The sequence below is a fragment of the Lithobates pipiens genome, unplaced genomic scaffold (assembly GCF_037356315.1).
Source record: "Lithobates pipiens isolate NorthernLeopardFrog02 unplaced genomic scaffold, aLitPip1_a1.2 Scaffold_18, whole genome shotgun sequence".
In the NCBI taxonomy this organism is placed as follows: Eukaryota; Metazoa; Chordata; class Amphibia; order Anura; family Ranidae; genus Lithobates; species Lithobates pipiens.
Window position 1 is genome coordinate 404182160 of NW_027507758.1, and position 120517 is coordinate 404302676.

Below are 120517 nucleotides of genomic sequence, written 5' to 3' on the forward strand. Positions count from 1 at the left end.
GTCCCTCTTTCCTCCTCATTTGTCCCTTATTTGGGCCTGATCTTTATAGTTGTATATTAAATGCACTATCTATCTATCAAAGTGTGTTTTACAGTGTGAAACAATTCATCCAACCTCTAAACTGCTGCATTTTTAAATTCCACAAGCCAATATAAAGGAATAGTAGTGGTAAAAAAGCACTTGTGGGTTTAACCAATCATTTTGTTTTGTACGATTCTCCTTTAAGGGGGTGTGGCAGGGGGTGTGCCCTATGCCTACATACTTTTGCTAATAGGTGTCCCTCATTCCCATCTCGGAAAATTGGGAGGTATGGCTTAGTCACATCACTTACCTGTAATGAAGTATGTCCCCACGCTCTGCAGGCAGTTGGATCCTAGAGAAATCTTCACTGCAGGGATGCCTGTCCTCTTCCTGTCTCTGAACTTCAAGTAGTATTACACCCAAAAGCAATAATTTATTATATTGCAGCTCACCAATTCTTATGCCCCGTACACACGGTCGGAAATTCCGATGCAAAAGGTCCAATCGGATTACATTGACGGAAAATCCAATCATGTATGGGCTCTATCAGACTTTTTCCATCGGAAATTCAGACGGAAAAAATTTGAGTGTAGGACCTCAAATTTTCCGACAAAAAAATCCGATCAGACTTTTTCCTATCGTTTGTAGAGAATTCCGACGGAGAATGTACCACGCATGCTCAAATCAAATTATGAGACCAAAGATATTGGCTACTGGCCTCTACATAGTCCCGTCGTACATTTTGTACATCACCTTGTTCTGAACGATCGGATTTTCCGACCGTGTGTATGCAACACCAGTTTCGGACAAAATCCATCGAAAAAAACAGACGTATTTTGTGGTCGGAATGTCCGACCGTGTGTACAAGGCATTAGATGTGATGGCTGCATTGGTTTCATATTTTAGCTTTCTTTCCCTTAGTTTCACCTGGTGATCTGGTAAGTAAGTCTGTTGTTTTTCAAAAGAACAAGCTCTCCTGCAAATGTTGCCGTTACACGAATGAGACAAGCCATTTACCACTGACAGGGGTGCTTACAATAATCAGCTTGTATTTATTTAAATCCTTTATCACAAAAGAAAAAAAACTGTTTGCTATAACTGCTTATAAAGTGTTAGTTGGCCTGCTGAGTCCCTGCCACAGCTCTGCTCTCTGCAAAGGCTATGTGCAGCTTAGTGAGCTTAGTGATGATGTCCCTGTTATTTACAAGGTAATAACTGGGTTTGCCAAGACATTTGGTACATACAAAGAGCATTTATATCTTTCAAGGCTATAGTGGAATTTATTTAAATTATTTTTTGTGCCCACACCATGTTGGATGTTTAGGCAGCAGTACAGATGGCCCAATGGGGACATCTCCCTTCCTTGTTCCTCCTCCATTGAGAAAAGTTATTTTATTGATTAGACTGCCTGTAACACTGTCTATCACAAACAGTGGCGGTTGGTGCACAAGATTTTTGTGGAGGGCGCAAACAAACTGAGCCCATCCAATGCTGCCACTGTGCCATCAAATGCAGCTACTCTGCCATCAAACGCAGCTACTGTGCCAAATGCTGCCACTGTTTTTTCCTTTTAAGCAGGTCGACAGCAGCTGAGGAAAGAAGACATCGGCGGGGAAAGAAGACATCAGTGCAGGAAGAGGAGAAAAAAGACGTTGTGACTGACGTTGGAGCTATGAGGGGACGTCTTTGTTAATAAAGGACTTGTCAAAAACTGTCTCTTGTTTTTTACACTACACTTTATTTTTTTGGTGGTGAATGGGTAGGGGTACAATGTACCCCATACTCATTCTAATGGGGGGGGGGCAGGATCCAGGGGCCCCCTTTCTTAAAGAGGGCTTTCAGATTTTGATAAGCCCCCCTCCCACAGACCCAGACAACCACAGCCCAGGGTTATCAGGAAGAGGCCATTTTCCCCATCAACATGGGACAAGGTGCTTTGGGGTGGGAGGAATCTGTTGCATGGAGGCGCCCATGTGAAAGGGGCCTTAGGCCCCTTTCACACATGCGGATGATATGTCCGTATTTCATCCATCCGTTTGCGGATGAAATACGGGCATACATTCATCCCTATGGGATAGCGGGTGTCTGCGGATGAACATCCGCAGACACCCGATTTCCTCCGCCTCCGCAACAGTCCGATTCTGCAGACGGAGGAAAATCCTATTTTTCTATCCGTCTGCAGAGCAGATCGGATGAACACGGACACACGGTCCGTGCTCATCCGATCCCCATAGAAGAGAGCGGAGAGCTGACAGGGCGGTCCCTGCACAGTGTGCGGAGACCGCCCTGTCCGCAGCCGGCTCAGCGGGGACAACGGAGCGATCCCCGCTGAGCGAGCGGATCATCACGGGGCGGATCATTACTGATCCGTCCCGTGTGAAAGAGGCCTTACATTTGTTTTTCATCAGTTGCTCATCAGTTTTTCATCAGTTTACATACATTTTGCATTCGTTTACATCAGTTTTTCATTTTTATCCATCCGTTGATAGATGAAAAACAGACATCAATGCATCTCTATGAAAAAACTCATATAAATGAATGATCATCCACTTACATCAGTTTACATCTGCATCCGTCATCATCTGTTTTTTTAAACTAATCAAAGCTCTCTTTTTCTTCCGTTTACAAAAAACGTATCGGATGAAACATGGATGTAAATTTACAAATGATCAGTTTTTCATCTGTTTTTGCATTGGTAGTGGATGTAAAAAAAAATGATGAAAAACTGAGGAGCACTGATGAAAAACTGATGAGCACTAATGAAAAACTGATGAGCACTGATGAAAACCTGAGGAGCACTGATGAAAACCTGAGGAGCACTGATGAAAAACTGATGAGCACTGATGAAAAACTGATGAGCACTGATGAAAACCTGAGGAGCACTGATGAAAACCTGAGAAGCACTGATGAAAAACTGATGAGCACTGATGAAAACCTGAGGAGCACTGATGAAAAACCGAGGAGCACTGATGAAAAACCGAGGAGCACTGATGAAAAACTGAGGAGCACTGATGAAAACCTGATGAGCACTGATGAAAACCTGAGGAGCACCGATGAAAAACCGATGAGCACTGATGAAAACCTGAGGAGCACTGATGAAAACCTGAGGAGCACTGATGAAAAACTGATGAGCACTGATGAAAACCTGACTGAACTGATGAAATGAATGGTCCACATGTGTGAAAGGGGCCTTATGAGAAAGGGTCCTTTCACACAGCCTTCCCTCTTGGTGGACTTTGTTTTGCTCAGTTGGAGATCGCTCCAGTCTGCTTGCATCTTCAGCCCTATGGAGCAGTGGATGTCAGCGGGGACATGTCCACCGACATCCGCCACTATCCGATCCTGTCCATGAAATCCAGATGGATGGTGGTCCTATTTTTCATCTGTCTGGTGGATCAGATTGGATGGAATCGGATGAAAAGAGACAGGCAATCTGTTTTCCTCCATATTTCGCCATAGAGGAGAGCAGGGCTCTGACAGGTCCATCTCACCACATTGAGGAGAGACGGACCTGTCATCCAGAAGAGTTGAAGCTGTTATAGCTGCAAAGGGTGGGCCAACTCAATATTGAACCCTACGGACTAAGACTGGGATGCCATTAAAGTTCATGTGCGTGTAAAGGCAGACGTTCCAACACTTTTGACAATATCATCAAATGCTGAGAAATCCAGACAGACATTTATCCATCATGCAATACCATCTTGGAGGCGTATGATTGTCCCCAAATTTATTCTGCAGCACAAGTCCTAGAAATGATGGTTTGGACCCCACAGAGTCCTAATCTCAACATCATTTAGTCTGTTTGGGATTACATGAAGAGACAAGGATTTGAGGTAGTCTACATCTGCAGATCTGCAGTTAGTTATAGAAGATGTTTGGAAGAACCTACCTGCCAAGTTCCTTCAAAAAATTAAAAGTGCAGGTGTACCTAGAAGAATTGATACTGGTTTGACACCAAAGGGTGGTCACACCAAATATTGATTTGATATAGATTTTCTTCTGTTCAGCATTTTGTCATTTAATAGAAATAAATTAATATTTTTGAAAGCACTTTTACTTAACAACATTTATTTACGTCTAAATCTTTTGCACGATTATATATGTATAGTGGGGAAAATAATTATTTGATCCTCTGCAGATTTTTTTAAGTTTGCCCACTTACAAAGAAATTAAAGGTCTATAATTTTTATCATAGATGTATTTTAAATGATAAAGACAGAATATCAACCAAAAATTCAGAAAAAAAAAAATGCATGATACAAATGTTATAAATTGAGTTGCAGTTCAGTGAGTAAAATGAGGTAAGACATTTCTTGTAGTAGGTGATCAGGTTCGCACACATCTCAGCAGGGATTTTAGTCCACTCTTCTTTACAGTTCTTCTCTAAATCCTTAAGGTTCCCTTGGCTGTCGCTTGGCAACTCAAAGTTTCATCTCCCTCTATTCTATACATTTTCTATAGGATTAAGGTCAGGAGATTGGGTAGGCCACTTCATGACCTTTTGGTGCTTCTTTTTGAGCTCCTACTTTGTTGCCTTGGGGGCATGTTTTGGGTCATGGTCATGCTGAAAGACCCATCTATGACCCATCTTCAGTGTTCTGGCTGAGGGAAGAACGTTGTCATCCAAGATTTTACAATATGTGGCCCCATCCATTGGCCCCTCAATGTGGCAAAGTCGGTCTGTACCTTTAGCAGGCAAACAAGAAAAATCTTCCCCCTGTACTTGCCATCAAGGGTTTCTCCACCAAGTACTAAGTCATGTTTTGCTTGGGGATCAAATACTTATTTTACTCACTGAACTGCAACTTAATTTATAGCATTTGTGTCATGTGTTTTTTCTGGATTTTAGGTTGATATTCTGTTTCTATAATTTAAAATACACCTAAAAAAAATAAAAATAAAAATTATGGGCAAAGTTACAAAATCTGCAGGGGATCAAATGATTATTTTCCAAACGATATATATATATATATATATATAGCTCTATATACAGTACATAGAGATATATCTATCTATATATATATATATATGATTTATATATATATATATGATTTATATATATTTATTATATGCTCCCATATATAAGTTCCTTACAGGAATTTATGTAAGGGAGCGTATATAATAAATCCCGTATTATATTATATATATATATATATATATATACATACATAGAGATAGAGATATATATGATTTATATATATTTATTATATGCTCCCATATATAAGTTCCTTATAGGAATTTATGTAAGGGAGCGTATATATAATATATAATAAATCCTGTATAATATATATCTATATATATATATATATATATATATATATATATATATATATATATATATATATAGCTTCTTGTTGTATATTTAGCTGCTATAGACTCGTTTTAATGGATATATGTATGCGGTAGCAGGTCCCTGTATATCCTCCCCGATTATCAGTATCACGTATGATGAGGGGTGTATCGCCGCCAATAGATCGGTGTGTGATGACAGTGTGAGCCGTGTATAGAAGGTATATAGCAGCCCAGTGTGATGACAGTGTGATCCGTGTATCAGGCCGGGTGTTGTCAATGACAGGAGGGCGGCTCACAGCTCGGCCGCTTCCTGGTGACAGGCTGGTTGCTAAGGGCGCTGATTACAACACACAGGAGACATAGAGGAGTGTGGCCGGCTATCACAGCGATCTCTCGCTCCTTGTATCGCACACACATACCGGGGAGGATGAGCCGGGAGGTTCTGGCTGAGCTGCACTGGGCCGATGGCCTGGCCATCCCTGTGGCCAATTCAGAGAACAGATCTCTGGAGGAGGAGGTATGGATGAATGGGGGGAATGTCTGCATAGCATCTCCTTCAGCCTAATGCCGGTCATAGACCTAGCTGTGCTTCACCTACTCGCATAGGTCAAGGGATACCTACCTAGTACATGGCTTCTGAGGGTCTCCTCTCCTCACCCTGGGTTGTATAGACTGTGCCCACTAAGCTTCACCCCCCAAAGTGTAGGTTGTGTGTTCCTCTCTACTGTGTTCAGGTATGTTCCCCTGGTCTGCATGGAAGAGGTGGTCTCAGGCATGGTTCAGTGTGTACCATCCCCTGGTCTGCATGGAAGAGGTGGTCTCAGGCATGGTTCAGTGTGTACCATCCCCTGGTCTGCATGGAAGAGGTGGTCTCAGGCATGGGTCAGTGTGTACCATCCCCTGGTCTGCATGGAAGAGGTGGTCTCCGACATGGTTCAGTGTGTACCGTCCCCTGGTCTGCATGGAATAGGTGGTCTCAGGCATGGTTCAGTGTGTACCGTCCCTTGGTCTGCATGGAAGAGGCGGTCTCAGACATGGTTCAGTGTGTACCATCCCCTGGTTTGCATGGAAGAGGTGGTCTCAGACATGGTTCAGTGTGTACCATCCCCTGGTCTGCATGGAAGAGGTGGTCTCAGACATGGTTCAGTGTGTACCATCCCCTGGTTTGCATGGAAGAGGTGGTCTCAGACATGGTTCAGTGTGTACCATCCCCTGGTCTGCATGGAAGAGGTGGTCTCAGACATGGTTCAGTGTGTACCGTCTCCTGGGATGCATGGAAGAGGTGGTCTCAGGCATGGTTCAGTTTGTACCGTCCCCTGGTCTGCGTGGAAGAGGTGGTCTCAGGCATGGTTCAGTGTGTACCGTCCACTGGTCTGCATGGAAGAGGTGGTCTCAGGCATGGTTCAGTGTGTACCGTCTCCTGGTCTGCATGGAAGAGGTGGTCTCAGGCATGGTTCAGTGTGTACCGTCTCCTGGTCTGCATGGAAGAGGTGGTCTCAGGCATGGTTCAGTGTGTACCGTCTCCTGGTCTGCATGGAAGAGGTGGTCTCAGGCATGGTTCAGTGTGTACCGTCCCCTGGTCTGCATGGAAGAGGTGATCTCAGGCATGGTTCAGTGTACCATCCCCTGGTCTGCATGGAAGAGGTGGTCTCAGGCATGGTTCAGTGTGTACCGTCTCCTGGTCTGCATGGAACAGGGTGGTCTCAGACATGGTTCAGTGTATACCGTGTCCTGGGCTGTATGGAAGAGGTGGTCTCAGGCATGGTTCACTGTGTACCATCCCCTGGTCTGCTTGGAAGAGGTGGACTCAGGCATGGTTCAGTGTGTACCGTCTCCTGGTCTGCATGGAAGAGGTGGTCTCAGGCATGGGTCAGTGTGTACCGTCTCCTGGTCTGCATGGAAGAGGTGGTCTCAGACATGGTCCAGTGTGTACCGTTTCCTGGGATGCATGGAAGAGGTGGTCTCAGGCATGGTTCAGTGTGTACCGTCCCCTGGTCTGCGTGGAAGAGGTGGTCTCAGGCATGGTTCAGTGTGTACCGTCCCCAGGTCTGCATGGAAGAGGTGGTCTCAGGCATGGTTCAGTGTGTACCGTCTCCTGGTCTGCATGGAAGAGGTGGTCTCAGGCATGGTTCAGTGTGTACCGTCTCCTGGTCTGCATGGAAGAGGTGGTCTCAGGCATGGTTCAGTGTGTACCGTCTCCTGGTCTGCATGGAAGAGGTGGTCTCAGGCATGGTTCAGTGTACCATCCCCTGGTCTGCATGGAAGAGGTGGTCTCAGGCATGGTTCAGTGTGTACCGTCCCCTGGTCTGCATGGAAGAGGTGGTCTCAGGCATGGGTCAGTGTGTACCGTCTCCTGGTCTGCATGGAAGAGGTGGTCTCAGACATGGTTCAGTGTATACCGTCTCCTGGGATGCATGGAAGAGGTGGTCTCAGGCATGGTTCAGTGTGTACCGTCCCCTGGTCTGCGTGGAAGAGGTGGTCTCAGGCATGGTTCAGTGTGTACCGTCTCCTGGTCTGCATGGAAGAGGTGGTCTCAGACATGGTTCAGTGTATACCGTCTCCTGGGCTGCATGGAAGAGGTGGTCTCAGGCATGGTTCACTGTGTACCATCCCCTGGTCTGCTTGGAAGAGGTGGACTCAGGCATGGTTCAGTGTGTACCGTCCCCTGGTCTGCATGGAAGAGGTGGTCTCAGGCATGGGTCAGTGTGTACCGTCTCCTGGTCTGCATGGAAGAGGTGGTCTCAGACATGGTTCAGTGTATACCGTCTCCTGGGATGCATGGAAGAGGTGGTCTCAGGCATGGTTCAGTGTGTACCGTCCCCTGGTCTGCGTGGAAGAGGTGGTCTCAGGCATGGTTCAGTGTGTACCGTCTCCTGGTCTGCATGGAAGAGGTGGTCTCAGACATGGTTCAGTGTATACCGTCTCCTGGGCTGCATGGAAGAGGTGGTCTCAGGCATGGTTCACTGTGTACCATCCCCTGGTCTGCTTGGAAGAGGTGGACTCAGGCATGGTTCAGTGTGTACCGTCCCCTGGTCTGCATGGAAGAGGTGGTCTCAGGCATGGGTCAGTGTGTACCGTCTCCTGGTCTGCATGGAAGAGGTGGTCTCAGACATGGTTCAGTGTGTACCGTCTCCTGGGATGCATGGAAGAGGTGGTCTCAGGCATGGTTCAGTGTGTACCATCCCCTGGTCTGCGTGGAAGAGGTGGTCTCAGGCATGGTTCAGTGTGTACCATCCCCTGGTCTGCATGGAAGAGGTGGTCTCAGGCATGGTTCAGTGTACCATCCCCTGGTCTACATGGAAGAGGTGGTCTCAGGCATGGTTCAGTGTGTACCGTCTCCTGGTCTGCATGGAAGAGGTGGTCTCAGGCATGGTTCAGTGTGTACCATCTCCTGGTCTGCATAGAAGAGGTGGTCTCAGGCATGGTTCAGTGCGTGCCGCCTTTTTTGTTCCCGCATTTTACCACTGTTTGTCTGAATACATCAGTGAAGGCTATATGTTTTTATCTACTGTGGGTAGTCGCAGGAGAGTTTGGTGAATCCAGTCTAAAGTGTATATATATATATATATATATATATATATATATATATATATATATATATACACATATACATATACATACATACATATATTTATATTCATATGGATTATTGTCTAAGCTTCTGGTAGTGTGGATCGAAAAGAGTTGGATAGACTGCCTTTTACTTCTTCCTTCCTGCTACTTTCCCTCCTGTGATGCGGATGCTTATATGAACTAACACCTATACCTACATATATATGCCATCAGCCCAATATGGTGAGTCTAGTGACCATCCCGGAGATCTCCTTGTGAAGTTAATCTTGTGCTGACAAGTGAGACTTATTTCTTTCAACTACCCCCGAGTGTGTCCTGACAAAGCAAACTAGCGAAACGCGTTGATGCACAGGGGTTCACTGCTGTCCAATTGGTGTTAACCTTCTGTTTACACTAGACACTTATGAGTATCATATGTGTATTGTATGTGTATTGTATGTGTATTGTATGTGTATTGTATGTTTTTAATTATTTTTCTACTTAAATTGTCTGTTAAGATTCATGTTAATAAAGTATTTATTTTATTATACGTTTGTCCATTTTGCCTATAAAGTCCAAATTAGGGCCTGTTTGGCTCTTCACCCCTTTTGCCTTTGACTTACAGATATAATTGTAGCGAATGGTGGTTCTACAAAGTATTGACTCGGGGGGGCTGAATACAAATGCACACCACACTTTTCTTATATTCGTTGAAATTGATGTTTAAAGGCTTATTTCACCTTTAAAAAAATAATTTTTTAGGGGAAAAAAGGTGCTTTTATGGTTCTATTCCACAGGAGCCTGCAAAGCATTGTACCTGTGCATACCTCCCAACATTTTGAGATGGGAATGAGGGACACCTACTAACACATGTATGTAGGTATAGGACATGCCCCCTGTCACACCCCCTTAACCGCTTCAGCCCTCGGAAGATTTTACCCCCTTCCTGACCAGAGCACTTTTTGCGATTCGGCACTGCGTCGCTTTAACTAACAATTGCGCGGTCATGCGACGTGGCTCCCAAACAAAAGTGACATCCTTTTTTTCCCACAAATAGAGTTTTCTTTTGGTGGTATTTGATCACCTCTGCGGTTTTTATTTTTTTGCGCTATAAACAACATTTTTTAAAAAAATGCATTTTTACATTTTGCTATAATAAATATCCTCCAAAAATATATAAAAAACCCTTTTTTTTTTCCCTCAGTTTAGGCCAATACGTATTCTTCTACATATTTTTGGTAAAAAAAAATCGCAATAAGTGTTCATTGATTGGTTTGCACAAAAGTTATAGCGTTTACAAAATAGGGGATAGTTATATGGCATTTTTATTAATATTTTTTTTTTTACTAGTAATGGCGGCGATCAGTGATTTTTATCGTGACTGTGACATCTGATATTTTTGACACATTTTTGGGACCAGTGTAATTTATACAGCAATCAGTGCTATACAAGTGCATTGATTCCTGTGTAAATGACACTGGCAGTGAAGGGGCTAACCACAGTGTAAGGGTTAAGTGTGCCCTGGGGAGTGTTTCTAACTGTGGGGGGCGTGGCTACATGTGACACGTCACTGATCTCTGCTCCGATTACAGGGAGCAGAGATCAGTGACACTGTCACTAGGCAGAACAGGGAGATGCTTGTTTACATTAGCATCTCCTCGTTCTTCCTCTCCGTGAGGCGATCGCGGGTTTGCCCACGGCGATCGAGTCCGCGGGACCCACGACCTGACTAACAGAAGTCCCAACCGGGGCGCGCACACGATGGCACAGCGCCAAATTTAAAGTGACGTACCGGTACGCCCATTTGCCCAGCCGTGCCATTCTGCTGACGTACATCGCCGTGCGCCGGTTGGGAACAGTTTAAAGGAGAATTAACCCAAAAAAAGTTAATTAAATCCACAAGGACTTTTTTTTTTTACCACTACTATTCCTTTATATTGACTTTTTAAATGTACAAATGCAGCAATTTAGAATTTGGATGAAAGGTTTAGCACTGGGAAACACTTTTTGAAAGATAAAAACTGCATTTTATATACAACTATATATATATATATATATATATATATATATATATATATAATTATATACAACCAGAACAAAATGAGGGGGGAAGAGGGACAGAGGGAAATTGTTCTAAATCAGGGACAGTCCCACAGGAGGCCTGTGTGAATGTAGCCACACTTTGCTGTGATACAGGTTGAGGGGCTATGCAATGCCGCGTACACACGACCGAATTGTCCGGCGGACCGCATTACGCAAGACAATTAGATTGTGTGTTGGCTCCAGGGCTGGGCGTAAACTTGCGACAGACCTTGCCGCCTCACCGCGCGAGTTCCACGGTGAATCACTTTTCAGAGGCATTTGACGGGCTGAGGTGGCGACATGTCGCTTCCTCACTGCCTGTTTTAACCCTGTAAAGCCTGCACCAATGTTTTGCAAGTTTGTGCATTGCATACGGTTGTAGGGCATTTACGGGGCAAAGCCCCATTCAGTTGAATGGTCACATTTGGTGGCAGTACTGCCTGCCAAATGCAACAGGGGGTATATTTTTTTGCTGCGGACAGGAAGCAAAGATTAATTGCTGTGGCATGCTTACAACAAGGGGGGCAGCAAGAGGGCAGTAAAAATGGGGCTCAAGCACCTACTTTTACCACTCACCTGCCTGCAAGTGTAACGAGCCCTAAGACAGTACTGTGGTGTAACCTGAGCTTCCTGCTGCTCAACTATCTGTCTCTCAGTCGCAACTGTAACCATTATCTTTTGCTGTGAAGCTTCTGCCTGACTTGTAACACTGTAAATGGCTTGTGATGTATAATGTTTGTCATATGATTGGAAACATGGATATGTTAACCAAAAGCTTCACAGCGGGAGATTGTGACTATTGTTGTGGCTGCAAAGACAGTACTGCTTGAGTATTTCACTGCCCTGTTACAAGCCTTTGCAGACCGTTCCACTTACCTACCACCTGCTGGCATACTGACTAATATATACTGATAATAAAATAATAATAATAAAAAATATATATTAAAAATGCATCTTTATAAACTGCAACAGAAAGAGTCACAGCCAGTCTGATCAAAGCTATCCTAGTGCAGGCTAGGAAATGAAAGATAACGTGTTTTTACGTGTATTTACCCTCTTTTTTTTAAACTTTTTTTGTTTTATTGTTAAATGCAAGCAAAATATAGCCCAGCCGTTTTCCAAATTATTAGACTTAATATTTCTACTGATAATGTTACAAATCTAAGTATTGTCTGTGATCCTGATGAAGATGTTATAATAATTAACAGCCTCTATTTAAATGTACCATTCAATTCTAGTTGCAAAGGAAACAGAAGGAGAGGCTGCAGTTGTCAAACCACTTAAAAGAAATGGATGACCGAATACAAGCAATGGCTGACCACCTAAGGAACGTCAGGCAGGAACTCAACTATACTCAGGTAATTTCAATATCTGAAGCACTAGAAGCACTAAATTACAAAGTGTACATCACCCTTCCCTCAAACTGCTAGTGGGGAGGTTTTGCAAAATTCATTATGGTAAAGCAGGGATCTTTTTCCACGTAAGGGCTGGATTTTAATATATGTGAATGAATGGAGGGCTGCATTGACTCGGTGATGACTGAGCGTGCTCCCACAGGGGGTGCGCAGGTGGCACATTCTCTGAAGGACGTACATGGACACACTCCCGGCATTTAATGCCCGCGCTGTAGCCGTCTTTCACCTATAGTTACAGTATAGTTACCTATAGTTTCAGGGCGCTTTGCAGGCACTACTTTTAGCGCTATAGTGCCTGCAATGCGCCCCAGTGTGAAAGGGGTCTAAGGGAATTTCAGTTGCTGGTTTCACTGATGGAGGATTCTGTCTTCCAGTTATATTGATCCCCTCAATAAACATACGTCACTCCATAATATCCATGTCGCCAGCCGGATCTTCCCCCAGGTAGAGACGTCTCATTCCCAGTATCCATGTCACCAGAGATATCTGCTCCCCAGTACACATAACTCTCTCTCTCTCCGATATCAATGTTACTAGGGATATCCCAGTACTCATATCTCTCCCTCTATCATCCACATCTCCAGAGAGATCCACTCTCCAGTACATATAGCTCTCTCCAGTATCCTTGACGCAAAGGAGATCTGCCCCCAGTACACTTAGCTCTCCTTCTATTATCCATGTTACCAGTGAGATTTGCCAACCATTACACATAACTCTCTCCAATATCCATGTCACCAGCGAAATCTGACCCTCAGTACACATAGCCCTCTCTCTCCAGTATTCATGTCACTCATTAGATCTGCCCCCCCAGTACATTTACCTTTCCCTTCAGTATCAATGTCACCAGTGAGATTTGCCTACCATTACACATAGCTCTTTCTCAGGTATCCATGTCATCAGTGGGATTTTATCCCCCCCCCCCCCCCCCCCCAGTACACATAACTCTCTCCAGTAGCCATGTCCCAAGTGAAATCTGCCCCCCAGTACACATAACTCTCTCCAGTATTCATGTCACCAGCTAAATCTACCCCCAGTACACACATAGCCTTCTCTCTCTAGTATTCATGTCACTGATGAGATCTGCCAACCAGTACACATAGATCTCTCTTCAATATCCATGTCACCAGTGGGATCTGTGCAGTTTTGTCTTCTGTGTTTCAGACTGTACATGTCTGTCCATGACTGCAAACATTCAGCCCACTTTATGCCAGCTTACATGTACATTGACAGCTATGACTATATTATGTGGATCACTTCTGATTTCCACTCTGCACACCGACTCTCTGTCTCCCCAGACTGACAGACCTGTCCTAGGGTCAGCTGTCCCAGAACAGAATTCTTATCCCTTTTGGGAGATTTCCTATAACGTTCTGTTGTATCTCTGGAACAGAATGTGGAGGAAAATTTCCCCAATGGTATACAAGAAGCAAAAAATAAATAGGCAGGAGTTTAAAGCAGAACTAAATTCAATGAATAAACTGTTTCCCAAAACAATTACATTCAGGCCGCGTGCACACCATGTGCGGAGACATCAGTTTGTCTGCACGTGTTCTGCAAGGGCTCAAAGAAAACAATTGTTCTCTATGTGCCCTGTTCATACCATCAACACTGGTATCACATACAGATTTTTTTTCTTGTGCAGGAATCTGCAACGTGTATGCAGTTTTCTGCATGGAAAAAACTGACATGACTTTCACATTGTGATGAGAACAGGGCACACAACAGACGCGCATGAAAACTGATGTCGGTGTGCATGAAAACTGATGCAAGTGAAATTTTCACGCTTTTTCCATCATTTTTTTTTTTTATGCATGTATGGTGTGAATGAGACCTCAAGGCATGCCATGAATGCTAACTCTCATATTCGCTTGTACTCTTAACCGAACCGTCAAACCATCAAATGGTGGGTGTCATACCTGATCACATGTGCAGCACCATGGAAACTGCAGATCCTACAGAGACTAAGATTGCAGCTTCCTTTGCTTTAAAGGATAGGAGGGTATAGTTTTGCTTGAAACCCTTCCCTACATTATCCAAAACGAAAAAAAGAAAGTTTGGCTATACAAAAAATTTCATATTAACACCAAAGATATATATATTTTTTTCTGTACTGCATCACTCTAATGTAAATGGTCTCCAACAGTTACCAAGAAGCTTACATCTCAATGATTCTTTGTAATTCTGTGCTTATTCTATGGATGAAATATTTGCAGCCATAGTCTAACGTTGAAGGTAAACCTCTTCTGAGAGCTGTGGAAAGCAGTAGAACATTGACGTGAAAAACATTTACACAAAACACCTCTTTGCTTTGTGTTATTTTACCGTAGTTTTGTGTATAACCAATAACACAGACAGGGGCCGTTAATATAAAAACTGTTATTCCAGTCTCTTTGTAGGGCCCGAGAGAAAGAAATTGAAAGTGAAGAACACTTTAAAACTCTCGCTGAAAGGGAAAGGGGACGTCTAAAGCAAGAAATTCAACGTCTGGAAAACGAGCTGGTATCCTTGAGGGAAAAGAAAAATAATCAAGAAGTAAGCTTTATATGTAGATTTCTGTTCTCGTTCTACGTAAATATAAACTCAAGGTAAAAGCGACTTTAACAAAAGAGCTCACTAAAGAAATACGCATTGTCTATACAATGTGATTTAATGTAGAGCACATCATTAAAACTATAATCAAACAAAATAATAGCTATCTTAATACCTTGAAATGTTGTAGCCTTCTGCAGTGGAAGAGGCGGCATGTGAAGAAAATAATTCAAAGTCCATATACATTGTTTTCTTTATGCTATAAACTGCCTGCTTCTGTTGAAAAGAAACATAGCAAATAAGTTAATTAAACACATCTTAATTGTTTATAACATCAAGGTTATAGTTCCCATCCGTATACCTCTTAATTATTTTATTTAGAATAACATATTCAAAGCCACTCAGAAACTGGAGAAACTAAAAAGTCAACTGAAGTGGAACCAACAGGATCTGGAAGACTGGTTGAAGGAATCTGCTCGTAAAGACGAAGATTCTGTAGCCATTCAGAAATACTCTCAAAAAGATGAAGGGAAAATTAGGGTAAGCAAATTATGTTTTTTCATGACAACCTGTATGTAGATGAATGTATAATGGCAGTAAATATTGAATGTTTCTCTGTAGGAATTGTCACTGCAGATTGAAAGGATGACTGTGGAAGCTAACCTGAAACGGAAACATTTAGACAATGAACTAACGGAGACCATCACTTCGCAGGTATAATCTTTAATATACATATTGCTTTCTGTCCATATGCTGCACCATGGATGGTGTCATTACAAAACACTTTTTTTAAATGCAATCTATAATTGTCCTCTACTCATGTTTTGTTCTGTGTGGCAAAAGCTCAGGTTTGAGTTGCTGTAAAAACATAAGTCTTACTGAGCTGAATTTCATGGAGATGAATTTTTTTTTGGCAATCACCATAATGTATAATTAAACGTATTTTAGCATATGTACCATTATTTTTTCAGTATTCTCTTAATGCCGCGTACACACGACCGGACTTTCCGGCAGACTAGGTCAGACGGAATCATTCCATCGGATAGTCCGATCATGTGTGGGATAGTCCGTTTGTTTTTCTTTAAAAAAATCTGACGGACCTAGAAATAGAACATGTTTCAAATCTGTCCGACGGACTCAATTCCTATCGGGAAAACCGTTAGTCTGTATGCTGGTCCGCAAGGGCAGCTATTGGCTACTGGCTATTGAACTTCCTTTTCTAGTCTCGTCGTATGTTATCACATTCAAAACGAACGGACTTTCGAATGGACTTTAGTCCGTTCGTTCGGAAGTCTGTCCTAACTCTGTCGTAACTCCATTGAAAGTCCATCGGGAAGACCATCGGAACCTTTTCTGCCGGAAAGTCCGGTCGTGTGTACGTGGCATAAGCCATGAATGCTCAACCTTTGGCCCTCCAGCTGTTTCAGAACTACAAACGCCATGTGTTATTACAAGGCTGATCGTTACAAGCATGATTCCTAAATTTGGAGGCATGATGGGACAGCTGGTGGGCCACACATTGAGCAACCATGTCTTAAGCAAGCGTTTAATTTTCAGACATAATACACAGGAAGCATTCTCTTGTTTTACAGATTGAGCTGGACAAGATAGCTGAAGATTTCCGCAAAGCACATTCAGAGAGACAACAGCTGATCCAGCAGTGGGAGAACACCATCGATCAGATGCAAAAAAGGGACAGAGAAATTGACCAATATGCACTGGTAAAAAAATTGCAATAAGAATTGTTTACAAAAAAAATGGTGACATCTCTTTCTAAGTAGAGACCTTATTACCGGTAATATTGGCAATTGACATCAGCTGATTATTAAATTTAGGTGTCAATCCAGAGTTAAACACACACTGTTTAATTTACATTGTCCCTTCTATTTCTGTGTGTGGATGATGGCACTGTAATTATTTTAACTTAAAAAAAAATACTAAAAGTACTAAATACCTTTTTCCTAATCGATACACAGCTGACACATGACCAAGATCTTTCCCAGCCTGTCTGCAGGGAAACATAAGCAGGAGGAGCTTTGAGTCCTTTGCTGCTCTCCACATGTTCAAAATAAAGAAAAAACATTCTTTGGAATACAGAGTAAAAATAAATAATTAATATCAATTAACTGATATAAGTTTTCACACAAATACTGTATATATTTGAAATTAAATCTTTATTCTTTTTTTTCAATAACTTAGCGTGGGCAGATTTAAGCCAGTCACAGGCTGTGCCACACCCCTCCAACCTGTGTCTTAGAATATGAGGGAGGTGAAGCCTCCATTAATCTGCATGTAATATCCCACCCCACTGTGTATATGCCCACATGTGTGACTCTATAGTCACATGGGCTGCTCAGATGGGAGGAAATGCTCAGCATAGAAACTCACTGAAAACTGAGCATTTGCAGAGTTGCCACCACAGCTGCAAAATCCCTAGTTGCATTGGGGACATGAACAGAAGGTGGAGATAGACAGCAGCATGATCAACCAATTTTTTGCAGAATACAGAAAAGAACCTTATAGTGACTGAGTGAGTATGAACAGCATACAATACAGCATTTATTCATTGTTTTTTTATGCTGTGGGTTTAATAACACCTTAACATCCTTAGCATGCCAAAAAAATTTGCTGGAGTTTAACACTGAATTAAAGGGTTTCTAAAACGTAAACCAGTGTGCCATTTTCTAACCCTCATTAAATATTTTTATTCATCGTTAAGACAGAATACAGAATGCATTAAAGTGAAGTGTTCAGCACTTCAATTGTATATACTGTCCCTGCTGCTCGCCAATACTATTTGTGCTATGTGATTGTGATAGCAGACCTTCAGGCAAAGATAGTAAAAGTTATGAATAACTTGGAAATGAAATACAGTAGAGTGCAAAAAAGAACAAGCATGCCCAGTTATGGACCACTCACATCTCTGAGCCACAAAGTGGTCACATGGATGACAATAGGGCTGCAACTAACGATTATTTTCATAATCGATTAGTTGGCCGGTTATTGTTTCGATTAATCGGTTAATAACCTTAAAAAAAAGTGAGTCAAATTGCCGTTCATTTTAAGCCACAGTGACGGGAAAATTTGTAAACAATAGAAAACTTCTTGGTCAAAGGAATTTTCAGACAGTGTATGTGGTTTTTGTTTAGAAATGAAGTGAAAATTTCAAACAAAATTCTTTCATTCAGCAAATGTACAAAGATTTTTCATCTGAATATTCTCACCTGAAAATTGATCCGTGAGGCCAGCATAAGGCTCGGTACACACCTATGCAGTTTTTCCTTTTGAACTGTTTCTGCAGTGCTTTTTGCTGTGCGTTTTGATTTTTGCGCACGTGATTTTACTGCAATTTGCGTTTTTTGCATTTTTTTTTTGGGCAGATTAAAAAACACAAATTGCTGCAAAAACGCATTACATTCTTTTCTGCAGCTTCTCCATTGAAGCATATCGAACCAAAAAAGCACCATTTTGCGTTAAAAGTACCTGACCCTTTCCAAATATGCAGTGGCTGGAAAAGGCACAAATATGAACGTGTCCCATAAGAAACCATGTAAATGAACTGTAGTGCGTTGCTGCAAAAATCACCAATAAACATATAGATTTGAACCAGGCCTAAGAAGTTTAGTAACATAATGGGGTTAAAAAAACTAAAATTAGCCCTTTATAGTAGAAAAAAGCAGATAATCACTACTGGAAGGGGTTCATTTTTTTGCTGTAGAACAGTGAAAGTAATATTTACAGTAGTGATTATATTGTTGTACTATAAAAGGCTAATTTTAGTTGTTTATTTTTTAACCCCATTATGTTACTGGCCGATTAACTGATTATGAAAATAGTAATCGATTATGAAATTAATCGATTAGTTGTCGATTAATCGATTAGTTGTTTCAGCCCTAGATGACAATGTATACCCCACTGGCACCATTACAGTTACACTTGCAAATTGCATAGCTCTTTTACATTTTACCTGCTCTATCACTATTAAATAAGGTACTATATCTCACAAAAGTGAGTACACCCCTGACATTTTTGTAAATATTTTATTATACCTTTTCATGGGACAACACTGAAGAAATTACACTACAATGTAAAGTAATGAGTGTACAGCTTATATAACAGTGTAAATATTCTGTCCCCTCAAAATATCTCAACACACGGCCATTAATGTCTAAACCGCTGGCAACAAAAGTGAGTACACCCCTAAGTGAAAATGTCCAAATTGGGCCCAATTAGCCATTTTCCCTCCCCGGTGTCATGTGACTCATTAGTGTTACAAGGTCTCAGCTGTGAATGGGGAGCAGGTGTGTTAAATTTGGTGTTATCGCTCTCATTCTCTCATACAGGTCACTGGAAGTTTAACATGGCACCTCATAGCAAAGAACTCTCTGAGGATCTTGAAAAAAAGAATTGTTGCTCTACATAAAGATGGCTTAGGCTATAAGAAGATTGGCAAGACCCTAAAACTGAGCTGCAGCATGGTGGCCAAGACATACAGCAGTTTAACAGGACAGGTTCCACTCAGAACAGGCCTCATCATGGTCAACCAAAGAAGTTGAGTGCACATGCTCAGCGTCATATCCAGAGGTTGTCTTTGGGAAATAGACGTATGAGTGCTGTCAGCATTACTTCAGAGGTTGAAGGGGTGGGGGGTCAGCCTGTCAGTGCTCAGACCATACGCTGCACACTGCATCAAATTGGTCTGCATGGCTGTCATAACAGAAGGAAGCCTTTTTTAAATATGATGAACAAGAAAGCCCGCAAACAGTATACTGAAGACAAGCAGACTTATGCCGCGTACACAGGACCAGTCTTAGGTCCGACAGACTTTCGACGGAGTTCTGACAGAGTTCTGACGGACTTTCCGAGTGAACGGACTTGGCCACACACAATCACACCAAAGTCAGACGGATTCGAACGTGATGACGTACGACCGGACTAGAATAAGGAAGTTCATAGCCAGTAGCCAATAGCTGCCCTAGCGTCAGTTTTTGTCCGTCGGACTAGCATACAGACGAGCGGATTTCTCGGTAGGAACTGGGTCCGGCGGAGTTCTGGCGGAAACATTTGAAACATGTTCCATTTCTAAAGTCTGAAAACGTTCGAATAGTCTGCCGTAATTGTTCCGTCGGACCTTTGATGTTGAAAAGTCCGGTCGTGTGTACGCGGCATAAGGATTACTGAAACCATGTCCTGTAGTCTGATGAGAAGATACTTATTTAGTTCAGATGGTGTCAAGCATGTGTGACGGTAACCAGGTGAGGAGTACAAAGACAAGTGTGTCTTTCCTACAGTCAAGCATGGTGGTGGGAGTGTCATGGTCTGGGGCTGGATGAGTACTGCCGGCACTGGTGAGCTACAGTTCATTGAGGGAACAATGAATGCCAACATGTACTGTGACATACTGAAGGCGAGCACGATCCCTTCCGTTCGAAAACTGGGCCATAGTGCGGTATTCCAACATGATAATGACCCCAAACACACCTCCAAGATGACCACTGCCTTGCTAAAGAGGCTGAGGGTAAAGGTGATGGACTGGCCAAGCATGTTTCCAGACCTAAACCCTATTGAGCATCTGTGGGGCATCCTTAAACAGAAGGTGGATGAGCGCAAGGTCTTGAACATCCACCAGTTCTGTGATGTCATCATGGAGGAGTGGAAGAGGACTCCAGTGGCAACCTGTGAATCTCTGGTGAACTCCATGCCCAGGAGGAGCAGTGCTGGAAAATAATGGTGGCCACACAAAATGCAGACCAATTTGATGCAGCGTATGGTCTGAGCACTGACAGGCTGACCCTCCACCCCTTCAACCTCTGCAGTAATGCTGGCAGCACTCCTATGTCTATTTCCCAAAGACAACCTCTGGATATAACGTTGAGCATGTGCACTCAACTTCTTTGGTCGACCATGGAGAAGCCTGTTCTGAGTGGAATCTGTCCTGTTAAACCGCTATATGGTCTTGGCCACCATGCTGCAGCTCAGTTTCAGGGTCTTGCCAATCTTCTTATAACCTAGGCCATCTTTATGTAGTGCAACAATTCTTTTTTTTCAGATCCTCAGAGAGTTCGTATGAGAGAGTGAAAGCGATAACACCAAATTTAACACACCTGCTCCCCATTCACACCTGAGACCTTGTGACACTTAGGGGTGTACTCACTTTTGTTGCCGGCGGTTTAGACTTTAATGGCTGTGTGTTGAGTTATTTTGAGGGGACAGCAAATTTATACTGTTATACAAGCTTGGCACTCACTACTTTACATTGTACAAAAATGTGAGGGGTGTACTCACTTTTGTGAGATACTGTGTGTTTATATATATATATATATATATATATATGTGTGTGTGTCCATATGTGTGTGTGTGTATATATATATACACACACACACACACACACACATACCTCTATTGGATTTTATAGCTATGGACAACATAATTATACATTGACATTTACAATTATTTTGGTGACGTCCAAAGAACGTTGGTACATTGGATTACTGTGCATAGCATTTCTTATCACTTTAGAAACTGACATTAAGTACTGCTATTGTGTTAGGGTGGTGAAAGCATGTTGGTTATTTGAATATATATATTACAGTTTCCGTATAATTAACTGCTGTGATTCTCTTAGGTTTGCACTGTTAAACTTACTAGAATAATGCACATCAATCATTGCTGGGACAGTAGAAATAGTTCGGACTCCATCATCTCAACCTTTCTCTTAAGGGGAAACAACTACATACAGTTGAAATACGTATCTGTAAACTGTCTTATTTGGAAAAGGAACTGTAATTGTGTTCCCGTTGTCTTGTGATTCACATTATTCTGCAGTTGCACAGCCAGGCAGGTGTCACTCCTATTTCCTGTATTTGCTTTTAATTTTCTAGTGTCTCTGGGCTGCTAAACACACAACCAATCAGCATCATTGTCCAGAGAGCAGACAAATATCTATTAACTTTAGATAGAAACAATGGGGGGGGGGGGGGGGGGGGGATTTATTAACGCAAATGCAAATCCACTTTGGATTGCATGTGCACTTGGAAGTGCAGTCACTGTAAATCTAAGGGGTAGATTTGAAATGAGGGGAAGCTCTGCTGATTTTATCATCCAATCATGTGCAAGCTAAAATGCAGTTTTTTTATTTTCCTTGCATGTCCCCCTCAGATCTACACCGATGCACTTCCAAGTGCACTTTCAGTGCAAAGTGGATTTCCCTTTAGTAAATAACTCCCATTGCTTCTCTGTGTAGTGTGGCAGTTGTATGTTAAATACAAGACTGGCTGAATAGAAATTTATAAAACACTTTGGGCAGTAAATGGGGCTTCACGGTCAGCATTTCTGCCTTGCAACAATAGGGTCCTTGGGTTGAATCCCAGTCAAGACTGCATTGAATTTGCATGTTCTCCCCTGTACTTATGTGAGTTTCCCCTGGGTACTCTGGTTTCCTCCCCCCACTCCACACGCATGTTGGTAGGTTAATTGTTCAGATTGGCCCTAGTATGTGATGTGAGTATGTATGCATGTTAGAGAAGGATCATAGGTTGTAAGCTGTCTGACGGCAGGGACTGATCTGAAGCACTTTGTAAATGATGGCACTATTTAAATACCTGTAATAAATATAAATGTAAAAGTCAGTAAAAAATAATGTTTTTGGAAAAAAAACCTTACCTAGGTCTGGACACCTTAGCTAGGTCTGAAGTTCTAAATTCTAAATTCTGTAATGCACCTTCAGTGGGCTAGCCTTTAAAGTGATTGTAAAGGCTAAGATTGTAACAAAAAATAACAAACATGTTTTACCTGCTCTGTGCAAGAGGACCTCCTTTTCTGGGGTCCCCCCGCTAGTGCCTTTGTCTCCTTCTCTTCTTTGTGCGGCACCATAGGATGTTGCTTACTATGGGGGCGCATATGTTGGCTCATCTCAGAGCCGGGCTGTGCGCATCCATAGTCACACACAGCACGGCTCCGCCCTGCCCCCTGTTTTCTGCTCACAGGATTTGATTGACAGCAGCAGAAGCCAATGGCTCCAGCTGCCGCCTCTCTTTCCTATGAACGCAGGGAGAGAAGAGAGAGCTTCTAGAGATGAGCCCAGTTCACAAGATTTCAAACCCGCCCTCAATGTGAACCTGGGCTAAGAGGGAATTGTAATGGTTTTGCATAATTTTATACTTTTAGTTTTTTCGTTTTTTTTTTATGTTTATAAAAATTAATATTGAAATATTTAATATACATTTAATACATTTTAATATACATTCTCTATTTTACAAACAAACATAACACTTTTATAAAAAGTCATTTCTAAAGAGAAAGCACATTGGATATTGTTTCTTCTCAAACATGCTGTTTCTTATTGCAGCCCTATAAATTTCACCTTAAAGAGGCCCTGTTGCCAGGCCATTTATTCATGCAAGCAAAGATATTCCTATATTCATATATATTACTTTATATATGCATATAACATATCTTAGTATGTTATTTACATGTAACGGCCTCCCTTGTGTAGACATCCAAAAGTCCTCAGACTGCTGCTGGGTGCCACCATCATGGATGTGATGTCCGCAGCCTCAGCAGATTTGAAACTGTCACTTAATTCATTTTCCATTACACTCCACACCCAGCAGCTACTTAAAAACTTATGTAGGGTGGTGAAGGGAGGGGTGGAGGAGCTGGGCCAGCACAGACATTAATTTAGACACTGCCAGAAGAGGGGAAAGCTGTGACATGCAAGAAAGGAAGGAATGTATACCTAGGAATCGACTAGTAAAATTTTTATTTTTAAAAAAATTTCTAAGCTAGATCAATGTAACGACCGGTATGTAAAAATGCCATGCCTCAAACTCTTCTTTAGACTATTGAGCTAAGTAAACAACAGGCTTTTTTTTTTCCAACAAGTAGCTAAGGAGACCCTGGAAAACATGCTAAAAGATACCTAAGGCTGACTTGTTAGGGTTTGGGAACCCAGCAGTCCTGGAGGAGTGTCATGGCATGTCAGCAGAGATGGATTTCTAATGGACCATACATTACATTTACAGCCCCTTAGTATGTATGTATTCACACATGAACGGACAGCTGCCGTAGTGTATTACCTCTCCGGAAACTGTCTGTTCCTAAATTCAATTGGGGGCAGTGTGTTGCACATCTCCTTTATTTTTGTATTTGTACAAACTTTATTTGAAGTGTACAAAAGTACACTTCATTCATGTTGCTGTACAGCAGCACAATGCTCTGCGCTGCTGTGCAGTACCATACAATTCTGTACAGTGTGCTGCAATAAAATGCAGCATGTCTACATTTTTACACAGCATGCTGCGGTGCAGCCCTGGGCTGCATTGCAGGGTGAATGGGGCACACAGGAAACAATTGTTTTTTGTGTGTCCTTGCGGTGACAGGCGTTTTTACAATGCATGTGTGAATTATACATACCCAGTGAACTGACTGGCCTCAGGTAATACACAGAAACAAATCCTTCTATACAAGTTGTACCTGTTTATCTGTAGCCTCTACATCAATTTAAGGTGAGGAAAAAGACCGCTGCTCACAGGCGATACAATCGGTGACACTCCAAGGTTGCTTCTGTGAGGTGGGGTGTACGCCCTGGCACTGCAGCAGAAATAATGGAACAGAGAAACTTCGGATCAGCAGCACACCCACACAGGAAGTAAAGTAGAAAGTCTTTATTGAAGCATAAATGTAATAAAAACACTGGCTAGGTACAGGCAGGGGAAATGCAGGTAGGTTGACGCTTTTCACATTATAGAAGTGCTTTGTCAAAAGTTAAAGTGGTTGTAAACCCATATTAAAAAAACAAAGAAAAATGCCAGACATGTCTCCCAGAGTTATTTCTGGGTTCGCGGGCTCCGGTGCTGTGATTGGCCGGAGCCGTGATGACATCACTCCCACACATGCGCATGGGAGTTGCCGGTCATGGCACAAGCCCTTTAGAAATGGCACAATCGAGCCGTTTCTTCAGAGCACATGCACCGATGACGTCAGCGCAAGCGTATATGTTAAATATCTTTACAGCACATTATCGTACAGTATATTTACAGTAGGTACAGGTAAGCCTTATTATAGGCTTACCTGTAGGTACAAGTATGTGGTGTAACAGGGTTATCAACAACTTTAACGTGCAGAATTAATACAGCTTTCTAAACTTCCAGGAAGCAGGGACAGGTAGCTGATTTGCACTCTGCAGAGCTCAGTGAGAAGAGCTCTGAGAGCTCATTGGAGGGAAGGAACACACCCCCATCACACCACACACAAGAACTGAGCTGAGGCTGTCAATTACAGGCTGTGTACTTGTCAGAAACCATGAATCAGACTGAGACAAAAGTACAGTTAAATCACACTTGTTTAATAATAATAAAAAAAGGTAAACTGAGCAAACATAGTCAAAACATAGCCAAAGTTCAGGAACCGGAATGGGTAGTCAGACAAGCCAAAAGGTCAGGGAGCCAGAGATGAGCGTAGTAGAACAGCAAGCAGTATCTTGAGCCAGAAGGAATGTCAGCCAAGCAAGTCTTTAACAGGAACACAGGAGAGCATCTCTAGAGATCATCTGGACTGGACGGCTTAAGTAGCCAGGACTGACGAGCAGGATATCATCACCAGGAGAGTCACTGTGGAGAGATAGGAGCTGGCAATTGGCCGACATCTGAGTGGCCAGTTTTGAGAAGGAAGGGCTGAGCCCAGCCCTGACAGTGCTAAGGAATGAGGCAGCAGACAGAAATGACACTTGGCACTCTGGTTTCAGACAAGTACACACTAGAGAGGGATATGCTTGGTTCATATTTCATGTCTGAGGTTTACAAACACTTTAAACTTACCCAGGGAGCAGACCCTACCGGCTGATTACTGCTAATCTTCATATTTTCTGCCATGCTTGCCAACTCACTCTCCTTCTTTTCTGATTGGCCCCAAACCTGATCCTATAAAAATGCAGCCAAATATTTCCTGATTGCAAGCACTGTACACCTGTCTGCAAACATTATAGATTGCGTGTGTGCCATTGAATGAATGCAGCTACTTGACTCTAATCTTTTTTTTTTTTTTTTTCTTTTTTTTTTTTACTAGCTGTTAGCTCAGGTCAAGCAAGACTTACGAGACAGAGAAAGTACAATCAAGGAGAAAATCCAGTTCTTGAACAGTGAAATTGAAAATAACAAGGAATTTGAGAAGAAGATTGACATTGTGGAAAGAAAAGCAGTCAGACTGAGACAGGACTATCAAGAGCAAGAGGCTGTGCGGAACAATCTGCAAGATGAGGTAACATCAGAAATAGACGGAGATAAAACATATGGAACTGGCTTACAAACAGCCGATGTGATATTGTTGGGAGTTTCTATATAGCAACAGAAATTCACCAAGTTCTTGTTTTTGAACGTTATCTGATACCAGTAATTCAGTGGACTACCGCTAGCTGTGAAAACACTTTAATGTCAGTGACCTGACCACCAGAAATCCATTATTTTGAGGATCATAGATGTACCAACATGTTTGTCGAAGCTATAGGCAGGGTGCTCAGTGAATCAAGCTGGCCATACATGCATAGATTTTCCCTTAGTTCAGCCCAAAAGATTCCTCTATCTATGCTAACAGAGCAGATGGATGAATCTCTCATGCCATCTATTGTATTCTGAAAGATGGTGCCCCTGGCTGTCAGAATATCTGAACAGTGATTGCAGCTGATTGGCTTCAGTTATTTATCGGCCAACAGTTTTCTACCCAGATCCCTGAAGCTTCAGATACAATTCAGCAGGAAATGGCTGTGTGGCCAGCTTAAAGGCTAAGTTCACCCTCTTCATTAAATATCCTATACAGTTAAGGGGCCCTAGTAGCTATTAAAAAACTGTACACCTTTGTAAAACATTCATTCATTTTATTGTCATTTCTGTAGGCCATTTAGGTCCCCTGGAAGCTTGGATGAAAAACTTCCCATTAGCGATTCCCACAGCCTGTTGCGTTTCTGGATGTGAAAAGCCATTGTTTTTTGCACCTGTAATTCTGAGAGTGAGCATCCAGTAGTTTTCACATCACAGCTACAAAGAAGGATGTGGGGATTGTTAGCTGGAAGTATTTTGACCTGGCTTCTTGAGAACACCCAAATGGCCTACAGCAATGGTCTCCAAACTGCAGCCCTTTGCTTGCTGTTATCTGGTCCTTGGGGCACTATTTCATCCACTGATACCAACAATGGGAAGTAATCCCCCCCCCCCTCGTTGACATAAACAATGCACAATTCCTCCTATTGACACAAACAATGGGACACAATTTCTCCCAATGACAACAACTGGGCCCGCTAACACCAGTGAAAGGGCACAATCCCCCCCCCCCCCCAATGGCCCATTGACACTAACAAATAGGCCCAACAACACCAATGATGGGCACAATTCCTGCCATTGACATCAACAATTTGGCCCACTGACCCCAATGATGGGAAACCATTCCTCCCAATGACCCCAACAATTGGGCCCAATGATGGGGCATAAATCCTCCCAATGACATCAACAATGGGGCACAATTCCTCCCAGCAAAGACGGGGCATTGTTTTTTCCGGCTGATGTCAGGACCTTTTCTACTCCCAATGGCCACAGTCTGGCCCCCCTAAAGTCTGAAGAACAGTAAACTGGCCCCTTGTTTAGAAAATTTGGAGACCCGTGGCCTACAGGAATGACAATACAATTGATGGGCATTTTACAAAGCTCATCTGTATTTTAGTATCTACTGAGGCCCCTTGACTGCATATGCTACTTTCTAGAAAAAGGTGAACTTGGCCTTTAGGGCCTGCAACTTATTTGCACAGGAATGCAGAGGGGTATTTGAAGTCGCAAGCCCTTGTTTGAAGGGCTGCCACATATTCGTATTGAACTAGATGGGTATCTGTGGCAGCATCTCCCCTATAGCCGGTACAACTCCGATTTTAGAAAAGGTTTGTGGCTTCAAACAACCCTCAAACAATCCTCAGTTCCCATTTGGAACATACATTTCTCACTGTATATAGTATGCCATTTAAGTCTTTCTTTCAAAGATTTGAAGATTGCCCACTTGGCAAAAAAACTGCTTCTGCATTTTCTGCCTCTTCTACCAATGGCTCCCACTGCTGTCTCTGTGACTGTGAGAGCAGGAAGAGAGAACCAGTGCTGTTGCAGACGGGCACAGCTTATACATACATACATGATACAGAACTCAGGTAAGTATTTAAGGAGGTGAGGAGCAATACTAGGAAATGTTTTGCCTTTACAAACACTTTAAACTTGTATGAGTGCATATGTACTCAATGATTTATTATTCCTTCAGTAATTACACCACTGAGATTTTTTAGCTGCATGTCCCATTCCCTTGATCAAGGGAGAATACAGTTTTCTGTTTAGCAGAATTTTGGGGACGGGCTTGACTACAGAATGCAGTGAAAGGGGACACAGATGTAGTAATGCTATAGGTTTTCTGTATGCCTAAAAACAATAATAGCCACATTTATTGGAACACATGTAATATGTATTGGTATATAGTACATCTACCCAATATTTCATTTTTTTTTGTACTGGGTGGAGCTGCCCTTTAAAAAAAATGTGTTCACTTTTGATCACATCATTCAAACTTGTTTTTTTTTTAGTTTGTTTTTTTCCGATCTGCCACATATGACGGCTTTAACTTTCTTTTTAACAGCTGGATACTCTGAAAGGGACTGTTGATAGAACAGCCACTGAATTAGAAGTAATGAGAGTTCAAGTCAACAATCTTAGGAAAGAAATAAGAAATAAAGAAGAAAGGTCAGTACTGAATTCTTATAATGTGCCTGCTTTTGCTATACCGTAATCCTATATTTTCTTATATACATGATCATTTAAAAGTGTAATGTGATTTCACATCTAAATGTGTTATTTTTAGGTTGCATCTGTCAAAAGAATATAATAAAGGCCTAACTGAAAAGCTGAAGGTTGTCACTGAGTCTGCTATGAGTGTAGAGGAAAGGGCACAGCGTATGGAGGAGCTGCTGAAAGAACAAGAGAAAACGGTGAAGGTAAGGCTTCCCGGCATATTCATTAGTGCAGTACAAAGATTAGTGGTGTGCAGTAGCCCATTGCAACCAACCTCAGTTAGAGATGTCAGAACAATGATAGACGCTTGGTGCATGTTATGATATGTGTGTGCATGTGTTTGCCAATAAATTCTTTCCAGCTTTACAGCCTTTACCTGGGATACAAATGCATTAGAAAAATATGTACCTTACCAAGCTGAGAAAGGAAACCACATCCCTCAAGAAGCCTTCATGCTTACGGTGCTCTCTTTCTGAAATGAAACCCATGTCCCTTGTTCTACAGTGGCAATGCCGATATAAAGCTACTATTCTGAAAAGGAAACATAACAAATAATAATAATAGCAAACTGGAGTCAGAAGACTTAATTTTCTGGGCACCACTATACAAAAAAGTCTTGAAGAGTCCTATCTTAATATTGGCATGGCTTAGAGGACACCTCCTGTAATGAGGCATATTTGCTGGCCAGCAGTCAGTAACTCGCTATAATGATTGTGCTAGTGTGTAAGGCCGCGTACACACGGGCGGACTGTTCGCCCAACCTTGTCCGCTGAACAGTGTTTGGGCGGACAGTCCGCTCGTGTGTGGGCTTTCAGCGGACAGTTTCAGCGGACAGTTGGACGGACAAAGTCTTTCGGAAATTCCGAAAAACTGTCCGCTGAAACTGTGTTTGAGCGAACAGTCCGCCCGTGTGTGGGCCTGTCCGCTGTACTTTCGAAATGAGCGGACTGTTCCCGCTCGGAAAGTCCGCCCATTTCGAGCGCGTGTACAGGTAGGCGGGGCCCGCGAAGGAGACGTCGCGGGCTCCGCCGCCTGGAATGGGCTTAAAGGGGAACCCCAACACCGAAAAAAATCGGCGTGGGGGTTCCCCCAAAGTCCACACCAGACCCTTGTCCGAGCACGCTACCCGGCCGGCCAGGAAAGGGGGGCGAGCGAGCGCGTCCCCCCTCCTGAGCCGTACCAGGCCGCGTGCCCTCAACATGGGGGGGTGCCTTGGGGAAGGGGGGGCCGCGCGGCCCCCCCACCCCAAAGCACCTTGCCCCCATGTTGATGAGGACAAGGGCCTCTTCCCGACAACCCTGGCCGTTGGTTGTCGGGGTCTGCGGGCGGGGGGCTTATCGGAATCCGGGAGCCCCCTTTAAGAAGGGGGCCCCCGGATACCGGCCCCCCACCCTATGTGAATGAGTATGGGGTACAATGTACCCCTACCCATTCACCTGTGAAATAAAGTACAAAAAAAACACAACACAGGGAAAAAATATTTTATTGCACAGCTCCGGGGGTCTTCCGTCTTCGGGGGTCTTCTCGCCGGACTCCTCCGCTATCTGTGTGTAGCTCTTTTACTAGCGGAGGAGTCCGGCTTTCTTCCTCCCCGCCGCCGGCCTCTTCTCCCGACTTCGGGGGTCTTGTCCCCCTCTTCGGTTCTTCTGCCGGGCCACCGCGCCTTCTTGTAGCTCTTTTGCAGGCGGTGGCCCGGTCTTCTGTCGCCGCTGCCTTCCGTTCTTCTGTCGCCGCCTTCGGTTCTTCTGCCGGGCCACCGCGCCTTCTTGTAGCTCTTTTACAGGCGGTGGCCCGGTCTTCTGTCGCCGCTGTCGTCGCCGCCGCCGCCGCCTTCCGTTCTTGTTCTTCTTCTTCTTCTCCTGGAGATGTTGACTCGACGAGCTCTCCGGCCGGAATGCCAGAGCCGCGCTGTGCGGTCACTTATATAGTGACAATGGGGCGGTGTCACATGGTATATGTCACATGGGTTGGTCACATGGGTTGATGTCACATGGGGACTATGACATCGTAAGGGGGCAGGGTCACCATGTGACCAACCCATGTGACATATACCATGTGACACCGCCCCATTGTCACTATATAAGTGACCGCACAGCGCGGCTCTGGCATTCCGGCCGGAGAGCTTGTCGAGTCAACATCTCCAGGAGAAGAAGAAGAAGAACAAGAAGAAGAACAAGAACGGAAGGCGGCGGCGACGACAGCGGCGACAGAAGACCGGGCCACCGCCTGTAAAAGAGCTACAAGAAGGCGCGGTGGCCCGGCAGAAGAACCGAAGGCGGCGACAGAAGAACGGAAGGCAGCGGCGACAGAAGACCGGGCCACCGCCTGCAAAAGAGCTACAAGAAGGCGCGGTGGCCCGGCAGAAGAACCGAAGAGGGGGACAAGACCCCCGAAGTCGGGAGAAGAGGCCGGCGGCGGGGAGGAAGAAAGCCGGACTCCTCCGCTAGTAAAAGAGCTACACACACATAGCGGAGGAGTCCGGCGAGAAGACCCCCGAAGACGGAAGACCCCCGGAGCTGTGCAATAAAATATTTTTTCCCTGTGTTGTGTTTTTTTTTGTACTTTATTTCACAGGTGAATGGGTAGGGGTACATTGTACCCCATACTCATTCACATAGGGTGGGGGGCCGGTATCCGGGGGCCCCCTTCTTAAAGGGGGCTCCCGGATTCCGATAAGCCCCCCGCCCGCAGACCCCGACAACCAACGGCCAGGGTTGTCGGGAAGAGGCCCTTGTCCTCATCAACATGGGGGCAAGGTGCTTTGGGGTGGGGGGGCCGCGCGGCCCCCCCTTCCCCAAGGCACCCCCCCATGTTGAGGGCACGCGGCCTGGTACGGCTCAGGAGGGGGGGGCGCGCTCGCTCGCCCCCCTTTCCTGGCCGGCCGGGTAGCGTGCTCGGACAAGGGTCTGGTGTGGACTTTGGGGGAACCCCCACGCCGATTTTTTTCGGCGTTGGGGTTCCCCTTTAAGCCCATTCCAGGCGGCGGAGCCCGCGACGTCTCCTTCGCGGGCCCCGCCTACCTGTACACGCGCTCGAAATGGGCGGATTTGCCTCCGCCTTACGTGGGCGAGTCCGTTCATTTCAAAAGTTGAGCGGACTGTTTGGCAAACAGTTCGTTGAAACAGTCCGCTCGTGTGTGGGCAAGTCCGCTCATGCAAATTTTGAGCGGACTATTTGCCGAAACTGTTTGACGAACAAGGTTGGGCAAACAGTCCGCGCGTGTGTACGCGGCCTTAGAAGCTTTGCTAGTAGGACTAGGTACGTACAGCAGGAAGGTTTCACAAAGTGATACTGACCTGTAAGCATGATTTTTTTTTTTTTTTTTGATCATAGAAAGTTTTTATTGAACAAATGCACATAAACAATAGTGGAAACAGACAGCAGTTTCCAACAAATGCAACCAATTATGTCTAAAAGATTACAGCATACATGACAGTGATCATTAATACAAAGCATGCACAATATGACCATTCTTACATGCAAAAGAGACCAAATATGTATCATGATGGAAAGTACTATCTTCCTGTACTAGAGACATGAACCAGAAGTGCTGAGGTGTGTGTGTGTGTGTGTGTGTGTGTGTGTGTGTGTGTGTGTGTGTTTACAACAATCTGTGTAACACCAGGTCAAGTGGGGCAAGACCAGGGGGACTCAACCATGTGTCCCAACGCTTGTCATATTTAGCTAGGCATTACCGATGTTGGTGTAAGCATGCTTTAACAAGATTTTTTTTTTTTAAATATGTCTGTAGTGGGCTTGGGATCTGGACTGGCAGGCACTTGCTGTAGCACCCTATGCAGTGTTGCCAACCTCTTGCAGTATTTTTCCTGACAAAACATGGAAAATTTACTGATGGAATTATTGGCAACCAGAAAAATTACAGGACTGCTATTAAAAACTAAGACAATTGATATTTAAAAAGCTTGTAAACCTCTGAAAAAAATTCCTCCAAAAAAAAACTGCAAGACAAGGGCATAATGACCTAGTATGCATTATTATACTAGCTCATTATGAAACATTGATCTTAAAACAAAGCTGTTGCAGCGGCCCCTGCACACCGCTGTCACGGCCGACATCTATGCCAGAGCTTCTTCCGGGTTTGCGGGCTCCAGCTCTGTGATTGGCATGCGTACAGAGGCCGCTGTTCTCTTCACACATGGGCCTCTCTTTCAGAGCGTATTGCGCCAGTGATGTCACTGGCTGCCTGCACTGGAAATCTCTCCTAAACTGTACAGATTTAGGAGATATTTTCAATACCTATAGGTAAGACTTATTATAGTAAACAAGAAAAAACTGCACTATTGCTAAACCCTGCCCCTAAGCAGCAGCTCAAACCGTTATACAACGCCTCACTTTTTTGTATATAGAAAGACTTATTATAGGCTTACCTATAGGTAAAAGTTTGCAGAGGAAGTTTACTTCCTCTTAAAGCATAATATGGAAATACTGACAATACCCATATCAAGTAATTTGCCTGGTTTACATTTAAAAAGTCAACACAACATGACACATAATCATCCCCTGATATTTACAGACAGTTGTAAAAATCACTGCTATTTACAAACTGTCCGTAAATTTACTGAAGGTTGGCAACCCTGACCCGGGGCAGCATTATTGTTTCTACGCTTAAGGGGAATCTATAATGGGTTTGGGTCAATTATATTTATTTGTTATAGTTTGTATGTTTTTATGTTGATGTTTTATATGTGACTATATATATATATATATATATATATATATATATATATATATATATATATATATATATATATATATAATAATATAGCCATGACACACTGTTTTATATTTGACTATTTATATAAAAGAATATAGCCATGACCCAGGATTCACTATGGACTTTTTTAACGTGAGGGCCCAGGAGAATCTGCTTCTTTCTGATTAAATCTTCGGTTCCTACAGTAGATTTCCGTAAGAAATAAAAGTTATGGCACACGTATATATTCTCTTTTCTGGAGGACACATTCATACTGTGCATCCAGAGGCTAATGTGTACGTGGGTAGACTGGCACATTTTCTACAGAATGTTATAGGTAAGGGTCAGCAACTCACAGCAGCTAATCTAATTTAATTTTCATCAGTACAGCAAAGGATTATTGCTGATAGATTGCTATAGGTGGGTTTTGAACATTTTGCCTTTTTTAAATAAGCTTGAAATTGATGACTGAGGTCAAAGTTGTCTACTTAAATGTATTCCGTTACCATTAGTTCATACCATGCATGTGTACCAGAATAAATAAATAAATTGAGCAATAAATATTAAATACAATCAGTGATAGAATTATACCATTTCCATTAAAGCAGACTGCAAAGAAATGGAAATGTCTTTTGTTCAGATACTGTGCAAAACGACCACTTTAATCTTGCCATTTGTACCCACAGAATCTTGAAGCTCAGCTAAAACAAATAAGAGAGCAGCATTTCAAGAAATCGCAGGAGCTGCACGAATACAAGACAAAAGAAAAGCACATGATATCAGAAATTAGTGGAAGTCAGGTCTCGCTGAGAAACCTTAATAGTCAACTGCAAAAACTTGACCTACATGCTTTAAAGCAACAGGGGATCATTTACAATCAGGTACAAAAACCACGCTGGCTTTCAACCATTAAATCCCTTAAATGCCACTGCTGTGTGATTAGAGAAAGCTAACCACATGCAGGACATTTTTCATAATTGAAATATTTTCAAATATAGAAAGGCAGCTTGGAAAAAAGCCTAATAATAAACAAGCATGTGAAAAGACAATGTGGGTATGTAACATTTATTATAAAGTATTTAAGTTTATAATTGCATTATAATGCATGCATGAATATAACGTGTTATTTAAAAAAAATCTACTTTTAAATTATTATTCTTTGAATTTCCTGAAAATCACATTTTAAAGATATGTATAGGTAGCAGGTGCCCTTTGAGCGGCATTAAAGGTGTAAAATATCGGTTGTTGTTGACTTGAGTATGTCTGTATATGTTTAGAGATAACTAGTAGAATTTTTGTAATGCTTTTGCACCCTATAATGCCCCATTTTCTCTAGTCTTTGGACTGCAGTTAAAGCCTCAAGGGGACGGCCCTCCAGTTTTCTATATGCCTAGTGCAGGGATCTGCAATTAGCGGACCTCCAGCTGTTGCAAAACTACAAATCCCATCATGCCCCTGCCTCTGGGTGTAATGCTTGTGGCTGTCAGTCTTACTATGCCTCATGGGAATTGTAGTTCTGCAACAGCTGGAGGTCCCCTAATTGCATATCACTGGCCTAGTGTCTATTTCTATTTTCTGACAATAAAACCCTAGGTTGCTTTTTGCTAACTTGTGTCCCTCAATGGACTCTGAGAAAAGTATTTTAGAATGAGTACAAAAACCCAACATTTTGGTTTACTTCATGGGACTTGTCCATCACATAGCAATTCAGTTTCATACTTTTTTACATTCTCATACAGGAGCCTTTGGTGGTACTTTTAAATAGTTTTTAGGTGTGTATTGACATGTTTCTGTATGTAACGATGGGAAAAAGTAGCCCAGCCTGTAACCAGTATTCTGAATTTTCACACAAATTGCACCTAACTCTTCCTAGTACTGTGTGTGTCTATGTGAGATTTTTTAAGCACATGTGTTTATTATTTTGTACAGGAGTTTCAAATTCAGCAGCTAGAGCGCAGGCTATCACGTTTAAAAGGTGAAGTCAACACAGATGAGAAACACGCCTTGGAGACAAAAGTATCTGCACTTACAAAATCATTAGATGAACGCAAAGCCTCTCTTAATATTTTGAACACCCAACACAAAAAGCTTCAGGTATACAAATGTTACAGAAAATAATAGTATTTTTTTTTAAATAGCATACAGGTGAAACTTTATATGTGAATGTTCAGTGTGGTATCCCATTACAAGACTCCAGTCTTTTAGATATTTTTCTATTGCAGTACTGTCAACCTCCCCCCCCCCCCCCCCCCCTTTTTTTTTTATGTGGACAGTTATTTATTATTTGCACTTTATTAATTCATTATTTATTATTTGCACTTTATTTCCACTTTATTAATTCAGTATTTATTATTTGCAATCTGTACACATTTCACACCTCAACTTTATGACCGTTGGGGGGCGTGGCTTGGAGCTCGGAGCGGATGGCAGCAGGCTAGAGGAGCTCCGTTATACCCTCAGCCCTGACAGCGCAATATCCACCATAACCACCGGAGATCATGAGCAGATCCACCCGCCACAATTCTGGAAGCCGCTCCCGTCGTTCCACACCGATACCGGGCACCAGGAGCATCCCGGACATCTTTAAAACACAGCCCCGCCGCAGCAAGGCCCTATCCAAGATGGCGCTGCCTCGTGGTGAAGACGAGTTCAGCGAGGACTCCCAATCCGCATATGAGGAGGAGGTAAGGGATGCACAGACAGATCACCCTCTCACCCTCACAGACATGATGAAGATAGCCGCAGATATTAAGGGCACCTTTTCATCCGCCATCACGGAGTTGAAGGCAGACGTTTTGTCTATTTCTGAAAAGCTAGAGAGAGTGGAGAGGGCTGGCACTCACCGAGACACAGCTATAGCACGCCTGGACAAAATCACCGACTCACACACTGCCCATCTCATTGCAATGAACAGACAGTTGGAGGATTTGGACAACAGGGGGAGAAGGAACAACATTAGGGTGAGAGGCATCCCGGAGTCGGTTGAAGCCAGCAACATTCCTTCTGCCCTCCAATATGTATTTAATGAGCTACTGGAGCGCCAAACCGACACCCCAATTGACTTTGTGTGGGCTCACAGAGCCCTGAGAGCCAGGCCTGCTGAGGCGGCCCCCCCACGGGATGTGATCTGTTGCCTCTCGGACTTTAAATTGAAAGAGGACATTATGGCGAAAGCAAGGCGCAATGCCCACATCACATTTAATGACACTGAAATCTCCATTTTCCAGGATCTCTCCCCCATTACTTTGAGCAATAGGCGTGCGTTGCGCCCCCTGCTGGAGGCCTTACGGAGACAGAACATCCCCTATAAGTGGAAATTCCCCTTTGCTTTGAATGTGACTTACTCGGGCAGACAATTGTACTTACGCACCCCTGATGAACTACCAGGTTTTTGCCGGGACATTCAATTGCCCTTGGTTGAGCTGCCTGACTGGTACAGGGAATTTCACTACGCGCCTGCCTCTCAAGCCTCTCAGGGATCCCGCCATTCTACCCCCTCAAAACCTCCGCACAAAAGGGGGAAGTTCCTGAAACAACCTATTCCAGGCTCCAGCGCTACCCCACGACGCTCCTCCGCGCCTAGAGCCCTGCAGATGAATCCGGACCCAGAATGAGGTTCGTTCGGCTATGGATGCTCCGCCCGAATTTTAGTATGTATAGGATCGACTAAGACCAGACGAGCACCTCTTCGGATTCAAGTTTTTCGTTTTAACGTTCGCTGACGCTGCTTACCTTCCTGGTTTCTGGCATCTTTTCTCTTCGTTCGTAGGATTGGTTCGTTTTGTTTTTTGGCTTACTCACCTATAGGAGAACGGTTGCTGGTCGTACAGGGGCACACCGTCCGGATGCACGAAGGGCTCAAACCGACTTACTTTTCTTTTTTGCACTATGTAACTTTGCAAAGTAGCTCTGAGTGGTCAGGCCTTCTAAACGCATTCTTCCAACATACACTGGAGATGGACTTGTCACCTGCACAAACACGGCCTTTGACTTGCCACTGCCTGACCCCTACATACCGAGCTTGGAGACATGTCGTATTGTTATGTTTTTTCGGATGGACGTCGAGACCCGCAGCAGCGGTCAGCTGAACTGACTATTTCAGGTGCCACATGCTGGCGTTACACTGGTTTATTCCCGCTACCGGTTATGGTGATATTTACATGTTGCATTTTGGTTAGTTTTAGCATGTTAAACATAGGGCTGGGGGGGCGCGGAGAGCAGCAGATACTTTGGAACAGACCACTTATCCCGGATTGTCTGGGATCTGGACTGTTGACGTAGTTCTGGGTGTTACTCCCACTACCCCCACAAGGGACACCGTGGGTTGGCCCCGTGATTGACTTTCCTAGCTAGCTGGGGTTGTCGTCCGGGGGGTCATTTCACGGCCCCACTTCTTAGAAATCACCTCTGGGGACTGCTCTCCAGAGGCTAATTACCAGTTCTCCTGTCCCACTTCCTTGGTGTCGGTTAGTGGGCTCCTACTTCTCTTTTCCGCTACTTCCCCCCCCCCCCTCCCACCTTTTACTCTATCCACTTTCCTTCCTCCTCTTCCCTCCTCTCTTTCCTGCCCCCCCCCCCCCCCTCTGCTCCCCCTACCTCCTGTGGCTTCCTCCTTGCTCCCCTCATCCACTTCCTTTCTCTGATTCTCATTTTCTCTCTCCTTCACTCGACTCCCCTCCTGCTACACGATGATTTACTCTGCTCTGGGGGGGAATCCTACCGTAATTTCGCACAACGTGCGTGGTCTCAATACTCCACAAAAACGGTCACAACTGTTGCGCCACTTGGGGAAGGGGAAACCGTCCTTTGTGTTTTTACAGGAAACACATTTCAGGGCTAGTGAGATCCCTAAACTGACAAACCAATGCTTTCCCAAAGCTTTTCATGCAGCTAGCCCTGACTCGAAAACTAAAGGGGTCTCGATCCTGGTGGGCCGGGACTCTGGCTTCGAGCTCACTCAGCAATTGGCAGACCCTGAGGGGCGGTTCCTCTTCCTCAAGGGGAAGGTGGGGGAGCTCCCTGTCACGCTGGCGAATGTCTATTTCCCAAATGTAGCACATGTGAGTTTTTGTCAGAAGTTGATTGATGAGCTTTCTGGGTTTGCTACGGGGTGCATAATCCTGGGGGGGGATTTCAACATCTCGTTGGACCCCCTTTTGGATACTTCAGACGGCAAGTCTGCAATTTCATATCGCAAACTTAAAAAGATAAGATCCTTGCTGCATTCTATGGCACTGATGGACTCATGGCGGGTCAAGTACCCCCAGGGCAGGGATTTCACTTATTTTTCAGCTATACACAACAAGTACACCCGCATAGACCTTTTATTTCTGACACAAAGGGACCTACCCACTATATTAGACGCACGCATTGGGACGAGATCGGTGTCTGATCACGCGCCAATCTCCCTGACCTTAACACTACAGCCGACCCGCCGACAGACGAGTAGTTGGCGACTTAACCCTGCATTGTTGACGGATCCCACGACCTTGGAACAGATAAGGGAGACCATACAACACTATTTCAGTGAAAATACGACTGCTGATGTTTCCCATATGACTGCTGGGAGGCACACAAATGTGTCCTTAGGGGCAGACTGATGGGCTTGGCAGCACAGAGGAAGAGGGTAGCGGAACAGGACTTAAAGGATGCTTTTGCAAGAGTGAGGGTTTTGGAAGCACAACACAAGAGATCAGTGGCAGTGTTACTGGCCGATGACCTCTTGCTGGCACGCAGGACTCTCCAGGAGAAGTTAGACCTACAGGCCAAGCGGATCGTGTTCTTCCGTCGGGGCTTTTTCTACGAACACGGCAACAAAAGTGGCAAATTTTTGGCACGAGCTTTGAGGGGGGTGCGGGCCTCACATACCATCACCCAGATCAGGAACCGCGAGAACCGACTGGTTCAAGACACGGACAGTATTGCGGCGGGATTTCACGGGTTTTACTCGAAGCTGTATAACATTCCCCCCCCCGCATAAACCAGCCCGGGTAGAGGGATCGAGATGCGAGATCATAGAACAGTACCTTCAACGCAGTGGCATGCCAGGTCTCTCGGCAGAGGATGCCGGGGAACTGGACAGGCCTATTACAGCCTCGGAGCTCACACAGGCTATTCAATCATTGAAAACCGGGAAGAGCCCAGGCCCGGACGGCTTTTCAGCCATTTACTATAAGACCTTTGCACACCTTTTGGTGACACCCTTATTGAAGGCCCTGAATTCCCTTCCCGAGCTCCGGGAGGTTCCACCGACCTTTAACTTGGCACACATTACGGTGCTCCCCAAGCCGGGGAAGGACCCTGGTGTCTGCTCAAGCTACCGGCCAATTTCGCTGCTCAACTTGGACATAAAGCTACTGTCAAAAATTCTAGCTACCAGGCTGAACACATTCTTGCCCGAACTGATTGGTCCGGAGCAGGCAGGCTTTATGCCCGGGAGAGAGGCTCGGGACAATGTCATCAAAGTGGTGGATCTCTTGCATTGTATGAGGGGGAGCGCTGTCGAGGGCCTTCTCCTGTCCACGGACGCGGAGAAGGCCTTCGACAGAGTGGCGTGGGACTTCATGTTCGCGGTTTGCAGGCGGGTGGGTTTTCAGACACGACTGTTGGCTTGGCTCTCGGTGCTGTACCACCGCCCGATGGCTCGTTTAAAAATAAATGGGGCTCTTTCTGAACCTGTAAGCATACGCAACGGTACACGCCAGGGCTGCCCGTTATCGCCAATATTATTTATCCTTGTACTCGAACCATGCATCCGCATGATCAATGCAAACCCATCAATTAGTGGCTTCAGGCAGGGACTCACGCATTTCAAGCTGGCCGCCTACGCGGATGACCTTCTATTCTTACTGTCACAGCCCCACATCTCGATCCCTAATTTACTAACTGAATTTGAGATCTTTGGATACCTTTCAAACTTTAAAATTAACTGCGAGAAATCGGAGGCGCTGAACATATCCCTGGGTCCTGCGTGCCTGCGGACTGCCAGGTCTAATTGTCCCTTTAAGTGGGTAGATCACAAACTCAAATATTTGGGGATTTGGCTCACGCCCAACTCAGACAGTCTTTACGCACAAAACTTCCAACCCTTTCTGAACGACCTGCGTGAGGACCTACGGGCATGGCACACTCACCCGTTGTCTTGGTTCGGGAGGGCGGCTGCCATTAAGATGACAATATTGCCGAGGGTACTATATCTTTTTCACACACTTCCCATTAAGTTGCCTAGACGGTTCTTCATTCACCTGCAAGCATTAGTGAGAAGTTTTATATGGGCCAACAAGAAACCCCGAATTAATTTCTCTACCTTGACTTTGCCGAAGGTAAAAGGGGGTATCAATCTACCAAACTTCAGATTCTACTACTATGCGACACACCTGGTTCGCATATTGGACTGGAACTGCCATGCCACGACTAAAGACTGGGTGAGATTGGAAGCTGGCCTGTCAGATACGCCACTGAGGTTCCTGCCGTGGGTAGTGAAGGAGGCTAGACCGGCCATGCTTGTAGCACACCCTCTGATAGGGCCAACTCTGGAAGTCTTTGGGGAAGCATCACGTCGGTGTGGACTGGCATCTACGCCGGGCCCATTGACACCCTTAGCTCACAATTCTTCATTTGCGTCTGGGCACTCTACGGTGTCTTTCCCACATAGGGCTGATGGGACACCCACGACTGTGACACACTGCTTGGAGAGGAACAAACTTAAGACCTTTCAAGCCCTGGCGCTGGACTTGCAGGCAAAACACTTCACTTACTGGCAGTACAGACAGCTACATGACTATATTCACTGCGCGACCAACAGATCGCACGTTCTGAGAGAACAAACGTGGTTCGAACAATTGTGCATCACGGGTGAACCAGTGAGAAGGGCGACATCCCTGATCTACAATTGGCTACAGACCTCCAGGACTGACCGCTCGACCAGACATAAACTGGACTGGGAGAGGTTTTTCTCCAAGACCTTTACGGACGAGCAATGGAGCAATGCATGCATATTGGCACACAAATGCTCTATAAGCACTAGCACACAAGAAACAGCGTATAAAGTCCTGACAAACTGGTACTTTACACCAGTTAGACTTAATAAATGGTTCCCAGGCGCGTCAGAATCTTGCTGGAGATGTGGAGGTGATGGCGGTGATATGTTACATATTTGGTGGAGCTGCCCGAGCCTTAAAGGGTTCTGGGACGGGATCTGCTCGCAGATTCGCGCCATCACAGAGACGGGCATTGACCTTACACCTGAATGCTGCTTACTCCACATCTCCAGCTACTCGTTAAGCAAATACAAAAAATCAATGGTGCGCCACTTGCTGAACGCCGCTAAGGCGATCATTCCCAGACATTGGAAGTCCACACGCCCTCCCTCTTTGAGGGAGTGGCTGTCAGAGGTGGATTCCCTGTATAAAATGGAAGAAACGGTGGCGATGGCTGCCGAACGGACTGACAAATTTCACAGACTGTGGAGACCTTGGTTTACCTTCAAATACTCTGATGCTTTTGCGAAACTTCAAAATGGTTGAATCCCTAAATAGCTATGTACATGTCTGTTTAGTAGTTAGATGGTCTCATGTGAATTAAGCTAAGCCCTACATTTCAGTTCTCAACTAATTCACATCTTGAATTGGGGTTATGTGCCGGTTATAATGTAACATCTTTGTTGCCGTTCTGAAGCCAGCTAGTGTACTCAAGACAAGTTATTGACAGGTTCTCGCTTTTTCTGTTCCGCACCTCCCCCAATGCGGGGTGCTCACCACCTTTCCTTTTACCCCCCAACCCTTCTTTCTTTTCTCCCCCTTCTTTATAGACACTTAAAATTCACCCCCACCATTTGCAAGTATCTTAATATATGGACCATCGGGGGTTTATGGTCGATTACCTCATCAGATTCCGCATTTACAGAGGTCCTGATTTATGTTGGGAGGAGGTCCCCCCCTTTCTCGGGCCTCCCCTCCATGCTACTTAATGTTACAGAAATATAAGGTACTCTGTAACGGTATCTAGGACTGAACGATATGATATGCTGTGCATTGTGGGTTTGATCCCACGACTGTTCCTTAGTTTTTATTGTACTATATTGTGATGTCAAATGCTTCAATAAACTTTTATTGGTTAAAAAAAAAAAAAAAAAAAAAAAAAAAAAAACTTTATGACCGTTTCTTCTGTAGTAGATATACGCTGCAAAAACTGGTTTTAGGGTCCCTGTAGACATGAAATGACAGTTACTTAAAGCTGACCCAAACACATCTATTTAACAGTTAAAGTAGTTGTAAAGGCAGAAGTTTTTGTAACTTTATAATTAAAAATTCTATGCATTAAGGTAAAAAACCTTCTGTGTGCAGCCTCCCCCCCCACCATACTTATCTAAGCCCTATCTCAGTCCAGCGATGTGCACGGGAGCAGCAGCTCTCTTGGCTTTCTCTCTCCTCATTGGATAGAGAGACAGGACACATTGATTCCTGCTGCTGTCAATCACAGCCAGTGAGGGGGGGGGGGGGGGCAGGGCAGAGCCGGCTCTGTGTGTCAATGAACACACACAGGTGGTTCAGGAGCGAGCACGCATAGGTGCCCCCATAGCAAGTGGCTTTCTGTGGGGGCACACAGCAGGGGGGGGGGGGGAGGAGCCAGGAGCACTGGCAGGGGATCTTAGAGAAGGAGGATTTTGCAAAACCATTGCACAGAGCAAGTAAGTATGACATGTTTGTTACCTTTAACCGGTTTCGGACCTTCTTTCGCACATTTACTGTGGCAAGGCAGCCCAGCTGCATGAAACAATGTACCTGGCCACTGGGGAGCACATGCATGCCACTGGAGGTGCGATCGCTTGCTGATTGGATAGCAGGGGAGTCAATCAGCAGGTCTGGCAGACCCGATGTCCGCCGGCCACCCACAATCATTCCCGGGAGAGGCAGAACTGCGATATGCCTATGTAAAAAAAGGCAGATTACCGTTATGACAGGGGAGAATATGGAGATCTTCTGTTCCTGCTAAGCAGAAACACAGATCTCTGTCCTCAGCCAGTCAGACCACACAGTTAGCAAGCACCCCCTAGGGACACACATAACCCTTTGATCTCCCCTGGTGTTAGCCCCTTCCCTGCCAGGGTCATTAGTACAGTAGCAGTGCATTTTTTTTTTTTTTTTTTAGCACTCGTCCCAAAAAAGTGTTAGAGTGTCAGTTAAGTGTCCGATTTGTCCACCGCAATGTCCTAGCGCTGCTAAAAATCACTGATCGCTGCCATTACTAGTAAAAAAAAAAAAAAAAATTCCATAAAAATATCCCATCAATTTTATATGGGTACAGCACCTCACGACTGCGCAATTGTCAGTTAAACGTAACGCAGTGCCGTATTAAAAAAATGGCCTGGTCATTAAGGGGGTAAAACCCTCTGGGGCCAAAGTGGTTAAAATATAAAATTATTGCCTTTTACAATCACTTTAAAATTAAGGCATGCTGTAAATGAGAACTGTTACAGTTAAGCTGGATATACACTATACAACTTTTGTTGTTTGATTTCCTTTAGATTTACCTTCAACTATGTTGTTGCCTGCCTGATTACATACAAATTGAAAGTATTTAGGTATGACCTCCTATTATATGGTTTTGGTACACCTAAAGGAAAAAATCTAAAGAAAATTGTATAGTGTGTATCCAGTTTTACTAGTGTGCTTATGTCAGCTCTCAACCGAACTGTCTAAGGCTGGAGTCATAGCTGATGATATTTGCAGCACCATGGGAACTGCAGATCAAACATAGACTAAGATGGCAGCTTCCTTGTCTGCAAAAGATACAAGGGTTTAGGTCCCTTTTTTAATTCATTGTTTCTGTGTATATATTTGAGTGGCCTTCATGCCAGCCAGCCATGTCGGGAAGAACAGTCCGGGGGGCAGGTTAGAAAAGTCATCCTGATAGCTGTTGTTTCTCCCTGATACACAGGTGCTGTCTTCTTGGTCCGCACTCCAAGAAGAAAAATAGTAATAATCGATTCAAAAGAATTGTCGATTTACTAATGTTTGATTCTAATGACTATTTGTACAGATCTGTTTGATTTATGGGAATCACTCCATTCAGGAATATAGGCAATTACAGTTCAATTTGCATATTATATGCAGATTAGACAAATCTGCACACACAAGGTACAAAAGCGCTTTGGAATTCACTGCCAGTAGTGTGACCGAAAGGTACATGTATCAGGTTTGACAATTGACCATCTTCTGCAGTCTGCAGGAAGCTTTTGTAATGTATTACTATGACTGAGTGAGTAATATTTGTGCTTGTTCTTTACCTGACTATATTATCTGTTCTTTATAGGGTGATGTACGGTACATTAAAAGGGAGTTGGAAAAAACTGGCCAAGAGAAGGGAAATCTGATTAGTAAAATGGAGGAACTTAAGCTGTTCAACACCATGTCTGATAAATCACTGAAAAAGTTCCGAACATCAAAACAGGTAATTAACATCTAGTATTGTTAAGAAGCCTATGGGCTATGACAAACTGCATGCGCGCGAAACGCGTTACGGCAACAGACAAGCCTATCTTCCATGCTTGTTCCTGGGTCTCTTCCTCCGTCGCACTTCCAGCAGACATCGCCCGTCATCCACATGAGCCCATTCTATCTAAGGCTCAGTTCCCCTGGCTTCCGGGTCCAAACTCTGGTTGTTTGGTCAGCTGATCTGTCCCTCACATGACCAGCGACATCAAGGCAACACCAGCAGGCTTCCCCTGGGCTATTAATGGTCGCATAACATCCCGTGGTCCGTGGCAACTGCAACTTGATGCCAGCCCGCACATCCTCCTCCAGATACCATCTGGTATAGCATGGACATTGGCACCCCCCCCCCCCCCCCGTGCTCCACCGCTGGCATTCCTGGTTGTCGTTAACTCCTCATTACCCTGGTGACCTCCAGTGGTATTGTAGGTTTTTTTTATTCACAATTTTTATTACAACTCCATCTCAAGCTTTGAATGTGTATTGAAAAAATAAACCCTGTCTTCTTTTCATAATTTTCTGGTCCCATTGATTTGGTATCTACCCTCACAATTAACATATTGAGCTCTGACCACCCTCCATTTCTCTGCATGCTACATTTCCAGATGTCTTTTGGTCAGCTGCACTGGGTTTAGCCAAGTATCTGTTATTTGATCTAATTCTGATGACATGATGCATGGTTTAGTGCTTGAGGACTCTCTTTTTTTGTTTCTTTATTTAATATTGTTACTACATCCACATATCATGTGCCACTCTGAAATGTATGTATGGTTGGAGATAAATGGGGGAACAAATTATCATCTTTTTTTATGTCCTTTTAAAAACTACATGTAAAAGTGGTAAGTTTAACCACTTCACACCCTTAGGGCATCCCCATACATCCTCAGGTAAAAGAGGTTATACCAAGATCATGGCTGCAACTGCAGATGCTTCCGAGTGTGGAGCTTAATAGACTCCAGATCTCTCAGTAAAGAGTACCTGTCACTGCCCATGCTATCACAAGGGATGTTGTTCATTCTTTGTGACAGGAGTAAAGTTGATCCAAAAAAACTGGATCATGGCTGCAGATGTGTTTGAGGGCAGGGCTTAATAGAACCTAGATCTCTCAGTAAAGAGTACTGGTCACTGCCCATGCTATTACAAGGGATGTTGTTCATCCCTTGTAACAGCAGTAAAGTTAAAGGGTTTGTAAAGTCTCCAGGTTTTTCACCTTAATGTATATGCATTAAGGTAAAAAAAAACCTTCTATGCTGCAGCTGCCCCCAGAGCACCCCCCCTTTTTTTTTTACCTGAGCCCATCCATTCCAGTGATGAGCATGAGCCCAGCGACTCCAGTCGCTGTCTCCGTCCTCATCGGATAGATTGATAGCAGCAGGAGCCATTGGCCACTGTCAATCAAATCCAGTGACACGAGGGGCAGGACCAAGTACTGCTGTTTGTGTCAATGGACGCAGTAGCAGGACTCGTTAGCGTGCCCGCACAGGTGCCCCCATGGAATGCGTCTCTCCAGCACCTAATGAAGGGGAGGAGCCAGGAGTGCCGCCGGGACACCCCAAAAGAGTAGGATTGGGGCTTCTCTGTGCAAGACCCAAGGCACAGAGCAGGTAAGTATAACATGTTTGTTATTTAAAAAAAGTAAAACCTTTACAATTACTTTAATCCAAAAAAAATATATTAAAGGGACAGTGTAAAAAAAGAAAAATGTTTATTTTTTTAATAAATTTAAACGCACCCCCATCCCCTGTGATCACACGCTAATGCGAACGCACTCATAGGTCCTACACGCATCTGTAACTGGTGATCTACCACACATGTGAAGTATTGTTGCGAACTTTAGAGTGAGAGCAAAAATTCTATCACCAGATCTCCTATATAACTCCAAACTGATAACCTGTAAAGGCTTTTCAAGCATCACCTATGGATAATTGAATGTACTGTATTTTGTCCCTATTTCACGGGCATGCACAATTTTAAAGCAACACATATTATCTTGTTACTCATCTTAACATCATCTTTTATATTTTACCAAAAAAAATAAAAAATAGGTATTAGATTGTGTTTGTGTGCACTAAAATTCATCAAAGTGTATTTTTTCCTGAAAACTTTAAGAATAACTGCACAGATATCGAGCAACATCATAAATGGCAACAACCACCATGTTGTTCTCCTGGACCATTGCTTTCAGAAAATATATATGTATTTAGGGGTTCTTAGAAATATCCTAACAAAAAAAAAAATGCAGATTTTAACACGTATGTGAGAAATGTCAGAGTCGACTGGGTAATAAGTGGTTAATTTTAAATATTTTTTTAGTATATTATTGGTAAAAATCTTTGCTTCTATTTATAGTTAATAATGGAATACATACATTCGTGTGGGCACCTGTAATCTTTCATTAGACACTCAGGTGTAATATGGTGAATGTGCTCTTATTGGTATATAGCACATAATCATTATCAAAAAGCCTTTCGCAGGTGGTTGTAAGATACAATCTGATAATAAATTGCTGTTCTTTTAGGATTTAATGGTTGAGGACAATATTCTGAAACTGGAAATCAAGCGGTTAAAGGACATGTTGTACAGTAAAGCAGATGATGTTTACTCACTGGAGAAGCGAAGGTTTCAGTTACAATCTGCGATGAAGGAGCGGACACAAGAAATTGCGGTGCACAAAGAAATGCTGAAATCTCAAATCAGACTTGAAGAACAGGAGCGGCAAAGTATAAGGTATTTATACAGTCAGACCTACAAGTATAGCAAAAATATAGTGCAAAAAATGTTTACCTTAGACTTGTCATAGATAAGCAGATATCTCACTTTAATAATGGGCAGTTGTACTGCTCTTTTTCATGCCATCATAGGATGATCTGCAATATTCCTTCTGATTAGACTGACCTGTAAGTGGGTATCAGTGTGAGCAGACACTTAAAACTTATCTTTACTAATAATATCGCCACTTGATTAAAATGTATTAAGATGCACCAGAATTATTAATTCATAGTGTTTCCTTTTATAACTCACTGTTACTAAAGTAAAAAGTTATAATGGAAGAAAAAAGCTGAAAAATTAAGATCGGTCACAAATCTTAAAAATTCTGTAAAAAAAAAAAATCAAAAACTCAGAAAAAGTTAACATGAAATCCTATCCATATAAAATCCAACCAGCGTAAAATCAGATATAAGTTGCTTGGCAGCATGATCTGTTCACAGTAATTTGCTCTACGCTTTCTTACTAAGAACTACAATATAGTGATGACAGTTGGGTAAATTTACTATACACATTGGGGTTGATTTGGAGCCAATTCACATCAGTGCATTTTACCGCAGCTGTAAAATGCAGATCAATGGAAGGACATCTGAAAACAAAAATCTCCAGTGTGTCCTATTCACACAATAACGTTGTGTTGCTTTAAATTGCAAAGTGTATCTCAACGGACGTCAAAATGTATGTCAACGGACGTCAGTGAGCGTTAAAACACGACTAAAATGGATGGAAATGGAAGTGTGAATTAGCCCTTAATAAAACTAGAGAGTGCAAAATATAGTGCAGCTGTGCATGGTAGCCGATCAGCTTCTAACTTCAACTTGTTCATAAAGACCCCTTTCACATTGTGCTGGCCCATAACGTCAGCGGTAAACCTTTGGATTTGTGCCGCTAGCGGGGTGCATTTAACGCGGGTTAAAGCCACCTGCAATTCGCCGCAATAGCGGCGTTTTGCCAGCGGTATAGCTGCACTGCCCCATTGATTTCAATGGGGAGCAGCGGTGGAGGAGCAGTAAACACACCGCTCCTTCACCGCTCCAAAGAAGCTGCTGGCAGGACTTTTCCTGACATCCTGCCAGCGCACCGCTCCAGTGTGAAAGCCCTTGGGCTTTCACACTGGAGACAATGGAGCAGCTGTTTGAGGGCAGATTGCAGACGCTATTTTTAACGCTTTAGCACCTGCAAAACGCCCTCGGTGTGACAGGGGTCTTAAAGCCCAGTTCACATTGATGTGACAATTGCTCTGACATTGGAGCACTTGTCGCATGTGAGGGTGAGGGTTAGGGGTAGGGGTTAGGGTTAGGGTTTGCCCTTGAAGAACAAGGTTAGGACTCAGGGATTGGAATAGGGACCTCCTCCAAAGGACAGCAGGCTGGTTCCCAGAGGTCAATAGTCAAGAGGCATGGCTGACCCACCCCCAAAGTGTTCCGCCTACCCCAACTTAGTCAGGGAATGAACAAGTCGGGGAAAACGCATTTTGTAAAGTGAACATATACTTTTCAACGTGAATATTCACTTCTTAAATTAACAGCCTCTTTCCTTTAGTAAATTAACCCCATTTCTTCTATTGTTGATCTTGTAAGACAGGGGTCTCCAAACTTTTTAAACAAAGGGCCAGTTTACTGTCCTTTGGATTTTAGGGGGGCCAGACTGTGGATGTTGGGAGTAGAAACTGTCCTGACATCAGTGGGTGAATAGTGCCCCATCATTGGTATCAGTGGGAGGAATTGTGCTCCATCGTTTGTATCATTGGGCTCCATTGTTGGTGTCATTGGGAGGAATTGTGCCCCATCATTGGTGTCATTGGGAGGAATTGTGCCTCATCATTGGTGTCATTGGGCCAAATTGTGCCCCTTCATTAGTCAGTGGGAGGAATTATGCCCCATTGTTGGTATCAGTGGTTGAAATAGTGCCCAAAGGGCCAGAAAAAACGAGCAAAGAGCTGCAGTTTTGAGACTACTGCTCTAAGGCCCCTTTCACACTGAAGCGGTTTTCAGGCGCTACAGCGCTAAAAATAACACCTGAAAAAAACCGTCCCCTTTGACTCCAGTGTAAAAGCCGGAGGACTTTCACACTGGAGCGGTGCGCTGGCAGGACGGTGAAAAAAGTCCTGCTAGCCGCATCTTTGCAGCGGTGTATTCACCGCTCCTAAACTGCTCCTACCCATTGAAATCAATGGGGCAGCGCGGCAATACAGTGGTGCTTTGCGGGTGGTTTTTACCCCTTTTTCGTCCGCTAGCGGGGCAGTTTTAAACCCCGCATACCGCTGCTAAAATGATGGTAAAGCGGCGCTAAAAATAGCGCCGCTATACCGCCGATGCCCGCATCGCCCCAGTGTGAAAGGGGCCTAAGAGAAATGTTCTTATTGTACTCTGCATAAAATATCACTTGCTAATGGAATAGACAGGTGACTTCACTATCATGCACCCCATCTGTATTGTATTACATCAATATTACCTTCTCAATTGCATCAAATTATTCTATACAGTATATCTCCAGGTTAACCATCTCAAATAAAAATACTATGAAAAAAAGGCAAAAAGGGGAAAAATTAAAAGAAAAAAAAATTATGAAAAAAAAACACAAATAAAAAAAATCATGCTAATAAAAGCCTAGGAAATATTGAGTAAAAGTCATGTTTGCTATCACAATGTTTCTGAAACTTAATGGGCCAAATATCAAAAAATGTATATTTAATTTTGGATATAGACTATTGGGTTGCGTTCCTGGAGAAGCAAATTTTAAGATTCCCCCCACCATGTTTTTTTTTTTTTTTAAGGCCTTCCCTTGGCTATAAGATCAACTGTTTGTCACAAATGGACTTCCAATACTTTGTATACTTTGTATATTTTAGATTATGTCAAAACTATTAGAGGGGCGTGACACCATCGTTTTTCTGTTAAATGATTGTGACAGTTAAACAGACCAGAGGTTCTGAGCAGGAATATCTCAACACTGATGTCCTTGAGTGATATAAAAACAGCATTTGATTATTCTTGCTAGCAACTGTTCAAAACATCATTTTTGGTGTAAGTGGCTTTTAAAGTGAACCTGTGCCCAGATTATGCATACTAAAGTAATTACATCAGTAAAACACTTTAAATCAAGTTCTCATCTCTGTAAGCATTGTGATTAGAAACTAACTGAAATGGCTATAGGGCTGTTGTAATTTTGGAGGATCTTTGCGCATAAATAACTTCACAATAAAGAAAGCTAGAGATGCCAGGGACGGCTTGTTTTAGAACTATTTCACTGCTTGTTTAACACTTTAATGTCCATAGTCTGGGTATAGGTGCACTTTAAGGTCAACTATATTCTTTAGGTGTCAAACTGACAGCCCTTCATCTGCTGTGGAACTACAAGTCCCAGGAGGAATTGCAAAGCTGGCAGTTACAAGCATGACACCCACAGGCAGAGGTGTAATGGGACATGTAGTTCTGCAACAGCTGGAGGGCCGTCAGCTTGACGCCCCTGCGTTTAGCTTCTTACAAGCACAGAGTATGCCAGCCGCAGGATTGCTTTCTTGATTGCTTATCAGCTATTCACACAGATATTTAAAAACGAATTGTGACCACCAAGAACTTCTGAGCAATTTGTATAATATACAGTATAATTACTGAAGAAGGATGAATGTTGAGACCCTAAACATGCTGCCATTTTTGTCTGATTTGTGAGTAGAAAAAAAAAAGGCAAAACTTTAAACATTCTGTCTTTAGATTGTTTGGTGCTCTTACACTTCAATTTACAAATTTACAAATAATGTGTCAGTTTCTCTTAAATAATTTAAAATCAATGAAATGTCTTCCTTCAAGCAATTATGTTACTATTATTTCCAGCATATTACTGCTAGAAAATTACATAATTGTATGGTGGAAATGAATAAAATAGCCAATTCTGTATTTGGGATCAGAAAAGATTTTCCTTCTCTGCGCTAGTCTATTGGCAGTTGCTAATTGGGGATTTTAGGCTACTTTCAGAAGAGTTATGGGGGTTGATTTACTCAACTTTGACAGCTCAAAGAACCAAGCTTGAAAGTATATGTTTCCCGTATCGGTGCATTTGCACAAGTACCGATACTTGTGCAACTACTCCATATCGGCACCGATACTGATACTAGTATTGGTGCAACCCTGTATGGTTTATTTTTGCCCTCTTTGGCCCATTGGGGAGTTGTACCATCACTTCCTGTCCCATAGAGAGAGTGAGAGGAAATTCCAGCAAATGAAGGGAATTCCTTGGGAACCCCCAAGTCACCAGAACTAGTGTCCCCATTGGAAGATTTCCCCTCCTATTCCTTTTCTGGGGACAACCCAAAATTTGTGATTTTTCTTTTGCTTTTACTTTCAATAACAATGGTGAACAGGACAAATAGAGAGGGCAAATCTCCCTAACAGCAGCACAGACAGCAATAAAAACCTGACAGGTTTTATAATCCCTCTGTACCCTACCCATAACTAAAAAAAGTGCCTTTAATTATACTTTGATACCTGAAAACTGAAGATTTTTCTAACGGCTTACTTTGATTTGTCTAGCTCTGAGCTCCATGACAGAATTGCAAAAGTTGATAAGATGAGAAAAAGATTTGAAATCATTACTTTTGCAATGATGCCCCCAGAGGGAGAGGAGGAGAAATCACAAGCTTATTACATAATTAAGGTAAGATTTAGAAAAATACATTTGCAAACATTGTTTCAAGTTGAAAATAATAAGAATACTAAAGCTGGCCATATACGGTTTTGAAATTTTGCCGGTTCAGCAGGGACCGTCTGAATTTCGGTAAACTTTTGGCAGCCGCTACTTGACGAAACTCAATTCTTTGACATGCTGGAAATTTTTGTTAGCAGCTGCAGCCAAATGCAATGTCCCAGTGGGAGAGATTCCTCCATCCACCTAGTGTATGTGGATGGAGGAATCTAGCGCTGACCATTGGCTGAATGGAAAAGAAAATAAAACCCTACGGAATAGTTCAGAGATAAGGCTCATGCAAGGACATAAAATTCCAGTTAATTACTCATTTCCGGCCCAGCATAATAATATAATGCCTGTCATACTAGACAGAACATGTTCTCTTAACATATACAAAGCATGATGAAGAGAAGCATGGTAGAACACTCAGCTGGCTTATTTCCGCTTGTGTTGGACTAATAAGGGAACACATTTTTAGTCTGTTGTTAGCCATGATTCTTGTTGTTGGACCCTGCAGAGGTATTTTCTGCAATGAACAAGACTCACTCCTGGCTGCAAGCAGTGAGTAAGAGATAAAACCTACAACTATATTATAGAATGAACATTGTGATCTAGCAGCATTTTCTTTGATATTCATCAGTCAAACATGCCCTGCTGCAGTAGAACATTGTCTCTTCACACATTTTTCACACACAACATTATGAAAGTCAACATTACAAAGACCATGTCGAAACTAAAGTAATAATGTAATCATCAAGTAGCAACACTTTCTTCATAATTGAAGCATTCTTTACACAGAAACGTTTAATTGTATTTAGATTGTTTTTCCCGTGCTCACCTATGGTCATAAGCTCTGAAAGATGACTGCATTATACATTTAAAAATATCCCAAAACATGACCAGTACAAGAGTTGTAAAGGAGCTTTACTCCTGTTAGTTTGCCGGGTTACACTTTGCGAGCTTGGTATCCAAAAACTGCAGTAGAGGTGCAGTAAAGGTGCCTCTCCTTTGAGGAATCTACAGCTTTTTTAGGCTTCATTCCCATATATGCGAATTGGATGCATTTTGAATCAAGCTGTCTTTCTATGGAGCAGGTTGACATATGTGCGGTGCGGTTTGGATTTGCTGCAAATTTAAAAGGAGAAGAGAGAGAGGCGCCTCTGAGTGTAGACTGTAAAATTCTTATTTAATGCACAGGTGGTTAAAAACACTCACATTAGGTAGTATATTAACAGGCAATGTAAAGATTCCAAACCGGAGGGAGAACCTCGATGTGTCATCTGTATCCCTTGCGCTGGGGGAGTCCTGTTGGCGTGTGTCCGCTCCTGGGGGCTGTATTAGATGTGCAGAGCCGGCCGATGTAGAGCCGTGAGCGTTAGTCCGAGGCGTGGAACGCACGAGGAACTCCAGGCGATGGGAGATGACGTCACAGGGCATGCAATGCGTTTCCTGAGCTGGCAAAACCGTGTATGACAGGACGGCTGCGCTCCTTTATCAAGCTATATGAGCTTGATAAAGGAGCGCAGCCGTCCTGTCATACACGGTTTTGCCAGCTCAGGAAACGCATTGCATGCCCTGTGACGTCATCTCCCATCGCCTGGAGTTCCTCGTGCGTTCCACGCCTCGGACTAACGCTCACGGCTCTACATCGGCCGGCTCTGCACATCTAATACAGCCCCCAGGAGCGGACACACGCCAACAGGACTCCCCCAGCGCAAGGGATACAGATGACACATCGAGGTTCTCCCTCCGGTTTGGAATCTTTACATTGCCTGTTAATATACTACCTAATGTGAGTGTTTTTAACCACCTGTGCATTAAATAAGAATTTTACAGTCTACACTCAGAGGCGCCTCTCTCTCTTATCTTTACAGTACTAATTGGGAACCTGTTTCAGTTTCCACTGGATGGCTGCCGTGTTTGGACCGTACTTTTACCCCCCTGAGAGTTTTTACCCCCCGAGAGTGATTAACCCCTTCTCTGTCGGATTTTAGTCCTAGTTAAGGAAGGGATCCTCTCCTTACTTCCGCCCCTTTCACTCCCATCCCCCCCATCCCTTTCCATTCCCCCTCTTGTGCTGATTGCACCTATAGCATTATTACTTGCTGCATTATCATTATGCCTTTTAAATATGTTTTTTAAATATTGTGTTTATTAAGTGTTTTTCACTTCTTGAAAAATAGTGATAGGCGGGTGGGTGTTTTTTATGAGCGCCATAATACTTGTATAAATTTAAAAGGAGTCCTGTGCATTTTTTGAGCACTGCCGTGCAGTTCAGATGCGTATTTCAGGCTTATCACCTTGCGAACGCATCAGAATCGTACATCGGATCAGTTTTGAACACAAATTCAATCCGAAGAAAAAACAGGGTGTGGGTCTCCCCCCAACCAATTCATGCCTTTTAGGTCAGGTACAGATTTTAAGGGGAACCTCATGCCAAAAATAAATAAAAAATGGCGTGGGTTCCCCCCCAAATTCATACCAGACCCTTATCAGAGCATGCAGCCTGGCGGGCCAGGAAACATGAACCATACCAGGCCACATGCCCTCAACATGGGGGGGGGGGGCGGGGTGCCGGGTGCCCCACAACCCTGGCTGGTGGTTGTAGGGGTCTGTGGGCAGGGAAATCTGAATCTGGAAACCCCTTTTAACAAGTGAATCCAGAGATCCTGGTCACCCCTCCATGTGAATGAGTAGGGGTACATTGTACCCCTACTCATTCACCAAAAAAAAGAATGAAAAAAAGGGCCTTTTTCCCCATTAACAAAGCACCCCCCCCCCTCCATGTTGAGGGAATGTGGCCTGGTATGGTTCGGGGGGGGGGGGGGACGCTTGCTCATCCCCCTTGCCTGGTATGGATTTTGGGGGGGGCCTATACCATTTTTTTTTTATTTGGTGTAGATCTTCCCCTTAAAATCCATACCAAATCTAAAGGTCTGGTATGGATTGGGGGGGGGGGGGGGGGGGGCGACGACCCATACACCACTTTTTTCACAAATATTTTTATTGCTGGCAGTGTTTTTTTTTTACATTCCAGCTACCAGCAGGGAACCCCGCTGACAGCTGATGAATCATCCGTTGTTAAGGACGCAGAGGCTGGTTTCTCCAACAATTTGCATCTAAACCACATCTAAAAGCACAGCTGAACAGTTACTTGGGAAATTTGCAGTGAAAATGGCAGGGAAATTTGCACCGGACATGTGTGGATCTACACTAAGGCTGCTTTCACACTGGGGCGGGAGCAGCGTCGGCGGTAAAGCGCCGCTATTTTTAGCGGCGCTTTACCGTAGTTTTAGCGGCGGTGTGCGGGCGCTAGCGGGGTGGTTTTAACCCCCGCTAGCGGCCGAAAAGGGGTTAAACCCGCCCGCAAAGCGCTGCTGCAGCGGCGCTTTGCCGGCGGTATTGCCGCGGTGTCCCATTGATTTCAATGGGTAGGAGCGGTATAGGAGCGGTGAATACACCGCTCCTTCACCGCTGCAAAGATGCAGCTAGCAGGACTTTTTTCACCGTCCTGCCAGCGCATCGCTCCAGTGTGAAAGCCCTCCGGCTTTCACACTGGAGTTAAAGGGGCCGGTTTTTTTCAGGCGTTACACAGGCGCTATTTTTAGCGCTGTAACGCCTGAATACCGCCCCAGTGTGAAAGCAGCCTTATTGTTTTTTAAATATACTGTATGTGTTTAAAAGATCAAATTGATGTAAATAATGTTATCTACGTGTGTCCATTTTTTTAAAATTGTTTTTATGTATAGTTTCTAATTTCATATGTAAGTGGAAGAAGGCATTTGTTCTCAGTGTGGGTTCTGCTTCTTGCTTTGCAGTGTGACACAACAATGTGCTTTATAACTCTTACTTACAGATCAAGAAAGTACAAAAAAACTATGTGTTTGTAGTATGATTTAGATGAGTAATTTATAGTATTGATGACTAAGGGAATCAACATGGAAGCCAGGCATCTACATTTGCAGAATAATAAGTCAGCAATGGCAGCCTCTGTTTCTCTCAGGAAATGTTTTCTTTATATTGATTTTGCCATAAGAGAAGTATGCCATTGTTGGCCTCCTCTTCTTGAAAGTGTTGGTTGCCCCACTGAGTGGCCTAGGTATTTTGAGTCACAGACCTGAACAAGCATGCTTTAAATGGATTTCAGAAAGGTATCAGAATTCCTTATCTCTATAGCTGTTCTAGGACAGTGACTCAGACAACAGTGTTCCTCATGCACACTGCGTATTTAACCCCTGAGCCTTAAATTCTGGCTTTTTTTGTGCAGGTGGAAGGTACACAGGTACACCATCCAGCCCTACTGCCTGGAGCCTGATAAACGTTATAAAAGACTAAAAAATGCGATGGCTGAACAGTACTGAATGGTACTAATGTTTAGGACCATGTGCGCACAGGGAGAAATGCCCCAGAATGCAGACTTCTTTTGTATCTACAAATCTCTATTATATATTGGTAAAGATATCATCAATGGGATGGCACAAAAAACAAGTAGGTAGTGCCCACAGATTTATTTATTTATTTTCATTGCAGCATGGGATTCAGAGCAAGGAGTGGAAGTCCAGTGGGATTTTGGAAAGCAGAGTGCCATGAATTAAATAATGTTTGTTAGTAAGAATAGGAATTTTGACTTGCCTGTAAGATCGTAATCTTGGAGTACAGTAGTACAAAGAACTTTTAATCATATACTATGGGTTATATGCAGGCTATGTTCAGGTGATTGGACACTGGCAACAACTTGTAATTCACAAGTGCCTTGAAAAAGTATTTATACCCTTTGAAATTGTCCACATTTTGTCATGTTACAACCAAAAAATTTAAATATATTTTATTGGGATTTTATGTGATAGACCAACACAAAGTGGCACATAATTGTGAAGTGGAAGGAAAATGATCAATCATTTTCAAAACCTTTTACAAATAAATATGTGAAAAGTGTGGCATGTATTCAACCCTCTTTACTCTGATACCCCTAACTAAAATCTAGTGGAACCAATTGCCTTCATAAGTCACCTAATTTAGTAAATAGAGCCCACCTCTGTGTAATTTAATCTCAGTATAAATATGGCTGTTCAGTGAAGCCCTCAGAGGTTTGTTAGAGAACCTTAATCACTTTCAGACCGGACCATTTTGCTGGTCAATGACCAGAGGTCTTTTTACAATTTGGCACTGCGCTGCTTTAACTGGTAATTGCGCGGTCATGCAATGTTGTACCCAAACAAAATTTGCGTCCTTTTCTTCCCACAAATAGAGCTTTCTTTTGATGGTATTTGATTGCCTCTGCGATTTTTATTTTTTGCGATATAAACGTAAAAAGACCGCAAATTTTGAAAAAAAATGATATTTTCTACTTTTTGTTATTAGAAAAATCCAATAAACTAAATTTTAGTCATACATTTAGGCCAAAATGTATTCAGCCACATGTCTTTGGTAAAAAAAAAGTCAATAACTGTATATTTATTGGTTTGCGCAAAAGTTGTCACATCTACAAACTAAGGTACGTTTTCTGGAATTTACGCAGCTTTTAGTTTACGACTGCCTATCTAATTTCTTGAGGTGCTAAAATGGCAGGGCAGTACAAAACCCCCCCAAATGACCCCATTTTAGAAAGTAGACCCCCTAAGGAAATTGATAAGTGGCATGTTGAGCCCATTGAATATTTTTTTTTTTTTTTTTTTTACACAAAGTTGTCACTAAATGATATATTGCTCACACATGCTATGGGCATATGTGAAATGACACCCCAAAATTAATTCTGCTGCTTCTCCTGAGTACGGGGATACCACATGTGTGGGATTTTTTGGGAGCCTAGCCGCGTACGGGGCCCTGAAAGCCAAGAACCGCCTTCAGGTTTTCTAAGGGCGTAAATATTTGACTTCACTCCTCACTACCTATTACAGTTTTGAAGGCCATAAAATGCCAAGATGGCAAAAAAAACCCACAAATGACCCCATTTTAGAAAGTAGACACCCCAAGCTATTTGCTGAGAGGCATGTTGAGTCCATGGAATATTTTATATTTTGCCACAAGTTGCGGGAAAATTACAAACTTTTTTTTTTATTTTTATTTTTTCACAAAGTTGTCACTAAATGATATATTGCTCACGCATGCCATGGGCATATGTGAAATGACACCCCAAAATAAATTTTGCTGCTTCTCCTGAGTACGGAGATACCACATATGTGGGACTTTTTGGGAGCCTAGCCGCGTACGGGGCCCCGAAAACCAAGCACCGCCTTCAGGCTTTCTAAGGGCGTTACAGTTTTGAAGGCCATAAAATGGCAAGATGGCACAAACCCCCCCCCCAAATGACCCCATTTTGGAAAGTAGACACCCCTAAATTTAGGGGTACACTAGTGAGACTAGGTAATAAATGGCGGGTGCCCTGAAACTATAAAAAAAATAACTAACCAACCAGCGTCACCTGTAACAGTTATATGGTGATCACTGGTGAAAGAGTTAACTAGGGGGCAATCAGGGGGCTTTATGCGGTAGTATATGGGGGTCCCTGGCGCTATAAAAAGCTGCGGCGAACCTAAATACCTACCTGCCTAACTAGCGTCACCTGTGACACTAATACAGCGATCAGAAAAACGATCGCTTATTAGGCTGGGTTCACACTGGAGCGATGCAGGAACGCCACGAATCCGCAGCGGGTTCCCGCATCGCATGCCTCCCGGCGGCAGTTCACACTGCCCTATGCGAACTGCTGGGAGTGTCAGTGAAATGTTAATGACACCCCCAGATCAGTTCGCATATCGCAGTGCGATCTGCAAACTCGGATCGCATGGTGTGAACACCCATGCGATCCGATTCTGCTGCGGACCAAAAAAAGGGTCCCGTGCGAGTTTGCGGCGGGTGCGGCGGGTGCGACACGAATTCAGCCATACTATCTGTATGGCTGAACTCGAATCGCACAGAGATCGGATGTGATTTGCACTGCAGTGCGGTGCGAATCACATCCGTTCTCATAAACCGCTGCAATGTGAACCCAGCCTTAGTGACACTGGCGACGGGGGGTGATCACGGGGGTTAAACCTTTATTGGGGGGGTTAGGGGGGTACCTTAGAACTAAAGGGGGCTAACCCTAACTGCCCTAACAGTTATTACAGTCACAAATGACACCCGCCGGGTGATCAGGGGGTTAAACCTTTATTAGGTAATAAATAGCGGGTGCCCTGAAACTATAAAAAATAACTAACCAACCAGCATCACCTGTAACAGTTATATGGTGATCACTGGTGAAAGGGTTAACTAGGGGGCAATCAGGGGGCTTTATGCGGTAGTATATGGGGGTCCCTGGCGCTATAAAAAGTTGCGGCGAACCTAAATACCTACCTGCCTAACTAGCGTCACCTGTGACACTAATACAGCGATCAGAAAAATGATCGCTTATTAGGCTGGGTTCACACTGGAGCGATGCGGGAACGCCACGAATCCGCGGCGGGTTCCCGCATCGCATGCCTCCCGGCGGCAGTTCACACTACGCTATGCGAACTGCTGGGAGTGTCAGTGAAATGTTAATGACACCCCCAGATCAGTTCGCATATCGCAGTGCGATCTGCAAACTCGGATCGCATGGTGTGAACACCCATGCGATCCGATTCTGCTGCGGACCAAAAAAAGGGTCCCGTGCGAATTTGCGGCGGGTGCGGCGCGAATTCATCTATACTATCTGTATGGCTGAACTCGAACCGCACAGAGATCGGATGTGATTTGCACTGCAGTGCGGTGCGAATCACATTCGTTCTCATAAACCACTGCAATGTGAACCCAGCCTTAGGGACACTAGCGACGGGGGGTGATCACGGGGTTAAACCTTTATTGGGGGGGTTAGGGGGGTACATTAGAACTAAAGGGGGCTAACCCTAACTGCCCTAACAGTTATTACAGTCACAAATGACACCAATGCAAAAAAAAAAAAATGCAATTGGTGTCACTGTGACTGGGGGGGCAGGGGTAATTGGGGGGGTGATCGGGGGGTGAAGGGTGTGAGTGTGCCTGGCATGTTCTACTGTGTAGTGTCGTGTTGGTGCAACTCACCGATCCTCTCTCCTCTCTCCTCGGAACGAAAAATACCGACACGGAGGAGAGATTACATCACTTCCTCTCCTGTGTTTACATTACAGGAGAGGAAGTGATGTCACGGAGCATTTCTATTCGTCGGGAGCGATCGCGAGGGGGTGGCCATGAATGAATGGCCGCCCCCTCATCCCGGATTGCTCCCGAACGAATACCGACTGCCGCAGGCACCGGGGGGGGCCCGATCGGGCCCCCCACCCGCGGGAAGGCAGGGACGTATATATACGCCCATATGCCTGCCCGTGCCATTCTGTCGACGTATATCGTCGTGCGGCGGTCGGCAAGTGGTTAATAAACAAACAGCATCTTGAAGGCCAAAGAACACTCCAGACAGGCCAGGGATAATGTTATGGAGACATTTAAAGCAGGGTTAGGTTATAAAAAAAAAAAATTCCCAAGCTTTGAACATCTCATGGAGCACTGTTCAATCCATCATTCAAAAATAAAAAGAGTATGACACAATTGCAAACCTACCAAGACATGGCCATTCGCCTAAACTAACAGGCTGGGCAAGGAGGGCATTAATCAGAGCAGCAGCTAAGAGGCTCATGGTAACTCTGGGGAGCTGCAGAGAGCCACAGCTCAGGTGAGAGAATCTGTCCACAGGACAACTATTAATTCTGCACTCCACAAATCTGGGCTTTATGGAAGAGTGGCAAGAAGAAAGCCATTGTTGAAAGAAAGCCATAAGAAGTCCGTTTGCAGTTTGCAAGAAGCCATGTGGGAGTTTGAGACCAAAATGTAACTTTTCTGACAGACTCCATGGCAGCATACATCTGGTTAGCCCCGCCTCCATAACTACCCTATAGGACACCTCTCCCACAAATCTTTGCTCTGGATTACCAGCCATGTTCCTTTTTTGTCCTCCTCCGTAGGACCATGTAGTTGGGTTCTCCTACCTGACGACCCCACTACGATCAGGATCGGCTGAGCGGCATAGTGTCACGTCCCTCCAATAAGCCTTGTCTGTTAAGCAGGGTATGGAGTGTATAAGCAGTGTCGTGCTGAAGAAATGGAAGCATGTCCGTCTGTCAGACAAGAGTGTGCTGGCCTGTTTGCCTAGCTTTTGTGAGTGGCCATTATCTGCCCTGTGCATGGCGGCTGATTCGTTTGTGTTCCAGGTGCTGCTCTCTCTCTTCTTGGTGCTGCGGTACCCAGAAACGAAAATGAGGCCTGGTTCGTGCATGTGCGTGAAACTTTTCAGGCCTGGTGCTGCCGTGAAGTCACGCGGCTCCACTTTTAAAAATGGGGGAAACCTGCAGAGCCTCAGGAATGATCGTGGGCTTGTGCGGTGACTTCCCTGGGCATCTGTTACGGCTTCCCTAGGTAGGTACTAGTGTTTAAGGGTTTGGTTATTCCCTTACTGGTGTCTAACCTTTGCTTTCCCACCTGCAGTGTCTGCCTAGTAGCAATGGACACTTCACTGTCTCCTGGTAGCCAGCCCCCTCGCAGCAAGTATGGCTGTGGGACATTTGTTTGTTTCCATTGTTTCTGCCTGCTGGGGGGGAAGAGAGTGGGGAACAGGGCGTCAGCGGTAATATATGCTTTCTCTTTTCTTCTCTTCATAGCCCTTCTAGGTCTGATCCACAGCACAGCTCCCACAGAAGGAGCTGATCTTCTAAATCGCACCACCGGCACTCTTCTTCTGGTTCCAGGCACCATGCATCTTCCTTTAAATCCAGGCACCGTAGTAGAGCTTCCCCCCACCCCCCCTCATCTCATCCCAGTAAGGGAGCAGAGAAGTCATGTTGGGGTTGTGGGGCCCGGGCCCTGCCAGCAAGTCTCTCTGTGACTGCTGTTTCTCTAAAGCAGCTAACGAGAGGGAGAGTGCAGACCAGCACCTTGAATCATTAGTCAAACGGGTCGTGAGAGAATCTCTGCAGGAGAGAGAAGCTAACAAACCTTGTGTACCCCCACTGGAGGCCCTAGGCCAGTGATGGCGAACCTTGGCACCCCAGATGTTTTGGAACTACATTTCCCATGATGCTCAACCACACTGCAGAGTGCATGAGCATCATGGGAAATGTAGTTCCAAAACATCTGGGGTGCCAAGGTTCGCCATCCCTGCCCTAGGCTCTCCATCAGGAGAAGGGCAGGTCCATGATATGTGGGAATCTTCCCAGCTTAGCCATCCGTCAGTTCCTGTCTCTGATAGCGAATCAGAGGCATCAGGGTAAGGGCTTTGAATACGCCCTGGTTCCCTCTTTGGTGAGGGCTGTTAAGAATGCTCTAACCTCCCCTCCTAAGCCGAGGACATTTTTCAAGCAGCTTAATAAGGAGCGTCAATATTTTCCTTTCCTCACAGGAGTGGGTGACATTATCTCTGAATGGGGTAAACAGACAGAAAGAGTTCTATGCAGTCTAAAATGCAAAAATGGTATCCCTTCAAGGAAGTAGAAGTTAAACATCTTGAGTCGGCCCCCTTGGTGGACGCAATACTAATGAGACTTGTTGGGTATGTGACTTTTCCTCTGGAAGATACAGTCTCCTTCAAGGATCCCTTGGAGACACGGATTGATTCCGATCTGAAGCGGATTTATTTAACAGCGGGCATGGCCTGTAAACCAGTTCTGGCCTTAGCTGCAGTCTCAACAGCTTTGGAATCATGGTCAGACAATGTGGACGAGTCCCTCAGAGGCATCTCGAGTGATGTAGCCAAAAACTTGCATATACAAGAAATTAGGATGGCATCCGCCTTTCTGGGGGAGGCTTCTATTGACGTTATCCGTCTGGTGTCTCTGGTTATGTTGGCAACGGTCAAAGCCCGTCGTGTCTTATGGCTCCGTCCCTGGTTGGCGGAGCCGGCTTCTAAGCAAGCTTGGTGCTTGGATACCCTTTGAGGGTACATCTCGGCAACAAGCTTGACAGTGCCATAACCCGGGCCATGGGTGGTAAGTCTGGGTTCCTGCCTCAGGATAGGCACTTGCAGAACCAGAGGCGTTCTTTTGCGAGAACATAGAATACCGATCATGCAAGGGAGGCATGCAGTTACAGGCCTGGCCGGGAGTTTTCAAGGTCTTGGAAGAACAGGCAATCCTCTTTTAAAAAACCCACAAAGGGTGGGTCCTCTGGCAACCGGGACTCTATGAAGTCTTTTTGAGATTGGGCACGCTCCGGGATGTCAGGTGGGGGCATGTATGTTCCGCTTTCGGCTTATCTGGGCGGCCTCAATCCAGGACTTTTGGACCGTCAAAACGGTCTCTGCAGGTCACACCTGGGTCTTCAACAGCACACCATGCTCAGATTTAGGCCTACAACTCTTCCAGGTTCAGAAGAAAAAAAGCAGATCCTATTAGCTTAAGTAAGCTCTTTATTGGAACAAGGTACAGCCATTCCTGTTCCAGAAGGTGAACGAGGCAAGGGCATGTATTCTCCTCTGTTCATGGTACACAAAAAGAACGGCACATGGAGACCAGTCATAGACCTGACACATCTCAACTGCTTCATTCGAAAAGAAAAATTCAAGATGGAGTCCTTTACTAACAATACAACAGTGAGTTCATCCAGGAGACTGGTTGGTGTCAATCGATCTGAAAGATCCCTACTTTCCCGTTCCGGTGGTAGCGGACTTCCAACAGTTTCTTCGCTTTGCAGTAGACAATCAGCACTTACAATTTACCTGCCATCCCTTTGGTCTAACAACATCTCGTGTTTTCTCCAAGGTTCTGTTGGCCATAGTGGCTCTGCTCCGGGTCAAAGGGGCTCATCTTCATCACTATCTAGATGATCTCCTACTACCTCAAGACAAGAGTCAACTTTTAGAGCACAAGAGTCTGGTCATCTACACTCTTCAAGAGTTTGGTTGACTCCTGAATCTGGAGAAAAGTCACCTGGATACCACACAGTCCCTCGTGTTTCTCGGTGCTCTCTTCAACATGGTGTTGGGCACTATCTCTCTGCCCGAGGAGAATATTGTGGTTATCGGAGACAGAATCCTCTTAGCACTTGCTTTGTCTCATCTCTCCGCGCTCTGGTGTCTGAAAGTGATTGGCACCATGGCAGCAACCTTTCCCATGGTGAAGTGGACTCAGTGGCACACAGGGCCCTTACAGAAAGGTTTCCTACATCAATGGAATTCCAACAGCAAGAGTCAGCACATCCACCTTACTCCAGTTATGAAGGGGTCTATCCCTTGGTGGCTCCAGGGGAATAACCTCAGATGCCAGCAACTGGGGCTGGGGTGCTCATTGTCTATCCAAAGTAGCAAAAGGCAGATGGATTCCTCCTTCTCCAGGGATTGTGTCCCTGGAGAACATCCTGGAACTACGGGCTGCCTTTCGGGCACTTTTAGCATTCCATCATCTAATGAAAAACTCTTCAGTGATGCTCAGGTTGGACAATGAAACCGCAGAGGCCTACACAAGGAAACAAGGTGGAACCCGCAGCTGGTCCCTTCTAAGGGAGGTGGAGCCAATCATGAACTGGTCCAACGTCTCGGCTGTCTATATCCCTGGGATCCAGAATGTACAGGCGGACTTCCTCTCTCGTGTTCAAATGCACGAGTGGTCCCTTCACAAAGAGGTGTTTGAGGGGCTTCTGACCCTGGGAGTGTCTCCGGAAGTGGATCTCTTTGCATCCCCATGCAGTTGCAAGTTGACCAAATACTACTCGAGGTTCCGAGATCTTCCGGCATTGGGGATCAATGCTCTCACGGACAAGTGGAGGTTCAGCGTGGCTTATGCCTTTCCTCCAGTACCGATGATACTACAGTTTCTTTGCAGACTCAGAACAGAGAAAGTGAAAGTCATAGCAATGATTCCGTTCTGGCCCAACAGGCCATGGTTTCCTCTTCTATCACTCCTCAGTTATCGAGACTCAGTTCCTCTGCCTCTTAGACCAGATCTACTGTCCCAAGGCACAACTCTGCCCCCCTTCCCTTCTCATTGGCATCTCAGGGTGGGCTTGGTTCTTGAGAGGGAAAGGCTCGAGGCCTTAGGTTGTCCAGAAGAAGCTATTCCGACGCTCCTTAATGCTAGAAGGAAAAGCACCAATAGGGTCTATGAACTCATCTAGACCAGGTTCACAGATCACTTGTCATCTAGGCTTAATCCTTACAGCGCTCTGGCAGTCCAGGATATCCCTAGCTTTCTACAGTCAGGTCTAGACCTGTCCCTAGCAGTAAGCTCACTTTGGGTTCAAGTATCGGCCATCTCGGCATTCACAGGAGTTTTCTTGGGCTAATCATTCTCTTGTTCGCCAGTTCTTCAAGGATGCTATCAAGCTTAGACCTCAAAGGAAGCAAAGGTTTCCCAAGTGGGGTCTTCCTCTTGTCTTGGATTTCCTGTCTTCGCTCGGATTGGATCCTGACAAACCTCTATCAGTAAAGGATCTTATGATCAAAACCGCCTTCCTGGTGGCGGTTACTACAGCTAAAAGAGTATCTGAAATCACAAACCTAGGTTCAAAGGAGCCTTTTCTAACTTTTGTTTCTAAATAGAGCAGTATTAATTCTTATGCTGGGGTCAAACCCTAAAGTAACTTCAGTTTTTCACAAAAATCAAGAAATTGTGCTTTCCACCTTTAGGTCAATAGAAAGACAAGGTGTCCATCCTCTTGATGTGGGGCACACTCTGAGACAATATCTGGATATCACAGCATCCTTTAGACAAACAGATTCTCTTTTCATTGTTCTGCAAGGGAAAAATAAAGGAATGCGGGCTTCGGTTAGATCTATTGCGTCTTGGATTGTTTAGACCAGTCAAAAAGCTTATGTTGCAAAGGCCTTGGCTCCTCCAGAGGCAGTGACTGCACACTCGACTCTGAGTTTCTTGATCTCCTGGGCAGCTTCTCGAAATGTCGCTCCTGAAGTAATCTGTAGAGTGGCTTCCTGGTCATCTATCAACACGTTTGTGTCTCACTACTGTGCTGAACCAACTGCTTTGTCATCCATTAATTTTGGTTTGCAAGTACTGTCGGTTGATGGTATTAAATAAATTAGTATTCTTTTCTCAAGCATTTGCCCACCCGGGTGTGTATGGCGAGTTATTTCCCAGAGGTATGCTGCCATGGAGCAGGAGTCCCTCCCAATGCTTGGAGTAGGCTAGTTATGGAACATGGCTGGTAGTCCAGAGCAAAGATTTATGGAAGAGGTATCCTATAGGGTAGTTATGGAGGCTAACCACACGTATGCTGCCATAGAGCCTATCAGCAAAGGAAACTTACGGTAAGTATTTGATAGGTAATTTTCAATTTTTTGGCTTTAAAGCAAAATGCTACGTGTGGTGGAAAACTAACACTGAAAATAACCCTGACCACACCATACCCACCATGAAACATGGTAGTAGCTGATTCATGTTGTGGGATGCTTTTCATCAGCAGGGACAGGGAAGCTGGTCAGAGTTGACTGGAAGGTGGATGGAGCCAAATACAGGGCAATCTTAGAAGAAAACTTGTTAATCTGCTAAAGACATGAGACTGGGGAGGAGGTTTACCTTCCAGCAGGACAATAACCCTAAACATACAGCCAGAGCTACAATGGAATGGTTTAGATAAGTGGTTCTCAACTCCTGTCCTCAGAACCCACTAACAGGCCAGGCTTGCAAGATAACTGAAATGCATCACAGGTGATATCATGTGCTGCTCAGTGATTGCAGTATTTTAGTCTGCATCTCCCCAAGGTAATACTTAACATATGGCCTGTTAGAGGGTCCTAAGGACAGGAGTTGAGAACCACTGGTTTAGATCAAAGCATATATGTGTATTAGAATGGCCCAGTCAAAGTGCAATTGAGAATCTGTGTCAAGACTTGAAAATTGCTGTTCAGACACTCTCCATCCAATCTGACAGAGCTTGAGCTATTTTGCAAAAAGAATGGGCAAAAATGTCACTGTCTAGATGTGCAAAGCTGGTAGAGACATACCCAAAAAGACTTGCAGCTGTAACTGCAGCGAAAGGTGGCTCTACAAAGGGCTGAATATAAATGCATACCACACTTTTCAGATATTTATTTGTAAAAAAAAGATTGAAAACCATTTATAATTTTCCTTCCACTTCACAATTATGTACCACTTTGTGTTGGTCTATCACATAAAATCCCAATAAAATACATTTATGTTTTTGGTTGTAACATGACAAAATGTGGAAATTACTTTCTCAAGGCACTGAATAACCCCCCACCCTCCACAAAACTACAGTTTTTATGCAAACAACAATAAGTGACTATAGAAGACAGATGGGAGGGGCCTGTGTCCTCTACTGTACTCCAAGATGAGGAATTTACAGGTAAGACAAAATTCCTATTATCCTAATCGTACAGTACAGGACTTGTATTCATATACAATGGGATGTTCCAAAGCAATACCCTAGGGTCCTTTCACACAGGCGTCCTGTTTGTCCGTTTTCATCCGTGCATTGATGGATGAAAAATGGACAGCAATGGGCAAACGGCTGATCATCTATTTATATCTATTTACATCAACATCCATTCAGCAGGCGATCTTTGAGACATGTGGTGTGGTGTAGACTCTTTCTTCCTTTGTTCCTGCTGCTACTGGAAAACTATACTTTTGAAAGCATGCTGATCATTTTACTCCTGCGGGTTTTTACATAAATGTGTATTCATGTTTTATATAGAACTGTCGAATTTATTAAGTACAGCTCAATTACCATACGTTACCATCCTGTAAACAAAATTTGTCATCCAGCATGTTTAAGTAATGTCTCCATAATGGTTCTTTTAGGCTGCACAAGAAAAGGAGGAACTTCAGCGTACCGGTGATGAGCTGGATGCCAAAATCCGCAAGGCTGAAAAGGAAATTCATGCCCTGGAGAACACACTGCAGGTCATTAATGGCTGCAACAGCTCCTTCAGGAAATCATTCAATAAAGTTACTGAATCAAGTAAGTCAGCTTGTAGAGCCACAGACTGTATTTGTCAAATCCAGTTAAACCAACAGCAGGTTAGGGTGACGGTCTACCCATTTGGATATAACTAATGGGTTGTTTAGGCAGCCCCTCACACTTTATAACTGTTGGTAAATTTTGTTGATCCGACGGTTCAACACTGACAATAAGGGCACACACAGATTATGCTTCAATGTACTTCGGCCATTAACAAGAAATTCATTGCTATATGCAAACATAACTTGTAAAAAAAAGAAAAACATGATTCCTTCCCCAGAGTAGTACAATGTTGCTATGGTAACCTTATATTGCGCTGGTCAAAGTGTGCTAAAAAAAAAAACAACAAAAACAAAAAACATTACAATAAAATAAAATTATAATAAAAATGTTTTATTTTTTTCATACTGTCATCAGTCAGTGTCCCTAATCACTGCCACACCCATTATATGATGACTATACCGCACTGGTGACAGTATGGAAAAAAAAAAAATAAGTTTCCTTATTTTCCAAAACTTTATGACAAAAAATTGACAGCTTAAAAAATAAAAAATAAAATTGCAATGTCTCTTACTAAAAACCTTGGACTGTCTACTTACCAAAAAGGGGTAATTTGTGGGTATTTGTACTATCCTGACATTTTTAGGCCTCAAGAAATGAGATGGGCCATCAGTATATCAGGAGTGATCAATTTTCAGATATACACCATAGTTTGTGGACTTCATAACATTTCTAAAAACTAAATAATATACACTAGCTTGGGATATTTTCACCAAAAAAATGTAACAGAATACATTTTGGCTGAAATTCATGAAGAAAAACTTTTTATTGTTTATTTTTTTTCAAAATTTTTGGTCTTTTTTCATTTATTTAGCAAAAACAAAAAAAACCCAGTGGTGATTAAATACCACCAAAAGAAAGCTCTATGTGTGTGAACAAAGTTATAAAAAAAAGTACCAGTTACTTACCGGTAACTGTCTTTCTGGGAAATCTTCCAGGACGGCACACCTGAGATGAGAGGCTCCTCCCTACAGGAAACACAATCAATCGACAGCTGTTTTAAGTCCCCACCCTTCCCCTTGATCCTCAGTTTGTAGAGAAGTAACTCCTGAACCAGGTTCACAAGGGAAATCATTCCTCATAGGTACTCACCTTCTAGTGTTCTAGAATTTTCCCTCCTCCAACGGGCGGGAAGTAGGCCTGCCGTCCTGGAAGATTTCCCAGAAAGACAGTTACCGGTAAGTAACTGGTACTTTTCTCAAGTCATCTTCCAGGACGGCACACCTGAGAGGATAAACAAGTACCTCAGGCCTACCTTAGGGTGGGGCCACTGCAAAACCCTCTTGGCGAACCTTGGCTCTGCAGTGAGCTCTACCTCCACTCCATACGCTCATATGCTTGATGAAGGCATGTTAGCTGGATCATGCGGCTGATCTGCAGGTCTTCTCCACAGATGTTCCTGCCTTTTCCGCTTCAGATGCAGTATCTAGGTGAAATGGGCTCTTAAAAATGGAATCAGAAAACATGTTAAACTTGTAGGTTAGCAATGTTGCCTATCTAACAACCATGGCCTATTATGCCTGTAGGTGCTACTTAGAACCACTAAAAAGATAAATAAGAGACCTGTGTAAGACAAGGACACTACATTAATCAATAAGAGGGCCTGTCTTAACACTATCCTGTTGAGGGAAATAAAACTGCTTCCCTTTTATCTTTATGTCAGCAAAAGACTAAAGGGAAGCCTACTTAAGGGAAATAGATTAACAGAAGCTTGAACCCTGGGTTTAAGGCACGCCCAATCTATGTCCTTACTTACGCCTGAAAGCCTTCTTCAGGAGATTAAAGTCCCTAGCAGGAGTAGACTACCCATATTGCTATGTCTAGTTTTGCTAAAAGGGCAAAATGAAGGCCATGCACCGAGCCGAAACCTATTCGATCGGGTATACATCTTTATACTTCATCCTCAGGCCCTAATACTCCTCTGAACAGAACTCTCCAAGTTCTTACTAAACAGGGCGATTCATTATCCCCTTCCTCCAGTGTCCCATAACCCTACAGGGCTTCAACCCTAGGAAATGGTTCTGGCATCCCTGAATGCAAGTGGTCAAGGTTTTCTGACATGTGGCAGCTGCAGCCCGAACTCCTGGCCCCTCCATGGAAAAGAAGGCTGAAATACAAAAAGGTGATACATGCATTATTAATATCACAAATAAAATGATCATAGATTGTGGGCACGGCACAATAGATTTAGACAGAAAGGACACAAGCATAGACAACAATGTTGTGTGCCTGAGTGTGACTAGCTAAACCAATATATCAAATATGGGAAGAGACCCAAATCTGAACCTCAATGTAGACAAACAGTCCTCATAGTCTGGTTTTCTGATGTGCTGCCAAGACGTAAAAACATTAAGACTCAAGCAAACCCTAAATGCTGCGTATTTCTTTAGTGCAGCTAGCTAGGTCATAACTGATATATAAATACGGAAAGGACAGGAACCCCCTTTACTGTTGTGCCTTACCTATGTACAGCAAAACAAGGCTATAAAGACAGAAAGACCCAAACTTCTATGTTGTGTATTTCTGACAAACCACCAAATACAGTTATAAGATTAATATGAACACCAACTCCCGTGTTGTGCATTTCTGCTATGCCACAGGGTAAAATATGGAACACAAGACAATCCTTTCTGTCATGCACTTCTGTAGTGTAGTTCAGATAGAACCAACACTGAGAAAGGACACGAGCAACCTGCAGCATTGTGTTTTTCTGAAACAGAAAGCACCAACAAGCTTCAATCTTGAGTATTTCTGCTGTGCAACAACATAAAAGCAGACACTGAGGAAAAAGACAGACAGCCTTTACAGCTGCAATCTTTCTGGTCCGCTGCAAAATAAAACAATAACGCCATGATGAGTATTCCTGCTGTGTAGCAAAACCTCAATCAGAAGGGACAGATAAGTTTAGGGTTCCCACACCCGTGCGACCCAACCTGCGACTTGGGACTGCAAGACGCATGAGAAGTCATATACTATGGCTTCCAATGGGTACCATTTGTGTCTGTGCGACACCAGCAGTCCCTGATTCCTGGATCCACAGACCTCAAGATTACACAGGTCGCAGGGAAAAAAAAAACAAATAGCAATTTTCAGGTCGAACAAGTAAGGGGTCCCCAATGCTGTGACTCCCTGGAGGATTGCAGCCAACAAACCCCTGCTGTGTATCCCTAAGATGCAGAAAGGTAGATCCATGAGAAACACTGCTTAGCCTGATATACAAACGATAAGGCAGTAAATATAGGACATACAGGACACAAACATTCAATCTTTGTGTATGTCTGATGTGTAGTAATATACCAATACTGAGCAGAGAGGCCACCATCCTCAATGTGTCTCTCAGCTGAGCAGCAAAAACAAAATCAGAAAAAGACAAGCAACCTTCACTGCTGTGTCCTTTCTGATGTGCAGCCAATAAGGCAGTATATGCAAGACATAAAAGGACAGACAACCTTCAATCTTGTATATGTCTGATGTGCAGCAATATAACAATTCTGAATAGAGATAGCACATCCATATTGAAGCGATTTGGCCTTGCGACTCAACATGTCAAATCGCATGGCTAAAATCAGCACAACACCACTTTGTGGTGCTACATGGATTACCAAAGGCAGTATATGTACTACACCTGGCAGGGGTTCAATTTGTATTTCTACTATGTAGCCCAACAAATTCAAACCATCAATTTTCACTGCTGCCTTTCTGATAAGGCAGTAATACAGGACACAAAACCTCACAGACCTTAATGCTGTATAAATCTGATGTGCAACAATAAAACACTATGAATAGAGATAGCACATCCATATTGAAATGATTTGTCATGCGACTCAACATGTCAAATCGCATGTTTAAACTCGGCAGCCATTGCTGTTAATAGCACTGTCTGAATCAGCACAACGCCACGCAAATCGGGACCATCAGACTTCACTGCTGCCTTTCTGATAAGTAACCAACAAGGCAGTAAAACAGGACACAAAGCCCCACAGACAGACCTCAATCTTGTGTATGTCTGATGTGCAGCAATATAACCATTATGAGCAGAGATGTCACCAGACTCAATGATGTGCATTTCTGCTGTGCAACACAAAACCAGAAAGTACAGACCACCTTCACTGTTGTATTTTTCTGATCTGTAGCCAAACAAAGCAGTACCTTTAGTATATAAAGGACAGCAAACAAGCTTCAGTGCAGTGCATTTCTGATGTACAGCAATATAGTCCTTATTAAGCAGAGATGTCACAAATCTCAATGTGTATTTCTGCTGTGCCACAAAAACATCCCAGCAAGCACAAACCTTTACTACTGAGGTCTACTGGTGTGCAGCCAATGAGGAGTCATGGTCTATCCCTTTATGAAATAACCAACAGGCAATTTCATAGGCATAGCCTGCGCTGTAGATACTAAACCTTCACCACCAGAGAAGGAACAGATCCTAAAATGGTTGGACACCCTACTATTAGTAGTAGTTGTTGTTGTCCTACCTTACCTCCATAGACTGAGCAAATGCTAGCCAGCACATATCCAGGTGGTGCTGATTAGCAACTAAAGTCTCAATGAGCCCAGCCCTAGAGACCAATTTAAGACCTCTCTAGAAGAGGTGGTTACCAGTTTAGCCTGGGAGGTAAATAGCTATTTGCAGGCTTCAAACAATCAATTATGTAGCTCTTGCATAGGTTTGCACAGAAAATCCTCAATTAAAAGGATGTAGGGAGCGATCTATGGTGAATCGCCTTTAGATCTGCCACTGAGTGGATTGTAGCCCAAACCAATAAAAAAAAAGTTTCTTCTTACCTCCTACACTATAATATAAACACAGTGTAAAGGTGGAGTGGGAGGTTGGAGCTTATGAAAGTTAACTATAGCAGGCAACCCCCAAAAGGAGGATCTGTGACAAGGGAACCCCTACTGTGCCACACAGTAGCTTGGTCTCTGCCCATCCTTGAATGTTAGGTCAGCTTTTAAACATTGTGAAGCAACTTCAGATTCCTAGCAGCTGGGCTAATAGGGCCGGTAACCTAGTGCACCTGCTGACCAGGGGAGCTTCTGAATCCACCAACCACTGCCCAATTAATAACCTGTTCAGTGGTATACCTGGCCTGTAAGTAACTTTGTATCTACCAGGTCCCCTCTGTACGCTATATTCATCCCTACTAAATGTACCACAACTGGGCATGTAGGGAGAGGCTGGCAACCTACTGCTGCGATAACCACAGTGTCTCTGCTGTAAGGGGGAGCTGTGGCTGGTGGTTTTAGCAGTGGCGTCTGCGCTATTTGTATCAAGACCCCAAGTTCTGCACTGCACCAGTCAGTATATACACAGGGAAGGGGGAGCAATGGCCTACCTACCTCTTTCTCATCTGAAGTGGTTTAGGCACACTCGTTCCTCTGCACCACCTGTCCACCATACAGCTTCTCTGATGTAAGAGGGGCTGCAGCTGGTGTTTTTAGCAGAAGCTTAAGGGCTATTTGAATCCAGACCACAGGTGAGATGTCAAATGCCCAGGAACCCTCTGGCTGGAATTGGGGATTTTGCAGCTAAATTCCCACGGCAAAAGGAAAGTAAAGTACTCACCGTTGTCGTCTTCCTCTTTTTGCCACAGCCAGCGGGCTTGCTTTTCCATCCTTATGGTCCACACGCAAGGAGGATAGCCGCCAAAGTGCTCCCCCCCCCAACTGCTGTCCCCATAGGGAGGTGCCAGGTTAGGCTGTGTCCTGCACTGTACCAGTCTGTCTATATACATGGGGGGGGGGGGGCAATGCCTTCCATTCCTCATTCCCATCTTCATATCTGAGGTGGTTAAGGCAGACATCCACCGTAGTAAACTGGTGCCTCCTCGCTCTAGAGAAAGGAGGATGTGGGCGCCTGCTCCTACTGACTCTCAGCCTTCCCTCCTGGGTAAGAACGCCGCTGCCATTTTCCCGAAGTTTGAAAATGACGCGGGTGCTTGTTGCCACGCCCTCTCCGGCAGCCCACGCGAGCTACCGGGGACCCAGGAGTCGGGGACAAGATCCCCCAAACCGATGGCCAGCACCCCTGTCTGAACAGCCACCTGTACAGGTAAGGAGGGGGAGACAGGATAATGGCCCCTGAAGTTCTGGGTACACCACTGTACCCAGGGTCCTTCAGCTCTCAGGGGGGCTCTTCCAATTTCTGCTGCCCGCCCTGAGGAAAAGATAGGGGAACCCCCCAGGAAGGACAAGAATATCCTACCAGACCCAGAGGCTTCCCAGGCTTGTGGTCCGGCTCCCAGGGGGAGACCACCAGCCCCAGGCTTCGGGTCATTTGGAAAAAAACAAACAGTTTCGCTGTGTAGGGAGAAACACAATCAAAAACTGAGGATCAAGGGGAAGGGTGGGGACTTAAAACAGCTGTCGATTGATTGTGTTTCCTGTAGGGAGGAGCCTCTCATCTCAGGTGTGCCGTCCTGGAAGATGACTTGAGAAAAATGTAGTTTGGGTTTGTTGACCGTGAAATTGTCAAAGTGTGACAGCACTGAAAGCTGAAAATTTTGTCTGGGCAGAAAGAGGTTAAAAGTGATTGGTATTGAAGTGGTTAAAACCTGTATGCTTCTGTAGTAAACTAAGTAGATAGCACAATTGGTTAAAGCTGTGCACCTGCCTGGTACTGCACAAGGGAGAATACACTTGTAGATAGCTGGTATCTAATAGGACAGGCCATGCAAATGGGATGGCTTCTCTGTGTCTATTGCAATCCTTATAGTAGGGTGGAGGGGGCCAAAGCTGCTATTTTACGACTACTGCTACTTTACTTAGGCTCCATTCTTTTTTAATCCCTCTCTGTGTGGGTATGCAGCAACTTGGTGCTATTTGCTGGATACCATGACCAAAATGGACCTGGCTGTGCCATAGTTCCACAATACCTATGGGGACCCTTAGGGCCCTTTCACACAGATGTTGTCTGCTTAGGTTCACCTGTCCAGTTTTTCAGGCGGACCTGATCGGACCCTCCAGTCTCCCCTATGGAGCTGCAGATGTCCGCTGACACCCTCCTCGATCCGATCCTGCCTGCAAAAAACAGATGGATGGTGGTCATATTTTCTATCTGTCCGGCAGATTGGATGGCTTTGGATGGAAACAGGCAGTCTGTTTCCATCCAATCTCCCCATATCGGAGAGTGGGACTGTGTCTGTGTCCGCTCTGCACAACGGAGCAGACACGGACCTGTAATCTGCTTGCTCAGCCACGATCCCCCGCTCTGCAAGCGGAATCTGCTACTTGGAGACACCTGTGGGAAAGGGGCCTTACTTAATTATAGAGGGGAGAAGTACCAGTGTTGAACACTTACTATTGTTATCTTGGATGCTGCCTTTCATTTTACAGAATATGGGAATGACAACACCACTACCTAATGGCTTAATTTGTTCATTAGGGATATCAGAAAGATGCTTTATGTTCTCTGGCTTACTATTTAAAGCTGGAGTGAACCCAGTTTCAAAAAAAAACATTGGTTTTGCTCTCAACCAAACTTTCAAACCATCCAATGGCTGGTGTCATAACTGATCACATGTGCAGCATTATGGCAGTTGAAGAATTATTAGAGGCCAAGATGACAGATTCCTTGAATGAAAACAATAGGAGGGTTTATTTCCACTTTAAGTCAGGCCATGGTCTGAGGATGGCATTGGATTGTGACTATAAGTGGATCTCTTTTGCAGACACCAACATATGTGACATCACATTGTATGCTTTGATATACCAAAATGTCTGCTGTGGAATCATAACTCTCCAGTGCATTTCCTTACTCTAAGGTGAGGAGTATGAAGAAAAAATTCAGCTAGAAGAACAGAAGAAAGCAGCCGAGGAAAAATATAGGTACAAGCGGAGGCAAATCAAGGAGCTGCAGGAAGATATGCAAGTAAGGAATTATAAGAGCACAATAGGGGTGGTAGAAAAATAGAATGAAGTAATAGAAACCAATGTAGAAATGTACACCAGCATACAGAATGTTAAAGTAAATTGTATGAAATATAACTAAGTAGGAAAATACAAAACATAAATTTCCTATATTTCTACACATTATGGGTTTCATTTTGAAATGCTATGTCTCTGTTGCTCCTTCATCCAGAGTGGAAGCTCCCTAATACAGGTAGTGTTTTACTGACCATATTACCAGGTGAAAAGAGTTAAAAAAAAAAAAACTCAATGCAGCCACCACATCTAATGACTGGTATGCTGCAACATATTACATTTTTGGTTTTGGGGTTTAAAGTGCTCCTAATAGCTGAAGGTTTTTTACCTAATGCATTCTTTGTATTAAGGTAAAAAAAAAACACTTCTGAGTGTAGCTCCCCCAAGTCCCCACTTATAACCTGAGCCCAATCTCGATCCAGAGCTGTGCACAAGAGCAGCGGCTCTACCCACTTTCTCCCTCCAATGGCTCCTGCTGCTGTTAATTACAGACAGTGAGGAGGGGGCGGAGGGAAGGGCTAAGCCACGCTCTGTCTGCCAGGAGCAACAGCGGGGGATCCGAGAAGAGGAGTATGGGGGCTTGCTCTGTGCAAAACCATTGCACAGAGCAGGTAAGTATGACTTATTTGTAAACCCATTTTTCATGAAATCTGAGCACATAAATCTGTAGTGTTTAATTATCTCTACCCAAAGCTCTAAGCACACGGTCGGACATTCCGACGGAAAATGTCTGATCGGACCGTGTTGTCGGATAATCTGACCGTGTGTGGGTTTCATCGGACTGTTTCCGTCAGAATATCGGACCAACAAAGTTTTAAAGCTGGGCTATAAAATTTTCCGACAACATGGTCCGATGGGACTTTGTCCTATCGTTTGTAGAACGAATTCCGATTGGACAAAGCGCCACGCATGCTCAGATCAAATTCCTAGACCAAATCTATTGGCTACTAGCCTGAACGTAGTCCCGTCGTAACGAAATAACGTCACCACATTCTGAACGATCGGATTTTCCGACAACTTTGTCCGACCGTGTGTATGCAACACAAGTTTCAGACAAAATCCGACGGATTTTGTTGTCGGAATGTCCGACTGTGTGTACAAGGGCTAAGCGTTTCTCTCTGGTGCTTCATTTCTCTTTTATTGGCACTGCTGAGAAGTTTTCTGACATGAGATAAAATTTAGAGGTAAGTATTGATGGATTGCCAATCACTTCATGCATCACATTCCATATGTTGTAACAAAAAAACAGGAAAATATTTGAGACTTTTAAGGTGCTATTACAACACAAGGACACTGGATACAGTAAAATTCTACCATTTATTTTAAACATCATTAAAAATGTTACTATAGTATATATCAACAATCAGACAAAAAATATATACATTAAAAAGTAATCTCATAGAATTCCTGTTTGGCATGACTGGCAGAATCCCAACATGTTTTGCTCAGTTGGGCTTCCTCAGGGGATGTGTCTATCTTCTGTTTGTCATGCCATTCCCCTGGTGCTCAATACACTACTTCAGGAAAATTGCTTGAAATAAAGTTTACTATCGTCCAGCCTAATATTGGAGTTCAGTGGGATTACAGAACACATTCAAGGACCAGGTCAACCTGCATAGAGAACAAATACACGTGGGTGGCAGATCACTGAAGCAAGGAGATGCTGTCACCAATTTTTGCTTTGACAGCAAGATTTCAGCTTGTTCTGGAAGGTAATATGTCATATGTGAGAGATCAACCACACTTGGATTGATCCAGGTTCAACTGCAGTCCTACATGGTGCATATACACTCACCAGCCACTTTATTAGGTACACCTAGCTAGTACCGGATTGGACTCCCTTTTTCCTTCAGAACTGCCTTTAATTTTTTGTGGCATTGAATCTACAAGGTGTTGGAAACATTCCTTAGAGATTTTGTTCCATATTGTCATGATAGCATCACGCAGTTGCTGCACTTCCACGATGCAAATCTCCCATTCCACCATATCCCAAAGGTGCTCTATTGGATTGAGATCTGGTGACTGTGGAGACCATTGGAGTGCAGTGACCTCATTGTCATGTTCAAAAAAACAGTGGTGAGATGATTTGAGCTTTGTGCATTATCCTGCTGGAAGTACCCATCAGAATATGAGTACACTGTAGTCATAAAGGGATGTATATGGTCAGCAACAATACTCAGGTAGGCGTGGCGTATAAACTATGCTCAATTGGTACTAAGGGGCCCGAAGTGTGCCAAGAAATTTTCCCCCATACCATTACACCACCACCACCAGCCTGAACCGTTGATACAAGGCAGGATGAAGCCATGCTTTCATGTTGTTTACAGCAAATTCTGACCCTACTACCTGAATTTCGCAGCTGAACTCGAGAATCATCAGACCAGGCAATGTTTTTCCAATCCTCTGTTGTCCAGTTTTGGTGAGTGGCACCCGGCATGGTCTTCTGCTGCCGTAGTCTTCTGCTGCCGTAGCCCATATGCTTTAAGGTTCGATGTGGTATGCTCAGAGATGGTATTCTGCATACCTTGTTTGTAACAAGTGGTTTGAGGTCAGACTTTTTTTGTCTGCTGTGCTCGTTGTGTTTTTTTTATGTCATTTTTTAAATAAAGAAAGGCGTTTTTTCTCAAGAGTGCGGCAGTCCAGAGCCTACTTTCGTTTGTTGGTTTGAGTTACTGTTGCCTTTCTATCATCCCAAACCAGTCTGCCCATTCTTCTCCAACAAGAAGGCATTTTTGTCCACACAACTGCCACTCAGTGTATATTCTTTCTATTTTGGACCATTCTCTGTAAACCCTAGAGATGTTTGTGCATGAAAATCCAAGTAGATCAGCAGTTTTTGAAATACTCAGACCAGACTATATGGCACCAACAACCATGCTACGTTCAAAGTCACTTAACTCCCCTTTTCTTCCCCATTCTGATGCTCAGTTTTAACTTCAGCAAGTCTTCTTCACCACGTTTAGATGCCTAAATACATTGAGTTGCTGCCATGTGATTGGCTGATGTGTTACTAATCAATTGAACGTGTGTACCTAATAAAATGGCAGGTAAGTGTATGGTCTAGAATGTAATCATTTTTTATTTTATTTATGTTAATTTGATGTGCAAATTAGATGGGGCTGTCACCCTGGCTACGAGACAGTTAAACATTTATCATGCACTTTATGCTTTTATTTTTTTGAGAAGTTTAAACTTCCTAGATAATGTAGGGCAGTCATGTTTTTCAGGTAGTTATCGGCCTATACAGCCAGCGAAAAACGGAATTTATTCAACTTCAAAATTATGATGTTCGAGCATTTTTCATTAGAGGATTATATCCAACTGTACAGATGTCACTGATGAAATGTCTTCTCCATGCTGAAAGACAAACCATGCTTTTGAAAACTATGAAAACACGGTCTATATGATCTCTAAAGGCAGCGTTACTTTATTCCAGATTATGAAAAACACTTTTGATAGCATGATGAAAGAGGAATCATCGTACCAGGAGAAGGTGAATGAAATGCTTCCCAGCATCACACAGCTTAACAAAGAGACTGACGATCAAAAGATCAAGTTGGAGAGAGTCATGAAACAGGTTAATGTCTGCAGTTGTGCACTGGAAACATGTTTTATGCTCTGTACAAAGTATAGCTGTTATGTCTTATAAGGAGCTTTTATTGTTTTATGTGATTTTCTGTTCACAAAAGCACAAAGCTGTGTTTCTTCACCTTCCATGTTCACAGCAGTGAGGCTGTATGGGTTTCATACCTTTATCTTTCCAAGAAAAATGTACAAAATCACTGAGCAGCGGGATCACTCTGTGAAGTCATCAGTGGCTGTTATTGAAACATCTGATACCATTTCTATTTCTTAACAAAGTAGATGATTCGCTTTTTTATTTTATTTTATTTTATTTTATTTTATTTTTTTCAAGACGAAGAACCAACTAGTGTTAAGTTGGCCACACAGGGTACAATCTGATTGTACAATATCTTTTCCATTTACCAACAATGATGAAATTTTATTTATTTAGGTAGGCTTTCCTGTTAGCTGAGATTTCTCAATCCGATTGCAGTAGGTGTGGCCATTTTAAACCATGTTGCTGCATGCACACTAACATTTTTCATAAGCTCAAAAAAAAAAAAAAAAAGCTAAAAAAAATGCTGAAAATAGCATTTTTTTTTTATCCCAGCTTCTAGTAGCATTAACATTTTATTAGCGTTTTTGTAGTGCATGCACAAACGTGTTTTTTTAAGCTCCTAGAAGCCATTGGCATTTTTTTTTTCTGCTCCTAGAAGCTAATCCGTCCGTGCACACTACTTTAGGCTATTAGCTTTTTTTGAGCTTCTGAGAGCATTTTTCCAGCAGAAAACATGCCGAATGCTTCAAACTGCCGCTCGTTTTAGCAGCGCTTTTCAGACACTAGCGCGAGCCCAAAGAAGGGGTTAAAAACACTTGTGTTGCGGCACTTCCAAAGTGCTTTTGAAGTGCTGCCCATTCATTGCAATTGGCAAGGGCATTTTGGGAGCGGTGTATTTTAATTTTATTTATTTTTTAACATTCCACAAGCGCACCATTCCAGTGTGAAAGCAGCATGGGAGGCAGTTTTAAGGTGCTATTTCTAGTGCTAAAACGCCTGAAAACTTCCTCTGTGTGAAAGGGCTCTACAAACTACTAAAATATGGCACAAAAATGCTATTATCACCATTTTTCTGAGCTTATAGTATGCATTGAGCCGAAGAGAAGAAAATAAAAATGAAGAAAAAGCTGTTAGTAGCATTGTAGTAGCTTTTACCCTAGGTTCACATTGCAGTGATTTGTGGCTAGTCCCGGCAATAACACTGTCCGGATCGGTGCAACACCAACTTTGCAGCGCTGCACTGATTTCCAAAAGTAGTTTCTTTACTATTTTTTGCGACTTCGTGGTGCGATTTGTATAGACATCTGTGCAGCAACCCGCACAGATGTCTCTGAAATTGCCCCCGAAGTCAGAACTGACATGCAGGAATGAAATTGTGGGAGTTCAGCTGAACTCGCACGATTTTAATCCCACTGTCAGTATGAACCTGGGCTCAGAAGCATATAGTGTTTTTTTTTTTCTGCTGAAAAATTTCTCCAAGAAACCCTACAAAATTTATTTATTTTTTTCTGCTCCTAGACGCTGAAGCTCAAAAAATAATACTAGTTTAATGTAGTGTTCATGGACACATATGATAACACTATTAGCTTCTAGGAGCTTAAAAAAAAAAAAACACTGGTGTGCATGAAGTCTAATGTCCATTTGCTTATGTCAAGTTTAGTCTCAGCCACAGTGAACTAAATGGTTGAAGCAATCAAGAGTAGTAAAAAAAGTAGTAATTGCAAGAGAGCAGAATTCCTTTAACAAATAGAGCTGGTTAAGGTAGAGTAAAATAATTTTAAAGTGGTATTATACCCCGCCAATTTATTTTAAATGGCCCCTTTGCCTTGTTAATGCCATAATGTGCTATTAGGCACTGCTACTAGCGCATTATGGCAGACTTACCTTTCCTGGGCACTTCCATCTTCGTCTGGTCTTTCAGGTTCTGTCTCTTCAGCCACTTGAATAGCTGGTCCATGATGACATCACTTCCACACCTGCCCACAGGAGTCACATCGACACACAGTGGGTGCCTTAAATGTGGTCTGAGCTGCGCATGTGCTGCTCAGATCACATTAGCGCTGACAGGTAGGGGGAGACATTTATGACAGAAAAGACCACTAGGTTAATACCACTTTAAGTCTAGGTTCACAGCTAGGCAGTTGCAGTTGATGCATTTTTACGGTTTGCATTTTTAGACCCGCATAAAAAAAAAAAAAAGGCCCCCCCAAATCCATACCAGACACTTATTTGAGCATGCAGGGCCCAGGGTTGTGGGGGTCTGCATGCGGGGGGCTTATCAGAATCTGGAAGCCCCCTTTAACAAGGGGGTCCCCAGATCCTGGCACTCCCCCTTATGTGAAGGAGTATGGGTTACATTGTACCCATACCCATTCACCAAAAAAAGTGTTGCATAGAAAAAAAAAAACCCACAAACAGTTTTTGACAATTAATTTATTCAAAATCCAAAAATAATGTCCCCCAATGTAGATCTATTGTCAACCACACCACCCGCCAAACCCCCCCCCCCCCATATGACCTCGTTCATCCCCTCTTTCCTGACCTGCCAGGCTGAATACGGGTCTGGTATGGATTGGGGGGGCACTCTATTTTGTCTTTGGCGTGGGGTTCCCCTTCAAATCCATACCAGACCCAAAGGGCCTGCTATGGAGCTGGGGGGCCCATGGCACTTTTTTTTGCCGGTAATTCTTTTTTTTTTTTTTTACATTTAGCTGTCAGCGAGGAACCCCGCTGACTGCTAATGACTCACTTTTAAAAAAGCGGTAGCTGGTTTCTCTACCCGCTCCTTTGCCACCGTCTATTACACACAAAACACAATGTGCTGCTTTCCAAAACAAAACCACATCGGCTGAAAACTGCATAGATGTGAACATGTACCATAGGAAATATGTGAAATTGACTGTAGTGAATTTCTGCAAAATGCATAAAGCACATAGGTGTGAACATAGGGTAAGTAAATATCTTTTTTAAAATATATATTGTGTATTGCCTATAGAAGCTAATGTACATAATATCCCTATATTTAAAAGAAAAATTAAAATAGTGTGATTGGGGCTTTTTGGGTGCTACAATGATCAGCTTCACAAAACCAATTTATAAAATATTATTTCTTTATTACAAATAATTTAAAACTCTGCATCCAGTTAAAAATATAGACTTGGCTTAAAAGAGAAGTGTGTTTTTTTTTTTTTTCACAATCAAAAAAGGTTTTATTGAAAATATATTCAGGTTTACAATTAGCATGAAATTATAAATGTTGTCAACAATGGAATGTATACAAGCATTGATATAATTAGATAGCATGTATGGTGTAACCATTTATCTCAATTAGAACAGAAGATAAAACCAAATCAAATAGATAAGATAGAAACTAGTGAAACCACAGGATAGGGTATGTATTTGGGGAAGGGTGAAAGAGGGTATAGGGTAAAGGGGGTAGGAAGCCAAGGGGGGATTCCATCGCACTAGGGTACATTTCTTTAGGTGAGGTGTGTGTCTAATAGGGGTATATATAACCCATTCAGTGTGTTTTCTCCTTTCGGTCTCCTTTTCCTCTGTAGAGTAACGGGGAAGGGAAATTCAACCCATAAGTAATTGGTAATCGGAAGAGAGGGTAAAAGCCAGCCAGGGCTGCCAGGTTTTGTTAAAGGATGTGCTGTTCTCTTTTTTCATTGCCACTATTTCCTCCATCTTGAAAATGTATTGCACTCTGTGTAACCAGTCCTTAACTCCTGGGACTGTGGGGGATTTCCAGTAGATAGGTATGAGTGTTTTCGCAGCAACAAGTAGGTGTCTAGAGAGCGATTTTTTGTACCTACTCAAGGTAGTTGGGACTAAATTGATCAGGCATGCGGCTGCATTTAGTTCGAGATTAGTTTCCGTTATATGTTTTGTCCATGTCTTAATTTCATCCCAGTAGGTGCTTATGAGAGGGCATTCCCACCAAATATGTATAAATGAGCCTATACAAGTTTTACATCTCCAACATTTATCCGAGGTGGGGTGAGACCATCTCCCAGCATTTTGTGGTGACATATACCACCGAGTGAGGACCTTATAGGAAATCTCTTGGTATTTGGAGCTTAACGAGCATTTGTGCGTCAAAATACACACCTTTTCCCATTGTTTTTCTGAGATTTTAATTTGAAGGTCACGTTCCCACTTCTGTTTGTGCCTATTGTTATCCGCGTGTGGCGTACAATTCAGCCATGAGTAGGCAAGGGACGTGGTGTGAGCTACTGGTGATCTCTTTAGGCATATGGATTCCAGTTGAGTCAACGGGAGTTTAAATTTAGATTTGTGCTTACTGTTTACCACAAAGTCCCGTAATTGCATGTAAAACCAAATGCCAGGAAATGTCCCACCCACCTCGGAGCTAAGTGCGTCAAATGTTTTAATTTTCGAGTTTGTCATGCAGTGGTGAATGAGAAGGTCACGTGGCAGTTTGTGGTGTATACCCGGCGGGAAATCAGGGTTATTGGCAAGCGGTGTCAGTGGGCCCAGGATGGATGCGATTTTGTATAGACTCGCTATTTTGTGCCAGACACTGATTGTGTTTTCGATCAGTGGGTGTCCTATCCGCTTATCCTTTTTGGAGTGTATGGACCATGGATAGTATAGCGTTTTATGTGAGGTTAGGTTGCTTTCTAATTGGACCCAATCTTTATTTGTGCCGTGGCAGTGCCAGTCTATGAGTCTGGTGATGTGTGCAGCCTGAAAGTATTTCTTAAAATCAGGAAGGCCCATACCCCCCCTACTTTTGGGAAGCGTTAGTAAAGTAAAGTTGATTCTGGGTTTTCTGTCTGCCCAGAGGAAGCTTCTCTGTGCTTTAAGAAGAGTGCTAAAAAAGGTTTCCGGAATTTTTATGGGTAGAGCATTGAATAGGTACAATAGTCTAGGCAGTATCGCCATCTTCAAAATAGACGCCCTACCAACGCAACTTAAATGAAAAATTTAAATAAAGAATAAAAAAAAAAAAAAAAATAGACGCCCTACCAAACCATGAGAATTTTTTCGGTTGCCACCTCCGCAGGTCTTTCGTTATTGTGGACAATAGAGGCTTAAAGTTGGAGTTGTATAAAGCATCGAGGTTGCTAGTTAAGTTTATTCCTAAGTATTTGAGTGCAGACTGTTCCCATTTATAAGGGTAGTTGTCTTTCAGTCTCTTAAGTTGATCAGGTGGGAGGGTAAGGTTGAGTGCTTCAGATTTCGATTGATTCACTTTAAAATTAGAAATAAACCCGAAGGTTTGAAACACTTTTTGAAGGTTTGGCAAGGATATATGTGGGTTGGTGATGAAGAGTAAAAGGTCATCCGCGTATGCGGCTATTTTGTATTCTCTTTCGTTCACTATGAAGCCCTGAATATCTCTATGTAAATTGATTGTTCTTATTAGGGGTTCTAAGGTGATGATGAAGAGGAGTGGTGATAGAGGACATCCTTGGCGTGTTCCATTGTGGATCGATATGGGGTCAGAGAGTATATTATTTACTTTAATTTGAGCCTGGGGATTTCGATAGAGGGCCGAGATCCATGATAGCATGTTTTCCTTTAGTCCAATATGGGCACAGGTGTCCATCATGTAATCCCAGGAGACCCTATCGAAAGCCTTTTCTGCGTCAGTGGAAAGCAATATTCCAGCTGTTTTAGAGGTTTGAGCAAAGTGGATTAGATTCAGTGCCTTCGTGGTGTTGTCACGAGCTTCCCTACCTGGCATGAATCCCACTTGTTCCGGGCCAATGATCCTTGCCAGAAGGGGTTTTAATCTATTAGCAAGTATTTTGGCCAGGATCTTGAGATCAACATTTAGGAGTGAGATGGGTCTGAAGTTTGCGCATTCGGAGTGGTCCTTGTTAGGTTTGGGGATCACAGCTATGTGTGCCATTAGGAATGAATTGGAGTTGTTTCTGTTTTTTGCTAGAAAGTTAAAAGCAGATTGGAGAGGTTTCAAGAGGGAGATTGTGTATGTCTTATAGTATTGTGATGTAAAACCATCAGGGCCAGGGCTCTTTCCTGCTTTTAAATCTAATATTGCGTCAGAGATTTCTGATATAGTTATAGGGTCATCCAGTCTGTGTACGTCCTCGCTTGCCAGGGAAGGTAAATTACTTTGTTCCAAAAAGTCTTTGATTGCTTCTTGTTTTGTCTGAGTTATGTGGGGTGGTTTGTGTTGGGCCGGCAGGTCGTATAATTTGGCATAATAATTGTGAAACAGGTCTGCCATTTCTTTAGACTTATATTTCAGAGTCCCCTCTTTGTCCCTAATGGCATGTATATGACTTGATAATGTTGCTTCTTTCAGGGCCTTGGCTAGTTTTCCCACTTTTGTCCCCTTGTTCGTAGAAAATATTTTTTTTGAAAAACAGGGATCTTTTAATTTTGAGATCTAGTAAAAGGCGTAGTGCCTTTCTGCATTCGGTCAGTTGCGCTTCTACCCGGAGAGAGTGAGATTGCTTATGTTGCAATTCCAAGTTAGCGATTTGCTGGGATAGTTTTGTAATTTCTCCCTCTCTTTCCCTTTTCTTCCTGGCGCCCCATTTTATCAGTTCACCCCTCACCACTGATTTGTGGGCTTCCCAGTTGTTTAGCGGGTTTGTATCATTGTCAATGTTGTTGCGGAAGTATGCAGTAATCGTGTTGTGGATATCATCTTTCACTATTTGGTCAGTGAGGAGTGTAGGGTTGAGTCTCCAATTAAATGCAGGTTTGTGGTGTGCACCCAGTTCTATGGAGATAGCCGTGGGTGCATGGTCAGAAAGGGCAATAATGCCTATCTCGGCTGCATGTAAACTGCCCAGGTCTCTTTGTGAGACGAAGATCATGTCAATTCTTGAATATCGTTTGTGAGGTGCGGAAAAAAAGGTAAAGTCCTTCTCTGATGGACGGATCTCCATGCATCAACCAGAGTCAGAGACTGCAGTAGTGATTTCATTCGTTTGAGAAGTCTGTAACTGACGTGGGTGTGTCCAGAGGAGGTGTCCCTGAGGGGGGAAAGAGGAATGTTGAAGTCCCCGCCCAGAAGAACACACCCCTCCGCAAACCATTTAAGTTCTTCAATTATTTTGCTACAGAATGGCACATGGGAAGTATTCGGGAAGTAAACGTTAGCAAGTGTTATAGGGGATCCCTCCCAGGTGCCCTTCAGAAACAGATATCTTCCCTCAGGATCAATAAGTTGTTGTTTCAGGTCAAAGGGCGCGTCTTTGTTCACAAGGATGGACACTCCTTTTGTTTTAGCATGGGGGTTGGTAGAGTGGTAAACTTTTGTGTATGCGTTATCAGTGAGTTTAGGAATACTCTTATCTTTGAAGTGGGTTTCTTGTAGGAATACCACTAAGGGGCGTACTTTTTTAAGTTCTCTAGACAATTTAGATCGTTTTTCAGGAGTATTCAGACCATTTACATTATGTGAGATAAGAGTTGGCGTTTTTCCTAAAAAAGCATATGCCATCCTGGCCTTTAATATAGGGTGGGTGTGTTCTGGAGAAGCTGCGTCTGTGAGTGGTTTTCACAGAAGAGGTTAGTGACACAGAGAGTGTTAGGATACGATGCTTTGGGTCTGAGAAGGAGATTGCGAACGTGCGTGGGGGTAAGGAGGGGGGGGGGGGTGGGAGTAGGGAGGAAGGGGAGGAAGGTGAGGGGGAGGATAAAAGACGTAGGTGGTTAGGGTATAAAATGAGGAGTGCCCACCAGCCACCAGTTGGTGGTGGGTCAGTTTGGGATTTAACTACTGTGCGTATGTGGTAGTACTTTCCCTTTGGGGGAGAGTGGGAGGTGATCAGTAGGCAGTCTAACAACGACTGTTTCTTTGAACTGCTCTGTAGTAGTGGTGAAGGTGACCAGTGGAGGGGCCCGTCACAGCTTCCAATTCTAAGCCTCATCCAGAGGTTATCCGTAGGTAAGGTATCTGAGACCATTTATTAGCAACTAATGTAAGCTACAGTAGACTTGAGTAATGGGGAGAGAGAGGGGAAGGGGGATGTACGGGTTGCCATTAACCAGTGTGCAGAAGAGATTAACATTATAAACACAGTATAAACCATTCAAAAGAAAAACGACGGCCTAGGCGCCAGGCTGTATAACAATTACTGGCTTAAAAAACTTCAAACATTTAACCCAAATCCTGAGCATTTGACTTACACCTCTCCTGATTGCATATTGAGGACCAGATGTCCCCGTGTACCCCGGGGGCATCGTAGTCCCCGTGCAAGGACGGTGGGTTTCCCACATCAAGTAGGGGAGCCACAAGATCCATAACAGGTGTGTCTATTTCTACAGTAAGGCACATCTTGGTTTCTGTCCCATATAGGTCCAGTCCATTCTTACAATCCCAAAGCAAGATAAGTCTAAGCGGGTTAGGGAGGAGGAACTTCGCTGATGGTTGCTTGGGTTATGCATAAAGAAGGTGCAGACAATATATAGTAAATAGTGTCCTTAGAGTCAACCGATTGCTGCTGCCTGCCATGAGTCGCTAAGGTGTACTTTCCCCCTTGTTATGTTGGAGGAGGGGAATGTGAAGCGGCGACTCGTGCAATGTTACTCACGGTTCTGCAGTCATAAGAGAGGCATCTCGGGGGATGTGGGGGAAAACCACGCAAGCAAGTGGCGACATGCAAGACGCTTAACGCTTTTGCCAATTTCAGAACCTAAATAAAAGATAAAAGTTAAAGCATAATAAAAATAGAAGTGGATGTCGTTGCTGCAGGATATTATAGTCTCTCCGCAGAGTATGTAGATTAAACTGTATTTAGGGAAAGGAAGAAAAAAAAAAAAAAAGGGGGGGGCTACAGATAGACAGTTCGTAACATTTGCAAATGTGGATCTCAGAGAGAAGCCTTGGATTGTGAACTTGTAGCTCTTAGGGTTGTGGGCTCCCCTGCTGCAGAAAAACAGTCACAGTCGCCAGGTGGGATAACGGGCGAGACGCTCAAAAAAATAGAACAAAACAGGGTGGGTTGCGCCATATCAAAGTGTTATACCAGGAAACCGGGTAATAGCTCGCTTCAAGCCGAGATATGTATTGTAGGAATTGTGGCCACTTCAGTAGCCCCTTGGCTCTCTTGCTCTCGGGCTCCTGGCACTTTTAGAGGATGCTGGGGACTCGAAGTTGTGTCTGTCAGTGCTTCTGCGGTGCTTGCCTAGCTGATAGGGCGATTGTGCGTGAGGAGGTCCCGTTGAGAATTGTGGGTTGTTAATTGCCGGTGGTGTGAGGAATTCAGCATACCAGTCCGGGAGTTCCAGCGGTGGAATTTGTAGCTCCTCACAGAATTTTTTGAGGTCTTCAGGGACTTTTAGCATATGTTGTTTCCCCAGGAAGTTTGCTTGTAGTGCGAATGGGAATTTCCATCTGTAGTTAACCACTTCCCGACCAGCGCACGACGATGTACTTCGACAGCATGGCACGGGCAGGCATATTGGCGTACATGTACGTCCAATATTCGTTGCCGCCGTGCCATCGGGAGCGCGCCGCCGGCGGCGCGCTCCCGCGCTGGTCGGGACCTCCGTGAGTCCGGTCGCGGGACCCGCGGACTCGATCGCCGCGGGCATCCCCGCGATCGTCTCACGCAGCGGCGGAATGGAGGAAATGCTGTATAAACAACATTTTCTCATTCTGCCTAGCAACTAGTGACGCTGATCTCTGCTCCATGTGATTGGAGCAGAGATCAGTGTACACTAAATGAAAGCCCAACCCCCCCCACAGTTAGTAACACACCCCTAGGAACACTTAACCCCTACACTGCCACCCACAGGTTAACCCTTTCACTGCCAGTGTCATTTACACAGGAATCACTGCATTTATATAGCAGTGATTACTGTATAAATGACAATGGTCCCAAAAATGTGTCAAAAATGTCCGATGGGTCCCCGGCAATGTCGCAGTCACAATAAAAATCGCAGATCGCCGCCATTACTAGTAAAAAAAAAAAATAATAAAAAATTATTAATAAAAATGCTATAAAACTATCCCTATTTTGTAAACGCTATAACTTTTGCGCAAACCAATCAATAATCGCTTATTGTGATTTTTTTTACCAAAAATATGTAGAAGAATACGTATCGGCCTAAATTGAGGGAAAAAAATGTTTTTTTATATATTTTTGGGGGATATTTATTATAACAAAAAGTAAAAAATAATGCGTTTTTTTCAAAATTGTCGCTCTATTTTTGTTTATAGCGCAAAAAATAAAAACCGCAGAGGTGATCAAATACCACCAAAAGAAAGCTCTATTTGTGGGAAAAAAAGGACGTCAATTTTGTTTGGGAGCCACGTCGCACGACCGCGCAATTGTCAGTTAAAGCGACGCAGTGCCGAATCGCAAAAAGTGGTCTGGTCTTTGACCAGCAAATTGGTCCGGTCTGAAAGTGGTTAATTCCTCTTTGCTTCAGTACTTCTAGAAGTGGACGTAGTGCTCTTCTATTTTTAAGTGTGATGGGTGAAAGGTCTTGAAAAAGTTGAATCGTGGCCTCTTCATGCACTATCCTTTCCTTCATCCGTGCTTTTTGGAGAATGTCTTCCTTCAAGCTGAAGTTAGATAGGCAGCAGATGATGTCTCTTGGGGGGATACCGTCCTGCGCTCTGGGTCTGAGAGCCCTGTGTGCCCTGTCAAATTCGATGGGGGATTGTTCCGGCCGTTCGATTAGAGTATTGAAGATAGCGGTTAGGGCTGGTCTAATTTGGTCTGGGGATACTGTTTCAGGCACTCCTCTGATACTGATATTGTTCCGTCTACCACGGTTGTCCAGATCTTCAATCTGCCTATTCATATCGATCAAATGTTGGGAGTGCGAATTCATAATATCGTCCAGCCTGACCAGTGCTCTGTCCCTCCTTTTCCCAGCTCTGTCTGAGATTGCCATTTGCTCAGTCAGTCTCATTAGCTCGGTTTTAATATCTGTGATTGCTGCAGCAAAAGAGCTTTTAATATCAGCGGCAATGTCTGTCATAGCTGCGTAGGTAAGAAGTTGGTCGTTTTTACCGTTGCCTGCGGCTGAATCTTCAGATGCTGGTAGGGAGACTTCGTCGTCTTCCGTATCCTCAACAACACTGTTTCTCTGTGTCAGTGCCATTTTGGAGCTTTTACTCCCTCCACAATATTTGAACTTGCTAAGGTTTGCTGGCGAGTTCTTTTTTTTCTTCTGGGGTGTTCCTAAAGAGCGGAGAATATGGCTGTGCGTGCTTCTCCTTGATTGCGTGGACATATTCGTCTATCAGGTCTGTTTTCAGTGCACAGGCCCCCCTGGTCACCAGGTTTTTTCTACATTACAGTCATGTGTGTTGTTCACCAGGCCACTGCCCCTGTGATGGAGTTTGCCAGTTCCCGGGTAGGAGAACTGTATTACTAGTGGGGTATGCACCAGTGCTGGGGTTGTACTGGGGTAGAATTAAATGAATATAGACCAAGCAGAGCTAATTGGGGAGATGCAGGGTGTACTTGGAGTAGCAAGATGGCCGCCGTCTCCAGTGAATAGGCCGGAGCCTCAGGCTTTCCTTATTCTGGTGGCCGTGTAGCTGTGCTCCACTTTGTTTGAGTCCTATGACCCCAGTGTCTGCTCCCCAGATCAGTGTTGAGTGTTTGCGCCCACTAGATATATTAAAACAAGTCTGCCGTGAGGGGGGTGTGCCGCGTTTGTACTCACTTCGGCCTGGGGATGGTGTAGGCCGGTTCCAGGGCCTGGATGGTTGCTCCGGGAGTCCGCTTGTGTCCCGTTGTGCCCCGCGATGTCCCCGGGTGAGCGGCGGTGTTCGTCCGCCGAGCGCACTGCCTCCTTACTCCCGTGGCGCAGAGGCTGGCGTGGGCCGGCGAACCAGTAGGCCGCAATATGGCGCCGGGTGCTCCGCGATGCGGCTGGTATGGGTATGCCGCTAGGGATATATGTGCCCCGTCCGACGGTCTCCCGGGGACAGATCCGCGGTCCCCGGGCTCAGCACAGGCCAGGTATCCTGTTATCCCAGGTTGTAAGGGGTGGATGGCGGTGGATTACTCCTGGTCAGCACGGAGCTCAGCCACCGCACGTCTTCCCTGCTCCTGGTCCGGACACGCCCCCGTGTGTTTTTTTTCCCCCCCTCATACTTACCTAGGTGGATGCTGCATCTGTATCTCTGCACTGAGAATCGAGCGATCGAACACCACCGATGGCTCGGTTCTCACAGCTCCCTGAGCAGGCTGGATTTCTCCTTTAATTTCCATGGAGAAATTATGGCATGCGTCTTTACCACAAATTCCCCTCAATGCCCTACCAATATGCATTTTACAAATTTTTAATGCTAGATCTGGTATATTATGCTCACGTTGATGGTGTAAGAGAACAGGGTCAATGTACGGGTTTTTTAGATTGATCTGCTTTCAGCAGGAGATGTGATAAGCCTGTCTACAATGTATCTTGCCGTGGCGAGATCTCTCAAAAGTGGGGATGGGTACCTGTCAAAAACAGGTAACCACTTCCCCACAAAAGGTGCCAAATGTGGCACTGCAGGGGGGGGGGGGGGGGCATAAGTGGAGCTTCCGCTTTTGGATGGAACTCTGCTTTAAGCCACTCATTAAAACAGACACAAAAACAAACTCTAAGTTTGACATGGGCCCACAGGAGGAAAGGACAGACACAAAAGGAGATATTCAGAGTTAGTAGGAAAAGGGAATATTCTTTTGGTAAACTAAAAATTATGAAGTAACAAACAAATGAATATCGCATATTCCATAACATCATGTGTTCAAAGTCTAAAAAAACGTATGCGATTTAATAAATATCTATATATTGGGCCTATATCAGTGATGGCGAACCTTGGCACCCCAGATGTTTTGGAACTATATTTCCCATGATGCTCAACTACACTGCAGAGTGCAGAGTGCATGAGCATCATGGGAAATGTAGTTCCAAAACATCTGGGGTGCCAAGGTTCACCATCACTGGTCTATATGATGACTATAATGCTATATAGTAGCAGATATTATAAAAAACTATATATTACCTGTAGAAAGTTTTAAACCAAACACTTGTGCAGATCCTGACAGATGAACAATCAGATAGGATAACAAAAGAAAAAAGCCACACACATACATAAATACTGTAAATAAAATTAAATATAAACACCTATGAGTGATTAATTGATTGCAATAGTAGTGAAAAAAGTTGATCTACCCCTCTAATAAATCAAACATACCAGAATTTATAAAAATAATTATAAATAACAAGTGTTAATAATGAAATTCGAAAAATCCCAGTGAAGTGATAAAGTCCAATAAATAAAAAAATAGTCCAGTGAAAACTTAATACCTAAATTTCATAAGAATTCATGGAAAAATAAAAAAATAGATTAATAATAGCAATAAAAATGAAATGTAAAAAATATATTAGTGATAATAAAAAATTGGTGATAATATGAGTGCAATAATGTAAAAAAGGCAAGCGATTTCATGCCCATAGTCCATCTCCACAGCACCTGCTTAGACCATGATTACAGTAGGCTCCCTTATTGAATGAAACAGGCCGGGACCATCAACAGCAGCACGTGAAGCAGAAAGGCAGTACTCGGGATTCCAGGGAAATGGAAAGAAGACTCACCATGGCATAATTCCGTATAACAAATGTAATAAATGTAAAGAAATACACTTACATAGAAAGCAGTAAAAACGCCCATAAAAAATGCCAGTCAGCATGCAAATCACCCGTCCAACCTATGCTGTATCGCGATGACATCAGCACGTCTGCCACCAGATGTACGTTTTGTCGTAAAAAGACTTATTCGTGTCTAGTGCCGGTCTCAGGTCATAGAGGTATCCCATGATCTTTTTAACATTATGTTGCCTCTTTTATCCATAGGGTACTCTATGAAGGCTCTCCTGAGCCTGAAGCTACTGGAGTTGGGGAGGTGGGCACCTGATTGAGCTGACTGACAGCCGTGCTTGGGACTTGTGCATCCGCAATAAATTTCCTGAGTGGCTGGAAGGTGGATTGCACTTTATCCTTGAAGGAGCAGAGGAATTTTTAAAATGGGGAATCCTCCTCGCTTTTTAACATGGCTGTGATGCATGCGGGGTATAAAGTTAGTGTAACTAGATGAAAGTCTTGCACCGCAGGAAGGACATTTTCTTGTCTGTCTTTGCTTTTTCTGATCTGGAAGATTTTGAGAGGAGACAAGATAGGAAGAGAAGGGGGAATTTGTAGCTGTTAAATAAGACCCCAGCTAGTCCAGCCCTTCCTCCCGGTGCCCTGTTTAAGATGCCCAAAAGAGCTACTAAAGAAGGTTCCCCCCAGGGCCTTCCTAGCTCCCAGTTTCTAAAAACAAAAAATATTTGTACAGGGAAAAAAGGCTCTGGTCACTGCCAATAAATCAAATTCAAAAACTCACACTGAAGTGTTAAATCTAAACGAATACAAATGAAAATAAGAATGAGACTGCAGCTGCTGCACAAAAGGTGCTAAAACCTTAAAGTGCTAAAAAAGTATGAAACAGCGCTAGTAGGCTATATCAAACAATATACATCCTAGTGAATGGTGCCTTATACATAAATGTATTTGTAACATAAAAAAACAAACAAAAATAAAAAATACACAAAATCTGAAAAGTGCTTGGTGCTTCTGTTAAAGTGCAATGGTGCTCCAAAACTTTAAACAAGTGAGGCGACTCCCCCTTCGGTGACCCCACTCAAAAGAAATATTAGATCCTCAGTTTCGCAGTCTGGAATAAAAAAAGCAGCATAATGAGCTGGGGATATGCGGGATGGTTCCTCAGCAAACTCTTCTAAGGCCGCGTACACACGCGCGGACTGTTCGCCCAACTTTGTCCGTCCAACAGTTTCGGCAAACAGTCCGCTCAAACTTAGCATGGACGGACATGGCCACACACGACGGACGAACAGTTTGCTGAAACCGTGCGCGATGACGTGAACGGCACGTACGACGGGACGAAAAATACGACGTCCTATACACTGCATTATAGCTTTCGGCGTGAAAATCCTTTCTGAGCATGCGCGCAACTTTGTTTGACACACACGAGCGGACTGTTTGCTGAAACAAGGTTTCAGCGGACAGTTTTACGGAATTTCCGAAAAACCTTGTCCGTCCAACTGTCCGCTTGAAACTGTCCGCTGAAAGCCCACACACGAGCGGACTGTCCGCCCAAACACTGTTCAGCGGACAAAGTTGGACGAACAGTCCGCCCGTGTGTACGCGGCCTGAGAAGATATTTTACGACAGAAAGGATCTACCACACGCCATAGATGGGAAAACAGAGAAAGAACTCATAGTGAAATACCATTTAATATGAGTTATCAAGTACATTAAATGCGCAACTTACAGGATATTTGGCAAAGGCAGGAATCGGTAAAAAAAAAAAAAAAAAAAAAATCAGAGTTCGCCGCTGTGTCGTGTGGCGTGCATTCCATGGAGGCGGAAATTGCGTTACTGGTTAGCACAAACCGGAAATACGTCGATGCGTTTCGCCCCTCCTCCAGGGAATCAAAAGGAGAACTTTTTTTTTTACTTGTAGTTATTTTTCAGACCAAGCTGTGCATCAATATTGGAAGTTAGAGGGTTGAAACAAACCATTTAACACTGACAGGGTAGAGATCATGCTGTCACTGCTCCTCCTCTTCACATTCTTGAACCAGAGAATGCTTTTTTTATTCATTGATAAAAAAAAGCATGGCATTTTCTGGATGTTGGACTTGCCAAGCGAGCTACTCTCTGTGGTCATTACACAGGACTAACCCTTGGTGTGGAGATCAGGAGCATCACTGTAGTACCTTGGCCTACTACAGGTATTAACAGCATCCAGAGACAGATTAGATATTACATATACAGTACATACTTACATGGGCCAAGCTGGCCCAGTGAAAGTATGCAACAAAAATGTAATCGCTGGAGTTTAGCTTTAAGTTCCCATAGAGGCATATGGCAGATATTGGCAATGATATTCCAGATACCTTTTCTCATTTAAAGCGTATTGTTGTTTAACCCCTTAGGCCCTTTGAGTGGGCTTCAATGCCCAGGAGGGCATTGGCTTTCACACCTGTCACATAATCAGAAGCCTTGACTGAGAGCCGCCAGTGACAGCTTGGTCAGTATGCTGGGAGTGCCATGCAACATCTTGCTGCAGTCTTGTTGTATAGTGGCTGGATGTTCAAGCTCGCCTTTCGTGTGTGTGTGTGTGTGTGTGTGTGTGTGTGTTACACAGTCAGCAAGAGAATAAATAGAAGGGAAAAAAAAACATTAAAATGAGGGCGGCCCAATGTTAAAGCAACATGCTGCTTGAATAACCAGAAAATTGATTAAAGCAAACCTAAGCACTAAGGGTCTATTAATGTTTTCCCACAAGATTCATATAACCCAGGATTTATACATTTCTCCAGATTATACCAATCTGAATAAATGCATGAATCTTGTATGAATACATACTCTAAAAGTTAATGCAAAGTCTTGTGGGGACCTGCAACTTCGTCAAAATGCAGTATGTTGTGCAAAAGGAAATCTTACATTGCTGAAATGAATAAAAAAGAAAAATTGCATCTCCAACTTTTTTTCTGGTAACAGGTTAGTCAGGGCTTCCTAATACCAATTAGGACAGAAGGCTATCTGAAGTTGCCCAATTCCTTTATTCAGTTTGAGTACATCATACGAAACTAAGATGAAAAGTGACAAAACATAATTTGTAAACAGTAGATATTAAAGCAGGGTAAGAGATAAGTATCTTAACTAAGCTTTTTATCCAACATTTAACAACTTGCATTATTTGCTCACAGTGCTCCAAACTGGTGAAAGAAATTCGTTTGGCCAAAAAAAGCAAAGGAGAAACCGATCATGAAAAAGATATTGCTGTACGCGATCTGCGAGAATTCAACAGATCTGTCAACAAGATGCTGGCTCAAGCAATGGAGCAAAATCCTGAGCTGGCAGTGCCACTGCAGATGTACTTTCAACAGGTTTGTAAGTTTTGTAAAACATCTGACCAAGCAGGGTTACACCTCTACTTACATCTAAAGCAATTGTCATATCTGTATGTCACGTTTCTTCACTTGCAGATCTGCCATAGGACACAAGGTTCTAATCTGAATGCACAGAATTTCTCTAGTGACAGCAACAGAATGCATTCTTAGAAGTGGGGCTTAGGGTGATCAAGCTGGCCAGAGGCACATCTGTTTATCCCCTAAATGTGTGTGATTGATAACTTGCTCAGTTCACTGGAAAATTTTTACCTGTGCTTATGCTAGAAAGCAATAGCAAGGTCCCCCAACCATACAGTACAGTGGTGTGAAAAAGTGTTTGCCCCCTTCCTCATTTCCTGTTCCTTTGCATGTTTGTCACACTTAAGTGTTTCGGAACATCAAACCAATTTAAACAATAGTCAAGGACAACACAAGTAAACACAAAATGCAACTTCTAAATGAAGGTGTTTATTATTAAAGGTGGAAAAAAATCCAAACCATCATGGCCCTGTGTGAAAAAGTGATTGCCCCCCTTGTTAAAACATACTATAACTGTGGTTGTCCACACCTGAGTTCAATTTCTCTAGCCACACCCAGGCCTGATTATTGCCACACCTGTTCACAATCAAGGCATCACTTAAATAGGAGCTGCTTGACACAGTAAGGTCCACCAGAAGATCCCTAAAAGCTACACATCATGCCGAGACCCAAAGAAATTCAGGAACAATTGAGAAAGAAAGTAATTGAGATCTATCAGTCTGGAAAGGGTTATAAAGCCATTTCCAAAGCTTTGGGAATCCAGCGAACCACAGTGAGAGCCATTATCCACAAATGGCGAAGACATGGAACAGTGGCGAACCTTCCCAGGAGTGGCTGGCCGCCCAAAATGACCCCAAGAGCGCAGCGACGACTCATCCAAGAGGTCACAAAAGACCCCACAACAACGTCCAAGGAACTGCAGGCCTCACTTGCCTCAGTTAAGGTCAGCGTTCATGCCTCCACCATCAGGAAAAGACTGGGCAAAAATGGCCTGCATGGCAGAGTTCCAAGGAGAAAACCACTGCTGAGCAAAAAGAACATCAAAACTCGTCTCAATTTCTCCACAACACATCTTGATGATCCCCAAGACTTTTGGGACAACATTCTGTGGACCGATGAGACAAAAGTGGAACTCTTTGGAAGGTGTGTGTCCAAGTATATCTGGCGTAGAAGGAACACTGCATTTCATAAAAAGAACATTATACCAACAGTAAAATATGGTGGTGGTAGTGTGATGGTCTGGGGCTGTTTTGCTGCTTCAGGACCTGGAAGACTTGCCGTGATAAAAGGAACTATGAATTCTGCTGTCTACCAAGAGATCCTGAAGGAGAATGTCCGACCATCTGTTCGTGTACTCAAGCTGAAACCAACTTGGGTTCTGCAACAGGACAATGATCCTAAACACACCAGCAAGTCCACCACCGAATGGCTGAAGAAAAACAAAATGAAGACTTTGGAGTGGCCTAGCCAAAGTCCTGACCTGAATCCTATTGAGATGTTGTGGTATGACCTTAAAAAGGCCGTTCATGCTCGAAAACCCTCTAATGTAACTGAATTAGGACAATTCTGCAAAGATGAGTGGGCCAAAATTCCTCCAGGACGCTGTAAAAGCCTCATTGCACGTTATCGCAAACGCTTGGTTGCAGTTGTTGCTGCTAAGGGTGGCCCAACCAGTTATTAGGTTTAGGGGGCAATCACTTTTTCACACAGGGCCATGATGGTTTGGATTTTTTTTCACCTTTAATAATAAACACCTTCATTTACAAATTGCATTTTGTGTTTACTTGTGTTGTCCTTGACTAATGTTTAAATTGGTTTGATGTTCCGAAACACTTAAGTGTGACAAACATGCAAAGGAACAGGAAATGAGGAAGGGGGCAAACACTTTTTCACACCACTGTATATAGAAAATCAAAATTGATTTAAATGCATATAAATCAAATTGCATATGGTGCTGCTCTCTTATAAATGTGGAGCACATCTATTAAGAAAAAAACATATGTTACAAAAGCCAAGTGAAGACAGTTTTTATAGTTACACTGAGGTGTTTGTTGCTGAGATTTAGTTTAACATATTACAAAACACAAATTGCAAGAAAGTCCAGTTGAAGAAAAGAAAGAAGTCAGTAGGCTGGATTCACAACTAAGCTAAATTTTCAGGATATTTTGTTTCATATTTTGTTTTTATTTTATTATTGTTGTGCACATAAGCAAACGTATTTCAGGCGTTTATGTATTCAAGCTTCAGGCCTGGTGGATTTCATCCAGAATGGGCCTGAATGCAGGCATTTAAGTTGCTGAGATTCAAAATAGGGTGGCTTCCCTCTTTAGGTTTAGCAACTGTAAAATGAAAAATTGTATACTTACCTGACAATAATTTTCCTTTGCTGACACTAAAGAATGAGAGCATATTTGTGTGGGTACGCTACGCCCCATGCCCAATTCCAGGACCGTTCATTATAAAAGGAGTCTCCTCCCACCAGGTAGCATTCTCATCAATTATCAATGTAAAGCCCAAGCATGACAGCATATACGCGTGGGATGTAGCACACATCAAAAAAGTGTTTAAAATCGAGGATTAGGTTTAGCCAACACTGAACGACCGAAGTGTATTGTAGCAAAGTCCGCTGGGTCCACTTTAAAATGGGCCCAAATTGTGTTGAATGTAAACCAGGTTGCAGTTTACATAATAATTCTGGAGATACTCACATGAGTTCTGTCAGGGATGCACAATCTGTCTGGTAAAGCTGTCTCTGCACTCATTTGATGGATTTGTCCTATCCATCTAAGCTCTTTGAACTACCCTGACCAGCAACAGTGCAATTGCCTTAATAGACAGCGAGTGTTCACCTCTGATGCCACTAAGCATAAAGAGCCCATCATTTGACCTTTGAAGAAGGGCCACTTCCATGTATTTCAACATCAAATCCAATTCCAGTACTTGTGAGATTTAGATATTTTAGTTAGGACATCATCCTTCCAGCAGGTCCAAACCCAGATGCAAAGATGCAGACCTTCGTATAGTGCCGAAGAAGAGACTAGATCTAGTCGGCTTGATAATGGTAGCAACAAGGTAGTTTATAGCTTGACACTTGGATATCTGAGCTCCTTCTTCTAGACACATTAGCCGAACGAAATACTGAAATTGCTGCTGTTACTGGCCATATTTGAGGAAGTCCTATCCAGAAGAAAAGAAAGTAAGGCAACAGGTCCATCACTATTTGGAAGACCGAAGGGGAAAGAATAATCTGCACAGTTTTTTCAGAACTGGTTTATTGGGATATGTGACAGTGACTGGATCCCAGAGAGCGAGGACCCGAGTGAGCATCATCTACCATTTAATCTCATATCTAGGCTTGCTTGCACACAATTCAATCCTTCAAATTCTGAAAGGTTTCCTATGATCTAGTATACCTGAAGTTTGGAGTAGGTGCCCTGGCTTCAACTGTGTTTCAAACACTAAAGGTGAACCTTTACTTCTTGGAGAATAGGAGATTACCAGATCAGAGACTGTACCTGATGATATCATGGCCTGCAGGCCACTGGGCAATTAGTGTCCTCATGACCATTGGAGGACTGCAGATCCTGATAAGGAGCCTGGAGACCACTGGGTTTGCTGGATATGCATATTGGCTAATCTGAAGACCTAGCTAGATGTCAGAAGTTCCACTGCTTCCACCTCTGGGAAGCTATCGGGTTACTGTCAGGTTGATATCCTGATAGCCTTATTTCTTGTAGATCCCTTGAACTGCTTGTTGGTTTGGAGGCCATCCCTTGACATCCAACTGCTTTGTATCTTACGGTGTCTGACAGGAAGTTCGAGGAAGTTCTAGGAAACCAGATCCCAAAGGGGTGGCAAATCTGAATGGGAGATGCCTCTGACAGAAGTTGACTAGTCTTGTGTTCCGTCTTGACAGCGAAGATAGGACATTACAACTCTTTGGAGCATAGCTGAGGCTCCCTTTACTGCTTTTTCAGAATGACTTCAGCCTGAGAACCATTGCAACTCTGATTTTGGACACTTTGTCCTCCATTGGCATGAATACCCAATAAAGTAAACAGATTGCGATGATTGGTATGCCAGATTGCTGATAAAAGCTGAAAAGATTAACTGGCTTAAACACCACCAAGGGGACTCATCTCCTATGTGGAGCCAATGTTCCTAGTACTGGAAGCAAGTCTTCAATTACTACAGACACTTGTTAATAAAGTTCTCAACCTTCCAGTGAGCCCATTGGACCACATGGATTACTACCTCTCTACCATTTGGGAAAGAGCTATGACTTGTTCAAGTGAGATACTCATACGGTCGCTCTCTGAGGGTAATTCTACCATATTCTTCTGTTTTCAAAACTGCTTCCAAGAATGTCATTACTGTAATGAGATTAGTTGGCCTTCTCTCAGTGATGGCTCATCCAAATTTGATCCGAGTTTAAATTTGAATTTTGCCAGTACCTGGAGGACATTGAGCCAGCAGGCTGTTGCCCAAACAAGAAGCACCTGTAGCTCTCGCTCAGGCAAGACAGCCACTACTGGACGTAATGTCCTGGAAAATGTCCTGAGCATGTGGAAAGGCTGATGTCTGTCAGATGAACTCAGATGAATGGGCGGCACAGTGGTGTAGTGGTTAGCACTCTCACCAAGCAGTAAGAAGGGTCGCTGGTTTGAATCCCAACCACGACACTACCTGCCTGGAGTTTGCATGTTCTCCCTGTGCCTGCGTGGGTTTCCTCCGGGTACTCCGGTTTCCTCCCACACTCCAAAGACATGCAGGTAGGTTAATTGGCTTCTGCCCCAAATTGGCCCTAGTATATGAATGGGGACCTTGGATTGTGGGCTCCTTGAGGGTAAGGACCAATGTGAGTGTGCAATGTACAGGGATAGGGACAATTGTAGACACTCACTCAGGTTAAACTGGATGGACTGGTGTATTTATTCAACCTTACCAACTATGTAACTCGTAGTGAAACTCTAGAATGGCCAAGTGAAGATACTTTCAGAAGCATGGGTGTATCGAAGTATGTATAATATATATATTATATACACACACCTGCTAGGTCTAAGACTACCTACAATCTTACCTGATGGCTTGAGTAATTGATTCCAACGACTCCATGTGAAGTTCTTTGATCTTAATTCTTTTCTGCTTCATGCCCCAGTCTGCTTTTCGACTAAGAACCATGCAGGACATAATCCTTGAATTTTCTTTGGACAGATGGCTCACCGTTGAACAAAATGTGGTAACACTTGCTTCAAGCGTTAATTGCTCTAAGGAGTCATGAGAGGGAATGAAATGAGTTGGAGGAGAGGAACGAGAATTCCAGGTACTTCCTTAAAAGTGGGAGTCCGTCGTTTTTTTTTTTTAAAAGCCAGCAGCTACAAATACTGCAGCTGCTGACTTTTAAAATAATGACACTTACCCGCCCAGCGCGCCCGCGATGTCGGCCCCCAAAGCCGATCTCTCGATAGTCTCTCGGGTGCTGCCGCCGCCATCTTGGGTATGGGAATCAGGAAGTGGAGCCTTGCGGCTTAATTTCCCGGTTCCCTACTGCACATGCGCGAGTCGCGCTGCGCAATAAGGATGGTCCCCGCTGTCTCTGGGATCTACGTGTTTCCCAGCAGGCAGCGGGGGACCTTTGGAAAGGGGCGTAGCTTCTGCAGAATCTACGCCGGAAGTGGGTGCAGATACCTGTACTGTACAGGTACCTGCACCCCCCTCCCACCTGAAAGGTGCCAATTGTGGCGCCTGGAGGGTTCCAATGAGAGGAAGCTCCACTTTAGGGTGGACCTCCGCTTTAATGCACAGGACCCACAGATCCTGACCCCAATGCCGAAATGTTCATAGAATTCTGCTGGCCGACACCTACTGGACAATTTGGGTGGAGAAAACTTTGTTGCTCGTAGAAAATTAGTAGACTCAGCTTTAGGCCAACAGATAAAGAGGATTACGTATTCTTTCAGCCTCTTCTAGTTTTTCCCAGGTTTAACCTGTCACTCAATCTTCATTACTTTGCCTTTTGGCGATCCTCTGGTCATAGGTTATCATAAGTGGTTAATCCCTCTTCTAGATATCACTGGATCCAACTTGAACAGTCACCAATCCTACTTAAAAGTGGTATGTGGCGTCTGTGGGATAGACCATAAGGGTTAACTGACCACAACAGACTAGTAGAGAAACAGCATAGTCTTGAATCCACAGAGGCTGAACTGCATCAATAGCTACTTCATTTTAACTCTGGGATCAGACATCAGAGTTCATTACTGGTCAAAGCTTTGCTTTCATCTTGTCTGAGATCCAGACAGCCTGTGCAGAGTCAGTTTGAACAGGGTCAAAACCTCCACTTTCTCGCTTCTGATATGCAAATTTGCCATAGCCACTTTCCAGCAGCAAGCTACTATTAGCTAAGGCTGACACATCTGGCCAGTCTGATAAGAATCCTTGGTCAACTGCTTCTGAGGTAGAGGTTGCCTTTAAGTGCAGCTGCTTGATTAGGCTTAGTATGGGACCATAAGCCACATAGCACTTTGGAGCCTCTGCCTCACCTTTTGCTGCTGCCTCTGGCATGCAACTTGGCATCACATTTTGGCAGGTAAGCCAGCTACTAAAAGCCCAGGACAATTATTGTAGTGGGATTTCCTTATTCTGCCTCTCCTGGAAGTTGATAGAGTGGTTCATTCAAGACTAAAGAGGGCCTGTCCCTGCTGAAGGAACAGGTTGGCTCTCCTCCTCCGGAGAAGTGATGCTGGTGTTGAGGGCTTAAGAGATTTACAATTCATTATGCCCATAATGTGCACTCTTATGTTAAAAAATGTACTTACCTCCCCTCACCTTAGTGAACATGGCTGGTCTCTAGGAAGGCCGATTGCTGCTGGCTCACAGATGAGCTGAAAGCCTGAAGACATAATACCTGTATTTGCTAAAAATTTCAGCAGTTATCCACTACAAGCAACAAACCACACATCTAACTGCAATCACACATTCCTCTGCAGTCCATTGCAGGGTCCGGACTCCATTTACAACTGTGAAAGGTGCTGTTCGCAACCAGCCACCAAGACCCAAGAGCCCGCCACCAGCTACCGCAGCCGGTCGCAGTGCCCAAGGTGTCCCAACGACCAGCAGCAAACGGACCCCTGCGCAAGTGCGAGTGAAGTCTGAGGCACATCAGGCAGAAGCAATTGCAGATTGATAACAAGTAAAGAACTTAAGGAAATGCAACCAAGATGATCACGGAACTTCACTTAGGCCACAGACTAACATGTAAATGCATAGCAGTCATTAATACTGTAGTCAATATAAATCACAGGCAAAGCAGTAAGCAGTTAATAGACATCAATACAATGGCCCCCTAGCAGGTTAACTTATCTTAGACAAATGTACTGCAAAGGTTAATAACACAAACCAAGCATTAAAACATTAATACAAGCCTGCAGAGCCAGGCCTTGCTGACGTAATAGGAAAATCTTCAGCTCAGCACACCTATCAGCCTAAGCATTAGCAGTACTGCAGACACAAATCACAACCTGTGAGGCATTATTAAAACAGACAAACTATGGACAAACCAGCAATATTCACATGTGCGATAGCTGCTTTCAGAGTGGTGCAAGTTAAAGAGGAACTTCAGTCTGCTCACACAGGGGCATACCCTCCAGCTCTGACACTCATTTGGCCCTCTTAGGGGACTCTCCCCCCTCCCTTCCTGACAAACTCTCACAAGGGGGAGAGAGATGTGCATGGGATGTCATAAGCCTAGGCTTTTTTTTTCCCCAGACAAGAAACAGGAAGTGGGCTGTATAAGGTATTTACTGTCAGAAAAAAAAACAAAAAACATTTTTACTATCCAAAGATAAAACAAGTGCAGAAAATTTAATAGATGGAAAGATGAAAAAAATGACTGAAGTTCCACTTTAACAGCATATACCTGCAGATAACTTCTAAATCCACATAACTGAACAATATAGACTCGTGCACCATGTGGTGTCTTACCACCAGCATGCCAACAGGAAGTACAATGAATGTTCACCCATGGAGTCATGATGAAGGAGCAATCCTTAGAGACCAGCCACCTGCACCCCCCAATGCCTGGAATATGGGGGGGGCTCCCCCATCTAGGAGCTTTAAAACCTGTACAGAAGGGAGCATCAACACAGGACTGGCTTGAACCTGTGCAGCTTGGCCAGATGCATCTACGGCAAGGTGAAGGGGAAAGTCTTTCTTGAAACATTAACACAACCAGCTGAGCATTGGGGGGGGAGAGAGAATGCTGCATGGTGGGACTCCTTTTAGAATATAAACAGTCCTGGAATTGGGCATGGGGGCGTAGCCTACCCACATGCATATGCTGTGTCAGGAAACAGGTTGATGTAGAACCCCTGAAAGCAGCACTAAACTCTTACACTTTACAGCCAAGTAAGCAGCTATCTTAGCCTTTGTTTGATCTGCAATTGCCATGGTGCTGCACATGTGATCAGTTATGATACCTGCCATTTGATGCCTCGATAGTTCCTTTGAGAGCAAAAGCAAATGTGACAGTTATCATTCATGGCATGAGTTGAATGGAACTATTTTGGAAAAGTTACATCGATTTCCAATTCAAATGGTTCTGCCACGGGAATTGGTGAAATTGAACCCTGTTCTCAAAGAACTGCTAGAACTTTATGGAGAACTGCTAATATGTGTGCAATGTCACAAGCAGATTGCAAGTGATGAATTAGGGATGGGGCTAGGAGTGACACTCTGGCTTATAGCCCCTGGAAACCACCTCTTAGGCCTCTTTCACACTGGGGCGGTTTTCAGGCGTTACAGCGCTAAAAATAGCGCCTGAAAAAAAACGGCCCCTTTCACTCCAGTGTGAAAGCCAGAGGGCTTTCACACTGGAGCGGTGCGCTGGCAGGACAGTGAAAAAAGTCCTGCAAGCCGCATCTTTGGAGCAGTGAAGGAGCAGTGTATTCACTGCTTCTAAACCGCTCCTACCCATTGAAATCAATGGGACAGCGCGGCAATACCGCCGGCAAAGCGCCGCTATGCGGGCGGTTTTAACCCTTTTTCGGCTGCTAGCGGGGGTTAAAACCACCCGCTGGCGCCCGCAGACTGCCGCTAAAATGACGGTAAAGCACCGCCCCAGTGTGAAAGGGGCCTTAGCCCCTGTACACACGGTCGGAGATTTCGACAACCAAATCCGTCGGATTTTGTCCGAAACTGTTGCATACACACGGTCGGACTAAGTTGTCGAAAAATCCGATCTTTCAGAACGTGATGACATAATTTCGTTACGATGGGACTACATTCAGGCTAGTAGCCAATAGCTTTGATGTAGGAATTTGATCTAAGCATGTGTGGCACTTGGTCCGATCAAAATTCGCTACACATGATCGGAGTATGTCCGACTGTGTCCGACGACACGGTCCGATAGGACACATTCCGACGGATTCTCCGACCGTGTGTACAAGGGCTTACACCTAAGAATCAGAAATGCAATCTGTCAAGGTGTCTGCAAAAGCTAACAGATAACTCCCACTTTGGATAATAGGGGCCCACAATCTTGCAAAAAAAAAAAAGACTTGTGTAAGGGTTTTGGAAAACTTGGGAGTTCCAAGGTGCACGGGCAGACTGGGGGCCAAACTTGGATCTGGGTTTGGAATGTGAGGCTGTGAAGTAACAAAGGACTTTGAGCGTCTGTGAGAAATTGGCCTTCGGTTATATGAAGATGATTGCTCTTGCTTCCTGTCCTAAATTATGGCATCCAGGGCAGATCCAAAAAGGTTTTTGAAAGCACCTGACACGAGACCCCAGGTCCGAAAGTCTCTCTTAGCCCTTGTACACATGGTCGAACATTCCGACAACAAAATCTGTTGGATTTTGTCCGAAACTGGTGTTGCATACACACGGTTGGACAAAGTTGTCGGAAAATCTGATCGGTCGTAACGTGATGACGTTATTTCGTTACGAGACTACATTCAGGCTAGTAGCCAATAGCTTTGGTCTAGGAATTTGATCTGAGCATGCGTGGCACTTTGTCCGATCGGAATTCTCTACAAACGATCGGACAAAGTCCGATCGGATCATGTTGTCGGAAAATTCAGCTCTCAAACTTTGTTGGTGGGACATTCTGACAGAAAAAGTCAGATGAAGCCCACACACGGTCGGATTATCCGACAACACGGTCCGATCAGACATTTTCCATTGGAATGTCCGACCATGTGTACAAGGGCTAAGGCTAGCCCAGCAGTGTCCTGTCCAGCGGGGTCCAAGTACAGCACTCCAAAACTAGGATGAGAAAAGGCCAACAGGATAGCTGCCATATAGAGATCAGCTTAAGCAGTGATATAGAAGTCTTAAAAAAAAAAAAAAAAAAAAAAAAACTAAAATGAAAGCTAGTACAGTAGGAAAGAAAACTGAGGTTTGCTGGGAGTAAAAGGGGTTATCCTGGACTGGCCTATAATTTGTTTGCCATTGTCCAATTCTCCTGTAGGTGTCAGTACAACTAGACAGTATATGACTTCCTGTGTTCCTTGATGGATTTAAAAAAAATTAATTTTCAGAAAGAGATCAGCAAAGGTAGCTGACATGTTTGTTTTCATGATAGGTTTTATTCAGTGCACACCTCTCTCAGCCAAGCACTGCTGAATCATTTAAGCCAGCGATACATGGATCAAATCTTGGTCAGTTTAGAAGGGACTTGATTCAAACCACGTATAGGCAGGCTGGTTGTACTACTATAGTCGATTTTTGTCTGATTCTTGGCATGTGATCACTGCCTGCGGTTATAGCCGCTAGCAGTAATCATTTTCTGCTGGTCAGGAAGGCCCCCCCCCCACTATCCCCTGGCAGAATACAATAGCGCTGAGTGGTTGCAGGAGAGAGTCAAATCATCATCTTCCATTACTGTGCAGTTTTACTTTGCAAAGGAGTCTTTATCAGACCTAAACAATAACAGTTCTGCTAACCGAATAGGTTCAAATTAACGGTCTAGATTTGTCATACTGTGAGATAAAGCGTATTTTCTGTGTGCTTTTGGTAATAACAAATATTAGCCACCAAAGGAAATGTAGGTATTAAAACCAAGTCAGTCAGAGGAAACCAATCCCGATGAAGGTCTGATTAGCTATTAATTACCACACTCATTGATGCTAATATGACAAAATAGCAACAGGGACTGCATGTGGAAAGAAGACACATCGTAGCTGACAAGAATGAAGCCTTCAGAACCAGTAGTGAGCTGTGATATATACTGGTTACTTGCTGAACTGGGTCCCGTGCGGTTTAGGGCCCATTCAAGCCTACGTAATCTGTTAATGCACATTATTAATATGCTGCGTTAGGCAAGACCATTAACTTGAATGGCATGCCAACGCACCATAACAGACTTAAATTTGGACTTGCAGTATTTTTTCCAGACTTCGTGAACCACAACACAAATAGGTTTCTATGCATTGGGGCGACATTCAAAATTAATAGCACCACAGTACATATATTACAGTAAAACACAGGACAAAATGAGCTACTAAAGGGAATTTGTCATGAGGAAGATGCATTAAATCCCATTCCATTGCTGATGTCCTTCTGGCTGTTATGTTGACCCACCAATCAATATTCCTGCCTGTGTATCTCTCATATTTTTAGTACCTTACTGAGTTTGATCAACATGAAATATTTGTTTCAGTTTGGCTTAGAAATTCCATCTTCCTCAACTCCTGGAAGCTCACGTTCTGGTTCTTCCCGAAGTTCCATCGTATCTGTCCGGTAAGGAATGCAAAGCTTTTTTTTTTTTTTTTTTCTCATGAAGTAGGATGCGTTATGGTCTGAATAACAAAAACAAAATTCTAAATAGCTTTCATTATTTTAAGGTACTATACCACTGGTGTGCAGCTCTTTATATACTGCACAGCTTTGAGCGAGAATCAAATGTTGTCTATACAGGTGGCAAGCACCTTGAGCTCAACATTCTAGAATGTATGGATTTTAGTGTGGCTGTTTATGAAGTGTGCCCAAATAGTAACTGGACAGCTGACAAAGCAAAAATGTTATGAACATAAATGTATATTTAGATGCAAAAAAAAAAAAAAAAAACACAACAGCCTGTAGCCATTTGTATATAATGCTTCTTTCTCATGGTAATTGCTGAAACCTGGTTTGTGCTATTATAAAAAAAAGTCGCAGGGAGCCATTATTTGCCTGGAATAAGAGCTGCAGTTGGAGAACTGCAAATAGACATACTCTTCCCCTAAAAGAAAAGCATTTAAGGTTTAGGTATTGGCAATAGAGTAAATAATAAATAGAACGTCAAACTCACTGCACTCAAAATATATATATATATATATATATACACACACACACATATGTACACACACACACACACGTTTACAGCTAAGATTCAAACAACTGTCAACCTTTTTTTCAGTTGAAACCAATTAGAAAAAAAGCGTGAATCTTGCATGGAAACATTTGTAAATGGAACCCATAATGGGCTGTATGTGCACACACTAAGCTGCTTATTGGCAATCTCCTTCTTGCTGATGGCTTATGTATGGTCCACCACTGGCTTTTCAAGGGTACATGGTCTAGCTACCCTGTAGAAAGATGCTTTACTTGCCTATGTCTCAGGGTGCTCTGGTCCAATCACTTGATTGTCTCCCAGTAACTATCTTCAAGCGAGTGAAGGGACGGCCAATAACAGATTCCCCATAGTAGGCCTATAGGCGATGTCACCACCCAGCCATTCCATCCGTTTGTGCTCTCAACAGAAGCTGGCTCTAGCACAGGAGCGCTCTGAGAATAGGCAATTATATACATCTTTCTTTTACGGGGTAGTTATTGTAGGCATTAAAAGGTGGGTGGAAGTAGTTTGAAGCAGAGAAAGCGCTAGCTCACACTTATACTTTAAGTATCTGTAACTAAATTTTAACACTGTATAGACAATGTGCTGAAAATATACACAACTGAATATTAATTTTTAGTGTAGGGCCCTAGTGCCTGGAGGTTTTACAGTGTGCTACTAATGTTGTGTACTGTCCAAGTAATCAGTTAATGTGGTCAAGTAACTTTATGCTATTCCAATGTTGTGTCTGCAATCTTGTAAATCATATTTTTTTTATTTATAGTTCAAGTTCTTCTAGAACATCAACCAGCTCAGGCCCCTCCTCACGCGTTAAAGTGGTTGAGCTTGGGATACCTATGGCGTCTCCTCCTTCAAGTGCATCATCCGCTCGCAGCAACAAGTCATCCAGCAGGGGGAGTACTCACAGAAGCCAGAAATAGTAATTGGACAATACAAAAATGGGTTGCAACTGTGTTAAATTTTGTAATGGTAGCAGAGATAAATAAATATTCAGCATCTTTTTTCAGTTTGCTTTTTGTTCTTTGCATTATGAAATATTAAAATAACAGCAATTAGTAAGTTAACCACTTTCCGACGTCAGCAGAATGGCACTCCTGCACAAATCATTAGAGCTGTACAGCGGGTGCTTTAAGGAGTATAGAGCATGCACATCTGCCGCGTGCCTTAGGAGCGTGCGTGCGTGCGTGCGTGCGTGCGTGCGTGTGTGCGTGTGTCAGCTGTGACTGCTCCTGAGAAGGAGAGAATGGAGATCTGTCAATGCAAACAGACAGATCTCCGTTCTGTCAGGGGTGAGGAGAGGGAACAACAATCGGCCTCCTCCCTCAGGCAGTCCCACCCCCCCACAATTAGAATCACTCCCTATAACACACATTTAACCCCTTGATCTCCCCCTAGTGTTAACCCCTTCCCTGCCATTGATATTTATACAGTAATCAATAGCTCTGATCACTATATAAATGTCATTGGTCCCAAAAATATGTGAAAAGTGTCCAATCTGTCTGTCACAATCCTAATATTAAAAAACAAAACAAAAAACAAAAACACACATGCAGATCGCTGCCATTACAAGTAAGGAAAAAAAAAAGACAAATATATCCCCTATTTTGTAGATGCTATAACTTTTGTGCAAACCAATCAATATATGCTTATTGAGATTTTTTTTTTTTACCAGAAATATGTATAAGAATACATATTAGCCAAAACTGATAAAGAAATCTGTTTTTTTTTATATTTTTTGGGGATATTTATTAGAGCAAAAATTTAAAAATATATATTTTTTTCAAAATAGTCTGTCTTTTTGTTTTATAGCGCAAAAAATAAAAACCACAGCATTGGTCAAATACCACCAAAAGAAAGCTCTATTTGTGGAGGGAGGAGAAGAGACATCAATTTTGTTTTGGGTACAGCATCGCATGCCCGCACAATTGCCAGTTAAATCGACGCAGTGTCGTATCACAAAAATAGGCCCGGTCAGGAAGAGGGTAAATTCTTCTGGGGCTGATATGGTTAACAAAGGCTTTGGTTTAGAGAAGGGTAAGCTAACACCGCCAGGTAAAATTAAGGTTGTGATTGTGTATATATAAAATATACATCACTCCTTACTGCCACCTTCCAATTGGCTAACAATGGAATAGCTGGTCTCACTAACCATCAGAAAGACAGACCCCAGGGTTAGCATACAATTTAAAATTTCCTTTATAGTGATTCTCATTATTCAGACTCCAGGAAAACACTGGAAATTAAAGCAAGCCGATTGCGCCTTGAAGATGCAGTCACCTTACCATACCTACAGAAGTTTGCTTTACGGGCCAACAGGGCTTAAATAAAAAAAAAAAAAAAATCTTGGCTGCAGTGTGCAACAACTATACAAAAAGTTTGACACAGGAAAGACATGAAAGCCCTCCTACTATATAGCACAATATAGGAGAAAGTTCCCATAGGGTGATCAAACATGCAATTATTATTATTTTTTTGTTAACATGTCATGGAGTGCTATGGGTTATTCACACTATAAACAAACAGTGGGAATCATAAATAGTATAGTAGATATGCTGTAGATGGTCTTTTTGCAGTGCAACCAATTGTACATGTCAAAAGATGCATCTGAGAACTGTGAGTCTACAAGGTGTATGTCAATTTATAAATAGTACATTATATACCAACAAGCATATACACACACACCTGTATTATATTTTTAAATGCGATTTCATAACATGTTTATATAACACTATATTTTAGCTTTTATTAAAGTATATCATTAATTTCTTTACAAACTAGGAAGAAAAAGTTCACACAATTAACACCATAAAGAAGGGTTTTATCTGATATAGTGGTATACTTATTGAATCTATCCCAGCAATACTGACAAGCATAAAACATATCGCCACTGTGGCCCAACGGTTGGTATTTTAATAGAGAGTGGTGCATGGCTTCTGACAGCACCAGTGCTGAAATGGCTTACTAAATCATCCTGAGGTATTTTACAAATAGGAAAAAAATAAACATACAAACTGCTTTAAAGCAGTAAAACAAAAATGTAATATACAGTATTACACCTTACTAATCCTTAGATGTGGTGGCTGCATGATATAGATTTTTTTCTCCCCCTTTATTTCACCTGGTGATCCAACCAGTAACACCAGTCCTGTCTTAAGGAGTCTGCATTCTGAATGAAGTAGTAAAGCAGACACCAGCATTGTCATTCAGAGGGGGGAGAGTAGTGTTAGATGGACTTGACTACCAAATAGAAGCTGAATTCTAGCTAACACCTTATAAGTAGTTACAGCAAACAGGGTTTTTTTTTTTTTCCCCTAAAGGGTTAAAAAAAAAAAAAAGAATGAATGAATAAAAGTTAACTACTGAAAGCACCCCCATTAGTGTTAATTGTATTCTCAACCCTCTAACTTCTACTTTGTCTGGACAGCTTGGTGTGTTAAAAGGACTTTGAAAAGGAGCAGCAGTTGAAAAGAGGAGGAGGGAAAAAAAAAAAAGCCTAAAATACTAATGCAGCCACTACACTTAACAATTGGTAACCTGCAATTTACCTTTTTGTTTTTAAAGTGTTTGTAAACCTAGTTACACCACTTTTACCTACAGGTAAGCCTATAATAAGACTTAACTGTAGGTACTGGCAATATCTCCTAAACCTGCACGAGATATTAACCATACCATGCGCACTGAAGAAAGGGCACTATCTTGCCTTTTCTAAAGGGCCCATGCCGTGACCGGCGGCTCCAGCACACATGCGCCGGAGTGACATGGTCACAGGCTTCGTTTGCAGGTAAGTGGCACATAATGGGCTAGTATGCGATGCATTCTAGCCCATTATGTTTTTACTTTGCAGGAAACAAAATAGGGCGTAAAACCCATAAGGGTTTACTTCCTCTTTAATACTGCTTTGTTGGGTAGAGTTTTTTTTTTTTTTTTTTTTTTTTAGTTTATGAATGTAGGTTTAAACTTTATTTGCAAACTTTTAGTCATCCTTTGCCAAAATTTAAACCAGCGTATATAATAAGAGTTTTGGCATACCTGTAAATTCCATACATTGGAGTACAGTGCACAGGAAGTGATTTGATAGATCATAGGTTATATACCGCTACCTTTAGGAGATTGGACACTGCCAAAAACATCACTAAGTCTGCTCCCCAATGTATGTGTATAACCCTACAGACCCCAGTTTTTTTTTTTTAGGGAGATCACAGAAACAAACAAACAAACAAACAAAAAAAAAAGGGGGAGGACCATATGTCCAATACTGAACTCCAAGATATGGCATTTACAGGCATGTCAAAATTCCTATTTTTATGGTACAGTGCACCAGTATTGATTCATAGACCATGGGGCATACACAAGCAATAAATCAAAGAATGGGCAACAAACCAGCATCAACAGGAAAATACAAGTAGGGCAAAGGAACTGAACAACCAGTTATACATATAAAAATATGTGAACAACGGATCAGGCTCAATTACTTGATTTTAATGGGAGAATGGGTTCAGGCAGAAGTTCTAGTAACCACTTGCCGATTCTTCTTCGCAAAATTGCATAAAAAGGTTTTGTTTTGCAGCACTGGGCATCTTTAAAAATTCGGCCCACAACTGTCCATTTATAAATCCGCCCCTCACCGACATGAACTTGCCACGGGAGCACGGGGCACAATCTGACAGAAAAATTTCTTCTGTTGGCTATTATGCGCAGGCGCCGTCACAATAGCTGGTGGTAAAACCAGCTGTTGTGTTGTTCTGTATGGCGCTTGCGCTGTTCATCCCGGGCACTTCTCGATAGCAAGCACCTCGACACAACACAGCTTTGCCACAATTTCGGAAGCTGAAAATAAGTGTTGAGCAAGGCAGAGAAGTGCTGAAGCCTCTGGGAACAGGGGGATTGTGACCTTATCCAATACGGAGTCAGCAGACTCGGTACTACGGTCAAAGCCTTGAGAAGGCAAGAGCAGAATAGCTGCCTTAGTTCATAAATGGGCAATTTTGCGATCTGCAGCCCTGGAAGAAAAAGGTAGGGATTTGCATATCAAAGTTCAGGAAGGCTAAAAGGCCAGAGACTATATAATAATATCAATATGTAAACATAGTGGTGGAGAATTCTGTTTTTGTCAGACAGGCCACATAAAGAGTCCTTAAGGGAGTAAGGTTTGCGCAAGACCTTTCTCTGGAAAAGGATCAGAGGAACTTGGGAGTTTCCTCAGGGCCTGTAGCGGCCTTACTGCTGTCTGTCCCCCGTGCTCCCTCCCCCAAAGCACCTGTAATTTGCCTATGCCAAATGAAGGCTACTTTCAGAATGGTCACTGATCAAGGGACTCCACCATGTCCGGTAATATGGCATTACAATGACCAGTGGTCAAACAAAGTTCCAGTGGTTGTGTATCTGCAGTTTTTGGCAACAGGTGGGACAGCAAACCCCTCCCCGCCATCCCCTTTGTCCTCCTTTTTCCTCTCCCTTTTCTGTCTTTTTTTTTTTTTGGATTGCTCTGTGTTGCTGAGTGCTATCTTTTGGAGCCTGGGGGAAAACCGGGTATCTCATCCACACTGTTAATTATGTTGCCCCCAATAGGACGGTCCCAAGAAGTGAGACTTCTTATTCCGCATGTAGGCGGGAGGGAGGACAGATCCAGAGACAAGTGGTGCACCCATCTAGGGATTGGCCTTCCGGTAAGTGGAAGTAGGGGATATTCTGTTAATAATAGATACATCAAGGTTCAAGGGGGATGGGGGGGTTGGTTGTGTTTTTTTTTTCTCTCTCTCTTGCCCAGGTATACTCAGAGGAAGAAAATTGAGCCCTCAATGGAAAAAAAAAAAAGGGGGGGGGGGGGAATGGAGTGGCATGGTAATACAGCTAATAAAGTACAAAGAATCAATGGAAAATGGAGGATGTTAGGATAGTGACATACAATGTGAGGGGTTTGGGCTCTCCATGTAAGAAAGGCCGACTCTGGTGCGAACTGCGTACCCTGGGAGCAGAGATTGTGTTTCTTCAGGAGACAATTCGCGTCAGCGTCGATCCCGCAGATGCCATAGTCGCTGTTTAATCAATGGCACCATGCGACATCCCCTATCAGGGGAGCCAGAGGAGTCTCGATAGCGTTTTATAGACAATGTCCACTCTCTTTTATGGAAGCGGAAGTAGACCCAGAGAGATGTTACCCATTAGTAAAAGGGAAAATTTATGGGCAGTGCTGTACATTTGCCACAATTTACGCCCCCAATAATTGGACGGTAGATTTTATATCTAAGACACTGAAAAAAAATAGGGAGGTTTAGGGAAGGGGTTCTAGTACTAGGGGGAGATTTCAAACTCACATTGGATCCTGGGATGATCACCTCATCCGGTAAGACATCATATCATTTAGAGCCCAAAGACACATTCAAAAAAAAGTTTAAGAATGCTACACTTGGTAAATAGTTGGCGGACACTACATGCACAAGAGAAAGATTTTAGTGATTACTCCAAGACACAACACATATTCACGGATTTATTTATTTATGATAGACCAAATTTGATTTACATTGGGTGCAATCTTCCACAATTAGATCAATCACGAGCTCAGACCATGCTCCAATAGAGTTGAGACAGAGCGGCAGGTAGTAAAGAAAAGGTATGGTGTTTAAATGAGGCCATTTTGGATGATAAAAGAGTTTTTGAATTATTATATAATAAATTGTTTGTTTATTTTGAGGCCAATATACCGCTTGAGGTGTCCAACCAAGCAGTGTGGGAAGCGATTGATTGCACAGGCCTCACGCCTTAGAAAAGAAAGGCAAAGGGAAATGGAGGAGCAGAAATACATAAATTAGAAATTAAACATAAAAGTGGTCTACATCTTGGGGAGGTGAACAGATTGGAGGAACTGCGATTGAAGTTAGTCCGATGCTTAGATCAAAAAGTGAAAAATAAGCAAAGGTATTTTGCACACCGTTTTTATGAACAAGGTAGTAAGAGTTAAAGCATGTCCATAATTTAGTAGTGAATAAGAAAAAAAATAACAGATACCCAAAAAAATAGTGGCAGAGTTTCAAAACTACTATAAAATTACTGTATTAAATAGAATCGGACTTAGTGAGGAATGGGGAAGAGGGGCAGAGGAAAAAAAAGAAAAGAAAATTAGAGAAAATTTAAAGGGCCTCAGAACTGCCTCAGAATGCAAGACCATATAGCAAAAATAGTACACCTGGATCAAACAGGATTCATAAAAGGCCATGAAACTAGAGATAATACCATAAAAGCCCTACATGTTTTTTTTTTTTTTCTCTCACCTTCCCATCCATTTGGATACTAGACAAATGCATTTTCGCCCGAATTTCAGGTATTTTCGTTTTGACAAACGATAACGAAAGCACAGAATCCGAAAAACAAAAGATCCGACATAAATAAATAAATGCTTTATTTTCGCTTTCCTTGTTACAACAGTTCCATATAGAATAGGAGATTCGACGTGACTCTGCCAACAATCTGTCTATAGAACCTGTGGTCGAATGTGCCTAACCTTACCTCTATTAGTCCAAGATTATATAGAGAAAAATATTCGACAGAGAAAAAATTCTGCAAGTTACTGTTCTAAAAAGTGTTTGGGGACCTAAGTCCTGCCCCAGGGGACATGTATCAATGCAAAAAAAAGTTTTAAAAAACTGACGTTTTTTCAGGAGCAGTGATTTTAATAATGATTAAAGTGAAATAAAAGTGTAATATTCCTTTAAATTTCGTTGCTGGGGGTGTCTATAGTATGCCTGTGAAGGGGGGCATGTTTCTGGTGCTTAGAACTGTCCCTGCACAAAGTGTCATTTATGCAGGAAAACAAGTCCTTTAAAATCACTCGCAGCTATTATGAATTGTCGGCTCTGTAATACAGAGAATACTCATTGAAAGTCATTGATAAAATAAAGTAAAAAAGCGTGGGGGTCCCCCAAATTCAATTATCAGGCCCTTCAGGTCTGGTATGGATATTAAGGGGAACCCCGCGTCAAATTTGGAAAAAAAAAATTGACGTGGGGTCCCCCTAAAAATCCATCCCAGACCCTTTATCCAAGCACGCAACCTGGCAGGCCGCAGGAAAAGAGGGGGGGGGACGAGAGAGCGCCCCCTCCCCTCCTGAACCGTACCAGGCTACATGCCCTCAACATTGGGAGGATGCTTTGGGGGTCCGTGACCCCTCAAAGCACCTTGTCCCCATGTTGATGTGGAGAAGGGCCTCATCTCAACAACCCTGGCCGGTGGTTGTGGGGGTCTGCGGGCGGGGGCTTATCAGAATCTGGAAGCCCCTTTAACAAGGGGACCCCCAGATCCCGCCCCCCCCCCCGTTTGAAATGGTAAGGGGGTACAAAAAGTACCCCTACCATTTCACAAAGAAAGTGTAAAAAATAGTTAAATAAGACACACACTTTTGAAAAATTTCTTTATTAAAAATAATTAAAAAAAAAAAAAATTCCAGCGGTAGTAATCCACTCTTGCTATCCAGCGACGGATGATATCTCTCCAGTGATGGTTGATCTGATCCAGCGCAGCGAATCCATCCATCTTCTGTCTCCACGGGTGACCCTGCCCCCCTCTGACGCAAGGGGAAACCTGGGCTTCCCCGTGACGTATGGGTGACCCCGCCCCCCTCTGATGTAACACAGGCAGGTTTCCGTTACATCAGAGGGGGGCGGGGTCACCCATACGTCACAGGGAAGCCCGGGTTTCCCCTTGCGTCAGAGGGGGGTGGGGTCAGGTGACGGGTGGCCCTGCCCTCCGCATATAACAAACGTCAGGCCGCCGGGATCCCCGCAGTGTCTCCTCCGTGGAGACAGAAGATGGATGGATTCAGATCAGCCATCGCTGGAGAGATATCATCTGTCGCTGGATAGCAAGAGTGGATTACCACCGCTGGAATCTTTTTTTTATTTTTAATAAAGGAATTTTTCAAAAAAGTGTTTGTCTTAAACAATTTTTTACACTTTCTTTGTGAAATGGTAGGGGTAATTTTGTACCCCCTTACCATTTCAAACGGGGGGGGGGCTTCCAGATTCTGATAAGCCCCCCGCCCGCAGACCCCCACAACCACCGGCCAGGGTTGTGGGGATGAGGCCCTTCTCCACATCAACATGGGGACAAGGTGCTTTGAGGGGGGTCACAGACCCCCAAAGCATCCTCCCAATGTTGAGGGCATGTGGCCTGGTACGGTTCAAGAGGGAGGGGGCAGCTCTCTCGTCCCCCCTTCTTTTCCTGCGGCCTGCCAGGTTGCGTGCTTGGATAAAGTGTCAGGTATGGATTTTTAGGGGGACCCCCACGTCAATTTTTTTTCAAATTTGACGCGGGGTTCCCCTTAATATCCATACCAGACCTGAAGGGCCCGGTAATTTAATTTGGAGGACCCCCGCGCTTTTTTTTAATTTTAATTTTTTTTTTATCAATGAGTGTTCTCTGTATTATGGAGCCGACAATTCATAATAGCTGCGAGTGATTTTAAAGGACTTTTTTTCCTGCATAAATGACACTTTGTGCAGGGACAGTTCTAAGCACCAGAAACATGCGCCCCTTCACAGGCATACTATAGACACCCCCCAGCTACGAAATTTAAAGGAATATTACACTTTTATTGTTTCACTTTAATCAATATTAAAATCACTGCTCCCGAAAAAAATGGTCGTTTTTAAAACTTTTTTTTTTGCATTGATACATGTCCCCTGGGCCAGGACCCGGGTCCCCAAACACTTTTTAGGACAGTAACTTGCATATTAGCCTTTAAAGTTAGCTTTTGAACGTTGGAGTCCCATAGACTTTAATAGGGTTCTAAAGTTCACACGAAGTATGCTATATACTAGCTCCGTTGAATATTCTTTATACATTCGACAGACACCATAAGCCTTCAAAGACAGATTCGACCGTAATTCATGTGGATTTTCAGACGAATGCAATTTTTGAACGAAAAACAAAATAAAAACGAATTTCGGGAGTAACTAAATAAATACATTTTTCGGACGAAAACGAAATTCCGAAACAAAATATTTTACTCTGCACATGTCTATTGGATACTACATTTGGCGGAAGGAGATTCCAGGTGGAGATATAAAGGGGAAGAGGTTAAGGGTGGAAGTTGGGGAAGGGGATAATGACCACAAAGGGTTTAGGGATTCTGGAGGAGCAGAAGGGAGAAGGGGGGGGGGGGGGGGGAGACACGGAGGGGAAAAAATTTAATGGATATATTTGTGGTGATAATATTGGTGAAGGGGAAGTGAAGTGAATGTGTGAAGTGATGGTACTTTAAATAAATATAAATAGAAGGACACAGAGGTTGTGTGTTATAGGGGGGGTGATGGGCTTTGGGTTTGTTTTTTTTGTTTTTTCCCCCTTTCCACCCTTGACAATATATGGGAACTTACGCATTAAATTGACATTGTATATTGTGATGTGGGAGAATCTCTCCCCACCCCCCTTTTTTTTCTCCTCTCTTTTCTTTGTTGTTGTAGCTCTGGATGTACATAGATAAAGGTTATAAATAAGAAACTGAATATATATATATATATATATATATATATATATATATATATATATATATATATATATATATATATATTGAATCTGTATGTAAATGAATATGGTTGAAGAAAATAAAAATAAAAAAACAAAAAAACACTAATGGCAGGAATACACAAGAAGAAAATTGGGCGAAAACGTCCGTTTCGCAAACGATCAGCCGATTTTCTACAAGTTGATGCCCAGCAAGTAATACCCGATATCGATATTGTGAACGAAAGACGGATTGACATTTTTTTTTAAAGATTGTATCGTTTGTGAATGAACGATATTCTATTCGTTGGTGTGAAGGTAAAACTGCTCTTGAACATTACCACGCATGAGCAGAACCAGTAGATGACCCCACTTGTACGCAAGATGTCAACACTATGCATTAAATAAATTGCCCTTTTAAAAGATTTTTGATTGGTCAATGTTGGTGACTATTTCGAACAACTAACGCTGTCTCGTTGGTCGGTCAATTTTCTAACCTTGTATTCCTGCTATAAGTGTAGATTCCAGTCCCCATAACTTGTGCCTTGTAAATCACTTGAGTGCATGGCACGGTGGTGTGTCTTGTAGGATAAAAATGTAGCGTATAGCACAGATCCATCGAAACATATATAAAAGGTTCAGAGAAAGCCTGTCCTACCTTGCCTATGTTGCTAGTCCAGATCAGGGTCCAAACTTTACCTGTCATAGTAGGCATACCCCTAAGGGGTCTTCAGGGTCTGAGTGCCAAGAAAATAGACTATGGTCTTGGACCTGTAGAACATTCTGAGAAGAGCTACACTCACTCATGTGCCAAGGTAAACACTGAAATCAGGATCAAGGGCCTG

At 43.5% G+C, this 120517-nt stretch overlaps 1 protein-coding gene across 1 annotated transcript; it reads left to right on the forward strand.

Annotated features, from left to right (window-relative positions):
- Window positions 1-5581: 5581 nt before the first annotated feature.
- Window positions 5582-110181, forward strand: CCDC39 (coiled-coil domain 39 molecular ruler complex subunit). Its single transcript, XM_077487910.1, has 20 exons — window positions 5582-5830; window positions 12186-12305; window positions 14748-14894; window positions 15273-15431; window positions 15513-15605; window positions 16484-16612; window positions 25956-26147; window positions 28548-28651; window positions 28770-28902; window positions 34100-34294; window positions 35343-35507; window positions 44727-44864; window positions 47424-47632; window positions 52201-52324; window positions 68113-68272; window positions 76099-76205; window positions 79695-79835; window positions 96620-96799; window positions 108501-108580; window positions 109939-110181. The coding sequence occupies exons 1-20, from the start codon at window positions 5741-5743 to the stop codon at window positions 110093-110095; spliced, it is 2823 nt and encodes a 940-aa protein (XP_077344036.1). The 5' UTR covers window positions 5582-5740; the 3' UTR covers window positions 110096-110181.
- Window positions 110182-120517: the final 10336 nt, after the last annotated feature.

Coding starts and splice junctions, on each gene's coding strand:
- CCDC39 (XM_077487910.1), top strand. CDS start 5,741: ATGAGCCGGGAGGTTCTGGCTGAGCTGCACTGGGCCGATGGCCTGGCC. Junction 44,865..47,423: donor AGTTCCGAACATCAAAACAG/GTAATTAACATC, acceptor CTGTTCTTTTAG/GATTTAATGGTTGAGGACAA. Junction 96,800..108,500: donor TGCAGATGTACTTTCAACAG/GTTTGTAAGTTT, acceptor TATTTGTTTCAG/TTTGGCTTAGAAATTCCATC.